The sequence below is a fragment of the Malaclemys terrapin genome, chromosome 1 (genome assembly GCF_027887155.1).
Source record: "Malaclemys terrapin pileata isolate rMalTer1 chromosome 1, rMalTer1.hap1, whole genome shotgun sequence".
Classification (NCBI taxonomy): Eukaryota; Metazoa; Chordata; order Testudines; family Emydidae; genus Malaclemys; species Malaclemys terrapin.
This window is the reverse complement of record NC_071505.1, coordinates 188,800,317-188,944,495: the sequence shown is the minus strand read 5'-3', so window position 1 is coordinate 188,944,495 and position 144,179 is coordinate 188,800,317. Positions and strand designations below refer to the sequence as shown.

General features: G+C 43.0%; 3 protein-coding genes across 6 annotated transcripts; 2 read left to right on the top strand and 1 right to left on the bottom strand.

Moving 5' to 3' along the window:
• Positions 1-55,035: 55,035 nt before the first annotated feature.
• C1H21orf62 (chromosome 1 C21orf62 homolog) lies at positions 55,036-94,720 on the top strand. Of its 3 annotated transcripts, XM_054048304.1 has the most exons (3): positions 55,036-55,203; positions 86,915-87,060; positions 93,366-94,720. In XM_054048304.1, exons 2-3 carry the CDS (start codon positions 87,031-87,033, stop codon positions 94,080-94,082), a joined length of 747 nt encoding a protein of 248 aa, XP_053904279.1. In that variant the 5' UTR covers positions 55,036-55,203; positions 86,915-87,030; the 3' UTR covers positions 94,083-94,720. The 3 variants fall into 3 exon arrangements, with proteins under 3 accessions (XP_053904279.1, XP_053904288.1, XP_053904297.1); XM_054048313.1 differs by lacking the exon at positions 86,915-87,060 and having other exon boundaries at positions 93,366-94,719; XM_054048322.1 differs by lacking the exons at positions 55,036-55,203; positions 86,915-87,060 and adding an exon at positions 62,131-62,201.
• LOC128848349 (uncharacterized) lies at positions 72,386-88,730 on the bottom strand. The gene is made up of 3 exons (XM_054048332.1): positions 88,662-88,730; positions 73,839-75,750; positions 72,386-72,938 (listed from the first exon to the last, which is right to left on the bottom strand). The coding sequence occupies exons 2-3, from the start codon at positions 73,978-73,980 to the stop codon at positions 72,466-72,468; spliced, it is 615 nt and encodes a 204-aa protein (XP_053904307.1). The 5' UTR covers positions 73,981-75,750; positions 88,662-88,730; the 3' UTR covers positions 72,386-72,465.
• Positions 94,721-108,028: 13,308 nt separating the features above from the next.
• Positions 108,029-142,753, top strand: PAXBP1 (PAX3 and PAX7 binding protein 1). Of its 2 annotated transcripts, none has more exons than XM_054048281.1 (18): positions 108,029-108,496; positions 109,334-109,462; positions 111,959-112,135; positions 113,786-114,007; positions 114,648-114,751; positions 116,132-116,352; positions 117,317-117,506; positions 125,621-125,744; positions 128,637-128,736; positions 129,282-129,397; positions 131,339-131,538; positions 133,311-133,455; positions 133,611-133,732; positions 134,564-134,640; positions 134,966-135,032; positions 138,821-138,967; positions 139,439-139,593; positions 141,268-142,753. In XM_054048281.1, exons 1-18 carry the CDS (start codon positions 108,103-108,105, stop codon positions 141,383-141,385), a joined length of 2,808 nt encoding a protein of 935 aa, XP_053904256.1. In that variant the 5' UTR covers positions 108,029-108,102; the 3' UTR covers positions 141,386-142,753. The 2 variants fall into 2 exon arrangements, with proteins under 2 accessions (XP_053904256.1, XP_053904266.1); XM_054048291.1 differs by having other exon boundaries at positions 108,042-108,496; positions 109,337-109,462.
• Positions 142,754-144,179: the final 1,426 nt, after the last annotated feature.

Sequence of the window (144,179 nt, the reverse complement as noted above, 5' to 3'; positions counted from 1 at the left end):
ATCCCATACTAAAGTGTTATCATCCCATTATTTCCCATGTCACTGATTTCAGTGTGAGCCATGGGTGTTCAGCAGCTCAGAAAATCAGACCCCAGGTGACTAAAATGGGCCACACAGAAACTGACGCACCCAAAATTAATGGACATGCCTGAAAACATAGGCCTGCGTGACTTGCCCACAGAAAGCCTGTGGTGCAACTAGGAATAGAACCCAGGTTTCTCACATCCAGTCTTTTGCTTTAACCACAAGATCACCCTTAAATATACCATAGATGGTGTGATGTGTCATTCTATATTCTTTATAAAATATTCTTATGATATGAATATGATATAACTGAGATGTACTTTATGCAAGACGGCTCATGTGAGATATCATTGGAAAGGTTATGATTTACCGAATGCGATTATCCAGTTTGTATGCCTGTATCATTACTGTATCTGAAGTTAGGAATATTGACTATGTATCTGTATTTAACTATGCTACTTTGGGTGATGCCCACTGCTAACACTTCAGGTACAACAATGAAAAAGCCAGATGGGGGGATGGCCCATAAGTGAGGAAAATGAACTGTGAAAAGGTCCACTGACTCATGGACACTGTGATCCTACAGAGTCAGGTGGTCTTGTCACCTGATACTAAAACATTACCTGGGACTTCTTGTAACTTTCCACTGTAAGGGAAGGGGGGGGTCAAGTTTGGGAAACAAAGGATTCCCGCCTTATGTAAATCCTATTTAAGGGTGGGGAGGAAGGCAAACAGGATTTCTCCTCTCCATGGCTTGTCTGCCCTAGAAAGTCTGCAAAAGGGAAGGCAAGGGGTGAATCCAGAGGGGTCCAGTCTGAAAAGGAACATAACTGGAACTCTGAAACACAAAAACTTTGCAACCTGCCTGCAACAATATCTAGGGTCAGAAATACTATTTGTAATCAATTTCTTTAGTGAAACTAGCTTAGTTTGCGTGTTTGCTTTCATTTGCATAGTAATCTGCTTTGTTCTGTTTGTTACCCCTTCTACCACTTAAAATCTGCCTTTTATAGTTAATAAAATTTGTTTTTTTAATTATTAAATCCAGTTTCTGTAATTTCTAACTGGGGGAAAGGCGGGGGGGGGGGGGTGTAAGAAGTGTGCACATCTCTCTCCACATTGAGGGAGGGGGCAAATTTCATAAAACCTTTGGGTTTGTACCCCTTAAAAGGAGTGAGCACCAGAGTGTTGGAGCAAGCTGAGTCTTCCCAGAGCTGATCTGCAGCTGGGTGTGGCCCTGCCTGTGTGTGTGTTAGAGGAGGCTTTAATAGCCTGGCTCAGCAAGACAGGTTAAAGGGGGCCCATGCTGGCAGAATAGGTAGACTTAGTAGTATCTCAGCACATCAGGTGGCTTCCAAAGGGACATGACCCATCACACATGGCATGAGATGGGTGGTAGACTCACAGCATGTGACACGACTTCAGTCATTATAAAAGTATTGGTAGGAGCTTTTACTGTATTTCAGACTTGTTTGAGATACTGTAGTGTTAATGGCAGTAAGTACTTTTTGTCTAGAATGTTAATGAGAGAATATGGAGTTTGTTTTTATATTTGAGAGAACAGTGCATCAAGGCAGTACAATAACATTGACTCAATGAAATGTTTTGGAACTATTTTCCATGTCAATGTTGTTGGGCTTGTCATGATCTAATTCCAAACATTCAGACCCTCTTGATGTATATTACCTTCCTATTCACAGGCTTCATGAGATCAGTAGACATCACAGCCATATGTACTATTTATACAATATACTATTAAAACAGTGGTAAAATATATTTTTAAATGGAAAGACAATATAATCCAATGTAACTACTTTATGATTATTAGTGTGAGGAAGAATGGAAAATATGAACTTTTATTCAGCCTCAGTTAAAGGTCCATGAACAGAAGTTCAATAGTAAGATTTAAAATTCAAAACATAAGAATAAGCAGCACTTCATTGCAGAGTTGAAAGATAATTGCACAATTAACTGCCTGGGGTCAATAATGCCAAAGCTGGATGCTTCTGACAGATAGGGATAATCAATGCAGCCTCTGTATAAAAGACGTGAAGGTAGCAATGGAAAATAACATAGCAAAAATGGTTCAGTGTTATAATGAACACCAGCCAAATCATTATTGATGTTTTACTTATTTTAAGTGTTCCTGTGCAAGTATCTACTTTGATTAAATGTAACTTTAGAATATTGCTGTAAGATCAGTATTTATCCTGATCTAAGCAAGGACATTAATTTGGAAGCTTAGCAACGTATTCCCATTTCAGTTTCAGCATTTACATGTGTAACTGCCATGAAAGCTAACAGGAATTCATGTCCTGATTTCTAGAGGTGCTGAGAACCTGAGCTCCCATTGACTTCAGCCGGCATCCAAGTTTGAAAATACAGGCCCAAGTGCATAAATTCCATGGCATCATGATGAGAATGTATTCCAGGAAGTCTCTTGATTACCCCAGCTTTGGGAGGGCGGGGGGATGTGGATATAAGGGCTTGGGGGAAGGAAGAGCATTCCACCACACATCCTCTGCTTCATAATCAAGCTAAATGTCAAGGGATACACACTGCATATTAAGCCTTAAAACTTTCCAGGTAAAAGATGAAAAACATAATCATAGTTCCACAAGATATGATATTTATTCCTCCACATTATGATTTGCTTTTACTCTCCTCACTCTATGTGTGGTATCAGTCATCCCTCCAATGGGTGGCTTCTTCCTGAGCCAGTCTAATCAATTCCCAACGTCACCTAGGAAGAGGGTAATGAATGACCTAAGGAAGTATTTCAGTAAGGCATTTGATACCCTTACACATGGGAAATTATTGGTTAAACTGGAGAAGATAGGGATTTATTTTAGCTAACATGTTCATTCATGACCTTGGCACAAAAAGTGGGAGTGCGTTAATAAATTTGTAGATAAAACAAAGTTAGGAGGTACTGCCAATAGGGAGGAGGACCGGAATATCATACAAGAAGGTTTGGATGACCTTGAAAACTGGAGTAATAGAAATGGGATGAAATTTAATAGCTCAAAGTGCATGGCCATGCACTTAGTAACTAACAATAAGAATTTTTGGTATAAACTGAGGAAATATCAGTTGGAAGCAACAGAAGAGGAGAAAGATCTGGGTGTATTGGTCGATCACAGGATGACCATGAGCTGCCAATCTAATGCAGCCATGAAAAAGCATAAAAGAATCCTAGGGTGCATCAGGCAAGGTATTTCCAGTAGAGATAGGGAAGAGTTATTACCATCATGCAAGGCACTGGTGGGAACTCATCTGGAATACTGTGTGCAATTCTGGTATCCCATGTTTAAGAAAGATGAATTCAGAGAAGGGCTATTAGAATGATTAAAGGAAGGAAGAACCTACTTTACAAGAGGAGACTTAAGGAGCTTGGCTTGTTTAGCCTAACCAAAAGAAGGTTGAGGGGAGATATGATTGCTCTCTATAAATACATCAGAGGAATAAACACTGCAGGGGGGGATAGGAATTATTTAAGTTAAGGACCAATGCTGGTGTCACAGGATTGGTGCAGGCTCTCCCACTTTTGCGCCTGCACCCTGTGTTTAGGCTGGTATAATAAAGAGACTTCCACGCCTTCTTTTGCTGGATCACCCAAGTGTCTTTATTTACAGCGTTCGTGCAGTTCCCCGGTCTCCCAATAGCTAGTGCCCCACAGACCCTCCCCAGGGTCTCCTGCCTTTGAGGCTTCCCTCTTTGGTAAGGAGACAGCGATACTACCTTCCCGTCTCCTCCCAGTCTAGCCTCCTCCCGGAGGTTTGTTCAGGGTTTTTATAGCCCTCCCGTGCCTCAGCCCAGCTGTCAGCACTCAGATCAGCATGCTCCTCTGAGCCAGCCCTGATTAGGGCTTGCAGCTGGGCTCACTGCTGAATACCTGTGTCTCTCCCCTGGCCTCCTGGCCGGAGAGCAGACTGCAGCCAGCATTTTGGCAGGGCTTTAAAGGGGGTTTTACCCATGCCCTGCCACAGCTGGCACAAAAACCAATGGATATAAACTGGTCATCAACAAGTTTAGGATTGAAATTAGATGAAGGTTTTTAACCATTAGAGGAGTGAAGTTCTGAAACAGCTTTCCAAGGGGAGCAGTGGGGGAAAAACCCTACCTTGTGTCAAGACTACACCTGATAAATTTATGGAGGGGATTGTATGATGAGGTTACCTACGATGGCATATGGCCCATCCGTGACTGCTATTAGCAAATATCTCCAATGGCTGGAGATGGGACACTAGATGGGAGGGCTCTGAATTACTAGAGAATTCTTTCCCAGGTGTCTGACTGGTGGGTCTCCCCCACATACTAACTGATTGTCAAATTTGGGGTCATGGTGGATTCTCTGTAGCTTGGTCTTTGAATCAAGATTTGAGAACTTAAGTAACTCAGCCAGAGGCTATAGGCCTGTTACAGGAGTGGGTGGGTGAGGTTCTGTGGCCTGCGGTGTGCAGGAGGTCACACTGGGTGATCATTATCGTCCCTTAGAAGAAGCTTTTCCACCCAAAGAAGCTTAATATCCTGGGCCTGATTCTCCACTGCTTTGCCCCTCTTCTAGTCATTTATCCCAGAACAAAATGGGTGTAAAATACTATCATCTTGAATTGGTAGCACTGTCACAGCTGTAAATGACTACCAAGGGGCCAGGCAGGGGAGACTCAGACCCCCTCTGTTTGCAGTGCTGTTGGTCCAGCAATATAAAAAAGACCAACTCTGAGCCTTCAGTCTGGATTCCTCACACCGATTCAAACTGAGCCATCGCTCAGTGGAGGATCAGACCCAGGTGGCCTAGCTGCCATTTAAAATACAAAGTGCCACAGGTGTATAGAATGCTGTACAAACATTTCAGTGATAACATGGCCCCTTACTGCAGAGAGTTTTGTATCTAAGTGCGTGATCCTTAAGTCCTTACTCAAGATCTACTACATGACTTCTGTGGGAGTTTTGCTTGGATAAGGCCATGTTAGGTCTATGTTCCATGCTGACAGAATGTGACATGAATGCAAAATATTTTGTCATGCAGCCCATCCACCAGACAGTGTCACAATTGGGCCATTAAAATAAACCTAGGAGAACATTTTGTGAAACAATTCAACTTCAAGTGATTAAAAGGATTAATTTGGTGATGTTAAAATCACGTGATTCATTATTCATCAGTTACGGGTCTAATCCACACAGCTGATTAGGGCACATCATTTCCTCAAATTAGACATTAAAGGGACATTTTCAAGCGACCATATGGTTCTACTTCAAAAGTAGTTAGTTTACAAATTGAGCGCATTGACTAATCATGTCTCTCGATGAAACGTGAATGAACACATCACATGTATTTGGGTGGTTGGGGTTTTTTTTGTTTCAGTTTTTGGTTTTTTTGTTTGCTTGTTTTTTGTGAACAAGGTCTAATAAAGCCAGGCTTACTTGCTGGCTTACTGTCAGAAGGAAAAGAAAGCTTCAGATAGTCTTCTTTGTTTCTCCCTTCTGAAATCATGCCGGTGGTAGCTCTTACTGGAGAAAATGCTGGAATGGATGGTTCCTCCAGTTGGATTGGCTGTGACACATTTGGAATTCTTTGCTCTTCACTCAGCACTGCAGAGCAAGATGGGAGTTAATTATATCACTGCAGTTAAACGGAGCTAGAGCTTTGCAAACATTTGTTAAACCCCTGCTGAATATCTTTGGGAGTGGCTTGGGGGAGATGTTCCACAGCTTATAGTCAGAAAACATGAAGGGACACTATTCCATCTGGAGCCCCATTAGGTGTAGTTAGTAATATAATGCAACAAGGGTACCTGCGGTAATATAGCTGACAGGACAGGGTTTAAGGAATAGGAACTGTGAATGTGGAAAGAAGAGTCTGAAGTCTGATTCACTTTATAAAAGCAATGCTTTTGAGCAGATCCTTGGTGGAGGAATCTTGCTGATGTTACTACTCTGGCTGGCATGCTGGATGGATTTAATAATAATTTTGAGATGGTGGATTGGCTTGAGACAGCCTATAGTCTTGCCCTTGCCAGCCTTCATACAATGTGAATGCTAATGGAAAATTTGGTTTCATGTTTATTTTTAATTTAAGGCCTAATCTATAACCCAGGGGAAAGATTCTCATTGACTTCAATAGGCTTTGGATCAAGCCCTTAATCTCTAAGAGGCAATGTTTGGGCAGATCGAAAAACAGAGGGACAGCTCTTCAGTGTAGTCAATGAAGCTAAGACAGTTTCTACCAGCTGAGGTTCTGACCCAGACTTTTCAGTCACCCGGTTGGAAAGCCAAAACTGATCTTCAAAATATAAATGGTATTTTGGCAAATTACCGTCAAATGGGAAACAATTTCAGTTCAAATCACAGCCCATTTTTCTTACTGAAAAAACAACAACATAAACAAAAGAGGAGGTGTGCTTTTCAGAGTGGTAGCTCTTTGGGGCAGGTGCTGTCATTTACTAGATGCTTGTACAAAGTCTGGCTCAACGGGGCCTATGATGGGGTATACTGCTCCAACACTGCAGCCTGACACTAAAGAGTTAATAAAAAGAGTCGCGACTAAATGGCTGGTTAGTGACAGCTGGGATAAAAAACTGCAACCCAGACAGAGTGGGGTGGCTGCTGGAGAGGCGGAGAGCCACTGTGTAGGAGCGCCACAGCATCAGGGAGAGAAAAACCACCCAGCAAGACCAACTACCTGGCAGAAGGATCCAGGGAAGGTTGCCCTACAGAAGCAATAGGCAGGCAATAAATAGGAAGCAGCCCAGGGTGGCAGCAGGTGATCCAAGCAAACAGTCCTTGACTGCCTAATACAGGGTCCCTGGGCTGGGACCCACAAGAGAGGGTGGGCTTGGGTCCCCTCACCACCCTCCACAGGGGAGGGGAGCAGAGACTGTCAAGGCTCCAGATTTTGGGTGACAGTCCCCACATAAGACTATTGGACTTCATTTTTGTCCCTGTTTTAGGTCCTCTTGTTCCCCCCTGGACGTAGACAGGAGAGGGGGATATCGGATCTAGAGCTAGTGATTACAGGCCCGTCTCAGGACCTTGGGGGTGAGAGACGGACCTGTTATCACCCCAATAGGGGAGGGACTCAAATGACCCAGCCAGAAGACTGGAGCTGTAAAGAGAGCCTGGGCACGGCAGGCCACACTTCTGAAGTGATACCAAAAGGAAAACTGAGGCAAAGCTGTTGTTACAAAACACCTGATGACCATGAGTGGGTGCATTAAAGGGTGACAGGCCCCAGCTGCTTGGCCTCTGGGCACTTCCTAAATAAAAATGTTAAATAATAGTTGTCATATTCAGATCACTTCTCATGTGTTTAATGAAAATGCCTCAAATTCAGACCCGGTGTAATCGTGTGAAGTTCCACAGAAGTAGAGCTGGTTGGGAATTCTTGGTCAAAATGTTTTTTCATTAGAAAATGCTAATTTGTTGAAATGGAGACTGGCTTTGACACATTTCTCGGTTTGAAAATTTTTGGAAAAAAAGTTTTGAACTTGTCGGAATGCCCCGTTTCAACATTTTCTACATGAAAAAATTCCGGTTTTCAGTCCAAAATGACTTTTCATTTTGAAATTTAAGTCAAGTGATAGTAAAAATATGTTAAAAACCCCAAAAGCTCAAAATTGAAACAAAAAATTTTGAACCACCTGATCTGATTTTTTTAAAAAGAGGTTTGTTTTACAAACATTTTGGAAATTTCAACTTTTCATCCCAATTCATGATGGGATCATTTTTTTGAAATCTTGAAAATTCATGTGGGACAGGGAATCAATTTCTGTCCAGATCTATAATGATATCAATTGCATCATAATTATAAAAAAAACCTTATTGTTACAAAAATGGGAAGGGGAAACTAAAAATCAAGACACATAAGATAGCTGAGAATTTATCTGCCATAGAAACTTTATGAAACTATGTAACAGGAACACAGACAAGAAAAGTGTGAATCAAAAATCTAAAAGCTGAGGAAAAAAAATTCCTCTTATAAAAGTAAAGAGCCCATCTGTTTCAGGAATCTGGAAATATCATATTTCCCTGTGAGCCTTTCATTTCCTTTAGAAGCCATGGCATGTACTGCAATTAATTCTTTACTCCTAAAGCTTTAAATAAAAGGTTGTTTCAAATCCAGAATGGCATCCACTAAATTTAATTAATTTCCCATGCAGCTTCCCTGGTAAAGGGGCAGCTGCTCATTGTGAGCAGCTTCTAAAATGTAGATTAGTGCGACTACTCTGGTCAACACAAAGAAGAGTATTTCTAATTTCTTTCTATTTCTGAGCACTATGTAAATGACCATTTAGAGAATGATTTTAATATTTTATTTTTTATGTGACCGTAGTGTTTGGGAAAGGTGTTTGATTGACAGGCCTGAAGACTGAAGTCTTCTATTTACCCAGGCAACAGGTACAGCATAGGTAGCAATCCCCACAAATGTTTATATGTATCTCATTTTTAAGGCTGATCATACAAAATGCAATTAAAAATACATGGAATGTGTTTGGTACATTTACTGAAGACCCTATGCCTCCGTGTTTATAGCGGGAAGGCCAAGCATGCTAAACCAGGAAATAAAAAAATTAAGCTTATGACAACAATGCTACATTGTAGATAAAACATATAACATGAAATATACCACAACACAAACAATAATCCATTAAATAATGTATTTAACAAACAACGATAGAAAAATATTATAGAAACTGGTTGCAATTCAAAAATTCAGCATGAACTAATAGTGATGGGTCTATGGTATCTGAGATATTTCAGTTATTTCACATTCTGGGTGTATGGAAAACTGGGGTATTTTAGCTACCACTGTGTAGTAACTTACCAAATGCTGACAGTTTGGTAGCAACCATGTAATAGTGAGTACCAAATGCAACAATGGCTGACTCACCATTGCTGTAGAAATCTTACTTATTTGAATTTTCTGACTTTGTGTGCATGATTTCTCAACTTGAGCACTGTGCCAATGTTGGCATTTGCATTTACATTCCCTGTTCTTATTTTATTGTTAAAGAAAATAGTGAAAGCTTATGCTAAATTGCTTTAGTAGCACACGCTTAATTGAGATATCTTTAAGGCCTTTACTCAGGAATCCTTAAACAGCTATGGGAACTTCAAAACTAATTCAGTCGGCATGGGCACAACATTCTAAACTGCTCAGCCTTTAATATGCATGTAGGAACAATCCATACTGAACCATTTTTCTTCAATTTTTCATTGTTTTAACTTCACCGATGAGGGCCATAAAAACAAATAATGTTAGATTATAACTTCAGCCATTTTTTGGCTTTGGAATACAACATGGTTATCACAACTCATGGAGAAAATGTAATTTTTTCTCACTTGCCCCACTCAAAGATTGTTGAACTGATTTTCTTCAAATTTTACAAAATATCGTCTTCCAACTGAGACCACAGAGGAAAAGTTTCAAACCTAATTGAAAAATTAGGCAACCCCTGCCCCGCCTAAAAAAAGAGTGGAGTTAGAATGGAATCTATGCTCAACTTTAACTGTTAGATTAATTGTCATAAATTCTATACTGAATGTAAGGGGTCCAATTTTCTGCTTGTAGAACTCAATTGACTTCAGTGGAGTTATGTCAGCAGAGAAGATGGTTCAAGATTTTATTTTCTTATTTTATTATCTTATTTTATTAAAAATATTATATTAAATCCATTTTAGTTCCCATAACAAAAAACTATGCAATGGAAAATGTTCTAATCTTTCTAAGATTAAACATTTTTTTAAAAGTATAGGAGTAAGACGCTACAACGCTCCATGAATAAAAGTGGCAAAATATTGTTGGGAGGCTTTTATCTATTTTAAGCACTCAGATACAATGGTAAATAGGTTTGGAAGGAAATGAGAGAGAAGAAGAAGGTGATTAAAAGAAGAAATAAAATAAAGATGTGGAGAGATGGGTAAATTCACCAGCTTCCCTCTAGTCTTTCTCTGCCATGAACATTCTACAGCCTTCCCTGTTGTTGTTGTAGTTGTTCACAAAATTCACAAAAAATGCCAGGGGTCTTATTTTTCATATATTTTCAGGCCCTTTTACAACCAGAGCCTTAATGTAAATGAGAATCAGGTCCCATATGTGCACAATGTGTGGGAGTTAATTTTGTCTGTCTACACATTTATACCATGTTCATTCATTACCATGATATCTGAGCACCTATTGGGCAAAGAACTATACCAGCCATTCCCATGTATCCAGCCCCATGCAAATGCACACAGCTAAGACTGTTGTTAATTTAATCACCAATGCATTTTGCTATGCTTTAAAGCAGCATTTTATCAATTTATTGTCCCCTGATTTACATAAAAATAGTAATAACTAGACAACATGCAAACACATAAGCATGATAAGCATGCTCTGCCCTGCAGAGCCCTCATAATTGAGTGATATCAGCTTGAGTCAGGAGTGCTGGGAGCTTCCTAGAAATGGGGGGGACACCGGCTCCCAAATGATGGCCCCGCCCTTGCTCCACCCCTTCCCCCGAGGCCCCACCCTCACTCCACCCCTTCTGCCGAGACCCCACCATTACTCTGCCCCTTCCCCTGAGACTACACCCTCACTCCGCCTCTTCCCCTGAAGCTCCTCCATGCTATGCCTCTTCTTCCTGAGGCCCCGCCCTTGCTCCGCCTTTTCCCCCTCAAGACCCCTTCCCCACTCACTCCTCTCCACCTGCTCCCCCTGTCATTTGCCCTTAAGGCAGGTCCCCCTGTTCCAGTGTCCCTGGCTTGAGCAACAAGCAGATTTACAGTAGTCATCAAAATGTCTTTTCAAGGGAAAAAAGTTACATTATCAAATCTTACTATTACTGATCTACAGGAGATGTGAATTTGGGAACGTACTTGTTCTTGACCAAGGGGAGGCCAAAGACTGGGATCCTGGACCAGGTATCAGCATACCTTAGCGAAACCAATTTGCATGAAAGTTCAGGGCATACAATCATCAGTACTGGAAGAAGGCTATAAAAGCCATCAACCCTAAATAGGGAAGTGGCCAGAAAGAAGAACTTGACTCATTCTCGCTCCACATTCATGAAGACTAGGCTTGTTGCAGGAGTGATGTATGTATGGACATTTTGGGTGAGTAAAGAAGGCAAAATAGAATCAGGTCATGCTGTGTTCCCTTCAGGAGTGTGGGTAGGATTTTTTAACTAAATAAGCCAATATCATGAAATTTCACCACATATTTAGATATAAAATGCTGATAATGTCTTCAAAAATGATTGCCAAGTCTGAGTGGTTTTAGAAGAGCCACTTAATGCCATAGCAGAAAACCAGTACAATCACTTGATAGACCAATAATACTTTCATAAATATAGAATGAAACACAGACAACTATTATCACACTGGGCCCAGTCCTGAAAATCTGATACTCCTGTTGAAACCAATGTGCATTCCCCATGCAGAAGACTGTCCTGGCTTGTGAGATGTACATCAGCTATTGAAATTTGTTTTTTAATGTGTCACCCCACTATTGCATGGAATGAGTAAGATCATAATTGCTGCATTTGTCAAATCAATTATACTGTACAAGGCAATTCTAGATACATTTTAATGAAAAGTTTATGAAATCCAAAATCTAAGTTGTTATTATATATGTCAAATATCAAGATAGAACTTCACGTGAGTTGTCGTAAGTAAAACATTGGACCTATGTTCTGTACTTAACATGCACTCAATAACTGGTAAGATAAAATGGCACCAATGTGTGCAGTGATTCCAGATAATGTAACATCTCTGAGCACACGTTGCAGGTGTAATGTCAAATGTTTCAGAGTCAGAGGTGAAAGTAAGCCGGTCCGGTCCAGCGTACTGGCAAGAGCCAATACGCCATGCCAGACCAGACCGGCTTCCCCAGGCTGGTGATTTAAAGGGCCCGGGGCTTCCTGCAGCAGCCGGAGCCCTGGGCCCTTTAAATCACCTCCTGAGCCCCACTGCCAGAGCCCTGGGGTAGCGGCGGCAGGGCTCCGGCATTGATTTAAAGGGCCAGAAGCTCCAGCCACTGCGAGGAGCCCCGAGCCCTTTAAAGCACAGCTCGAGCCCCGCTGCGGGAGCCCCGGGGTAGTGGCGGCAGGGCTCCGTTGGAGATTTAAAGGGCCCGAAGCTCCACTGCAGTAGCGGCAGCCAGAGCCCCGGGCCCTTTAAATCACCCCTGAGCCCCGGGGCTCCCAGCCGCCTCTGCAGCTGGGAGTTCCGGGGGTGATTTAAAGGCCCGGGGGCTCCCAGCCGCAGCCAGAACCCCCGGGCCTTTAAATCTTGATTTAAAGGGCCCGCCTCATCCGGTGGAGGCCATGCCTCTTCTGGTTCAGGCCATGCCCCCTGCTCAGGACTCCGGTGTACCGGTAAATCCTTTAAGTTACTTTCACCCCTGCTCAGAGTAAGGACAAAATAGAGGCTTAATCCTGCAAACCCTTAACTGTTGGCTTCAGTGGGGTGACCAGTGTGAGTAAGGACTTGCAGGATCACCCCTGGATGTTCAGTAATATTACTAAAGTGCTTTTTATACAGTGACTTTAATTGGGATGCAACTTTAACACATACATTAAGGTCTGAAAACCTTGTAAAGTGTTAACTTGAGTTGAATTTGCATATGTTGGTCTTAGTGGCAGAAAGTCAGAACTTATATAACCTGTAAACAATTACATACAAAACCCCCTATGCTAAAAAAACATTGTTAAAGTTGCAAAGTCAAGCACTCAAAGGTTAGGAAATGGATTTGAAAAGGACTTTTATTGTACTGGCTGAACAGCATCATTCCACTGCTGAGAGTTCCTCATCTGCAAGTGAGAGACAGCAGGGATAGAGGAAGAGAGAGGCTATGTCAGCTCCTAGACCTGAATCCCCTTCACCTGAAAAAAGGGGAAGAGCAGAAGAAATTGAATCTTTTTTCAGATCCATCTTTGTATCCCCCTCTTAAGACTTCTACAAGGTCACTAGGCATATCTTTCTCACCTTTTATGTCTCTCCATCCTCTGGTGCCATTGCTGTCTCCAGTGAGATCCATAGTGGATCTAAGGTCAGATTCTCAGATATAAGATGATAGAGAAAGAGTTTAAAAGACCTGAATGGTCCAGATTAATGCCACCTAAGTCCGGGTTTCCTTAGTCTTTTGGACGTTTGTCCCTCCTCCTCTGGGTATATCTCCGGATCCAAGGTACTGGGAAGACTGACAGTCCTGGGCTCCATTTTAATTTATTATTAAAATAGTGTTTATTATTTCTACAGCATGAGCCAGAAAGGTGAGCGAAGTGCATGCTCTGATAGTGGATCCACCACTTACTATTTTTCAGAAAGATAAAATGGTCTTTAGACCTAATCCCAGATTTTTACCAAAAATAGTATGTGAGTTTCACGTCAATAAGACAAGTAATTTACTGGCATTTTTCCCAAAGCCGCCTGTTCAATAAAAGGGAATCTTCACTGCATACTTTAGATGCTAGAAGGGTTTTAGCATGTTATTTAAATAAAAACCAAGAGTTTCAGGAAGTCATCTAGATTACCTGTTTCTTATGCTAAGACTCATATGGGACATAGTATTTACTCAGACTGTTTCCAGAAGGGTTAAACAACATATCATTGAATGTTATAAGTTAGGCACAGGGTCTGCTGCCACTGTTGTAAATTTTCATTCTACTAGGGCAGTGGCAGCATCTTTTGCCTGCCTGAAACACGTTCCCTTGGGGAAATTTGTAAGGCTGCTCCTTGGAAGTCAGTCCATATTTTACGGATTTGACTTTGAGAGCAGATGCTGGATTTGGTAGAGCGGTGCTTCAATCATTATTTAATTAGGATTCCGCTCCCTCCTGCTGAGTTTTCAACACTACTTGCCAAACGACAGTACCTAGAAGCGGGAATATGCAGAGCCACTCAAAGAAGAAATGAAGGTAACTCACTTGTAACCAGAGTTCTTTGAGGTGACTCTGCATAATCACACTGCCCGGCCTCCTTTTACTCTTGCTTAGAATATCTTGTCATGGTTTCTCTGAGCTAGCAGTGGAAGGAAGTGATGCAGTAACGGGCATAGAGGCCCTCTATAGAGCCTTGCCCTCTGAACTTGCAGAGACGCTGAAGGGAGAGGTCCGAGGAGGAACATGTGCACTCTAGCAGGCACTGCTTGGAGAAGGATCTGCCATCCAGGCGGTGCAGTGTGAATAAGTGGAGTCATTCCAAAGATCTCTGGTTACAAGTAAATAGCCTTCATTTTTCTCACGGGCTCCATGAGCACCAAAGTATCTGAGTTCTTAACAAACTTTATTTGAATTTATTTGAGAGAGTGGAATTTTCCCCATTTTCCAGATAGGGAACTGAGGTGCTCAGAGATTAAGTTCAACATTATTTACTAATTTTGGGTGCCCAACTTGAGATGCCTAGGACCTTATTTTTCAGAGTGCTCAGCATGAGACAGCATTTTGTATGTTCAAAGCACAGCTCCCATCAACTTCACTTGCAGCTGTGAGTGCCCAGCACTTCTGCAAATCAGACTCCAGGGTCTCAGGTCAGGTTCCCAGAAAATGATGGACAGACGAAACATTTGGTTTAAGTGTCTTGGCTAGCATCACACAAACTCTGTGGCAGAGGCAGGGATAGAATCAAATTTTCCAGGGCAGTATTTATCTGCCTTAAACAGGAGATCACCCTTTCTGTTCCTGCAGTCCCTGGCCTCATTCATTACACGTCTTCCAACTTCATAACAAATGAAGCAGGGTCCTATAGACAAGAGCCTTGTCCACAACACAATTCTAATTCATCCCCAAAGCAGGTAACATCCTGTGCATTGAAGGAACCAGGGTCCTGTGGGGGAAAAAAGCATGTAATCAGTTAGTTAAAGACTGTATCCTAATGCATATGCTCAAGGGGGTTGAATTAAAGTTGTACAGGCAACCTGAATTCTGGCATTTCATAATCTTTAAGTGCTTGACTTTGCAGCTTTAATGTTCGTTCAACATAGTTTTTTGTATGTAGTTTCTTGGGTTATTTTTAAAAAGAAAACTGAAAAAAACAGAAACTCCATCATGTGATGCCTATATAGGTCATCAGCAGGGCTGGACCCTTCAGATCCACCACACAAACCTGTGCCACTTGAGCTAATGGAATAACTGATAGCAGTATTAGGCTGTCATCCTCCATGTGGACCAACACTATAGGGGGATGCGACACAAATTTTGTCAGTAGGTTTCATAGACATTTGTTGACAGCACGGGAATGGTGAGACTCAGGAATCTTGGGTTCTACTCCACACTCTGGCAGGGAGTGTGCTTTAGCGGGTACACACTTTTCTGCCCAGTACCCCAAACCATGACCCCCCTTCAGCCCCATTCCTTCCAATCTATCCTTGTCCCATTCCCATTCTCCTCACTTAGCCAGGCCCAGTCTGCACTCCTCAGGCTTCTCAGCCAGGTTCCAGTCTCTTTGCCCAGCCAGTCCTAGTCTCACCTCTTCCAGCTCTTCATCCAATCTTTCTTTCACCCAACCTAGCCTCCATTTCCCCCAGCCCCACACACATACATTGCCCGTCTATATTGGCTCCCAGACCCAATCTCCAGTGCTTCCCCTTTGTCCCAATCTCTTTGCTCAGTCAGTCCCAGTTCTCCCATCTCCCCCACCCCCTAAGTCCTTGTCAGATCTGTCTTTCTGCTCCACCTCATTGGTTCGGTACCTATCATCTTGCTCAGCCAGTCCTCGTCTCCCCCCAGAGTTCCTCATCTAATCCCAGTGCTAGCAGCCCACCTCTGTGTGGATCACTGTGGTTCTTTTTTAAAAAAGCATAATGATATGAGAAATAACCTTTTGCTTATTGGGTTGTAATGCTTCCTATGTCAGATGACCTACCAAGATAATAATGAAACATCTTTCTTTTTAGATAAAGGTCCAAGGGACCAAAAAGGACTGATGAAAGCAGTTGTTATTTAGTGGAAAACAGCTCATGAAATGCCCATTTTACAAGAAGGAAATGTTTCTAACCACTGACTGTTAATAGATGCATGAAACAATATGAACTCTGTTTCATTTGGTTAGGCATCACCACATCTCCCTGGAACCGTAACTAATCCTCTTAACTGAACAACTTCAAAGTCTTTGATTTGACACACATTGCAGGCATACAACAGATACCTCTTTGCTTCTAATTACCTGCTGGCAGAAGCTACAAAAAAGGTGTTTCTCAAAGAAATGGCCCACTGCCTGAGATAGTGCTTCAGGTGAACCAATCAAAAATCTCTTCCATTACAGAATGCTGCTCAGAGGCAGGCAACGGTCCCATTTGAAGCAGTTAGAGAGTTATTTAATCTGACCTCTTCTCATCTCCATGTTTAAGCTAGAAGCAACATTAGGGTTAAAAGCTAAGGGCCATAATTCTGCAAGCCCTCTCTCACATGAATATTCCTTCTCTGGGACTCTTTGGATAAATAAGGGTCTGCAGATCAGACCCTAAGAATGGGTATATAATGGGGGGAAATAAAAATCCCAACTACATATTCACAATAGTCAAAAGGAAGATCACCTTCTTACCCACCAATTTATAATGTGTATGGGGGGAAAACTGCATGGCCATGCGGGATTTCAATTGTAGTGACACATATATGCTGGAGGTTTCATGTTGCAAATACTAAAACATCCTTTGAATTTCTAAACATTATAGATGACAGTTTCCTAGCTCAAAAAGTGTTGTAGTCAATACAGGGAAATTCTATATCTTGACCGATAAAGAGGAATTGATCACAGAACTAAAAATTAATGGTAACTTAGGTACAAGTGATCATGACTTGATCCCATTTATAGTGTGCCACCAGAATAAAGTCTAGACCAGTGATATAGAAAAATTTAATCAGAAAAATGTGAATGATCATTCAGAATTATTTAAGACCACTTTACTGGATGACCAAAAAGCCACAATCGAGGAAGAAGGGCCATGTTGATTAAAAAATTGAGCTGGTTTAGAGGGGAAGTGAAGGCAGCTATAACAAGTAAAATAAATAATATATAACAAATGGAAGAAAGCGGAAGTTGATAATAATAAATATAAATATGAAGCTAGAAATTGTAGGAAATGGGTAAGGTAAGCTAAGATACATAAGGAGCAATCTATGGCCAACAGAGTAAAGAACAATACATCAGAATTTTTTAAAGTATATTAGGAACAAAAAGAATCCTAACATTGATATTGGTCCATTACTAGAAGTATATGTAGAATTATCAATAATAATGCAGACAAGACAGAAGTGTTCAATAACTAATTCTGTTCTGCATTTGGGAAAAAACAGTTGATGTAGACATATCATATGATAACACTCTTTCCATTCCACTAATATCTCTGGAAGATGTTAAACAGCTGTTGTTAAAGTTAGATATTTTTAAATCAGCAGGTTTAACTTGCACCGCCATAGTTTTAAAAGAACTGGCTGAGACGCTTCCTGGACCATTAAAGTTGATTTTTCAATAAGACTTGGAACACCACGGAAGTTCCAAAAGCTGGAAGAAGTGAATGTTGTGCCAGTATTTAAAAAGGGTAAACAGGATGACCTGGGTAATTATAGGCCTGTCAGTCTGATATCCTGGGCAAGATAATGGAGCTGCTGATACAGGAATTGATTAATAAAGAATTAAAGGAGGGTAATACAATTAATGCCAGTCAACATGGGTTTGTGGAATGTAGATCCTGTCAAACTGACTTGGTATCTTTGTTTGATGAGATTACTAGTGATAGGTAATAGGGATGATGTAAAAACATAGACTTCTGTAAGGCATTTGACTTGGTACATTTTGATTCAAAAACTAGAATGATAAAATTAACATGGCGCACATTAAATGAATTAAAGGCTGGCTAACTGATAGGTCTCAACATGTAATTGTAAATGGGGAAACATCATTCAATGAGTGAGTTTTTAGTGGGGTCCTGAAGGGATCAGCTCTTGGCCCTATGCTATTAAACATTTTTATCAATGACTTGGAAGAAAACATAAAATCACCACTGATAATGTTTGCCGATGACACAAAAATTGGGGTAGTGGTAAATAACAAAGAAGACAGGTCACTGATTCAAAACAATCTGGATCATTTGGTAAACTGGGCAAAAGCAAACAATATGTGTTTTAGTATGGCTAAATGTAAATATATACACATCTAGGAACAAAGAATGTAGGTCTACTTACAGGATGGGGGACTCTATCCTGGGAAGCAATGACTTTGAAAAAGATTTGGGAGTCGTGGTGAATAATCAACTGAACATGAGCTTCCGGTGTGACACTGAGTATGTCTACAATTAGACACCTGCAGCTGGCCCATGTCAGCTGACTAGGGCTCGCGGGGCTTGTGCTGAGTCAGCTGACTTGGACCAGCCCCAGGTGGCTAATTGCAATGTAGACATACCCATTGTGGCCAAAAGGACTAGTGCAATCCTTGGATTCATAAATGGGAATGTCAGGCGGGAGTAGAGAGGTTATTTTACCTCTGTTTTTAGCACTGGTGTGATCACTGTTGGAATACTCTGTCCACAATTCAAGAAGGATGCTGTGAATATATGAATCTATATATAAAGTCTGGGTTATATATTTAGAGATTTAGAAGACAGTCTACTACATTGGAACTGAATTATTCTCAGACATACAGACTTGTGTTTTGTCGTGTGTTTTCTACAATCTAAGGGTTAATTTCATCTCTGCTGTAACCATGTTGATTCCAATGGCAGTTGCATTTGCTGTGCCATGCATGAATTTGTTCAGAATTTTTTTTATCAATATTATGTTTTAAAGAATAGCTTTCCCTGGTGTTTTTAAGAGCTTGTCTAAACACAAAAGTTTTATACCATTTAACTATGCAGCATAGTTACCATGGAACAACCCCTATACTGTGGATGCAGTTATACCAAGATAAGTATAGATTATTCCTAAGTATAGATTATTCCTATACTTGTATAACTGCCTCCACGTTATTGGGGTTGTACTGATATAACTATGCCAGTAGAAAAATCACCCCCTAATCAAAATAGTTATACTGGTACAAAAATTGTATGTAGATCAGGTAAAAAAATACCTGCTAACATTTTGATATGTGACTTTTCCTGTTATAACAATGCATGGGACAAAATAATTTTCCTTTTCTAAAAATCTATTTTTTATTAAAGCCACTGCCACTAATACCTCTCTAGATATACAGTGTGAGTCTGTAGATTTTTCTGTAGTGCCTCCTTTAACCTGGGTTTATAAATCAATAATAACAATGCACTTTAGGCTAAATCTGGCATAAACAATCATTTTTCAATTTAATACGGCTGATTTCAACTGTAAAGTAATTAAAAAGCACTACCATGAGTACAGATCCCATGACTCCCCAAACCCCTCTTTTTAGCTTTCGTTCAGTGTTATTAATGCAATTTGCACATCACCGAAAAAAGAAATCATGATTTCTTTTTAACTTCTCTGTGTCCAGATTAACCTCAGAGTGGTACAGTTCCAGAGGTGTGTATGCCCATTGCTACACACCCATCCCTTTTCTTTGCCCCTGTAAATCAAACACACATTCTGCTTATGCCACCTTGACACCCCTGGCAATATCCCTATGCAAGGACAATCATAGCTGTTGTCAATCATAGGCAGTTTAGCATGGGACAGAGACTGATTCCTAGATGGTTTGGGGGCAGGGATTATGTCTTTTCTACGTTCTGTAAAATGCCTAGCCTTGGTAAGGCATTGTTTAAACAAAACTAATTAATAATAATCTGAATGACCTGGCCATTTGGATCAAGGTGGAATATTAATTCTGCTATATTATTAATTAATTGGCTTGTTCATAGGGGTATGAGAAAATAAGAATGGCCCTTAACCTTCATCTAACCAAACCTCTCTTCAGGTGCAAATAAGGACCCTGTTCCCTCTCCTTAACTACAGCATGCTCACATCCCATTCTTCTCTCCATGAATTTGCAAAAGGAAGGCAGGGAGCCATGGCCTAGGAAAGCCACAGGGGGAGAGAGAGAGATGAGTTCCAGTGTTTTGGGCCATTGCAGTAGAAAGCTTTTCATAACAGGGATGGAAGGAACCACTGAAGGGATTTGAGCTAGGAAGAAATCCCAGGGGCCTATTGGAGCGTTCCATGGAGTGGAGAAGGAAATATTTCCAAGTTAGGAAACATTCAGAGAGTCATTCAAACTGCTGAGGTTCTCCCTCGCCTGTGCTGTTAGTGTGTTCAACACTGGGAAGCTTTTACTGTAGTTTTTGCCTTCAAGATTGAGAAAAATGTTCACATTGTCAGTGTGCTAACGGGTCAAAGGATAGCTTGATATTTGTCACAATGCTGTTAAATAATATCAAATAAAGCCAACAAAAATTATCTATCTTGGCCCCCATCACCACAGTCTCCAAGTGCCTCACAGTCTTGAATGTATTTATATTCACAATGCCCCTCTGAGGTGGGGCAGTGGTATTAGCACCATTTTACAGGTGGGGAAAACTGATGACATTTCTACAGCTCAGGGACTCGGTTCTCCCATCAGTGGCCTGGGAGGATGGGGTGTATATTGTGGCCTCTGAACCAACAAGATCAGCTACACATTATTGGTGATGTTTGCACCACTCTCCTCCCTGAGAACTCTCTCCTGTCAGCATAATTAATCCACCCCCAGCAAGAGATGGAAGCTATGTCGGCGGAAGAAGCTGTCCCACTGACATAGCGCTGTGCACACTACCACTTATACCAGCGTAATTTATGTCGCTTGGGGGGTGAGATATTCACACCCCTGAGCAACATAAATTTTGCTGACATAAGTGGTAGTTGTGGCACGCTGTGTATCACACTGGCACCCCCATATTCACCACTATCATTTAATTAGGATATGCCTTGTGAGGTATCCTTCTAAAAGTCTTGATCTGTTGAACATTAATCTCCTGTTGGATTGTATGTGCTACCATCGTATGGGAAGTTATGAAGTTTGGCTCTGTATGTGTTACTGAAATATGGAAATACCCACAACCAGCATTTCAGATACAACAATGGAGAAGCCAGACAGCGTTGATGGCCCATTAAGGGGAATCCACACTAGCAAGGACTATCACAGGATCTGTATACAATGAAGATTTCTCAGAGTGAGCACGTAAAAAATAATGAACACAGCTTGATTCACGTCATAGCAAAAGATCTTTCCAGCAAGCTGGGAGAATGTATAAAGGAGGGGAAATGACATCACCATCGGTCCTCACTCCCTGCACAGCTCAACACCTGGAAACATGGCTGGAGAACAAAGACCTTGAACAGGGAGGTGGTCTCAGGCTGAAAAGAGGAATCTCAGCCTGTGTATGAAGGAACTACATCATCAGGGTGAGACACTGCTTGATTCAAATCCTGTCTAGTTTATAGAACTCAGATTGTGATTCTACTTTTATTTCTTAGATGACCAACTTTGATCTGTACACTTACTACTTATGATCACTTCAAATCTATCGTAATAAATCTGTTTTATATTTTACCTAAAACAGTGTGATTTGCCTGTGGGAAATCTGCTCAGGAACTAGAGCTGGTGCATGTCCTCTCCACATGGAGGGAGCGGAGGGGTGGACTGGGTAATAAACTTACACTGGTCAGGCTTCTGACTGGGGCAGGATCCTGGTACAGCTCTGGGGTCCTAGGCTGGGGAGTTGTGGGGAATTGGCTGGAGTCTCTCTATTGTTAGTTCGTGAGAGGCTAGAAGAAGCATTAATGTAACTCAGCTGGGTGCGTCCCTGCCTGTGAACATCTGTACAAGTGCAGTACCTGGACGGGTTTGCAGTTTGCCACAGCATCACAGTGTGAAAGGAGCCCAGATTGGTAAAACTGAGGGTTCAGCGGTACCCCAGTTCCAGATTGCATCCTGGGGAACCCGTCACAGTAGTGTAGACATAGCCTATGACCCAGGTTGTTAGACTACTCTAACTTCCTGTGTGGACACTCTTATTTGGGAACAAACATGACTTTTTCTGGTTTATCTTAAACAGCTTCCAAAGTGACATAAGCCAAACCTGAAAAAGGACTCTTTTACCAGAGTAAGTCTTGGTCTACACTACCAAATTATGTCGGTATAACTAAGTTGCTCAGAGGTGTGGATTTTCCACACCCCTGGGTAACGTAGTTATACTGACTTAACCCCCAGTGTAGACAGCACTGTGTTGGTGGGAGGACTTCTCCCATCGACATAGTTACCGCCTCTCTGAGAGGGAGAGTATCTACATTGATGGGAGAAGCTCTCCCATAGCTAGCATCTTCACTAAGCGCTACAGCAGTGCAGCTGCACCACTACAGCACTGTAAGTGTAGACAAGCCCTAAGAGTGTTTACATGGGGAGTTAGTATCACTGTGGTTTAAATTTACACCCTACCTTATACCAGTATAACTTCCCATATAGAGAAGCCTTTAGCCTGGGCTACACCCTCTCCCCAGCCAGTGTTACCCATTTGGGGTTAAGGCTAGTTAGCTCCTTGGCAGAGAGGTGGTTGTGGACTCCATGGGCTACTCCTCAGTTTTCTAGGCAGAATTGCTGCCACCAGGTGCATTCTGCCCTGGCTTACATCAACAGACACTGAGGGCTCAGTGCACCCTGAAATATACCAAAGCTTTGTCTGGATGTTTTTCCAATAACAGGTGCAACGCAGATAGCTTGGCTAAATCACTGCGCACATGCTGACGGCTTATGGAGCAATAAGAGAATGTTTTGATCAATGCATTTTATAAACTGAAAAGATATAGTGAGTGAATATACCAAGTTTCAACTATTTAACAAACATCTATAGAAGGATGTGAATGGAAAACCTGGAATTCTATTAGGCTTATACGGACTGGTTCTCTTGGAGATACAGTTTGCTAACCAATGTTGCTCATGTTTCACAACAGAAGAATGGAAACCAACTGCTAATGTTCAGTGTCCACAGAAAAATAATCAAGTGTCAATCACTGGTTGAATATAAGACAGTGGGTGGCAGCAGGGAGGTTGCTCTTCCTGCCATATGTCTTTTCTCTTGCATTGGATCCACTGTGGCATTTGTGAAGTGTCAGTACTTGATTCCTTCCATTACCTGGTTTTAATTAACCCCCTAAAGTCCCTTTGTGTGGCTGGTGATGTCAGCTGTGGCTCTGAATAGAAGCCATCCTGTCAATATTTTTCGGAACAAGCTCCTCCTGAATGGGCCCAATGAGCCAGCGGACTGTTTCCTCTTTAATCCCACATTTAATAGCACGAGCTGGTGACAATAAACAGCTCCTCCAGCCTCTTTAAGCTTGATTCCATTTGACATATCCAACCCTCTTTTGTCAGCCTCACAAGGACATTCCACCTCAATGTACTCCACACAAGATTCACTTCACAAGTGTCATTGAGATGAAACAGTCAGAGTACTGGGACCTGCAACTCTAGGCCTCAGCCTCCATGACCAGCACTGACACTTCTCTCGCATGCCTTTGTGAATATATACCTTCAGTGAATGAACCCATTTTATTTTCTAGAGCACTTGTACAGCTATAGTCATCAAAGCAATGCAACTGAATGCCACTGTATAAATTTTCTTTCCCCCCCTTATATTCCTATAAGGACATGTTTTCATCAAAGAAGGAAAGGATTATAGATTTTGCCATGGCAACATGCTATTATGAATTCAAATGTACTGCTGGAAAGGAGGGAGGAAAGACATTTATTTCTCATAATTAAAATTAGAAAAGGATTTAAAATTGCAATTTTACATATATATATTTAAAACTAGAAGCAGTGCTCATTGCAATGTCTTGCTCTTCGTTTTCTCCAGAGAGCTTTATTTACTTCAAAAAGAGATTTTGGGGGGTGGGAGAAGAAAGGGTTTTATTTACTTTTTCTAGTCATGAGGTTGCCATTTCACATGCAAGGTGTTTGGATCTGAAAGTCGTTTGCTGCCTGGTGGAGGATTTTGCTATCCAAAAGGAGGAGGAAAGGTCAATGAGGTTGTTAATGCCAAGGAGCCATGTTTTAAATAAGGGAGACTTCACAAGCAAAAGCTGTGCTGGCTATTGCCTTTCATTTGTATTTACAGAGTTGGAGCCAATCGCACATTCATTAACTATTCCTTCAAATGCTCACTGCACATGGAATAAATGAACTAATTAGGTTAGGTTTTTTTTTAAAAGTCCTAGAATGTATACAATTGGCTAACATTGAGTTGAACGCTGTGCAAAGAACACCTGTTAATATCTTTATTTACATGTTCCTATGAATTTATCCTCTTTGCTTATGCAAAAAGGAAAAAAAAAGATTAACCACAAAGTAAACACCACACAAAATATCTCAAAGTCAGCAGATTACTGATACTCCAAGAAAAGGAGAGAGAAAACCAATGTGAACTTAAACATAGTTGTTTAAATCTCTGTTGCTATTTGCTAACAAACAAAAAAACCTACCAGCCAACCAAAGAAAAAGTCACTAAAAGTAGCTGTTCTGTTAGAGTTATGTGGATATGACCTACATTTTCAAAAGTGACTAGTAATTTGGGAAGCCTCCATTTCTAAGTGTTCAACTTGAAATAATTTTAAAAGGAGCCCAGTTTCCAGAGAGCAGGTGCTCAGCACTGTCTGAAAATTAGGCCCCATCACGTATCTCATGTTCAGTAACCAAAAATGGAGGCACCCAAAATCACATATAATTTTTGAAAATTTCACCTATATATTTATAAATATCCAGCCAGTTCTACTTTCATGGTCCTTTTTTAAAATACATTTCCTTAAAAGTGCCTGCAAACCTAAGTCCTTCCCTCTAGGAAGTTTAAACCAAATTGATGATGAACAACTCCCTCCCCCCCCTCTCAAAAATTATGGAACCGACAAGTCATAGTATAAGCATTACTGCTCTCTCACCTGCTCCTTTATTGCAGCCCAACCCTAAAAGAAACTATCATATACTTGTTCTGTGTACAGGACTTCAGACATCAGAACGGACAGTCCCACAGCTCTCACAGCCATTTTAAAAAGTGTAATTTTTTAGATCATTAATAAATGTTTTCTATGGACTCAAACACCTTTATGTTGTGTTAAACAATTTAAAGAGTCCGTGATACACAATGGACAGTATGAATGAAATACTGGCCCCACTGAAGTTAGTGGCAAAACTTCCATTGACTTGAATGGAGCCAGGATTAAGATTGGTGAAGTAGACTAAAACATCTCTTGTGAACCTCCATGCACATTACAATACAGGAGAAACAAGAGATATTTTGGGAAGCCATGTAAATAGGTAATATGATCAGTAGTTATTAAGCTCTACTCAAGCACAGAATACAAACATGTTGCTTTGTGGTCTCCAACAATACCAGCCTGGCTTGTGATCTCATCAGTCCCCACACTAAGCACCATCCACCCTAGTAGTTAGTTTTAATACAGCCAAATGCAAAGTTATACATATAGGAGCCAGGAATATAGGCCAGACCTACAGAATGGGGGATTGTATCGTGGAAAGCAGGGACCCTGAAAAGGGCTTAGGGGTCACGGTGCAAAAGCAGCTGAACATGAGCTCTTCATGCAATGCTGTGGCAAAAAAACTATAATGCAATTCTGGGATGTATAAACATCGGAGTAGTGACTAGGAGCACAGAGGTGATTTTTTACTCTATACATAGACTTTAAGGTCAGAAGGAACTATTGTGATCATCTAGTCTGACCTCCTGTGGAATTCTATGGAAGAATTCTTCTGTCCACCTAACTATTGTCTCTCAGGGAGGTGGATTATCTACGCCGATGGGGAACCCCTCCCGTTGGTGTAGATAGTGTCTACACTGAAGCACTAAAACAGTGCCGCTGTAGCACTGCTGCTATGCCACTGTAGCATTTCAAGTGTAGACAAGCCCTCAATTTTCACTTATGGTTGCAGAGAGACACCTGAAGGCATGAAGCCGCTGTATCCTGAATGTCTGATACCAGAAGGCACATAAAAAGAGCCCCACATTTATTATTTTAAAAAACTCATGATTTTTAAGTCAATCTTGGGATTTTTTTGAGACCTGACTCAGGATTTTTGAATACTTGGGGTTGTGAATACTGCCGGTAGGAAACACGCTTGGTGATTCAGTAGGTGGCATTCCTTCTGAATGCACTGTCTATGTCTAACTGTGCTTTGTTTTCCTGTCACCATGTGTATGTACGTGAGAGCTTAGGTATGGCTCTCATTTCCAATGAAGTTGAATGAGGTACTTCACCTGACTGGGTCTGTTAGACCTGTCCTGTCATAAAGAGAAGTGTGGATGGGAAGCATTGGTATATGTAGCAGTGCTACAGCAAAACCCTTCCCAATAGGTACCGGATGCAGTTTTTAAAAGTCAGACTTTATCCTGGAGCAGATCCTCTCTGCACCTCCAAGATGAAGGGGAATGGCAAGATGTTTGTACTAGATGTCTCCAGCTCATGTTCAGCCTCATCTGTCAAATTGAGAGCGCTAAATATTATCTGGCACTTCTCACAAAAGTAGGTGATATTAAATCTAGTGTCCTGGCTGAAATCCCATTTGGATAGCAATTTTCTGCTTACCAAATTTCCCCCAGCCATGTAAGAGATCCTTCCTGAACAATTGTGTAGTACTGGAATGAGGCTGGTACACTGTCACATCATGATGTTGTATCTAGGGTTGCAAACATCATCCAGCAGCGATCTGCTTTCCTGGAGACATCACTCCCCAGCTGACAAAGATTATGTGTCACTGCCATACAGTTACATATCCATGCAAATTAAATAAAAAACTTTTTCATGTGCTTAGGTTTACCCAAAATACCCCTTGTAGGTTTTTTTTGCTGGTGTGTTGTCACTTGGGAAGACTGTGAGATTCTTTCTCCCCTGGCTAACAGAGATCATTTGTGCCAATAAGTTAACATGCCTAATCTCTAGAGCTTTGTCTACACCATGTGCACTGCTGCAACATGCAATCACACTGTGCTGTAGTGCAGTGCACCCTCCCTAGCCATCCAGCTTCAGGTGCACACTCAGCACTCCCTGCACTCGCTGCTGGGCCTATAGATTGTTGCAGCTATTCTACAATGCCCGACCCAGTTCCCTGGAACAGGTGCACAAAGTCTATGGTTTACAATGTATATTTGCATCTGCTCACATTTTTTGTTTGTTTCTGTGGATTCTGAGGACATTTCTGTCCTGCACAAGGAATGGATCCCAAGATGGGCAGGGGTTGCACCTTACTATACTCTCATACTCACAGATGCCATGGCAGAGGACCCCCAACACCCTGCCATGCCCCCACTGTCTAATAGATTCAGGGCCTGGTAGCTCAAAGCTTACTATGAAAAGCATCGCTGCCTTTGGGTGGCACTACTCAAAGAGATAAAGGACTTATGTTTTATTACTGTTACTCTTCCATTGTATTGTATGTTTTGCTACATTGATTATTTTCCTTTCTTTTGTTATTGTTTTTTAATCAGCTTAACAGTTGTGTGGGGTTTCTACCCCCCAGGTATGCTGAGATGGAAGTGACAGCACTCACAATTCAGTTGCAAGTCTCACAATCTTTGGTGTTTTTCTTACAGCCCCAGCTCTTGGAGTCATGTGACTATGTGAGACTCTCAGCTTTCTTTCTTTTCTTTTTTTTAAAGTATCTAGTCTTTATGGTTGCAGAGAAAAGCTTGAAAATGTGACACACACACACACATACCCTCAAAGCTCCCGTACAGAAGGCAAATAAAAAGATTTTTTTTTAAAAGCTCTCATGATTTTTAAGCCCATCTCATGAATCTTTGAGGCCTGACTCATGATTTTTGAATGCTTGGGGCTGGTGATGTATGTGCATGTGAATGTAGTGTGTGTGCTCTTTAATCCTTCACTGTTGTTCTTACGAAAATTTACTGGTCAAAAAATAAAATTGTAAAAAAAAAAACACTACAAAAGTTATTATTGGAAAAGAAAGTCTCAACCTGTTTTATTGTAAAAAGAGTTCTACATTGTTTAAACAGCCAAAAGAAAAATCAAAATCTATTTTACTTTGAATAGGACTCTACACCTGCATGAAGGAGATGTTAGTTGGCAGGTGAAAGACACTATGTCCTTCATTTTTTAAATTATTTTTAAAAAAATTTTGTCCATTCAAAGCGAAGCAAAAAGATTCTCCCTTGTCACTCAGTGCAATTTCAAGGATTCACCAATGTACAGATTTTCCTTATAGCCAAACCAAAAGTTCTGCATGAGGACAATGATAATATTGTTCTTAAAGGGCCTGGTCCAATGTCCTCTGAAATCAGTCTACACAGGGTATGTCTACACAGCTCTGAAAGCGAGTCTCGCAGCCCTCACAATAGCGATGTGGATGTTCGGGCTCCGGCTTGAGCTCTGAAGCTCACCCCCGCTCCCTAGATTTCAAAGCCCAAGCGCCAGCCCAAGTCTGAACATTAAGGCAACATCCACACAGCTATTTTTAGCACGCTAGTCTGAACCTCACTAGCATAAGTCTGTTGACCCAAGCTGGGAGGCTGTCTCCCAGCAGCTGTGTAGACATACCCACACTGACTTCTGCCTTTAGATCATTCCATGGCATGCCTTTCATCTGAACATAATGTGCTGGCTAGTACATTAGTTTCCTCTACTGACTGGGAAACCAGACATGCTCATATGTGTGAACATGTTGCTTTCAAGGGGGTGGCCTACAGAGGATATAAACCCTAGCACTTCTTCTACTACAGCTGCTTGAGATTCTCCTTGGGTTTTGGAGTTAAAGGTTATGGCTTCTACACTTAATGTTGCATCTGCACAGATGAGGTGATGACTGTGATGTCTGTAGCTATGAATTAGTTAGGTAAGGATTTTGATGGTCTGGACAAACAATAATTAAGCCCAGCATCGCTTTGCATGGTGGCTAAGTATTATTAGCTGGATTAACTGAGGTACATGACTTATCCAAGACCACATGGCATGTCAGAGGAAAAGAGCAAAACCCAAAATGCTGTCTCCAACGTGCTAACCATTGGACCCACTCACTCCCAATCATAGGCTGGAGCACCCCTGGAAAAGAAATAGTGGGCACAGCTGTTCGGCGGTGCTGCCAATCAGCTGTTTGGGGACGCCGCCAAACAGCTGTTAGGCAGCATTGCCAAACAGTTGTTTGGCAGCTCAGAGAGGCGTTTGGGGGAGGACAGAGAGCAGAGAGTGGCAGGTGGGGGTCTTGGGGAGGGGGCGGAGTGGGGGCGAGAAGAGGCAGAGCAAGGGCAAGACTTTGGGGAAAGGGGTGGACTGCGGGTGGAGCCTCAGGTGGAGTGGGGGTGGAGCACCTCTGGGGAAAAGGAAAAGTCAGCACCTATGCTCCCCATCACAGGGAGCATGTGAGAGCTGAAGGCCACAATTAAAATTCAGCTTGCCACATCACATGAGATAATCTGAATGTTACCCATGTAACCATCAGTGTATAATATTGCCCAGCAAGGACAGTTTCAAAGGGTTGGGAAAGAGTGGGACATAGTCCAAGTCTTAGGCCATGTCTACACTTACAAGCTTACAGCAGCACAGTTGTACTGATACAGCTGCACCGATGTAAGATCACTCGTGGAGCCGCATTATGCGGCCAGGTGAGAGCTCTCCCACTGACATAATAAAACCTGCTCAACGAGCAGCAGTAGCTATGTCAGCAGGAGAGCATGGTTTTTTTCACATTCCTGAGCAACAAAAGATATGCCAGCATAGGTGCTAGTGTAGACATGGCTCTAAGTGTGTGCTGAATGCCAGAAAGCAAAGCAAGGGTAATTGCAGTATCTCTAAAACACTGCTACAAACTCAAGTGCTCAGGCTCCTGTAGCCTCCACAATGCCAGTCTAATGTAATTGTAGAGGGAGTGTATTGCTTGGAGATGGTGTCAATTTATCCAGTCACTACCCTGCCCCTACCTGGAGGCTCCTGCTCAAACTCTCCTTGTGAGACTCCCACTGCTCCACCTAATGAAGCTCACACACGCTCTCCCTTCTTTCCTTCCAGCCATTCTCACTCCTACCACATTCTTCCTGCTTAAATAAAGGAAAATGTACAGTTTATTGCCACTTTTCCAAACCCCAATGCCTTGATTACTGAGCTGGGTAAAAGGTTGGCTTACATATCCCTAACAGGGGCCCTGATTCTATATCCTGCATGCTGTGGCCTATACACAGGAAGTAGTAGAATGGAAGCTGAGGAAAGATGGTGGGTGTGTTTGCAAGAGCAAAAGAGAGCTCTCCATTACTGCGGTCTTTTTAATCTGTGTAACTGCATGTGGCTTGTTAACAAAAGTGAACTAGAAGGCAATGGGCTGAAAGGGGCTCAGGAACACCAAACTAGTGAGTTTTAACATTTTTGTCTGTGCTCTACTGTTTATCAGTAAAGTCAGCCATGACACAAGCAGCCATTTTGCAGTTCTGCTGAAGTTGAACAGTGGATAAATTATATTGACTCAGTGAATCAGTTTTTCTTTGCAAATCACAGTCCTGAAGTCAAACAGGGGCTTGTGTTGTGAGCTCTTTAAGCAACTGCACATACAAGATACTTAAACATCTGACAGGGCCTCATTTGGGGAAATGTATGCTGAGGCTGTTGCAATAGCAGGAGCAGTATTGTATTTAAAGTTAAACTGCTCATTTTGGAAGAGAAGTGACTTTGTAATCATAATCTAAACCATAAAGAATCATTTGGTGGCTGAAATTCACAGAATGTTGTGAATCGGGAGTAAGTGTAAATGGGCCACATTCAGAAGTGATATAAATGGTGGTGTTTGATTAAACACTGATAAGGGGACGTAACTTAAAGACTGAGGGAGTAGAAGGACAGGTTTGCATCAGGCAAAATTCCTAATGGAAAGGTATATAAAAAAGCAGTAAAGAGTTAAACCAGGGATAATCTCAGTCATTGCTAGAGTTGGCCAGGAAACCAAAATTCAGTTCTGAGAATATTTTCAAGTTTTTAGAAATATTTTTTATTCTGAATCAGGACAAAAAGCCAAAAACTCAAAAATGTTGTGCAGAACTGAAATTCTGCAATATTTTGTGTTGTAAAAACGGAAATGTGTTTTTTCAGAAACAAAATATACTCCCCAGGATTCTCGGCAGCCTGCCTGTATTGAAAACTGTGTTGCAATTATAAGTTGTCACTTTAATTTGCAAGAGGTTTTCAGGTCCTGCATGCAGGCTAGGGGACTCTGTAGGAAAGCATGCAATCAGAGTCAGTCCGCTAAGAGGTAGCTACAACAAAGTGAGGTGAGTTGTGCCTCTCTGCCTTAGGGAACATCCTGCTTTCTCACTCTGTTTTTTGTTTTGTTTTGTTTTTTAATTCCTGTGTGTTAAAGTTCATAAGAACGGCTGTGCTGGGTCAGACCAAGGTCTAACTATCCTGTTGACTGAGGCTGATGTGATTCTTGTCAATTTCCCAGCTGCCCACTACTGACTAGCCGGGGTGATGCTGACCACTCATGTTGTCAAGTTAACTTTCCTGGGGCCCATTGAAAGTTCATCAAAATTGAACCATTTCCACTAAACGTTTTGTTTTAGTCAGCAAATTCTGACTCAAAATGTTTCATTGGAATGTTTCCTATCAGCTCTGCTTATTACCTCCACACAGCACTACCCAGCAACACCTGGGTGTTGATAAAGAGATATCACTATATACACATAGATATATATAACACATAGACTGACAAAGAGATAGAGGTTTTTAGAAAGCATTGGAAAGAATGAACAAAATCGAGCACAATTCCATTAGAATCTGTCACATTTCCTTTTATCATGCAAGCAACTCCCTCATCTCTAACAATGCTGCTTTGGAAGCATACACTACAGACAAACTGGGACCATCTCCCCCTGAATACTGAGTGCAAACATGGTTTTTATCCAAAAAGGAAAACTCAACTAACAGACAAAGCTCCAGATCCTCAAAGGGTTGAGTTAGGCACCTAAATTCCTTTGAGGATCTGGGCCCTGCTGTCTAAACATGGAATCATTCAGAGGGAGAGACATGGAAGAAAGGCACTTTTCGGAAACAGACCGGACTCTTTTCACATTACTGACAGAGATGCAGGAGTGATTTGCAAGCAGGAAGGGCAAATTCAGGGAACTGTTCTAAACATCACCCAATAACATGTCAGATCAGATTAGCATCACCCAAGAGAGATTTGTGTGTGATGTACCCTCCAGTTCAACAGAAAATGACTCAAGTCAATGTAGCGGCATTACTATGATATTTAGGACTGAGACTTTAGTTAGTTATATTAACTGTCACAGAGCCAGAAGAAATGGAAGTAAAATATAATTGCATGCTGCCCTGGCTATCAATTAACACTATTGTTCATTTTAATTCAGTGAAATTATTGCTTTTCAAGAGTCACTTAAGAGTGACCCCATAGAGTAAACAAAACATTTTATTAAAAAGTAATGTCTCTGGGCCTATTTCTAGCATCTCACAGCAACTGGTACATGCTGAGAATGACCTTTTTGCGTAGAACAATTTCCTAACGAGTGCTCCCCATGCATCCTCCCTCTTCTCCTTCCAACAATTTCTGAAGAGTCACCTGCTCCATGAAATATTTTGGCTTTAAAGCCCACAGGTCAGTCTGTGCTGGTTCTGTAACCTGTTGTCCTGGAGTTGTGCTTTTAGGCTGGGACAGAATCTGTTATTTGTTTGGTGCATTGTAATATAAGGCTGGGATCATCTTCATGATCAAATAAATAGTAATGTACATCATGACTGAGTGAGTACCAAACCGTGGGACTTTCCCAAGGTCAGACACTGACTCAGCAGCAGAAGCAAAAATAAATCTAAGAACTTCTAACTTTCAGTTCAACCACAACACCTTGTACCCTTGCCTCCTGTATTCACTGGTTAATACACAGAAAGCTTAAATGTAGTTCAGTATAAGGTCTCTCCTGTCAGAGACAATGTTTAACTGAATGTGAACCAATTTCAAAAATATTGTCTCTCTGACCACTACCTGTTCTTTCAGAGCCTGATTGCATGCTCATTAAGTCAATGGAAGTCTTTCTATTGATTTTAGTGAGAGAGGACTGGATCCTAAGTGAATGTTCTTGGGTTTTAAATAAAAGTAAAAAATGTCAGTTTCATATATGTATCTCCCTCCCGCAGGATGATAAGGAGTTAAGTTGCAGTACACTGACATTGAGTTTATAATTATGACTTGCCTCATCTTATGTAGAACACACAGCAGCTCTGGAACTAATTGTTAAATGAAGCAGAGATTTTAAAGACTATACTGTACCTGTTGTACATATTGGGCTAGAGACAGTCTATCCCTTTCCAACTTGATAGTGCCTTGTTTTGTGATGGCCAGTTGGGAATAGAAAAGAGGGATTGATTTGATGAATCCCAAATGTGTATTCTTTAAATGGGAAAAGAGAGTTCTCCATTTTTCCTATGTACATTATGCATGACTTATTTAAATTGTCATTCCTAGTTCATGTAAAAAGATGAATGTGTAACCCAGAGGAAATGGAGCATTATAGAAATCTCGCATTATACTTGGCATAAGTGTATTGCATCAATATTTTCAAATGATTAGGATCTGATTGTCAGTCAAGATATGACTGTTTTCAGCACTTCAAACACTGAGGTCTACTATTACAGACCACTATTAATGGAATTTATTACTCTCAATGTGAACTTTCAGCTCTTAAAAACACTGAGAAAAGTAAAAGGAATAGAAATAGTCTCAAATAAATGGAAAATAAATTCTTAAAAATATTTAGAAGTGGAACATTCTAGTTTTTTTAGACTCATTTTAGATCAGATTTGTAAGAGGTGTGTAATGTGTAGGTAAAATATTTGCCATTATTTCATTATTATTACTGTCTCAAAATCTGATGTGTTATGAATTTTTCTGTAAGTGTATTACTCAGCTAGGTGTCATTTCAGGAAAGTATTCCTATTCCAGACAGAACATTAAGTATATTCTTAAATCCCATTGAAGTGTCTGGGTCTTAAGCATGTACTTAACTGCTTTCCTAAATCAGGACCATAGGGCTTTATTGTGTCTAATGCACAACGCCACTTGTATTTTTATTTCTCTCTTTATTTCTATTTATTTTGCTAAATAAAGCCCCCAACCCAGCCTCTGGGCTCCCTGGATAATTGTTCAAAATATTCAATTATACAGATAAATGAATGGATTATCTCAGCCACTCCCTAGACAACAGTACGCTGGCCACAGCCAAAAGGAACTAAAATTATAAGCCCTCACTTGCCTCACAAATCTCCCCCTTCTCAAAAGCCAGGGAGAAAAGACAGGGCTTTGCAGTGTGCCCTGAAGGTCAACAAACTAAGACTCTTTTGGAACCAGGGAGGAGGATTGAATTCCAAAGGCAAGGGCCCCTCATGGAGAACAGCAAGAGGGCTCCCGCTCCAGGGCCCTAACTGAGCAATATGGCAGTGGGGGACTGAAGATATGCACTGTCTCAGGAACACCAAGAGGCATTAGGCCTGAAGCAGACACAATGCCTCCCAGAAAACCCAATCCTGCCAGGGGCTGAAAGCCCACTAGTCAGCAGGAGTTAATTACAATGAGTCCCTTGCCAGGTGAGGCCTAAAGCTGTAGGGAATGCAGTGGCAATACAGCTGCTACCCCACTCTGGAAGAGGGTGCAGTGTCCATGCCCTTATGCACATGGCCAGCTCTCTTAGGCCTGGTCTACACTACGGGTTTAGGTCGACTTTAGCAGCGTTAAATCGAATTAAGCCTGGACATGTCCACACGACGAAGCCCTTTCTTTCGACTTAAAGGGTCCTTTAAACCGGTTTCTTTACACCACCTTCGACGAGGGGATTAGCGATAAAACCGGCCTTTGCGGGTCGGAATTGGGGTAGTGTGGACGGAATTTGACGTTATTGGCCTCCGGGAGCTATCCCACAGTGCTTCATTGTGACCGCTCTGGACAGCACTCTCAACTCAGATGCACTGACCAGGTAGACAGGAAAAGACCCGCGAACGTTTGAATTTCATTTCCTGTTTGCTCAGCGTGGAGAGCACAGGTGACCACGCAGAGCTCATCAGCACAGGTAACCGTGATGGAGTCCCAGGATCGCAAAAGAGCTCCAGCATGGACCGAACGGGAGGTACAGGATCTGCTTGCCATATGGGGAGATGAATCAGTGTTAGCTGAACTCCGTAGCAGTAAAAGAAATGGCAGAGTATTAGAAAAGGTCTCCAAGGCCATGAAGGACCGAGGCCATAACAGGGACACACAGCAGTGCCGCGTGAAAATTAAGGAGCTACGGCAAGCTTACCACAAAGCCAGAGAAGCAAACGGAAGGTCCGGGGCAGAGCCGCAAACTTGCCGCTTCTACGCGGAGCTGCATGCCATTCTAGGGGGTGCAGCCACCACTACCCCAACCATGTGCTATGACTCCGTCAATGGAGAAACACACAGGGATGACGGTTCGGGGAACGAGGAAGATGAGGATGGAGGTTCTGTAGGTAGCTCACAGCAGCAAGAAAGCGGAGAAACCGGTTTCCCCAACAGCCAGGATATGTTTGTGACCCTGGACCTGGAACCAGTAACCCCCGAACTCACCCAAGACCCTCAGGGCACACAGGAGACCTCTGGTGAGTGTACCTTTGTAAATATTTGTAAACATTACACATGGTTTAAAAGCAAGCGTGTTTAATGATTAATTTTCCCTGGCAATCGTGGCCAGTACATCTACTGGAAAAGTCTGTTAACGTGTATGGGGATGGAGCGGAAATCCTCCAGGGACATCTCCAGAAAGCTCTCCTTCATGTACTCCAGGCCAGTAGCACGTAGTCTGGAATCATTGCATAACAAAGCATGGCAGCGTATGGTCCCGGTGTTTGCTGGCATGCAGACAATATCCATTCCTTATCTCTCTTTGTTATCCTCAGGAGAGTGATATCATTCACGGTCACCTGGTTGAAATGGGGTGATTTTATTAAGAGGACATTCAGAGGCGCCCGTTCCTGCTCTTCTGAACAGAAATGTTCCCCGCTGTTAACCACGCAGTGGGGGGAGGGGTGAAGTGATCATCCCAGAGAATCGTGTGTGTGTGGGGGGGGGGGGGGGGGTTTACTTGGGTTTGTGCCGCATGTTAACCGGGAAACCGCAGCCCCTCCTTTTACACTGAAAACCCATTTTAAATGGACAACTCAATTCATCCTTGATATGGGAAATGCGCTGCTGTTTGAAACCTTTCCCGCATGTTAAGAAGGTTAAAAAAGCCAAAACACTGTGGCCTACCATGGCTGCCTGCAAGCCGAAATATGTTGCCTGGGGCACTGCGTGAGTGATCTCTCATACCAAACCGGCAGGCAGAGGAAAAATGCGACCTTGTAACGAAAGAGTGTACCCATTGTTCTCTAAAATGTGTCTTTTTTAACCACCTCTCCCTTCTCCTCCACCAGCTGCAAATGTTTCTCCTTCGCAGAGGCTAGTGAACATTAGAAAGAGAAAACGTAGGATGCGGGACGATATGTTCACGGAGCTGCAGATGTCCTCCCACGCTGATAGAGCACAGCAGAATGCGTGGAGGCAGTCAATGTCGGACATGAGAAAAGCACAATATGAACGAGAGGAGAGGTGGCGGGCTGCATGGCGGGATGAAAAGAGCAAGTGGCGGGCTGAAGACGATAGGTGGCGTCAGCTTGCAGACAGACAGCAAGAGTCAATGCTCCGTCTGCTGGAGCATCAAACTGATATGCTCGAGCGTATGGTTGAGCTGCAGGAAAGGCAGCAGGAGCAGAGACCGCCGCTACAGCCCCTGTTTAACCAACAGCCCTCCTCCCCAAGTTCCATAGCCTCCTCACCCAGACGCCCAAGAACACGGTGGGGGGGCCTCCGTCCACCCAGTCACTCCACCCCAGATGATCGCCCAAGCATCAGAAGGCTGGCCTTCAGTAAGACTTAAAGTTTTAAAATGCAGTGTGTCCTTTTCCATCCCTCCTCCCCCACCCATCCCAGGCTACCTTGGCAATTATCCCCCTACTTCTGTGAGGAACTAATAAAGAATGCATGAATGTGAAAAAACAATGACTTTATTGCCTCTGCAAGCGGTGCTCGAATTGGGGAGGGGAGGGTGGGGTGGGGTGGTTGGTTTACAGGGAAGTAGAGTGAACCGGGTCGGGGGTGGGGGGTTGGAGGGTTCATCAAGGAGAAACAAACAGAAGTTTCACACAGTAGCCTGGCCAGTCACAAAACTCGTTTTCAAAGCTTCTCTGATGCGCACCGCGCCCTGCTGTGCTCCTCTAACCGCCCTGGTGTCTGGCTGCGCGTAATCAGCGGCCAGGCGAGTTGCCTCAACCTCCCACCCCGCCATAAAGGTCTCCCCCTTACTCTCACAGATATTGTGGAGCGCACAGCAAGCAGCAATAACAATGGGGATATTCTTTTCGCTGAGGTCTGAGCGAGTCAGTAAGCTGCGCCAGCGTGCTTTTAAACGTCCAAATGCACATTCCACCACCATTTGGCACTTGCTCAGCCTGTAGTTGAACAGGTCCTGACTCCTGTCCAGGCTGCCTGTGTATGGCTTCATGAGCCATGGCATTAAGGGGTAGGCTGGGTCCCCAAGGATCACGATAGGCATTTCAACATCCCCAATGGTTACTTTCTGGTCTGGGAAGAAAGTCCCTTCCTCCAGCTTTCGAAACAGACCAGAGTTCCTGAAGACGCGAGCATCATGTACCTTTCCCGGCCATCCCACGTTGATGTTGGTGAAACGTCCCTTGTGATCCACCAGGGCTTGCAGCAGCATTGAAAAGTACCCCTTGGGGTTTACGTAGTCGGTGGCTTGGTGCTCCGGTGACAAGATAGGGATATGGGTTCCGTCTATGGCCCCGCCACAGTTTGGGAATCCCATTTCAGCAAAACCATCCACTATTGACTGCACGTTGCCCAGAGTCACTACCCTTGATATCACCAGGTCTTTCATTGCCCTGGCAAATTGGATCACAGCAGCCCCCACCGTAGATTTGCCCACTCCAAATTGATTCCTGACTGACCGGTAGCTGTCTGGCGTTGCAAGCTTCCACAGGGCTATCGCCACTCGCTTCTCAACTGTGAGGGCTGCTCTCATCTTGGTATCCTGGCGTTTCCGGGCAGGGGAAAGCAAGTCACAAAGTTCCATGAAAGTGCCCTTACGCATGCAAAAGTTTCGCAGCCACTGGGAATCGTCCCATACCTGCAGCACGATGCGGTCCCACCAGTCTGTGCTTGTTTCCCGGGCCCAGAATCGGCGTTCCACGGCATGAACCTGCCCCAGTGACACCATGATTTCCACATTGCTGGGACCTGTGCCTTGTGAGAGGTCTATGTCCATGTCAATTTCCTCATCACTCTCTTCGCCGCGCTGCAATCGCCTCCTCGGCTGGTCCGGGTTTCGCCTTGGCATGTCCTGGCTCTGCATATACTCCAGGACAATGTGCGTGGTGTTCATAGTGCTCATAATTGCCGCGGTGATCTGAGCGGGCTCCATGATCCCAGTGCTAGCTATGGCGCCTGGTCAGAAAAAAGGCGCAAAACTAGTATCTGATGGACCAGGAGAAGGAGGGAGGGTGGGAGGGAGGGAGGGCCAAGTGACGACATGGCGTACAGGTACAGGAACAGGGAATTAAAATCAAGAAAGGTGGCTGTGCATCAGGGAGAAACACAAACAACTGTCACACAGAATGGTCCCCCCAAAGATTAAACTGGAAACCCTGGGCTTAGCAGGCCGTTGATTTCACGGAGGAAGGGGAAGCAAATGAATACAGAACAAATCTATTTTTTACATCTTAAGCTGGCAGCCGACGGTGCAGCATGACTGATAGCCTCTGCAGTACGATGACGACGGATACCAGTCGTAATATACCATCGTCTACCAAAAGGCAAGGGGCTGCTGCTATGTAGCAATGCAGCCCCACGTCTGCCAGCCCCACGTCTGCCAGCACCCAGATCGCCCTCGGCCTCTTCTGGGTGCTTAGCAGACAATACTGGGCAATTGGCAGAAAATAGTATACTACGACTGATAGCCATCATCATCGAGACAGTAGCATGTCTGCCCAGGTGCCCATGATTGACAGCCACTGCAGTATGACGACGACGGATACCAGTCATAATATACCATCTCCTACCAAAAGGCAAGGGGCTGGTGCAATGCAGCCCTACGGCTGCCAGCCCCATGGCTATTACTCATGCTACACTGTCTACCGCCAAAAGGCAGTTAGCAGCTGCTGCTGTGTAGCAATGCAGTCCCACGTCTACCGGCACCCAGAGGACATATGGTGACGGTGAGCTCAGCTGAGCTGAGCGGGCTCCATGCTTGCCGTGGTATGTTGTCTGCACAGGTAACCCAGGTAAAAAGGCGCGAATATATTGTCTGCCGTTGCTGTGACGGAGGGGGAGGGGCCTGACGACATGTACCCAGAACCTCACGCAACACTGTTTTGCATCATCCGGGCATTGGGATCTCAACCCAGAATTCCAATGGGCGGCGGAGACTGCGGGAACTGTGGGATAGCTGTGGGATAGCTACCCATAGTGCAATGCTCCGGAAGTCGACGCTAGCCTCGTACTGTGGACGCGGTCCGCCGACTAGAGCCCTTAGAGCATTTTATGTGGGGACACACACAATCGGCTGTATACAACCGATTTCTATAAAACCGGCTTCTATAAATTCGAACTAATTTCGTAGTGTACACATATCCTTAGAGAGTACAGGTATAAGGCCCTGGCCCTGCCTTTCTTCCCTGTCCACTCTGGTGTTGGCAGTGGTCCTAGACTCGCATAGGCCCAAATCCTGAGCTGTGGCCAGGGTTTAAAGCTAGCTTTAACCACCGTGGTGCCCCCTAGTCATTATTGATGACTAGCTACGCACAAGGCCAGTCCCCAAGAGTAAACTGGAGCAGCTTGATGACTCCTGTGGCTAGCACCAGCTGCCAATAGTGCAGGGAAGCCTCACCCATTTTCCCTTTTTTCCAGTCGTGTGCCCACCCTTCTGGTGGGTAGGAGAGAGGACAGCATAGGAGGTGGCTCTATGCTATTGAATGTCAGGAATCAGGGCCTGCAGCAGACCCAGTCTTCTGTTACCAGATTTGCCTGTTACTTTGGGGTACGCTCATTTATTAGGGTTACTCTTCTGGGGGGAGGGGTTCTGTAATTCTGTCAATGTACTGCTTTGTGTCACTTGTGTTCTCATACGGAGCTCTACTTCTCCCTTCTGCAAGTTCCCTCCCAATGGAGCTATCCTGCAGGACCTAGATTCCCCAGGGCTGGGTTCTTCCAGCCCCAGAATCAGACGAATACACACATTAACAGAGCGCGTCTGAGAGGACCAGGTCAATCAGCACTCACAAGCTGACCCCTTATATGTCCGTGGACTCAGCAGGCTGGATTGAGCAGCACTTCCAAGCTGCCACCTTCCTATGCAACAGGTTCAGCATGTCCCTATCCCCACTTTCACGTTACAGTTGTTCTGGTAGTAACCCACTTGATGAGCAAACCCCACAGGATTTTTGGCTGCTACAGGGATCTTTAGCTTAGGTAAGAAGAGCATTGCTGCAGAGCAAATGGGGAAACCAAAAACACACACACACACATAGAGAGAGAGAGAGAGAGAGAAAGAGAGAGAGAGAGAGGAAAGCAACCAGCTTAACCATAAAAGTTATTTATTGCCAGGTAATAACCATACAAGGGGAGCCAAACAAACAAAACAGTTACAATATTAAATCTAGCTTAAATTTGATTACAAAAATCAGGTTTAGAAAACTATACCTGATCATACAAGTCAGGGTTAGAAAGCTATACCCAGAGTAGAAAAAAAAAAACAGAGAGAGAGAGAGAGAGAGAGAGAGAGAGAGAGAGAGTTGGGTTCTCACCACTCCGTAAAGCTTGAACCAGTCGGGGGTCCCAAGTGGTGGTGGTAGCTGAGGGTCTGGAGTGCTGGAGACAGGCAGAGCCCCCAGCACGATCATCAGGAGAAGATGAAGTCCCAATGGAACTGATGCAGATTTTGGATCCAGGCATCAGAGCGCTTACTTGAGCATGGGTAGGATTTTTTTTATAGGGAAACAACAATGGTTCAAGGGAGAACACTAGATTTGTTTATGGGTAAACTGATGGCTCAAGGGAATATACCAAAGTTGTTTTGTTCAGGCTAGACCAGGGATCTCAAACTCAAATCATCACGAGGGCCACATGAGGACTAGTATATTGGCCCGAGGGCTGCATCACTGACACCTTTTCATATAAAGGTACAAAAGCCCCCCACCCCCGCTACCCCCTGCCCCGCCACCACTCCACCCCTTCCATGAGGCCCTGCCCCTGCCCGCCTCTTCCCACCCCTTCCCCGCCTGCATTCCAATCCCTTCCCCCAAATCCCCACCCCAACTCCGCCCCTCCCTGCCCTTATTCCAACCCATTCCCCAAATCCCCGCCCCTGCCCTGCCTCTTCCCCACCTCCTCCCCGAGTGCGCAGCTCCCCGCTCCTCCCCCCCACTCCTGGAAAGCGCTAAGCACCGCCAAACAGGTGTTTGTTGGCGGGAAGCGCCTGGAGGTAGGCAGAGGAGCGGGGACATGGTGCGCTGGCGGGGGGGAGCAGGGGGGAGGGGAGCTTGGCTGGCTGCAGTAAATAACTCCGGGGGGGCGGGGGGAGCTTGGCGGGCCACAGTAAATAACTCTGCGGGCTGTGTGTTTGAGACCCGTGGGATAGACAATAGGAGCTGATCATTCCTGGGTATGGGCGGTGTTTCTTCCAGGGAGCTCACAATGCAATTAGGCAGCTTCAGTATTTTGGATACCAATAAAGGATTTATTACTAGAATTGGTCTGATAACTACTGAGCTGGGTGTGTGCAGGCATGGGTTCATTAACATCTGGAGCAGAGATCCCCCATGATGCAGTGCTTCCCTGCTTTTCTGGTCCCAGAGTTCAGTGCAATTCTTGCCTTGGAATCTCTGTTCTCCATGCTAATGGAGATGCCTCCCTGTCCCGATGCAAATGAGACTAGGGGAGTGTCCTTAATCCTGTCACCCTTGTCTGGAGGGGTATAGGTGTGTGTTCCACTGCCTTTTCATTGCTTTTTGTAAGTCTTTCTTCTGATTGGTTTTGGTTCAAGCAGAGGCTGAGGGTCCTTCATGAGTCAGACAGGCTGGATACTGCACCCTGGTTTCCCCAAGAACACAGAGCTGACAGGTAACACTTCAGGCAACCTAACGAGCACAGCTGCCTGTCGTTGACTGCATGACTAGCTACCATTTGATTAGTGGGAAGAGTCAGCAGACCAGCTCCTAAGCCCAGCAGCAGCAGTTTGGTGGCTGCTCAAAGCATTTGCCTATGGCTATGATAGTTCCTGTGCCTGCTTGTTCCCAGCCTTGCCCTTGCACCCAGCTTTGGACCCAGCCTTGCCTCACTCTAGGTAACCCAGCTCTGTTCCTTGGCTCTGGCTCTGGCTCTGACCTTGGGGCTCCTATTCCTTGCTACTGACTCCCATTCTAACCGCTGGGCATGACTCCTGCTCTAACCAGTATCTGCAACCACCCATGTCCCAGTCTCTAATACTGAAGGATCCCTCTTGTAGCGGAGAGACGCTCCCATGGCTAGCTATGCTGGTTTTAGAGCTGCTTTGTGCCGGTGCTATAGCACAAAGCAACCAGAGTGCAGAATCTGCCTTGCAGTCTCTGCACTCAGGAGAACACAGCTGTCAAATTGTGCCCATCCCCTGCATGGGTAAACAAGAAAGGGTTCCCTGTGTTTTTTTCCTCTTTGTGAATGTGCGCAGAGCTGGGTACAATCATGCCCATGTTTTACAAAAATGATTGCTTATTAAATAAAGTGGGCCAAATTCTCAGCTGCTGTAGATTGTCCTGGCTGCACTGAAGTCAATGGAGCTATACTGATTTACACTAGCTGGGAATCTGACCCTGTATTTTTATATGGAGTGTGTCATTTAAACTATGGTTTGGCAACAAATCAAGTTTAAAAGTTTCATTTATTTTCTGATGAAAATCTTGGTGAAATAAAGCACATTTGTAATGCTATATCAAATTTTTTGCTGTAAAATTTAAGGAAGTGGTGCTAACAACTACAGGTCCCACTGATCAATACCAAATTTCTGAGAGAAAGCAAGGCAAACAGTGCCCTCTATAGATAAAACTGTGATCATTACAGCTCTCCCTCTGCCCCTCAGAAAATAATGCTGCTACTGCAATTCCACAGAAGCTGCAAAATGCTGAAATAATAATAAATTAATTAATAAAAAGACTGAATTAAATTAAATTAATGGAGATATCCCATCTCCTAGAACTGGAAGGGACCTTGAAAGGTCATCAAGTCCATCCTCCTGCCTTCACTAGCAGGACCAAGTACTGATCTTGCCCTAGATCCCTAAGTGGCCCCCTCAAGTATTGAACTCACAACCCTGGGTTTAATAGGCCAATGCTCAAACCACTGAGCTACCCCTCCCACCAAAAGTCATTGAGTCCAGCCCCCTGCCTTCGCTAGCAGGACCAAGTAGTCATTTTTGCCCCAGATCCCTAAATGGCCCCCTTAAGGATTGAACTCACAACCCTGGGTATAGCAGGCCAATGCTCAAACCACTGAGCTATCCCTCCCCCAAATGATGTTTTGGAAGAACTAATTCTTTGCTGATTTATTTCCCTACATTACTATTGTTCAGTGATATAATGAAAATTCATTACTGTACATTTCTAGGCTTGTATTTTTAAAAGCTTTAAATAATTGTGTGTCTAATCCTATTTTATTTAGACTAAACTCGTCTTTGTAATCAATAGGCTGACCCACTTATTATTATTAATTTGTTTCTATTGGCATCTTCAATGCACTGTCCAAACTTAGATTGTAAGCTCAACAGGGCAGGAACTGTCACTTCGAGTGTCTGTACATTCCCTGGCACAATCGGCCCCCAATCCATGATGGGGTCTCCTAGGCAAAACCACAATATAAATAATAATTAAAATAGGCATAATCCCTGCTCTGAGGTGCTTACAATGACTAGCTGTAGTACATAGAATGAATTGTAAGAATAGAGCCTGATTCGGGAGGTAATACGTGTTTTTATGTTATCTGGTCTTTGTTTAAACATATATAAAAAGTATATTTAACTAAGAAAAGACCAAATCCACATGGGCTTCAGTTGTATAGGTGTGTGTTTATTTTACGGGGTATTTTGCAATGAAAGGTTCAACCAGCAGATCAGTTCAGGAGAAAATATTTTAAATGTCAATGTTTTTTCACTATGTCTTTACTGGTTTTAAAACAAAAAATGTAAGCAGCAAAAAAAGCTCAAAAAAAAAAAAAATACTATAATGTAACAAAATAACAGCCAAGCAACGTTTATTTTGCAAAAACAAAATCCTTGATTGTGACCCCATTCTCGTCCAACACCCATCCCTAGAACTCTCACTCACATCTGTGTTTTGTTTATATAAAAGTGAATTCCTCCCATGGTACAGGAAATCCCTCGATTGTCATTAATCCTATAATTGAGTGCTCCTATCATTGCAGTTTCTGGCATAGCAGTTTAGCAGACTTTTCAAATTGGGACACAAGCTTTCCCCTCTTCTGAGGATCAGTCTGCACAACCAAAGACAATTGCGGTCTGTTTATTAAAAGATTTAGAAGTCTCATGCATAAATGAGATTTCATATAGGGCTCGGTTCTGCCTTAAAGGCACAGACCTGTGCCGGAGACACTCCACAGCCACGGTGGTCAAGGAGGAGCACTGGCACACAGAATGCCTCCTGGCATTCTCTGGGCTGCTGGGAAAGCATGCACACTGCTACACCTCTTGATATGGTGCATCATACTTTACCCTGTACATTGGGCCTGTTTCATAGCCCAATGGAGTCTGTGTATTCCTGAGAGAATATAAAAGGCATAGTCCCTGTGCTTCCCTTAGCAACTATACCTGACCTTCAAGTGGGCCATGAATCTGTGCAAGGGAAAGCCTGGTTCTTTCCCCTACAGCTGTGCACCTGCACTAACACAATTGTTGTGTGTGACTCCAGCGGGTACTCCAGAGCTTTCTTCTTGGGGAGAAGGTGGAGAAGGCGTGCATCTAGTTATGGCACCAAACATAAACAGCACTGGTCAGAATTTGTAAAGGGCTCAGCATCTAGCAGTTGTTGTTGTTCGCAGTGGGTGTTGCTTAGAGCTGAGCTTTATTCAAAATCTGGCCCCAAATATACAAATACAGTGAGATTTCATAAAGCCACATAAAGTTAATAAAAATCACCTATTAAACCTAATACATACATTCAATCTATCTAAGATGTATATGGGACCCATCACACACTTCAATGTATTTTAGCCCCACTGCACCCCTGTGAAGCAGGGCAGTGCTCTTATCCCCATTTTACAGATGGGGAACTGAGGCACAGAGTGACTAAGTGACTTGTTCAAGGAGACATAGGAAGTCTGTGGCAGAACAGAGGCTTGAACCTAAGTCTCCTAAGTCCTAGGCTAGTGCCCTAAGCATTGGACATCCCTCTCTCCTTTAATATACCTAGACGTCAAGCAATTGAGTGGTGTCAAAATTCTCTTATCAATTGTCTGCAATACCCAGCAAACATAAGCTAATTCCTTCTCACTTTTGCCCCCAGCCCTACCCCAACAAAGTCAAACAGTAAAACTACACTGGCAAAGTTCAACTGCCAACCCAGACAATATTACAAGTCTGTGGCCTGGTCCTTAACCCTGATGGCAGTCCCACTGAAGTAAGGACTACTCACACAAGTAAGGGTTTGCAGGATCAGGCCCATGCTGTTCAATTCCTTAAAACAGTATGAAAAGTTTCCCTTTTCCTGTGTCATACACTAGCATATGTACAATATTTGCAATACCGTATATGAAGAATATTTATTTCTCATGTATGTGTCTTGCAGAATTAAACTCCCCAACCCAGCTACTTCAGATCTGACCAAGAAGATAGCTCCTGCAAGGTAAATATGTAGATAAAGAATATTTTAACTTGTGAGTTTCCATAGATTTGTGTTTGTTGATAATGTGGCATGTTACCATTCTGCAAATAGTGTACAGAAGTCAATGTAAGCAGGGAGAGCAGAGCTGGCCTCGGGTTTTCGACAGGGCATTATATTGTGTGTGGTCCATATGGACTAAGCACACTACTCTGGGCCTCCTTCTAAGAAGAAGCTCAAGTAAAGTTCCCTAATGCAGCTTGGACCATTGCAGTGTAAGCATCTCTTCATACCATCAGTATTCCTTAACCTTGACCTGAAGTGACCACCTTTAGGAGTGAGACAAACAGTGTATCAGCCTGCAATTTCATCAGTCCCTGGCCTCTTTGCTGAGATTGTCCAGGGATGCCAGTTGATGCTAACTGTGGTGGTTTTTGTTCTTTAGACACTTCTCTGCTAAGAACTAGACTAAGACCTATCAACTAACTTCACAGATGGTACTGAACAATCACTATCTACCAGCCTTGACCAGCTTTTAGCCGAGAAGAGAATATCCATTACTACTCCCCCAATCCATTCAGTATCCTGTGTTTTAATGTTGTTATATTTAATAAACCCTCCTTGCTTGTGTAGGTTCTTGTTGAAATGTTGCTTATTTCTATTGGTTGTAGCAAGCCTTGAGGCAGCATAAGGTTTCCCTCTGTTCCACACACACTAAATAAAGAGAAAAGAAAAAGAATGTATGGTATAAGAGACAAGCTAGTTTAGCTCCCCAGTCCCAAAAATTTGACTTCCAAAAATTCTCCCTCAAGGAACTGTAAAATTTGAAATAATTTCCTGATTCAGGCGCTGAATCAGAAAGATACTTAAGTCTGTGCCTAATGTTAAACCTCTGACTTGTCATTCAAGTCAAGGAATACTTACTATGCTTAAAGTTAGGCACGTGCTTAATCTTTACTTACCTAAAGAATTTAAAATATTCTGCCTCTTCCCTGTAATCAAACCTTCCAGAGGCAGCATTGCCCCCTTTCAGAAGCGGAGGGGTGGGAAGACACCACAGCCATTGGTACCCACAAGAATGTTATAGATAGATCCAGGGCTGGCTCCAGCATTTCTGCCGCCCCAAGCAAAAAAAAAAAAAAAAAAAGCCGCAATCGCGACCGGCGGCGGCAATTGGGGGGAAAAAAAAAGCCGCGATCAGCAGCAGCAGTTCGGCGGCAGGTCCTTCACTCCTAGAGGGAGTGAGGGACCTGCCGCCCCGAATTTCCGCACATGCCACCCCTCTCCCTTAGCTGCCCCAAACACCTGCTTGTTAAGCTGGTGCCTGGAGCCGGCCCTGGATAGATCAGATTGTAAATGGGGGTGAATTTGCTGTCCTCAGCCAAAAGAAAAATGTTCTTAATTTGCATGGAAAGAAATATATAAACATAGACACAACTAATCTTTTTCCTGTAATCACATTAAAGACATGAGTGAACCAAGGGACAAATGATATCAGTCATCTTAGATAAATGCATCACTAGCAGTCTGCTCAGCACGCAGGTGGGAATGTGTTACCATTACCGGCTCTGGAAGTATATAGGAATAACATCAGTCATGCATTGCTGGATAAAAGCCAAACTTTGGCTCATTCCTCAGCCAGTAAAGCAGAGCTAAATACTGACAAGGCTAACACCAGTCACTCAATCTGGCTTGCAATTCAAGGTTTTGAGTCCGATTCTGCATGGTGCTGAGAGCACCTTTGAAGGCAATGGGCGTGGCAAGTGCACAGTATGTCTCAGGATCTGGCCTTTAAGGAAGTTATGTCAATAAAGGGCAGAAGAAATCAGTGTATGATGGATTACTGGAGCACAGGGATTATTATTTGGTTTTGGTAGCACCCATACTGTACTGCATGCTGTCCACACAGAAAAGAAGGCATGGTTCCTGTCCTAAGGACCTTGCAGTCTAGAGGGAGACAGACAAACACACAGAAGGCAAGGGGCACAACATCTAAGTGGAGTAGTCAAGGATCTCAGCCAACATCTTGACAAAGTAAGGCTAGGTTCTTTTTTTAATGTGGGGAGTATGAGTTGGCTGAATTCTCCATAGGCAGCACAGAAGAAGTGGACTTCAATGGATGTTCTTTGTGGAAGAGCGCAGTATGTAAGAAGTCCAAATTCAGGGATGGACAAGCCTGCTGGAATGAGGATTCGCAAATTTCTTGAGCAATTTTTTAGTCTTAAAGAATTCACAATCTCATTCAAGATTGTGAACATTACCCCACCCCCAAATCCACCCTATGTTTTCTCCCTCACCTAGGGAGAGTCAGTTTAAAAGAAGCTTAACACTAAAATCGAAAGGAGAATCAGGGAAAACTGGACTGTTAAAATTATCCTACAATGCTATTATTGTGAAGTGGACCATTGACATCTAATTAGCACCATCAGTATAAAAGTCTAATGTGTTTTTTTAAGTCAACATGTACAAAACAAAACACCACAACTCTTCTCCTTGCCAAAAATCAGTAAGCTTTGTGCTACAAACAGCTGTGAAGGGCCAAATCTGAAGATAGCTCTTTTTTTCCTTTTGGCCACTTGGGTTAGAGTAATCTGTCACCATATAAGCAAAGCCGTGGGCAGCAATACTACGAAGTACCAGAACACTCACATTTGAGAGGCAGTGTGCTCAAGTGCCAGAGGCCTGTAAATGAGGGGGCGGGGGTTCTATTCCCAGTTCTTCCACAGTCCTGCTATGTGATCTGTGCCTCTGTTTCCTTCCTGCTATCTGCGTTGTCTGTTTAGTTTGTAAGCTCTTTGAGGCAGGGACTATCTCTCACTTTGAGTTTGTATATTGCCTCGTACAATGGGGGCCCACTTCTAGTTGGGGTGGGGGTGATGGTACTGTAATATACATAATTATAATAATAATTGGTCAAATAAATGTTTTCTGTAACCCAGTAATAATCATTTCTCCATATGAGACATTCCCTAGTTCAAAAGTCAATTTGCCAACAGACAGTAATAGTTGTGTATATATAACACTCAGCTATAAACTGAAGTGCAGTATACCACAAGATGGCGCTATTGAATGTTACATACTTACATAATTTGAGCATTACTTCCATACACAGCAATGTCGGATGAAGCATCTTGTGGAGGAGATCTGTGCCTGGGGAAACATTCTGCTCAGGCAAACTCTCAAATCTATCTCATTTGTGTAGATAAACAAACCTACTCTCGGCATTTTTAGCCCACTCAGAGCAAGGCCTGAAGATAATGACATCTTGTTTTGCGACTACATCTGAATGTTTTGGCTTGACAATTAGCATTTCAAAGGCCAAGGATATATAACAACCTGAGCTAGGCAAACAGTATCTTAAACTGAATATCAGGATTAATGGTGCAGCACTAAATGAACTGACATTTACCTACTTGAAAGTGTCCTCCTGACTAACGATGCTCTAATAGATGAGGATGTGAAGTCAATATTATCCAAAAAGCTAGCTCTGCATTTGGTTGTCTGCATGATTGAGACAGGGCGGGGGGAATAGCATTTGCACAAAGATCAAAATGAACAGACAGCTGTATGGTGCAGAGACATAGCCATGGAATCAGTTTTACAACTGATTTAAGTTAAACTAGTGCAACCTCTTTGCAGAAAAGGCCTAAAATTATAGCTGAAAAGGATTACAGAAAAAAATGTTTTTTCTTGGATCTTTCAGTTTGTTTACTTTGTGCATTTGATAGCACTTTGTGTATAGCCAGTTTCGCTGTCTGACCTGCAGCCAGTTTTTCCTGTAGTATGTGTGTGGGTGGGTCTTTCACAACTGGGGAGAGGAAAACATTTTAGAAAACAGGAAACTGTTTATGTAAAACTCTAAAAGTTGCAGTGAGACTCATGGGCAGATGTTTATATCTGACACTGTTTTAAATTCACTTTTTAAAATGGAAGTTTATGGTGTCCTTTTTGAAGGGGTAGAGCTTAAAAACCATATGTTTGCCTTCCATATTAGAAAGTACAGAAGGGGAAAACTTGTCTGCTCTGCAGCTCTGCTGCATGTCTGCTCAGAGACAGCATTGAGGAGACAGGAGCTAGGGCCTTCAAAACTCCCACTGATGCTGAGATCTGAATGAATAATGCATAGGAGACCCTCTGTCTCTATGCAAAACAGGGCCGGCTCCAGGCACCAGCTAAGGAAGCAGGTGCTTGGGGTGGCCAATACAAAGGGGCGGCATTCTGTCCGCTTTTGGGGTGGCCCGTCTGGGTTTTCGGCGGGAATTCGGCAGCGGGTCCCTCAGTACCTCTCTCCTATTTGAGCTGCCGCCGAAGAGGAAGAGAGGGAATGAAGGATCCGCCACTGAAGAATGGAGCGGCGCGATTGAGCTGCTGCCGAAGTGCCGACAATCGGCTTTTTTTTTTTTCGCCGCTTGGGGCAGCAGAAAACCGGAAGCCGGCCCTGATGCCAAAATGCTTGGTTCCACTCTACCTCCAGACTTTTCCCTGCTCTTGAGCATAAGAAATTTTCCAATCAGCAGATGTTGGATTTCTTCAGTCCTGCTTCCAACCTGGCAATGGAGGTTTAGTCACAGCTTGCATTGTTGCAGCTCTCATTTTGGAGAGTTGATAGATTTTTCAGGATAAAAAAGAAAATCATTATTGATACAGGGATAGTTCTAGGCCCATCAGCTTTGACAACATCCCTTAAGTCATTGCTTCCCAAACTGTAGAAAACTTAGCTCCCCTTCACGAAAATAAAACCAGTCATGGCCCATTACCTAGGAACTTGCTAATGCATGTCTTCATAATATGATCATTCATCTCCTTTCATCCATGCTTTGAGCAATGAACATTTAAAGAGTTATTATTGGCATTTGAGCTAGTACCTATTAAAATGAATAAGCAGTTCAGAGCTATTGTTTCAGGCTCTCTGCTAACTCAGGCAGACACTTTCTAATTGGTTACACTCAAGGCACATTTTATGTTTTGTTGGCAGTCATAACAGCTAGAGATTTACTCTCCCCTTGGAAAGCACTGCCTTAAAGTAAAGTTAAGGGTCTGTTTTAAACCCACACAAGTGGGGAAATTGAAATTTTGTCCTTACTTCATGACAGGAATGCAGTAAGTTGTAACAGATGCCTGGTATATCGGAGTGAAAATGCTGTATGTGCTGTAACACAGACACAATGGAGACAGAATTCTAGATACAACCGAAGTGTGGGATTAAAGTCAGACCTTCAGAGTGACTTCTAGTGCAGGTTTCTGCATGGTTATGCCCTTTATTTTATTACCAAAGTTTAAGTCAGAGGAAACATTCACCTGAAATTCATATGACTGTGTGTATCATTCTAGACTGTATTGACTCTATTAAGTCCAGCACCAGTCTTAGGATATGTCTATATTGTAGTTAGACACCCATGGCTGGACCATGTGAGCTAACTTGGGCTCATGGGGCTTGGGCTAAGCAGCTGTTTAATTGTAGTGTAGACTTTTGGGCTCAGGCTGCAGTCTGAGTCCTGGAACCCTCCCCCCTCACAGGGTCCTAGAGCACCGGGTCCAGCCCGAGCCCAAATGTCTACATTACAATTAAACAGCCCCTTAGCCTGAGCCCTGCAAGCCTCAGACAGCTGGCATGAGCCAGCCACGGGTTTTTAATTGCAGTGTAGACATAGCCTTAGAGTTTCTGGTTAGCCAAGGCAGGCAGATCAGAATGCTCTATGTGAAGCCAGAGTGAGAGTTTTTAGTGAGATCTTCACTAAGAAAATGTAACCTTCAGGCTCTAATTTCAAAGAAAAGATAAGAATAGAAGCACGTCATCTTCATGATACTTTGCTAGGTGGAGTTAGTAAAATTAGCAGCCATTGTCCATTTATGTGAGGCTGTTTGATGCATGTTTAGGTCTCAGTATAGTGTATCTATTTACATGGAGATGATTAGGAAAAGGACTGGTTGATGAATATCAAGTCCCTCCATTTACCTTTTTGTGTTATGTATTGCTCATAGGAACCCCATGGACCTATGACGCCATATAGCTAATTTCAAATCTGAAGGAAGGCTGTGTAAATGGTTCTTTCAGTTCACAGGTTTTCATACAAAATATGTTTTTGGTTTCATTTTGAAGGGTTCAAATCTCCAAACAAAACTAAGCCAAATAATTCCATTTTTGCCTGGCTTTGCGCAGAAAACATGTCCAGCTATTGAACTTTGTCTGGTTTCCAACCGTTACAATAAATTACTCCTTCTTCATGTAAAATTTAGCTCAGGTTTGCCAGCAAACCTGATCAGTGAATCTGCACTAAGAAACTAGGGAAAACATTTTGCTACAAGTTTTTCATAGCCAGTCTGAAACCTATCTGAGCTGATCTTGACACTAGCTGAGGAAAATTAATAAAATATACAACCATTCGAACCCCACTCCAAGGAAACCTATCCAAAAACACAGGACCACATTGTGGACCCACCTGTACAGCTGCATGCTGGGAAGAACTCAATGGCTTCTGGTGAAAAGGGGCCAAAGAGTAGGCAAAACCATTGCTCTCCATCCCTGCACATGGTAGCACCTAGAGCTGACCAGCCACAGGGAAGGCGTACGCTGAAAGTATGCTGCATTTCCTGAATGAGTGTTGAGAATTGCTCTTTGGAGCTCTGGAGGCATTGTGCTTCTCTGTGACAGAATGTCACCTGATGTTTTCCATGGGGTGGAACTAAATGCCACAATTGAGCCCAGAGGGCCTGATCTAAAGCTCATTGAAGTCAATAGATAGAAAAACTTTTAGCTTACAAGTAAAGGCTGTTGCTTTCTTTTAATGATACTTACAGCTTTGTTTACAGCCCATTGCCATATTTCACTGGCCAAAGCCATTAGGTGGCATGATGGGCGTAGCAATTTTTACACCCTACGCCTCCCCCCGCCTTATCCTGCTTCAATTGAAGTTAATGGCAGGAATAGGCCCAGAGATTCCTTCATTGGCACAGTACCATATACAGGGCCAGCTCTAGCATTTTTGCTGACCCAAGCAGCAAAAAAAAAAAAAAAAAGTTGCGATCGGCGGCAGCTCTACCGCCACTTCATTCTACGGCGGCAATTCGGCGGCTGGTCCTTCGCTCCAAGAGGGAGTGACGGCCCCGCCGCTGAATTGCCGCCAAATGGCCGGACGTGCCACCCCCCTCTTCATTGGCTGCCCCAGGCACCTGCTTGCTACGCTGGTGCCTGGAGCCGGCCCTACCACATACTGCTATTGGGGCCACTTGTAATGTAAAAGAAGAAATGCTAGGCTCTTCAGGGCATGGATTGTCACTTCCTGTTTGTTTGCACAGCACCTGGCATGGTGAGTGAGGCCTCTAAGCATTATTATAACATAATTGATAAATAATAAGTGTTTCAGAAAAGGGGAGTGAAGATGGGAATTCTAAATAGATGAGTGGTATCAGTGAGAAAACAAACCTGAACTGGAAAGATTAGCAAAGAGAACAGATAGGCTCTCAAAAGTGTGATGGTGGAGTGAGCAGTCAGGAGAATAAGGAGATTGGAGGTGTATTAACAATTATACATATTGGGCCAAATTCATCACTGACTTATTTGTAATTCAGGGGCAGAATTTAACCCATCATGTAACACTAAATTGAAAAAAATATTGTAGTAAACTCTTCATATATGCTCTTCACATTTGTCTGAGATAAACTACAAACGTTGTGCTGTAGCAAGCCTATTGTAGCAAATTTCTTTTTTAAAGTCATGGTTTCTGAAATAAAGTTACCAATTTGATGATTCAGACTTCATAGTGGAATTCTTAGATGCAGAAATCAAAAGGCAAATTGTTAAATTCAAGATAGTTCTGAATTTCCCAGAGCAAAAAAACACTCAAACTCAACTCTTAAATCCACGGACAAAATTCTCCCCTTCCAGCTGAACTGTGGATCTCCTCTGTGCAGTATGAATCTCTATTAATTCATTTGTATTAATTTCACTTGCACAACTCCCATTAGCAATACAGATCAAAATGGAGAACTTAGTACCACACCTGTCCCTGGCTGACTCAGATATCACTAACCTTACTCAGGTAACACTCCAATCAATTTACAAAAGAGTTTTGCCTAAATAAGCATTGAAAGGTTAGACCCTTTATTTTTAAATCTTTTCCCTTGGATCCTAATACCTCTGCTATTTATTCCATGCTAATGTCCTGCCAGAGAATTTTTGCCTCTTGCTCTGTTGTCCCAGGATTTACGGGGATTCCTCTAACTATGCATCCTTGTCACAGAGAGCTCTGCTGATATGTGTATGGTCCTTCAAACCCTTGCTACTAGTCCCATTGACAACTCCAGGTGGTGAGCACTACACTTTGATAATATATGTTTGCAGGTTTGGGTCCTACGTGGATAACAATGACACTGACCATGTGACATAGGTCTGTATTGCTACTTGGAACACCAGGTCAGGTGGGAACAGCTGCAGCACCTGAGAAGTGGTTGACAGAGGCATTATGCTTGAGTACCTTAGGGGAAATTCCATTTGAAAATCTGCAGTTTGTTCTGACCAATTCCAGCTGGCCAAATAGGTTTTGGAAAGGAGCAACGGGTTTTGCGTACTAGCATTCCTGGAGCTACTGGCTTTCCACTTTAAACCAACCGAGCCTAGTTCAAGACAGCAGAGAGCAGCAGAAGGATTCTGATGGAGCTTATGGAATTTCCACCCAGGTTAAGCACAATGGCGCTAGAGAAGCACCCTTGGAAGCTGTGCCCTACCTGTACTAAAGCTTTCATGTGCACTCCCCTCAGATCTGCTGTCCCAGCACTAGCAGATTGCATGCGGCAGGAAGGATTCAGTAAGCCCTTTCTCGCCATCCTTCCAGGGCAGCTGCTCTGGGGCAGTTTTAACTTGGTCCTAAATATTTAAAAGTAAACTATTTGTGCGCTGAGAGCATGTCTGATGCACAACGTCTGTTTTGTTAACCTGCCGCAATAAAAGTTCAGGGCTCTGTGTTTGCTTTCATATATTACAACCATAGTATGACACGTTTCTTGTGTGTGGGACACACTTTCAAGATAAGTATAATGCTACCAATCAGGAGTATGGACAGAGCTAATAAAGACAGGTACTTATCCTGCTGTGTTATTAATGAAATTGGTAGGCCTCGGCTGCTCTTCTGGTTGTCATAGAAACAGCCTGAGCTGTTGGCCTCTAGAAAACATAAAAGAACAGCAAATGCAAGACCACACATTCCACCCAGCCTTGTAGATTAACCAGCCTGTCAAACAAGAGCAAAGCATCAGTGGGTAGATAAAGTCTATAAAGTGGACAGCCACACAGTAAAGAGCCTCATAGACTAAACCTAGAAATGTAAGTACTTGTCTTTGTTTCGTCTTTTTTTAGAACATGCACTGCTGTGATTAAAGGAGTGGCATTTAGTATCTTCTGCTTTTTTGCAACAGGCAATTTCTCTTATAACACAATTATTTCCCTGCCATTAACTCTCTCTTCAGACTGAAAGTTGGTATTTCAAATACACGGTTTTGTTTTCACAGTGAATTGATAGCAAACGCCTTAAGACAGGAGGCTTGTCTTCTATGTGCATATACAGTTAACTGTACATGTTTGGCTCACTATAGATAGTAAAGTAACCAAATAATAAATCTATAAATAATAATGCTAAGGAATGATTTTACTATGGAAATAGTTAGCCCAATCCTGCAAACTCTTTCTTTACACATGTAGTTCCATTAAAGTAACTCAGTGTGAGTAATGCCAGAATAGAAGAGTAAGAATTGGGTCCATTGTGTGTAATTTTCTATGAATAAAGCTGCCTTTTGAAAAGGGGTGAAAGAGGAGGATCAGGAAAGCAGCACCGATGAACTATGTCTGTTCCTTCATTTAACTTGTAAATTCAGAATCATGCTAGTTATATATTACACAATAAATGAGATAAACATTCTGCTGCTATTTGGCTCTGAAATCCTAGTATCAGTGACAAAAATGTATAAATAGGAATGATAATGCAATAGTTGAAGACATGGTGTGAACTATATATAGTTCTCCTTTCTAACTTCACTGTCAACTTAATCAGTGGTCATTACTGTTTTTCATCTTCTTTTTCTTTCTTTCTTTTCCTTTTTTTAATATAGGCTTTGACCCAAAGAAAAGAAAATAATAAATTACACTTTTTACACTTACTATATCTCTGTGGTCAATAGAATCTCCATTATTTTTCCAGCCTTGGAAAATGTTTTCTGCTTAACTTAACCTCTGCCCAGGACATGTTAGAAAAGGCATAAAAAAAATAAAAATTAACTGCATGCAAACTTCTTGTCCTAGGACCTGATCCTGCATACACATATAAGCGGTGTTGTTTGCGGGGGTGGGGGAATTAATGGAATTTTTTGTTGCTGTAATAAAATGACTGTGCTGTTTAAAAGCTAGAATTAGCCCAATATGTTCTGTAGTCAAGAGCTTCATGAAACCCAGTGAAAATGAAAGAAATTACCAATAGAAACTAGTAATTTTGATGTTTCAACTTTTAGGTGCCCAACCTGAGACACCTTAAAGGGCCTTGATATCAAAAAGTGCTGAAGCACGTACCCTCAGAACATCAACCCTCCTTTATTTTTTCCACCAACCACACTACCTACATCTGTAAAGTTACTCATGCACATTTATGCAGGATGATGTAAGATGTCTCATATGCAAGATGATATAAAATGTCTTAGATTGGGCACCCAAAACTTGAATCAGTAGTCACTTTTGAAAATTTAGGCTATTGTACAATTGAATAACCAAGCATTTGATTATCAATATATTGTGTTTACTAAATGAACTCATTCAGTGGGAGACTGGCACATGCATGCACTCACACAGATAGACACACATTCATGCATCTAGGCATTTTTTTGTAATACTTTATTCTTTAAAACCACTGGGAACACAGAATCCTAAAACTATTGATTTTATATATATTCAGTGTAAATGTAAAGTACATCATACTTGTAAGGTATTCTCTTCCGAAAGATTTAATAAAGTATTTTCATATAAGAGGCAAGTCTGGAAAGTTCTGAAATTGACAGCTGATATATCATTTAAAAGTAAGACAAATATATTTCCATGAAATAAATTATATGCATGTGTTTTAAGATTTCTTTTTATGACAAACTCAGGATTTGATTATACAGCCCTAACACACCCTTAGGGCAGGTCTACACTACAGCTGGGATCGATGCTCTGAGATCGATCCACTGGTGGTCGATTTAGCGGGTCTAGTGAAGACCTGTCAGATCGACAGCAGATCACTCTCCCATTGACCCCTGTACTCTACCCCCAAAGAGAAGAGTAAGGTAAGTTGACGGGAGAGTTTCTCCCGTCGACCCCCCACGGTGTAGACCCCACGGTAACTTGACCTAAGGTATGTCAACTCCAGCTATGTTATTCACGTAGCTGGAGTTACATAGTGTGACAGGTTCGGTCACAGAGACCCCCTTGGGACTGTCACCTGATGTGCTGAGATTACCTCTGAGCCCGTTTTCCCTGACAGCCTGGGACTTCAGAACCCTGTCTTGTTGAGCCAGACATGCTAGCCTGCTGCAACGCAGACCCAGGTCTGGTCCACATCCCCAAAGCTGCAGGCTTTAAGTGAAAACAGCTCTGCAGGTTACCTATCTCCAGCACACAGTTCCTAATGGGATCCAAACCCCAAATAAATCCATTTTACTCTGTACAAAGCTTACGCAGGCTAAACTCATAAATTGTCCACCCTCTATAACACTGATAGAGAGATATGCACAGCTGTTTGCTCCTCTAGGTATTAATCACTTACTCTGGGTTTAGTAATAAACAAAAGTGATTTTATTAAGTATAAAAAGGATTTAAGTGGTTTCAAGTAATAACAGACAGAACAAAGCAACAGAGGGTCCTGTGGCACCTTTAAGACTAACAGAAGTATTGGGAGCATAAGCTTTCGTGGGTAAGAACCTCACTTCTTCAGATGCAAGTCATCTGAAGAAGTGAGGTTCTTACCCACGAAAGCTTATGCTCCCAATACTTCTGTTAGTCTTAAAGGTGCCACAGGACCCTCTGTTGCTTTTTACAGATTCAGACTAACACGACTACCCCTCTGATACTAGACAGAACAAAGTAAGTTACCAAGGAAAATAAAACAAAACACGCAAGTCTAAGCCTAATACATTAAGAAACTGAATACAGGTAATATCTCACCCTCAGAGATGTTCCAATAAGCTTCTTTCACAGACTAGACTCCTTCATAGTCTGGGCCCAATCCTTTCCCCGGTACAGACCTTGTTAGTTCCAGCAGGCATCTTAGGTGAAAAGCAGGGGATTTCACATGAGTGGGAGGACCCCCTTTGTTCTGTTCCATCCCCTTTTATAGCTTTGGCACAAGGCAGGAATCTTTTGTCTCTGGGTCCCCACCCCTCCTTCTAAATGGAAAATCACAGGTTTAAGATGGATTCCAGTATCATGTGACATGGTCACATGTCCTGTGAGAACCCAGCCTTCATTCTTCCAGGACTGGCCTCACATACCCAGGAAGGTTTTCAAGTAAACAGAGCCATTCACAACCAATTGTCCTAGTCAATGGGAGCCATAAAGATACCAAGCCACCATTAATGGCCCACACTTTGCATAATTACAATAGGACTTCAGAGTAATACTTCATATTTCTAGCTTCAGATACAAGAATGATACATTCATACAAATAGGATAAACACACTCAGTAGATTATAAGCTTTGTAATGATACCTTACAAGAGACCTTTTGCATAAAGCATATTCCAGTTACATTATATTCACACTCATAAGCATATTTCCATAAACATATGGAGTGCAACATCACATAGTGTAGCTCGACTTACCACGGTAGTGTATACATAGCTTTAGTCAATGAGCCTACTCATGTGAGTGAGGAATATTCACAAGAACATAAGAACGGCCATACTGGATCAGACCAATGGTTTATCTAGTCCAGTCTCCTGTCTTCCAACAGTGGCTGGTGCCAGATGCTTCAGAGGGAGTGAACAGAATAGGGCAATTTATTGATTGATCCAGCCCCTGTCATCCACTCCCAACTTCTGGCAGTCAGAGGTTTAGGGACATCCAGAGCATGGGGTTGCGTCTCTGACCATCTTGGCTAATGGCCATTGAGGGACTTATACTCCATGAACTTATCTAATTATTTTTTTAACCAGTTTTACTTTTGGCCTTCACAGTATCCCCTGATGAGTTAAACAGGTTGACTGTGCATCGTGTGAAGAAGTACTTCCTTATGCATTGGCCTGCTAAACCCAGGGTTATGAGTTCAATCCTTGAGGGGGCCACTTAGGGATCTGAGGCAAAAAAATCAGTACTTGGTCCTGCTAGTGAAGGCAGGGGGCTGGACTCGATGACCTTTCGGGGTCCCTTCCAGTTCTATGAGATAGGTATGTCTCCATAGTAATTTCATTGGGTGACGTTTGGTTTGTATGTTACGTGAAGGAGTAAATAACACTTCCTTATTCATTTTCTCCACACCATTCATGATTTTACAGACCTCAATCATATCCTCCCTCAGTCATCTCTTTTCTAAAATGAACAATCCCAGTGTTGTTAATCTCTCCTCATATGGAAGCTGTAAACTGTTCCATACTGCTAATCATTTTTCTTGCCCTTCTCTGTACATTTTCCAATTCTAATATAACTTTTTTGAGATGGGGCAACCAGATCTGCATACAGTATTCAAGATGTGGGTGTACCATGGAATTATATAGTGCAGGGGTCGGCAATGTTTGGCACATGGCTCGCCAGGTAGCCTGCCAGGCAAGGCAGCCACAAGGAAATAAGTACCATCTCTGTGGCCAAAGAGACTTAGGAGCACCCAGCCTAAGAGATAACAGGGTGACTGAGGCACAGAGACCTTGTGGGGTTCCAGCCCTGCCAGACTTATGGCAGACCGGGCCAGTTTATTTACCTGCTGATGCGGCAGGTTCAGCCGATCGCGGTCCCCACTGGCCGCGGTTCGCCGTCCCAAGCCAGTAGGGGCAGTGGGAAGCCACGGCCAGCACATCCTTCACCCGCGCTGCTTCTCGTCACCCCCATTGGCCCGGGATAGCGAACTGCGGCGAGTGGGGGCCGCGATCGGCCGAACTTGCCGCATCAGCAGGTAAATAAACTGGCCCGGCCCGCCAGGGTGCTTACCCTGGCGAGCTGCGTGCCAAACGTTGCCAACCCCTGATATAGTGGTACTATGATATTTACTGCCTTATTATCTACCCTTTTCCTAATGATTCCCAAAATTCTGTTAGCATTTTTGACTGTCACTGCACATTGAGTGGATGTTTTCAGAGAACTATCCACGATGACTCCAAGATCTCTTTCTTAAGTGGTAACAGCTAATTTAGACCCCATCATTTTTGTATGTATAGTTGTGTGTGATGAAGCAGAGAGATCACCCACCAGCAGGGAAGGGATGAAAGAGAGACTTTGGGCCCAGTTAGCTCTGCCCTGTTATACCTGCAGCCAATGCCAGGCCTGGAGAGGTAGGGAAGGAAAGGAGGGGGCCTGGCTCAGTTTGGGCATGACTGGTGAAAAGGCAGGAGCTTGCTGCCTCCCTCCCTGAGGGGAAGGGTTACTAGCCTGCCAGGCAAGGCAGCCACAAGGAAATAAGTACCCTCTCCGTGGCCAAAGAGACTTAGGAGCACCCAGCCTAAGAGATAATGGGGTGACTGAGGCACAGAGATCTTGTGGGGTTCCAGCCGGGCCAGACTTATGGCTGCCCTGCCTGGAGAAACATGGGACCGCAGCAGGATGCCACCCAAATTCCACAAGGCGGCGCTTCTAGAGACAAGCCACCACAGTGATTTGGACTATAGGGACCACACCCCAAACCGAAGGGACAACACTAGGAAGTAGCCCTGGGCAGTGGACGTAGACTCCCCAGTGGACGTTGACTCACGCAGGGCCCTGGGGTGGGACCTGGTGGAGTAGGAGGGCCCAGGTACCCCTACCCCATGGCCTTAAAACTGAGGCACCTCGATCAGAGAGGCAAAAGGCCAGAAGTCAAGTGTTCCAACAAGTAGGCCACCTGGCCCTCCAAGATCCCTGTTACACTGGGATTGTGTTTTCCAATGTGCATTACTTCGCATTTATCAACAATGAATCCATCTACCATTTTCTTGCCTCATCACCCAGTTTAGTGAGATCACTTTGTAACTCTTCGCAGTCTGCTTTGGACCTAACTATCTTGAGTAGTTTTGTATTATCTGCTAACTTTGCCATCTCACTGTTTACCCCTTTTTACTGATCATTTAAGAATATGTTGAACAGCACTGGTCTCAATGCAAATCTTTGGGGGACCTTGCTATTTACCTCTTTCTACTGTGAAAACTGACCTTTTAGTCCTACCCTTTGTTTCCTATCCTTTAACCAGTTACCAATACATGAGAGGACCTTCCCTCTTATCCCAGGACTGCTTACTTTGCTTAAGAGCCTTTGGTGAGGGACCTTGTCAAAGGCTTTCTGAAAGTCCGGGTGCATTATATCCACTGGATCATGCTTGTTCACATGTTTATTGACATCTTCAAAGAATTCTAATAGATCGGTGAGACACGCTTTCCCTTTACAAAAGTCATATTGACTCTTCCCCAATAAACAGTGTTCATCTATGTGTCTGATAATTCTGTTCTTTACCACTGTAGCAGGGTGGTTACCCCACTCCTACCTGAGGGGTTTAAAACAGCCCTGGCAGAGGGCTGGGGCAAAGGGAAAAGCTACTGGGCTGATTGAGGAAGTAGCCATAGCTGGGCCACGCCCAAATCAGACCCCAGCTGGCCTGTATAAGAAGGCTGGGAGCCAGGAGCCCAAACAGTCTCTTTGCACTCAGAGAGAGAGAAGGGCCTGGCTGTAGGGAGGTAGAGACAGAGTACCTGAGTGGAGCAGGGCTGGGGACAGGCTGGGGAGCTCCAGCCTGGAAAGCCCCAGGCTGTGGTCTGGTAGGAGGTCAAGGGGTACTGGGGTTGCAGAGGGCAGCCCAGGGGTAGGCCAAGGCAGCAGGTCCAAACCCAACCTTGCCTGTGATGAGTGGCCTATACTGCAGTCTGCCCCAGGGAGTGGGGGCTAGTTGGTGACTGGCAGTGGCCTTATTCTGAGGTGAGGTAGGGATAGTGGGTGGGGATTCCCCAGGGAGGGGAGACCCTAGTACTGAGGGGTGTACTGCCAGGGGGCAGCACCCCAGATAAAAGGGCATGGGGGTCCAGGGAGGGACATGGGGGCAGAGAACAGGTGGATCACAGGCCTGCAGAGGGTGCTCTGGAGCTGGAACGAGCTAATTCCCGGAGATGACCAGGAGGAGGTGCCGCAGGGGTGAGTCCACTCTATGGTTGTAGAAGTTTCCACCAATTTGCCTGGTACTAAAGTTAAGCTTACTGGCATGAAACTGTCACAAATGCTTCTGGAATCTTTTTTAAAAATTGGGATCATGTTAGCTATCCTCCAGTCATCTGGTACAGAGGCTGAGTTAAGTGATAGGTTACATACCCCAATTAGTAGTTCTGTAATTTTATTTTTGGATACCTTCAGAACTTATGGGTGGAGACCATCTGATCCTGGTGACTTATTATTATTTAATCTATCAATTTGTTCCCAAACCTCCTCTATTGACACCTGCAGGCCCACCAACAGGGGGAGGGCAAAGGGGCAGTGGCCCAGGCAATTTAAAAGGGCCCAGGGGCCTGCTGCCTCTGCCACAGTAGCATTTATTTTTGGCCTGCCTAATTAAACTTTTACACTTGACTTGCCAGAGTTTATACTCCTTTCTGTTTTTCTCATTAGCATTTGACTTCCACTTTTTAAAGGATGTCTTTTTGTTTCTAACTGCCTCTTTTATTCTGCTGTTTTGCTGTGGTGGTGGTTTTGTGTGTGTGTGCACTCTGTGTTTTGTTTTTGTACCTTCCATCTGAGGGTCTCAAAGTGTGGTGTGTGGGATTTATTTATTTATTTATTTTTAAACATTTGGGGCTCTAGGCAGAGCCCATGACAGAGGCAGATTGGAGGCACAACACCCTAGTGGAAGTACTGGAATGATGGACCTAATTTTCCACTGTTACACCAAATTTACACTATTGATTGCAGTGAGGTTACTCTGGTGGAATGGAAAATCAGGCCCATTGTGCTTCAGTAGACACAATGGGTCCAATTTACTATTGCCTGGCACTTTATGTAGCCATTTGACCAATTCAAATTGGTTGTTAAATGCGGTCATCTGATTTGGTAGCATTTTACACCGCTTGGCTCTCACTTTGCACTGGTGTAAATGCCTACACATGATGCAGGCCAAAGGTGAATGACTGGGCTGGTGCAGCCACAGTGTCACCCTTCGACAGGATGCAGTGTGCACTTCTATCCACACACACCCAAGTGGGACTAGCTACAGAACTATTTGGGGGAGGCTAACTCTGCCTAGGTTGTTAGACTTATACAGTCTTTAAGGAAGACTATGGACTGCAACTGTGCCTGGCCTCTGTGCAGAGGTGCATGAGAGAGAATGTCCTTTGTACTCTCTTCTACCCATGTGCACTTATGCAGAGCTGGGAACAGTCTTGCTCTAACCAACTGACGCTCACAACACCCCTGTGAAGTAGACAAATATTATCATCCCCACTTATTGGGGGATAATGCTTTCTTAGAATCATGGAATATCAGGGTTGAAAGGGACTTCAGGAGGTCATCTAGTCCAACCCCCTGCTCAAAGCAGGACCAATCCCCAACTAAATCAGCCCACCAGGGCTTTAAGCCTGACCTTAAAAACCTCTAAGAAAGGAGATTCCACCACCTCCCTAGGTATCCCATTCCAGTGCTTCACCACCCTCCTAGTGAAATAGTGTTTCCTAATATCCAACCTAAACCTCTCCCACTGCAACTGGAGACCATTACTCCTTGTTCTGTCATCTGGTACCACTGAGAACAGTCTAGATCCATCCTCTTTGGAACCCCCTTTCAGGTAGTTAAAAGCAGCTATCAAATCCCTCCTTATTCTTCTCTTCTGCAGACTAAACAATCTCAGTTCCCTCAGCCTCGCCTCATAAGTCATGTGCTCCAGCCCCCTAATCATTTTTGTTGCCCTCTGCTGGACTCTTTCCAATTTTTCCACATCCTCCTTGTAGTGTGGAGCCCAAAACTGAACACACTACTCCAGATGAGGCCTCACCAATGTCGAATAGAGGGGAATGATCAAGTCCCTTGATCTGCTGGCAATGCCACTACTTATACAGCCCAAAATGCCATTAACCTTCTTGTCAACAAGGGCACACATGATTCATACCCAGCTTCTCATCCACTGTAACCCCTAGGTCCTTTTCTGCAGAACTGCTGCCTAGTCATTCGGTCCCTAGTCTCTAGCAGTGCATGGGATTCGATCGTCCTAAGTGCAGGACTCTGCACTTATTCTTGTTGAACCTCATCAGATTTCTTTTGACTCAATCCTCTAATTTGTCTAGGTCCCTCTGTATCCTATCTCCACCCTCCAGCATATCTACCACTCCTCCCAGTTTAGTGTCATCTGCAAACTTGCTGAGGGTGCAGTCCACTCCATCCTCCAGGTCATTAATGAAGATATTGAACAAAACCACCCCAGGACCAACCCTTGGGGCACTCCGCTTGATACCAGCTGCCAACTAGACATGGAGCCAACTACCCGGTGAGCCCAACGATCTAGCCAGCTTTCTATCCACCTTATAGTCCACTCATCCAGCCCATACTTCTTTAACTTGTTGGCAAGAATACTGTTGGAGACTGTATCAAAAGCTTTGCTAAAGTCAAGGAATAACATGTCCACTACTTTCCCCTCATCCACAGAGCCAGTTATCTTGTCATAGAAGGCAATTAGGTTAGTCAGGCATGACTTGCCCTTGGTGAATCCATGCTGACTGTTCCTGATCACTTTCCTCTCCTCTAAGTGCTTCAGAATTGATTCCTTGAGGACCTGCTCCATGATTTATCCAGGGACTGAGGTGAGGCTGATTGGCCTGTAGTTCCCTGGATCCTCCTTCTTCCCTTTTTAAAAGATGGGCACTACATTAGCCTTTTTCTAGTCATCCGGGACATCCCCCGATCACCACGAGTTTTCAAGGATAATGGCCAATGGCTCTGCAATCACATCCACCAACTCCTTTAGCACCTTCAGATGCAGTGCATCCGGCCCCATGGTCTTGTGCTCGTCCAGCTTTTCTAAATAGTCCTGAACCACTTCTTTCTCCACAGGGGGCTGGCTACAATTATTCTTGTTCCCCTTGGGTCTGTTTTTATATTAATTTGCCTCACTTAATTTTAAACATCACAGCCCCAAGTCTCTGAAAATGTTTTCTTCCAATATCTACAAAAACATCTAGTGAGAGTGACAGGCTGCTATGATACCACATGCTTGACTAAACAAAACACTAACCGTGTCAGTGACTGAACCAGTGGCATTCACTAGCTTGCTATTTCAAAAGAATGCTAATTTGCATCCTTCACATGCCCAGGCCTGAACAAGAATACTCCTTCTGTGGTATCTAAGGCCCCAATCCTGCAAACACTTAATCACACATACTTTTACTTGCTTGAATAGTCCTACTGGAGTCCGTGGGGCTACTCACATGAGTTAAGTTATGTACTTGCATGAGTGTTTGCAGGCTCTGAGTATAAGGTTACAGTTTTACAGAGTTCATCTTCAAAAGAAAAATTATTCAACCTATGAACAAGTCTGTGTCCTTATACCCAGCAGCATTTCTGCTACGACTGTTTGGCTGCTCCACTTAAAGATAGCAGCCTTAATTTCCCCTGTGCAAGATATTAAACTGCAAATTATATTTAAAATAACAATAATAGCCGATCATATTGTGGTCTTGAATCTGCAGCCTCAAAGTCTTTAGAACGTCAACTCTAATCATTTGGTTATTGAACCAGAGGCTATTAGTGCTGGGGGTTTTCTATATTTATCTGCGGTCTAATAAATACATACATAAACTGACTAAACAAAAAACCTCATAAATCCTATTCTGCCATCATCCGCCACAGTGAACCAACTACAGATTCCCTTATAGTAAACTGGACATTCTGGGCCAAACCCAGGACTTCTACTGCCTCCACAGCATGGATCCCACGATGGCTTCATGGTAAGGCCAGGTATCTCATCTGATATGAAGGCTTATAAAGGGCCTGATTCTCATTTACAGTAAGGCCCCTTTACACCATTATGCAATGTAAATATCATTTACACTTGTTTTGAGGTTTCCTTACACTGCCAGGTTGGATTTAGTGTTCTTATCATTAAGAACATAATTTGTAATTCCATTGAATTCAATGAAGTTACTCATGTCCTTAATGTTAAGCACATGAATAAGTCTTTGCAGGATGTCCTTGGAGATATGGTTTCACAGAGTTACAGGTTAGGACTAAAGTTATGTCCAGAAAATTTGATAGGTTTTCATGTAAATATTAAGATAATCTTTATGCTGTGTATAGTGGGAAGAGGAGGGTGTCATTCTTGTTTCTTCAAAGGCCAGAACCATGCACATCAAAAACTTTGAGGTAGTTACAATTTGAACATAAACACAACCATCTTAAGGAAATCCCAGGTGTTCTTTTAAATCACTTTTCTAGAGACAGTCAGTATTAAATATAAAAATATACAAAGATGAAAACAAGTCTGGCCCTCTCTTTGCTCATTAAGGCTAATTCAAGTGCTAAAAAAGTTTGCTTTTTTTCCCCTTTCTTCTGCTTCCGTCTTGCGATTTCTATGTGAGAAGGTTAGTAACTTCTTAACACTTCTTGTGAAGATATTTAAATAATACAAAGCAGTGATCACCAGCCTGGGCCTTTTGAGCCTTTTCAGAGTTCTAAATGTGGCTCTTCTGCTGTGCATGTGTCTGAAAGGTTCTCTGCATGCTCTGTCTGGAGCCTGTCAGAAAGCATGCAGTTGTGATTAATAGTTCTCCCTGTCTACCTGATGTATGTGTATTGCTCTATCTGGCATAAAGCTGCTGTGGCGTCAGACCCAATACCTGTGTGAATGCAAAATCTTTAGTGTGGGAGGGAGGGATAGTTATTTTTTTAAATACAAAAAATAACTTTTAAATAGCATGGCCTGATTTAAGCCAACAAAACCAAAGGAAAATTATGTAGTGATGGCGGCCAGTCCACCCTTACTGTCGTGCTTACCTACGTATTGCAGCACATGAATTGTGAAATACAGCACATAGTTCTGACATCCTGTCCTCTCTATGAATAAGAGGAGAGATGGTCAGTCTTCATAGAGTTCTAATTCTAAATGTCTTTGCTTTTGTCCAACACCCTTAACATTATTTTGATATAGGTCTAGGTTTTGTTTTGTGGTGGGGTTTTTTAATTCAATCTGTGTACTTTAGCCAGGCTCACAAGACTCTATGGATTAAGCTCCTCAGTGCTTGATACAGCAATTTCACATAGTCACATGTAAACACAAGCAATCAATGAAGATTAATTACTCTCTTCTGAGTAGAGAATGAAAGAGAGCACCCTGTGAAGAAGTTAATTGTATAGTCTTGAGGCTTCCACTGAATGGGATTAGCTTCCCTGAGACAGCAGCATTCTTGCACAACACCCACAGACTATTGCTTTTTTGGTTTCCCTAATATACAGCAGATCTGCAATTAACTGAAAAATTACTGGGCATGATCAAACCAAATTCAAGCATTTAAAATACGAAACAATAAAAAAACATAAATAAAAATACCCCCCTCCCCAAATTCCCTTTATTACCAGAAGCTGGTAAGAAAAGAGAAAAAAATCATCTAGCAAGGAAGCTTTTTGGACAGTGTGCTTTAAAATGCTGAAAAACTGGCACAATATTAAAAATGCTTGGTTGAAACAATCAAAGCTGAATCATTCTGATGGTCAGTTAATGACCAATGTGACTTTCAGCTAGCTTTTCTTTTCTAAAAAAAAAAAAAAAAAAAATCCAAATTTAGGTAATTTAAAATTGTCTATTCAGGATCAAATCCTCTGCTAACATATGCATGCCAAACTGTCTTGAAGTCAGTGGCATTGTTCCTGCTTATGGCAGTGATTGATATGACCTGTTGGATTGTTTCCATCTGAAAGCAAAAGTTCTGCAGCTGAGGACACAGCTTCTTTGCTACCTTGTATAACTGAATGGCCTCATCACTGGAGCAGGTACAGGGGTGAAAGTAACTTAAAGGACTTACCAATACGGCGGAGTCCTGAGCGGGCGTGGCCTCAACTGGAAGAGGCGGGGCCTTTCAAAATTTAAAGGCCCCAGGGCTCCGGCAGTGATTTAAAGGGTCCGGGGTCCCCGCAGTGGCTGGAGCCCCGGTCCCTTTAAATCACTGCCAGAGAAGCCAGTCCAGTCCGGCACAGCGTACCGGCTTTTGCCGGTACACCATACCGGACTATACTGGCTTACTTTAATCTCTGAGCAGGTAGCAGACTTGCTACCCCACTCCTATAAAGCTGGCACTCAAAGGATTGAGGAACTCTGTGGGGAAAGTGCTGAGTCGCATCTTTCCTCATGCTCTTGTGTGGAAAGAGCAATACACTCCTTAGCAGTGAGTATGTATTCATTTGATCTGAAGTAACAGTGAGTCAGCATCTGGGGCAAGACTCTTCAAAAGAGAAACAAGTTAAATCCAACACAGTAACTGGTTCTCTGTTTCTTACTTATCTTTTATGCTCTGTCAGCAGGCATTTCTAGGCAAAGGGAAAAAAAAAAAATCGCCCAGAGACCCAATTCTGTGTTCTGAGTATACTTTTCACTATGCTCTATTATAACATTGGCTTATAAATTCTGAAAGAGAATTGTATTTTTTTTTTTTTTAATGTGATACCCAGTACATCACAAGTTCTCTTAGCATTAGATATCCTTCAGCAGGATGGTTGACCATGATTCTGGTCTTAGACAGATGAACATACACTGTTCAGCTTTCTTATATCAGAAATGTAATTTGTTTATTCTCTCAATCTGTCGTCTTGGATTGAAAACTACTGGGTCACCTGCATACCATTCAGTGATCCAATTCTTGCACTGACCTTAATCACCTTGAAAGTTTCTGAATTTACAAACTTCTCTACTGGATCAGCTGCCTCTTGTGCTAGACATTTTTCAGTTTTAATGTATAGTTGAAGGAAATGACACAAATATGAATGTAAAGTTAGTCGGCCAAATATGTAACCTGCACTGTTTGTCTTGTTTAATAGTTTGCAAAGTTCATTCATATGTACTAATTTTTGAGGGGTGGGGAGGTGGTTAGGTTTCAAAACCTTACCCACAAGTCATTTCTTATAACTTCCAACAGAATGGAGGCAAAAACATTAGAGAGGAAATGGATATTACTAACATCTCACAAGCAACAATGAGAAACACTATAAAATATATTTAAAAATTACACCTCTAAATTGTGGTGGAGGAAGTGGAAGAGGTAGTTGGTTTCTAAATACAAAAAATAACTTGTAAATAGTGCCCTGACATCAGGCCTGCCCTCTTGTCGTCCCTCTGTATGCTGAATGATTGTATCATAATGCACACACGAGGACAGAATGAAGTTTTCATGAGCTTTGCAACCTTAAACATATTTTAATGTAGTTTGTTGTGAAACCATTTCCTAGGTTTTGGGGAAGGTGGGAATTATGGAGGAGTGTGACTTTTTTTGTTTTGTTTTGTGTTTTTTGTTTTGTTTTTGTTTAAGGAAAAGGAACAAACAGATTCTACTGTGTGCACCTGTAACAGTCCCCCTGCCCCCTCATAAGTCATCAGAAAGGTTGGATCCACAGACTTTCAACACTGTAGCACAGACTGCTACTACCTGAGCTACCCAGCTAACAACATTAGTTAGCAACAGAAGAAGACTCCCTTTAGAGGGGAAGATGGGTTGCTTGGTCCAGGTGCTGAATCCAGGGGATGCTCAGGGAAACCTAGACTGGCCTGACTTTCTCTCTTCCCCATCCTCAGGAACTGGGGCAGCTCCTGCCCCAGGTGTTGCCCTCAGTGGGAGAGACTGGCTATTGGCACCAAGGAGTGGCTGAGAGGAGCCCTGGCCCCATCTTTCTCTCTTCCCCCTCAACAATTAGATGTCGGGGAAGTGCCTACCCCACTGGTGCCTTGGAGTATGTGTATGCATGTGAATGGGCCACTGAGAGCATAGGCTGGGTTTGGAGATTTATGTGGGGCGCTCAGCCTGGCTGTCTCTCATAGACTCATAGGGTATGTCTACACTATGAGAGTATTTCGATTGTACTTAAATTGAATATGTGGAATCGATATTACAAAGTCGAACGTGTGTATCCACACTAAGGACAGTAATTTGACTTTGTGAGCCCACACTAACAGGGCAAGTGTCGACATTGGAAGCGGTGCACTGTGGGCAGCTATCCCACAGTTCCCGCAGTCCCCGCTGCCCATTGGCATTCTGGGTCGAGCGCCCAGTGCCTGCTGGGGAAAAAAATGTGTCGAGGATGGTTTTGGGTAACTGTCGTCATCCAACCGTCACTCCTGCCCTCCCTCCCTGAAAGCGCCATTGGGCAATCAGTTCGCGCACTTTTCTGGTGAGTGACAGCGCGGACGCCACAGCACTGCGAGCATGGATCCCACTGTGACCATCGCTGCAGTTATGGCCGTTGTCAACACCTCGCAGCTTATCATCCACCTTTTCCAGAGGCAGATGCTGAGAAATTGGGAGAGGTGGCTACAGCAGCACACTGAGGACATGAAGTCTGAGAGTGGCACAGACCTCTCGCAAAGCACAGGACCCCGTGCAAGCACGGACTGGTGAGACCGCATAGTGCTGCAGGTCTGGGATGAATCACAGGGGCTGTGAAACTTTCGTATGCGGAAGGGAACTTTCCTGGAACTTTGAGTTGCTGTCCCCTGCCCTGAAGCACAAGGACACCCGGATGCAAGCAGCCCTGACTGTCCAGAAGCGAGTGGCCATAGCCCTCTGGAAGCTTGCAACGCCAGACAGCTACCGGTCAGTCGTGAATCACTTTGGCGTCGGGAAATCTACCGTGGGGGTTGCTGTGATGCAAGTAGCCAACGCAATCGTTGAGCTACTGCTGTCAAAGGTAGTGACCCTTGGAAACTTCCAGGTCATCATAGATGGCTTCGACGCGATGGGATTCCCAAACTGCGGTGGGGCTATAGATGGAACTCACATCCCTATCCTGGGACCAGACCACCAGGCCAGCCAGTACATTAACCGAAAGGGCTACTTTTCAATGGTGCTGCAAGCACTGGTGGACCATAGGGGACTCATAGACTCATAGACTCATAGACTTTAAGGTCAGAAGGGACCATTATGATCATCTAGTCTGACCTACATCAACGTAGGATGGCTGGGCAAGGTTCATGACGCTCGTGTTTTCAGGAACTCTGGTCTGTTTAGACGGCTGCAGGAAGGTATTTACTTCCTGGACCAGAAAATAACTGTTAGGCATCTCCACATCCCCATAGTGATCCTCGGGGACCCAGCCTACCCACTAATGCCCTGGCTCATGAAGCTCTATACAGGCACCCTGGACAGTGGAAAAAGAACTCTTCAACTACCGGCTGAGCAAGTGCAGAATGGTGGAGTGTGCTTTTGGACGTCTCAAGGGGAGATGGAGAAGCTTACTGACTTGCTCTGATCTCAGCGAAACCAATATCCCCATTGTTATTGCAGCTTGCTGTGTGCTCCACAATCTCTGTGAGAGCAAGGGGGAGACCTTTATGGCTGGGTGGGAGGTTGAGGCAAATAGCCTGGCTGCTAATTACGCCCAGCCAGACAGCCATGTGATTAGAAGAGCCCAGCAGGACGCGCTGTGCATCCGGGAGGCTTTGAAAGCTAGGTTCCTCAGTGAGCAGGGTAACCTGTGACTATTAAGTTTGTTTAAAGAGAAGCTGAACCTGCCCCTGTTTCTTTACCCACTTACTGTTGACTATCCTCTCCAGCTACATACCCTGTTCCTCCCCCCCCCCCCCTTCCAACACATCTTTAAAAAATAAGACACGGAACTTTGTTAATGGACACCGTTTTCTTTATTACGCATTTCACGGTGAAGTGTTGAAAGTGGGACGTAGACTGTGGTGGGTAGCGGGCGTACTGATGGAAAGAACACTTCTAAAGTGGAGGAATGACAGGCTCCTGCTCCTAGAGAGGTCTGCAGTGGTGGACTGGTTGTTTCAACGGAGCCTGCCACCCCTCCTTTTTGGGACTCTGTGTGTGGGGGCTATGTGACTTTGTGGCGGGGGAGGACGGTTACAGATCCCCTGCTGTGTGGCTCTGTGATCCAGGACAAGGACCGCTGCATAAGATCTCTATCCGCCCTCCCCCACCACAAAGTCACATGCCCCCCCCCCCCCCACAGAACATGAAAACCACCTCCCAGACTGACCTGTGTGTGTGTGTGTGACCTTCTGCTGCACCTGCACCCATGTCTGTACCCTGGCAAAGGTGACTATCCTCCCCAATTACCAATCCCCTTCCCCCCTTCAAATACACCATCCCCTAAAAGAACATGATGGATACTGTAATTAACAGAAACATATCTTTTATTAACAACTACACACTTAAGGGATGAAACTGGGACGGGGGCTTGGGTGAAGCGGGAAGGAAAGGACTTATCAAATTTTTGGGAATGAGAGCCTTCTGCTACTTGAGCAGTCTGCAGGGGTGGAGTGACAGTTTTCACGGCACCTGCCACCCCTCCTTCTTGGGACTTTGGGTGAGGGGGGGTATGGGACTCTGTAGCGGGGGATGGCGGTTAGAGAGAGAGACTGCAGCAGGGCTCTGTCCTCCTGCCTCCGGTCCTGCAGAACATCCACAAGGCGCCGGAGCGTGTCTGTTTGCTCCCTTATTAGTCCAAGCAGCGTTTGAGTCGCCTGCTGGTCTTCCTGCCGCCACCTCTCCTCCCGTTCGCTGTGTGCTCGCTGGTATTGCGACATGTTCTCCCTCCACTGGGTCTGCTGTGTCAACTTGGCTCGGGAGCAGCCCATAAGTTCTGAGAACATGTCGTCCCGTGTCCTTTTCTTTCTACGCCTAATCTGCGCCAGCCTCTGCGAGGGGGATGGCAGGGTAGGTCGGGAGACATTCGCAGCTGTGGGATGGGGAAAAAGGGAGTGAATTCCTCAAAGATAATTTTTGGTGAACAATGAACATAGTCTTTCTCTGTGAACAAGACCATGCACAGCACCTATCACATGCACACTCAGGACAAGGTCGAATTTTCGGCCTTCGCATTCAGTGCCTGGGGTCTTGCAGTGGAGATCAGACAAGTGAGGCAGGACAGCGGAATTCGGGTAGCGGGCTGACATGGTAAGCCGTAGACTTTTGGCTGCTTAAATTAAATTATAGCTGTGCCCTCCTTTCAAGTTAAAAGCAGTGCTCCTATCGTTGGCCAGTTCCTGCTGCTGGCAATCCGGCAAGCCTGAATTCTACCCCTTTCCCACCCCCTCGCGGCTGTCCCCGGGAAAGATCCCTGTTTGCTGCCCCTCTCCCGCCTCCACCGTGCGGCTGTAAACCGCCGGCACGAGTTCTGTAAAGGAACAGGCAAGCAGTTCCAATAGTAACATTCCCCCAATTCTAAGCAGGTCACCATGAGCAACATCACTCTGCTGAGAATTTCGGAGACTGACAAATCTGCATGCTGCATGAAAGCCAGCAAAAACCAGGGCCATATGCCACCATGCTCTGCAAGGCAGTGATCCCAGAGTACTTGATGATAGCCTGGCGAGGAAAAGTTTCCTACTATGGAGGACACAATAAGGCCGCTCTCCCCAGGAATCTCATGCAAAGGCTCTCCAATTACCTCCAGGAGAGCTTCGTGGAGATGTCCCATGAGGATTTCAGCTCTATCCCTGGACATATAGACGTTCTATTCCAGTAGCTGCACTGCCAAGGACTAAAACGATAAGTGCCCAGGGCAAACAAATCATGAAAAGCCCATTGATGATCCTGTTCTGTTCAAAATAAATGTTTACATGTTTAAAATACTTACCGACTGATCTTTCCCCTGATTTAGGGTCCAGGTTAACGCCTGGGGACGGTTGGTAGGGGATCTCTGTGAGGGTGATGAAGAGATCCTGGCTGTCTGGGAAATCAGTGTTGTAAGCGCTGTCGACTGCCTCGTCCTCCTTCATCTTCCCCGTCCGCTAACATCTCTGAAGAAGCGGCTGTCGACAATATCCCATCCTCAGAGTCCACAGTCAGTGGTGAGGTAGTGGTGGCGGCCACACCTAGAATGGAATGCAGTGCCTTGTAGAAACGGCATGTCTGGGGCTGGGATCCGGAGCGTCCATTTGACTCTTTGGTCTTCTGGTACGCTTGTCTCAGCTCCTTGACTTTCACGCGGCACTGCGTTGCATCCCGGCTGTATCCTCTCTGTCATGGCTTTTGAGATCTTCTCGTAGATTTTTGCATTCCGTCTTTTCAATCGCAGCTCCAAAAGCACGGACTTATCACCCCACACAGCGATCAGATCCAAGACTTCCCAATGGGCCCATGCTGGGGCCCTCTTTCTATTCAGCGATTGCATGGTCACCTCTGCTGGAGAACTCTGCATCGTTGCCAGTGCTGCTGAGCTTGCCACGATGTCCAAACAGGAAACGAGATTCAAACTGCCCAGACAGGAAAAGGAATTCAAATTTTCCCGGGGCTTTTCCTGTGTGGCTGGTCAGAGCAACAGAGCTCGGACTGCTGTCCAGAGTGTCAACAGAGTGGTGCACTGTGGGATAGCTCCCGGAGCTATTAGCGTCGATTTCCATCCACACCTACCCTAATTTGACATGGCCATATCGAATTTAGCACTACTTCCCTCATTGGGGAGGAGTACAGAAATCGAATTTAAGAGACCTCTATGTCGAACTAAATAGCTTCGTTGTGTGGACGGGTGCAGGGTTAATTCGATTTAACGCTGCTAAATTCGACACAACCTCCTAGTGTAGACCAGGCCATAGACTTTAAGGTCAGAAAGGACCATTATGATCATCTAGTCTGACCTCCTGCACAATGCAGGCTACAGAATCTCACCCACCCACTCCTGTAACAAATCCCTAACCTATGTCTGAGTTTATTGAAGTCCTCAAATCGTGGTTCAAAGACCTCAAGGTGCAGAGAATCCTCCAGCAAGTGACCCGTGCCCCACGCTGCAGAGGAAGGCGAAAAACTTCTAGGGCCTCTGACAATCTGCCCTGGAGGAAAATTCCTTCCCAACCCCAAATACGGCGATCAGTTAAACCCTGAGCATGTGGGCAAGACTCACCAGCCAGTACCCAGGAAAGAATTCTCTGTAGTAACTCAGATCCCACCCCATCTAACATCCCATCACAGACCATTGGGCATATTTACCTGCTAATAATCAAAGATCAATTAATTGCCAAAATTAGGCTATCCATCAAACCATCCCCTCCATAAACTTATCAAGCTTAGTCTTGAAGCCAGACATGTCTTTTGCCCCCACTACTCCCCTTGGAAGGCTGTTCCAAAACTTCACTCCTCTAATGGTTAGAAACCTTCATCTAATTTCAAGTCTCAACTTCCTAATGTCTAGTTTATATCCATTTGTTCTTGTGTCCACATTGGTACTAAGCTTAAATAATTCCTCTCCCTCCCTGATATTTATCCCTCTGATATATTTATAAAGAGCAATCCTATCTCTACTCAGCCTTCTTTTGGTTAGGCTAAACAAGCCAAGCTCTTTGAGTCTCCTTTCATAAGACAGGTTTTCCATTCCTCAGATTATCCTAGTAGCTCTTTTCTGTACCTGGTCCAGTTTGAATTCATCCTTCTTAAACATGGGAGACCAGAACTGCACACAGTATTCCAGATGAATCTCCTCACTCCCACTCCAGCAGCAGCATGAGCCTGGCCTCACACTGTTCAGTGATTTTTGGCAGGCTGTCCAAATTTTCCTGAGGAACACAATGAGAGAATGGGAATGTGCTTTTTTTTTTTTAACATGTCATAGCTGAGCCAAATCATAACTGAATTTCATGGAGCCCCAAAAAAAGACATTCCCCCTGCCAAATATCAAAGGCCTTCTGCATACAATGGAGTTGTGGGAATTTATCAAAGAAAAGATCACAAGAATCTTTTATAATGGAAAATGTTATGGAACCTAAATTTAGGGCTTGCTACCAGCTTCTCCAATAGAACTTTAACAGTGTTCTCTTAAGATACAAATATAATGTAACACCAAGGAAATGAAATTTTAAAAATTACAGTGTTGTAATATTATGAACGGTACTTCATATAAACAAGACGGATACATTTATGGTGTAGTTGTGCTGATCCTATGCTGGTGCAAATTAGCACAGCTCCATTGAACCTATAGTGATTTTAGCTCAAGAACTGGCCCATAGTTCTCACAACAGTTGTAGCTCAGATACTTTGCATATAGTGGTCTAAATGTTCAAAATTGGCCTCTGCTTTGCACCCATAGTTTTTGATGTCAATTGATGTCATTTGGATATCTAAGTACATGACTTTCACTCTATGCATCCAAAGAAGTGAGGTTTTTACTTACGAAAGCTTATGCCCAAATAAATCTGTTAGTCTTTAAGGTGCCACCAGACTCCTTGTTGTTTAAGTACATGACTGTAGCTGGTGTTCCTTATGAAACTTTACAATCTCTGAAAACATCTGCTCAGTGTACAGTGGCAGTCAAAAAAGCTAACAGAATGTTAGGAAACATTAGGAAAGGGATAGCTAATAAGACAGAAAAAGAATGGATTTATAAAGTGGTTTTATGATCTATGTCCATGCCTTGAATACTGCATGCAGTTCTGGTCACTCCATCTCAAATATATATAAAGAATTGGAAAAAGTACAGAGAAGGGCAACAAAAGTGATTAAGGATATGGAACAACTTCCATATGAGAGGAGATTAAAAGACTAGGACTTTTCAGCTGGGAAAAGAGACAATTAAGAGGGGATATGATAGAGATGTATTAAAATAGTGAATGGTGGGGAGAAAGTGAAGAATAAGGAAGTGTTATTTGCCTCTTCACATAACAGAAGAATCAGGGCTCACCTAATGAAATCAATAGGCAGCAGGTTTAAAACAAACATAAGAAGTACTTCTTCACACAGTGCACAGTCAACCTGCACAGTCTGGGATGACGAGCAGTGGCTGCAGAACTTTTGGATGTGCAAAGCTGGAACTGTGTGCGAAGCTTGCACTGCAGTGCAAGGACACCAAAATGAGAGCTGCCCCCTCAGTGAGAAGCATGTGGTGATTGCTGTGTGGAAGCTGGCAACTCCAGCCTGCTACCGGTCAGTTGAGAATCAGTTTGCAGATGGGAAGTCCACCGTGGGAGTTGCATTTATGCAAGTGTGCAGGGCCACTAATCGCATCCTGCTACAAAGGACTGTGACTCTTGGAAATGTTTGTGAAACAGTGGATGGCTTTGCGGCAATGGGATTCCCTAACTGTGGTGGGGCAATTGATGGCACAGATATCCCAATTTTGGCCCTGGACCATCTTGTGATGGAGTACATTGACAAAAAGGGGTACTTCTCTATGGTATTGCTGGTGCTTGTGGATCACCAGGCTTGTTTCACTGACATCTTCAGGAACACCGGCCTGTACAGAAAGCTGCAAACAGGGACTTTCTTTCCACACCATATGATTCCACTGGGGGATGTTGAAATGCCCATAGTTATCCTTGGAGACCCAGCCTTACACGGGATACTCCCCCCGCCCCCACTCCCCTGGTTCATGAAGCCTTACACAGGAAACTTGGACAGTGGCAAGGAGCGCTTCAACATGCTGAGCAGGTGCAGAATGACCATTGAATGTGCATTTGGCATATTAAAAGCATGCTGGCACTGTCTTTATAGCAGGTTAAACCTAAATTAGGAAAATATTCCCATGGTCATAGCAACCTGCTGTGTGCTGCATAATATTTGTGAAGCTAAGGGTGAAACGTTTCCCCAGAGGTAGAGCGTGGAAGTGGATCGGCTGGTGGCTGATTTTGAGCAGCCAGATATAAGGGCTATTAGAGGGGCACAAGGGGGCGCTATTTGAACCAGGGAGGCTTTGAGGCACCATTTTGACAATGAGCACCAGTAATGGGTCTTGCTGTAAAGCATTCTGCCATGCTTTGTTAACTTGCCGCCTTGCATGATAATTTTGATGATTGCTTCCTGACTGTGATTTGCAGACTGTGAATGTGCCAATTGCCACTGTGTATTAATTCCAGCAGCAACCACCATGTGTAGGAAACAAGACTGATTATCTTTAAGAGTATTTTTTATTAAATATCAATAAACAACCCACAGAAAATGCTTTCTGGAAAGGGACATAACACTGACAAGGGCACTTCCCCAGCGGAGGCTCTCATAGCTGTGTATAACTACAGCTGTCATTTTGGAAGCTGTCCGAAAGGGCAGAGTGAATGGGGTACTGTGACGGGCCGGAAAGATGCAAGGAGGGTGAGGGAGGAGTTTAGGGAGGGCATGGCAAGCAGGTCTGTATGGGCTGCAGGGGAGAGGGGGAGGCGAGCACACCTGTGTTCTGCCTGCAATGCTATTAGGGACTTGAGCATCTCTATTTACTCCTCCATCACTTTTATCATCTACTCCTGGCCCACTACAATTTGCTCATGCCCCTGCTTCCTCTCCTGGCTCACTATTTTTAAATTTTCGTTAACTGAGTCTCTCCATGCTTTGTGTTCTTGATCTGTGGCATGAGAGGCTTGGAGCATCTCTCAAAACATGTCCTCCTTGTGCCTCCTCGGTCACTTCCTTATCTAGCAGAGGCACTCCGCCAGTGTATAGGGGGTTCCCGTGAAGACTACACCTGCAGAAGCATAAGAAACAATAAACAGAGGCATGATTCTTTGTGCACTCACAGCTTCAAATGATAATAGTAAAATACACCTCTTTCTCACTGTCCCTTGGAAGCACAGAGCTCAGCAAACACCCTACACATGGTAAGTTCAGCTCAGGAGTGGGAGGGGACATTCAAGCTGGGGCAAAGAGTCTTGGTGGCTTTTTAAAGAGGATCGCTGCAAGCGAGTAGGGACAATATTGTAAATTCTGCCACCATTTTCCACATGCAGGGGTCATTGAAGCGGATATCTCATTCCTGAGGCTAAGCAAGGATACATCTCCTGCATACGTGTGGCTTCAGGCCCAGTCACCGGCTGCTCGCCTGTGTGCTTCTTTGGTCCCTGCACAAATGATTGCCAATTGGCACAGGAAAGTTTCCTACAATGAGGGAAGAAACAAAGCAACTCTGCCAAGGAACCTCCGGAAGAGGATTGCCGAATACCTCCAGGAAACTTTCATAGTGATCTTTCTAGAGGATTCCCATGAAATCTCGGTGTTCATTAACACACTGTTCTGCAGGAGCCCCGCTGCATAGATGTGTAGCAGACGCAAACAGTGCTAGTCTTGTACATTTCTATCCCTTAACCAATTCTAGCATATAAGAAAGCAAAGGACAGCTCTACCTCATGTAACCAAGCAGTATCAACTCAAAACAAGCACATCCCAGAGCTTTCTTCTCCTGCATCATGCACGCCAGAGACAGAGTGCTGGGACTGGATCAAACCTTCCAGGGTTGAGAAGAGGTCCTGGCTCACCACAGCACAGGCCTGTTCCACCTCATCCTCAATTCCACTTTCTCGTCTACCACTTCATCCTCGGGCTTGAGTCCACAGACCGCTCTCTCCAGTCCATGGGGCTCTTGGTGGAGGAGGTGGGAATGCCACAGAGGATGGTGTCCAGCTCCTTATAGAAGTGGAAGGTCTTCAGCACCAGAGCAACGGTTTGACTCCCTTGTTTCTGGTACACCTGCCTCAGCTCCTTTATCTTCACACAGCACTGATGCGTGTACCATTCATAGCCCTTATCCAACTTCCCACGAGAAATCTCACCATAGGTATCAAAGTTCCTACGGCTGGAGCGGAGCTGGGACTGCACAGCCTCCTCTCCCCACAGTGCCAGCAGATCCAACAACTCAGATGTGCTCTAAGCAGGAGAGCGTTTGCTGCATGGAGCCACCATGGTCAGCTGGGAAGATGCGATGTGAGCTCTCCAGGCTGAGCAAACAGGAAGTGAAATTTCAAAAATTCCAAGTCCCATAAAGGGGAGAAGGGGCGGTGTGATGGCGGGGGCTAAGGGAGAAGGGGTGGTATGAGGGCCAGGCCTCAGGGGGCAGTGTGGGGCAGGGGGATGGGGCCACAGATCAGGCCCTGTGGCCCCCAGACTTTTAAGGTGCTTCCATCACTCCTGCTCTAAGGGGAAAGTGTCTAAGAGGTTTCAGGAGAGCTGTGGCACTTGTTCTGTGGTGTAGATGGCCAGACTGAGGGATTCCAATGCCCAAGAAAGGATGTCAGATATGAGGTCTGCACCTGGGAGTCCATCTGAGAGACCCAGAGCTTGGAACAGTGACCAGTCAATACCCAGATCCAGGGGCCTTAGAACCACATGTGATTCAGTGGTTAGATCCAATCACAGCAGACTGAAGTTCAATCAGAGAGGGGGACTGGCTCAGGCTCTGACAGTCACTGAAAGAGAGGCAACAGAAAACAAACAAACAAAGGAAAAAAATTAGAAGAAGGAAAAATGCACAGAAAAGAAAAAAAATAGACCAAAGACAGGGGAAAGAGAGAGGAAAAAGTGGGCAGAAATAAAATGAGGAATGGAAGCATTTTTCTGGGGCATGGTGCATAGGAACATGAAGGGTAGGAACAGAGTGTGCAAGGTACCAGTTGAATGCAAGGTGAAGGCTCCAATATTAAATGCTGATGCACCCATGTTGTTCAGTAAAACTGTCTGGCCAAGAAGGAAGTAATACTGAAATACTCCAGAATTTCATCTAATACCACTAGGCTGGGAAGTCATCCAGAATGGGATTCACATAGTTATTTAGGTGCCTAATTCCCATGAAAGTTAGCACCTAAATACCTTTCCCACCCATCATAATCTCGTATCATAATATGGGCCCCCTCAGGAATGAGGGGAGAACTGAAGATTTCTGAGCAGGATAGTCTTCTCCACTCAACTCCCTACCGTTATGGAGAAAAATATTAAGTGAAGGAGATGAATAGAACTAGGATCCAAATTGTTGGGTATGTGGAAGGAATTTGGAGTTGCATATTTGGGAGGTAGGAAATGGCTGTTCTACATGCACAAAAATCAAAATCCTGCCTCCAGTACCTAATGCAAGTGACGTAGCTGGACCCCTTTCTCATTCTTTGTCAGTCTTGTCTATTTAGACTGTAAGCTTGTCTGGCGGAGGGACAGTTTCTTATGTGTTTGCACAGCCAGTGATCTAATAGAGACCTCTATTTGTTTGGGGGCCTCTGGACACTATTATAATGCAGTTAAATAATAAGAATACATAAATAATGGTTGGGATAAGATATATGGCCTTTGGTCACTGCAAAGCAGGATAGCCTCACCCCAATCAGATATATGCAGACGCTTTCATTAAATTCAATAGCTGCAGTATTAGGCGCAGACACTATGAAAACCTTGCTACTGTGTATACCTGTGTTCTTCCAGTGCTGTGCACAGTGTTAATGCATACACTGTAAAATCAGAGTTAATGATATAACCTGTAAGTAGGCCTCTCCATACCCCCACACAAAGATTAGTTCAAGCAGGAATTCCTGTTAGGAATAATCTCTGTAAAGCCTGTAGGTAGGGACCATTGCCAGGGCAGGAGCTCTATGCAGATAAACATGCCCAGTCCACATCACACTCAATCTAGTTACAAAGTGCATGCAGAGCGCTCTCTATATAGGTTTGGAGAGAGGCAAAATAAGGGTGAACCACTTCTATGTCCCCATCCCACCGTTGACCATAGACTTTCTTTCAGGAGTCCATGGGCAGGGCCTGCCAGAATGTGACTCCAAGGAGCTAGCAGTAGGCTGTAGCAATAATGCATAGTTCTGCCTCTAGACAGGGCCCTACAAATAGAGAATTACCTGTGCCCAGAAGAAAACAGCTGAATTCTTTAGGAATTTATACTTCATAATGTATCGGGGAGGGTTAAAGTATACCAAGAGTTGGGCAGCTTGACCCAAATAAGATTGTATTTATCTATGGATGAGCTCTAGTTCAGAGGTAGGGTCAGAAGACATTAATCTCAATTCTATTCCCCCTGAATACCGGAGGCATAAAGTAGACCAGCTCTAGAGACTACTCTGCCTGCCATGCTTTCCTAGTGCAGGGGCCCAGAACAGCAGGGACATGTGCTCTGGTAAAAGGACAATGAGGATACTTAGGAGGCTAAATAAGACGATTTTGCAGTAATCAAAGTGGACTATAATGAGGGCCCGAATGAAAGATTTGGCTGTGAAAAGAAGATCTGGGGGTGGGAAAAAAAGGATGGATGTTGAGGAGGTAGAAATAGCAGGATTTGGATATGGCCTGATGTATATGACAGGGAAAGGGAGGAGTCAAAAGTACCCCAAATCGCAGGTTTGAGTGATGGGAAAGATGGTGGTGCTGTCAGCAGTGATAGAAAAGGGGCACAGCAGGGAAGGTTTGGGAGGAAACATAAGGAGTTTGATTTTGGTCGTGTTACGCTTCAGCTGATGACAAGACATCGCATCAGGGAGAAGCTAAAATGTGGGATTGAATGGAAGGAGATAGGCTGGGGAAGAAAGAGATTTGCAAATCATTATCCTAGATATGATAGTGCTATCTGATGAAATTGCCCAGAGACAATGAGAATTGAGAAGAGCCCCGGGTATCCCTACAGGCAGTGGGAGGGGGAGAAGGAGAACCTACTGAAAGAAATGCTGAAAGAGCCATCAGAGAAATAGGAGGAGAACCAGGAGAGGACAGTATCTCAAAATCCCAGTGAGAATAAGATAGCAAAGGTGACTGACAGTGTCAAAAGTAGCAAAGATGTATGAATTTAGGATAACTTTTGAGAAAGATAACTAAATACCGCCTTAGCACTAGCATTTTACAGACTGTAATAGACAACCTGTGTTGTAATGTCTTCACAGAGTTCTCATTGCCCCAAGTCTTACTGAACTCTTGAAATAAGTATACAGGTTGACATAGGTGTCATTTGCAAGGTCTCCATATTCTCTCCCCACATTTGAGTTTGGCATCTCAGAGCAAACTTTAAATAAGCAAATTTTCTTTTTCCTGCTGCATGCCAGACTGTGGCACTACTAATTTCCCCAGAGCTCCTGAACTTCTTTTGGTTTCCATCTGATGATTCCTTTTCACTCACTGGAAGCTGAGAGTTGTTTAAATTACAGCTTGATGTCTTCTGTGCAGTGATGGGCAACCTGAAGTCCGTGGGCTGCACACTGCCCATCAGGGTAATCTGCTGACGGGCCGCCAGTTCGTTTACATTTGCATGGCCGCCCACAGCTCCCAGTGGCCACGGTTCGCCATTCCTGGCCAATGAGAGCTGCAGGATGTGGCGGTCAGCACATCCCTGAGGCCTATGCTGCTTCCCACAGCTCCAATTGGCTGGGAATAGCAAAACGCAGCCACTGGGAACTGCAGGCGGCTGTGCAAATGTAAACAAACTGTCTGGCAGCTCGCCAGCGGATTACCCTGATGGGCCGCAGGTTGTCCACCACTGCTTCTGTGGTTTATCAGTTCTGTGACTGGTAAGCACGCAGGTAGCTGTAAGTAAATGGGCTCCAGAGCTCTGGAGAACAGTAAGGGCAGCCCAACTAGTCACGGGAAACTGGGAGAGGGAAGTGATTTTATTTTGTAGGGATGGTGGATTCTATCGCTGGATAGGATGGTTGGATGAATGCTAAAAGGAAAGGGGTAATAATATCATGAAAGAGCAGTGATAAGAAGAGCACTTCCTGATGGTGGAATCTAATTATTATTTCAGCCCTTGGCTCATTTCAGAAACTTGTAAACTTGATTAATTTCCCATTGCAATGGTAGTTCTGAGTGGCATAACTCAGAAGCTGTTTATAGCGGTCTTCTGTTCCTCTCCTTTTGTTCTGTCCACTGAATTTATTTCCACAAGGCACCATTTAAAAAAAGATTCCATGGGGAAGGATGGGAGAAAGCAGACCTCAGTCTATATTATTTATACATTGGGGGGTAGAGCTGGCAATAGTCTGACTTGTAACTGAAAAGAGGACATTATAGTCTTAGGCCATGTCTACATGTACAACGCTGTGGTGAAGATGCTCTATGCTGGTCTCCCATAGGCATAAAAAAACCACCCCTGCAAGCAGCATAAGTTATATCAGCAGGAGAAGCTCTCCCACCAACATAGCACTGTGCACGAGTGCTTATATCAGTGTAACTTACGTTGCTTGGGGGTGGAATATTCACACACCTAAGGGACATAAGTTTTGCCGACATAGGCAGATGTGTAGACATGCCTTACTTACATTAGATTTTCAGAGCACTGTAGAAAAGTTAACTAATTAAACTAGAACAGTTTAGAGACACTGTCAGTGCAATTGGGTGAAGGGTTTGCTCACACATTCAGCCCATCCCTTCACCAAGACCTTTCTTTCTTTCTGAAATGACATAGCTGCTGGTTCATCTTTTGGACAGTCCATTTCTTTGCTGAGTGGGATAAAGTCTGATTCTGCAGAAGGCCATCCTGCATCCTGACACAGCTTAGAATTTTCCAATCCTAAGACTAAAACAGATTCTCACTGGAAGCAAAAGAATCCTATAAACACTTGTTTAAACTGCCCCTGCACTTGGAGTACAGAACCTCTACATGTTCCGATCAGAAAGTATTTATCGGGCAAACGGTTAATTAAAATAAATGATTTAATTAATTCTACATATCTGATATGAAAATGTACTGATTTTCACATTCCAAACAATTTTAAAGACTAAATATCGTGCATGAGTTTGGACAAGTTTTAGTGTCTGAAACTACTGGATTGAACAGTTATTTAAAAACAAAATCCATACCATGCTTTCTAAGCTCAGGAATACACCCACCTTCCTCAGATAATGTGGTCATACTTAGCTCCAGAATGAGTATGTGAGGGTGGACAATTTCTGTTTACTGACTTGTCGTGGAAGGATAGTGTTCAGTCCACTTGCCAAGCACCAATTTGAAATTCAAGAAGTAATGGTTCTTTGAGCTCTACAGTCTTTCAAAGTACAAATTGAAAAGCTGAAAAAAACTGCATGTGGAATGCTCACAATTTCTCACTTTTATGGCAGTTGCTGATTCTCTGAAGGAAATATCATGTCTAATGGAAACAAATTGTACAGTGGCAGAGACTTTTAAATAGCCACGTATCATTAATATTTTAATGAGGAGTTCCCACAAGAAAATGTCCCTGTTAGCCTGTGATAAACCCCTTCTTCCAAATGTGCCTGGGCTACAAAGAGGAATGGGGGACTGACTGGACAGTCTATTCATTTTTTTATGTCCAAAACACTGTCTCTTAACCATAGCCAAGGAAGGAGGGCAACAAATGTATAGGAAACACATTTCACTGGAAATGTTTACACTTTGTTTCTGAAAATATAGGGGGTATATTGACAGTACAGCGGAGTGTTCAACGAAGTGTGATTTGAAATGGGGTGTTGTGTACGACAGGCCTTTCAGGGTGGGGACTCAAGTTCCTTTTCTTGGAAATTTTATTAAAGTACCTGACATTTAATGTAATCTTCTGAATTCCATAGACTACTCTCTAGAAAAAGCAGAGTCCTGTGGCACCTTAAAGACTAACAGATGTATTGGAGCATAAGTTTTCATGGGTGAATACCCACTTTGTCAGACGCATGCGGGTATTCACCCACAAAAGCTTAAGCTCCAGTACATCTGTTAGTCTATAAGGTGCCACAGGACTCTTTGTTGCTTTTTACAGATCCAGACTAACACGGCTACCTCGCTGATACTCTCTAGAAGTATTTTAAGGAGCCCCAGGGATAAATTGTCTCTAAGGTAATTAAGCAACATCCCGAGAGAGAGAGTATGTGAGGAGCAGGGGTGGATTCCATAGCCCAGATTCTCTAGTCCTAAAGCCACTTTGTTCCATGATGTAACCTTGGACACAATGGAGAATCCAATCCCATTAGAGGGCAGGAAATCACCCAAATCTTACCTTTAGTTTAGCGGTGGAATTTTAATAAGGAGCTTCTGAGTGTCGCTGTGAGCCCTTTCCAGCACCTCGTGGCTTTTAAAAACTCTCTAAAAATTAATCCAAACTAAGAGAGTCTCCCTGCAAAGCAGTAAGACTTATGTTTCAGGAAGGTATAACCCACCAGGAGTCGTGGGAGATCACAAAAAATTTGTTAAAATGTTTCCCCCCTTTTTTTAATTTAAATTTGAAATTTCCATGAAGAATCTTGTAAAAACAAAAAACCAACCCTGAAATTGTTGGCCAGCTCTACATAGCCACACTTGTGATGACTAAACCAAATAGTTCAGAGATTTGGTTTGGCTAAGCACGAAAAGGTTTGTCTACCTAGTTGAACCCAAAAGATTCCCATCCATGCATACTCTTCAGACCCCTTGTGTCCTGTATCCCTTTCTCTCTTAGGCTCTTTTTCCTCACTTCATTTCTCCCTTGCCAGTCTTTTAGAACTCTACTACCTTCCCCTTTGTAACCCCCCTCCACTTTTTCTTCCCTACAGACTCCCAGTGCCTTCTAAGCCTCCCTGATGCCTCATGATCATATTCCAGGTTTCCAGCTCCTCCAGACTTTCACAGGGGGTGTCTCCTGCTTGTTGAGTTGTGACCCTTACCCTTCTAACAGCCCCTCCACAGCACTAATAATGATTCAAAAGATGCATCTAAGGGTAGGAGCAATTAAGTTGCTGTGTTCAGGTGTTATCACTGTTTTCTAACTAATTTCCTACTTTTTTTCTTTCTTTTGCAGAAAAGTTTGTTAAAAAATCAACAAAAATCTTTCTCAAACCCCCTAAAGTGTGCAGACAGCAGAGTAGTTTGAATAGGAGTTATGTAATGCACATTTCTTTGTAGATAATTGGAGGCTCAAATAGCAGTGCAGTGCAGGTGATTTTAATATTTTGTGGACACTCTGTAACCTACAACAGATATTTCACTGCCTGCATATTGCTTGCCAAAAACACACTGAAACTTAGCATGCAGTACTTATTGCTATGATTGTTTCTGAGCTGCAGGGAACAAAAGAGGATAGCAAGTCAGTTTTGGAGATAATGCTTCATGCAATACCAAGATATAGAACACAGCTTGTGACTAATCTAACTGTGAAACAGAATTTTCCTGTGTTGGCCGCATGAGAGTAACAAAGGAAAGCAAAGCTCAGGTGAGTGCAAAAAATTAGCAGAGGAAATAACTAGTTAGATCTGATTAGAATTTATCAAAAAAATTGTTTTGCTTTTGTTTTTTGTCATGCCTATAAGCTTTCAGTACTTACTTGGAAAAAATCACTGAACTCCTATTGATTTTGGTTGGAGTTTGCAATTCAGGAGAAATGCTGGGTTCCAGGCTCTCATAGCACTTTAATTAAAATCTCTTTTATATAAAGTCATACTACTGCTAACCTTATCTATGAATTTTGCTTGCAAAATACTATCTTTAAAACAGATAAATCCAGATCATTCTTGGCAATGTGTGAGAGGAATATTACTGCATTTATGACACAATAGTGATACTGTAAATATTCTGATTTATTTTATCATAGCCTTAAGCCAAGGAAAAATAAACAAAATGTGAAGGTATGGTAGTAGAATTCGCATTGTAATGCATGATTGGATTCTTAGATGTTTGGGGCCAACTTCATTGCTTGTGTAACTGCATAATATCAGGGGAGTTACAGAATGGTTGTACTTGACCTTTGAAGTTTAACATTAACTAAATGTTCAGGTGGCATTTCTGGTATGTTGTGAGAGATAATGCTGTGGAATTTGGATTAAATATTTAATTTCAACAAGAAGCTGTCTGTATCCTGAATTCAAAAGAAACATGTTTTCCTAACTTTTAAAATAGTTGCTATACATGGGAGATGAGTTTGAAATTAAATTACCTTGGAGTGAGCTCCTTAAAGATTGCTCTAGAACACTCATCTGCCTCTTTTCATGGATGTGTAAATCCTGGGACATTTGCCAGCCACCATAATTTCTGTAAATATACTGGTGTGACCAAATATCAAAGAAATAAGTGGACTGAAATGTACCTCTTTTGTAAACTATAAATTTGGAATGTAATTGAGAGGACAATGAAGCCATTCTATCAAGATGCAATGATGTTTCTAATTTTGAACATGCTCTTTGTTGGGTTTTCAGGAGGGACTGAATCCAGAATATCTAGATCCAAAGCATAGACTTCTATGTGACCAAAACCCATTAGCAAGGAGCTGTCCTCTGAGGATCAGCCACAGATTACTAATACAAGGTATCAAGGCTGCTTCCCCACTTTGAACTTTAGGGTACAAATGTGGGGGCATGCATGAAAACTTAAGCTTAACTACCAGTTTAGATCTGGTCCGCTGCCACCATCCCAAAGCTAATTCCCTTCCCTGGGTAAGGGACCTTCACCAATTCCCTGGTGAATACAGATCCAACCCCCTTGGATCTTAAAACAAGGAGAAATTAACCATCCCCCCTCCTTCCTCCCACCAACTCCTGGTGGCTCAAGATCCAACCCCTTTGGATCTAAAAATGAGGAAAAATCAATCAGGTTCTTAAAAAGAAGGCTTTTAATTAAAGAAAAAGGTAAAAATCCTCTCTGTAAAATCAGGATGGGAAAATAACTTTACAGGGTAAACAAACTTAAAGAGCTTAGAGGACCCCCCCTCTAGCCTTAGGTTCAAAGTACAGCAAACAGAGATAAACACTCTAGCAAAAGGTACATTTACAAGTTGAGAACACAAAGAAACTAACATGCCTTGCCTGGCTATTTACTTACAAGTTTGAAATATGAGAGACTTGTTCAGAAAGATTTGGAGAACCTGGATTGATGTCTGGTCCCTCTTAGTCCCAAGAGCGAACAACTTCCCAAACATAAAGAGCACAAACAAAAGCCTTCCCCCTCACCCCAAGATTTGAAAGTATCTTGTCCCCTTATTGGTCCTTTGGGTCAGATGTCAGCCAGGTTACCTGAGCTTCTTAACCCTTTACAGGGAAAAGGATTTTGGAGTCTCTGGCCAGGAGGGATTTTATAGGACTGTACACCGGAGAGCTGTTACCCTTCCCTTTATAGTTATGACAGAAGGGTAGTCTAACAAGCTACCAAATGCATTTTAAAATATTCTGTTAATAGGGTGCTACACAAACTTTTGTATATTAAAAGGCTCCATTGTTTAATTAAATCAGGATTGGATTGGAACCCTATGAATATTCATTATTATTACTACTATTTGTTTCTTGCAGACCCCATTTTTTTAAACAATAAGCTTTTATTTTACTGTGCTGGTTGATGCACTGGACATGTGCTCTAGAGATGAGAGAACATTTAAACATTTTAAGGGCTAAATTCTTCCCTCGGATTCAAAGAAGATTCTGGCTGGCTTCAGTGAGAACTACACCCCTGGGCAGAATTTTGTCCTAATCGGTCTTACTGTATAAGGTTTCAAATTAATCAGAAAAAAAATATTCCCACCCATGTATCTTATCTCTTATCTTGAGGCAGGATATTATGTATTAGTAGTAGTAGTAGTATTTACCATTAGTAGTACTGTAATATTTATCATGTGCAGTAGGTGTAAGAGACCAGGGAGGCTAAGCCTCCCCAAACAAGATGCAGCGCACCTCTCTCTAAAAGTGCTGCTGCTGGCCCACCGCCTTCAGAGTGCTGCCACCAAAAGGACATCTGGGCCATAGCCCCGCCCGTGCTCCACTCCAAGGCTCTGCTCCCACTTGTCTTCTTCCCCCATGGCCTTGCCCACACTTCTCTTCCCGCCCCAACTCCCTCTTCCCCCCCAAGGTCCCGCCCTTGTTCTGCCTCTTCCCCCTTAGGACCCCAATCCTGTTCACACCTCTCCACCCCCTCCAAGGAATGGTGGGTGGGAGAGATCTTGGGGGAGGGGGTGGAGAGGTGCGAGCAGTGGGTAGGGGGGCTTCGGGGGAGGGGTCAAAGTGGCAGCAGCCTCAGGGGAGGAGATGAAGAGGCACAAGAAGTGGGCGGGGGGGCCTCGAGGGCAGAAAGGGAGTGGCAGATAGGGGAGCCTCAGGGGAGGGGGTAGATAGGGGAGGGGACCAATCAGGAAGAGGTCTGGGGTGGAGTGTGGGTGGGACCTTGGGGGAGGAGGCCGAGCTGGGGCGGGCCTCAGGGTGGAGCAGGGGGCGGGGCCATAGTCCAGGCACTAGTGGCCTCCCCCACTTCTAGGGAGCTTCCGGTGCTCACACCCGGCCTCCCCAAATGCAGGAGTCACACGCCACCCAGGGTATTTATACTCCCTTAGTAGGGACTCTAAAAACATGGGGCTGGATGGCTGAAGATCAGGGTGTCCCTATTAGCTCTTGTGGCTCCTCCATCCAGTGCACCCAAGTGGAGCTTGGGCAGGATGAAGAATCTACTACATTGTCTGTAGCACACATGAAGGTTGTTAAACTGCTTTGCTACTTTGCTTTGATGAAGTAGTATAAAGGAGGCAGAACATATCCATTGAATCTGGCCAAAAAAGTAAAAAGAAAAGTGACAAGAAAATAAAGATTTTTGTTATTATGTCTATTACAAGATAGTAATAAAATTATAGAACTGTCTAGAACAGGGGTCGGCAACCTGTGGCACGCGGCTCACCAGGGTAAGTACCCTGGCGGGCCGGGCCAGTTTGTTTACCTGCCGCGTCGGCCAATTGCGGCTCCAACTAGCCGCGGTTCACCGTCCCAGGCCAATGGGGGCTGCAGGAAGCGGCGCGGGCTGAAGGATGTGCTGGCTGCGGCTTCCCACCACCCCCATTGGCCTGGGACAGCAAACTGCAGCCAGTGGGAACCGTGATTGTTTACCTGCCATGTCGGCAGGTTCGGCCAAACTGGCCTGGCCCGCCAGGGTCCTTACCCTGATGAGCCGCGTGCCAGAGGTTGCCGACCCCGGTCTAGAAGCTAGGAGGAGAAAGAGAATGGGTGAAGTCAATGACGACTGCATAGAGGGTCATAAATAGAAGTGGAATCAGCTGTCTTTGGACACAGAAGAGAGGGGAGAAGATGGAGCTGTGAATTGTCGGTTTACAACAATGCTTTTGGAAGGCCAGTGGACCATATAAAAATGGGATTCTAAATCAAACTGATTAGCTTACCTTAGTTTTCTGTCTTGAGTCTTCAGTGTTGAATTCACTATGTGGTTTTACCAGTAATAACTGTGAAAGCTGCAGATCAATGCTGCGAACATATAATTAGTGTTTAGTGATTATCAAACATTGTATAAACTTATACTCTACATGTCTAAAGTTGAAGGGAGTGTAGGAAATAAGTTATAGTGTGCTCTGAAGTAATGAAAAGAGATAATTATTTTGAAATAAAATGTAAACCTTGATAAGTAGTAAGACAGGAGTCATGACCATCTCAAAAGGTGGAGAAAATCAGTTTTTCAAGATTAAAGGAGTCACTGAAACTCTGTCTGTTGAAATGGAAGAGCAGACCATTAACTTAATGATCCTGAAAGTGAGACATTTTCCATGCCGTTGTCATCATAAAAACATAGATGTGATAATCATTTAAGTCCCGGTGTCAGGCTCTTTAGCAACTCTTCAGCATCAGGTTCATTCACAAGCAATCTCCGTTCATCTTCTGCTTCAAATTTATGTTCAGGAAAGGAGTTGTTGCATACTTGGTTGCATCATAATGGTGAAAAATTTTAGAAAGTAAAGTTAGTTGAATTTAGATTCATTTAAAATTTTAAAAGACCCACGCCCTTGTTTAAGCAGCCCAGTATCAACCAAGTGTGTTTTTAGCATATTTGAACTGGTTAAATCTAAATTGTGCAACAGGTTAGATTCTGAAAAAGCAAATAAGCTGGTAAAAGTATCTAAGAACAAATACAAAAGACTGGTGGGCCTAGCCAGTTAGTAGTCGATTATTGTGTTCTTGTGTTTTACTTACAAAATTACAAGCTCTTCATTTTGGACAATGAATGCCTTTTTATGTCTGATGAATAATTATGCATATGAAGTGAATGTATATGTTTTGTGTTTTACTTCATAAAATCTTCATGGCTTGTTCTAGTTTTACTCAGAAGAAAAAGTGGTATTTTTTCAGGATGAGGGCAAATCACAACAGCCTGATTGTAAGATGCTGTCTGTATCTGATGTCTACACAGTACAGACACTTCATGCCCCTCCCAGCATGGGTATAAATAGCAGTGTAGACAGTGAGGCACTGCTCAGGTGAATAGAGTAAAGACACACCAGAACCTTAGGGATGTACTCACCACGGCTCTCTAACTTGCCCAATCAGTGCCTCCCTGATCTACACTGCTATTCTTAGCAGTGTATTATTCCCTGCCTTCCCCTGCTGGAGCCTTGCCCCACTGCCTGAGTCTTTCACTACAGCGAGGAACAGCTCCAGCAGCAGGAGCTGCTGTGGCATTTCCCTGCTGCCTCCCCCCCGACAGAGCCTTTTCCTGCTGCCGGAGGGTCGGGACACTACACTGCTATTTTTAGCAGTGTAGATGGGAGACACACTATGGGGGGTGGGGTAGAGAGCTGTGTAGGGTATATACCCTAAGGTTCTGTCATGTCTTTACTCATTTAAGCAGGGCCTCACTGCTGTTTATACCCATGCTGGGGGGCATGCAGTGTCTATAGTCTACATGCCGCCATACGTGTAGGCTATGGCTTGAGAGAAGAATGTTCATTATGGTTTGGTACTCAACCATAGCTCTGATGAGAGCTATAAAACAGTAAAGATTAAATGACTGAGATACAATTTGTTCTTTATAAACCTCCATGCCTTTATTATTTCTATTACAGGCATGCCTAGAGGCTCCAATGACTGTAGGGACGTTATTGTGCTAGGCACTGCACAAACACATAGTAATAGACAGTCTCTGCCCCCAAAGAGTTCACATTCTAAAGGCTAGATTGTCTCAGCCCTTACTGAGCCATGCAGGGGGAGTAAGAGGCAGTAAGACCCCATCTTTTACTTCCCTGCTCAGATTGCCCTCCACTGCAGTTAGTGTTGCAGGGGTTATTAGTACTCACTCAATATTCCTCGCAGCAAACAAGTGCACTGGGAAGAGACGGATAGGAGCAAGGAGTAGGAGGAGCCCTATCTTTGCCCTCACCCTTGTCAGCCAGAGTAGCTGGCGAAGTGCACAGGGGGAAATAAGCTGTTCTATAAAAGTGAGTAAAACAATTTATTCCTCCCCCAGTGGAAGGGAACGGCTGGCAAGAAATCCAATTGAATCAGTTTGTTCTCTGACCTGCACTGGGATCAGTGCAGCTATGTGTCTCCCCTAACCTGATGAAGTGCTCTGTGTGGCTTGAAAGCTTGTCTCTCTGACAAACAGAAATTGGTCCAATAAAAGATATTACCTCACCCATCTTGTCCCCTAACTTAGGGAAGATTGTAAAGTGACAATGTAGCCCTGAATAGACAAGTCAGACAGTGAATGGGAGAAAGTATTAACAATTAAGTGAACCCTAGTATAATAAAGCTACTCTTATTCTCATAGGTAATGGCAAATGATAAGAATCACGGAGTAAAAGATGACAAGATGCCTGGAAACGTGATGTCAGTATCCTGCCATAAGCACCATTTCCTTTTGGTTGGCTTTCTTTGTTTCTGTCTTAACAGTTTTGTGAGAGGTCAGAAGAACAACACTCTGATTTTCACCAAGGAAAATAAAATTCGCAACTGCAGCTGTTCTGCTGATATCCATGACTGTGACTACAACTTGGCAAACCTCATGTGCAGTTGCAAAACCATCTTGCCTTATACAATAGACAGAGCCAGCTACCACAGTGACCTAACAATTTGGTTCACAGATACGACCGTGCTTGGAATGCTGTTGAACTTTACAGTGGTGCACTACCTGAAGCTTTCACTCTGTGGCTCCACTCCTCTACCAAGAGAATACCTGGCTATTTTGGGATTGCGAAAGCTGAGAATAAACAGTGTGGTTAAGGGCCAGTTTCTAGAGCAAAATTTAACAATCTACAATAGTGGCGACAATGAGATGAGAGACAAACTGAAGGTGCTACACAAAGACAGGCAAATGTTTTTGTATATTTCTGTCTTGGATACATCTCTTTTCAACAGGTATTCTTTACTGAAGTCCTACAGTGTGGAAAATGTCTCCAGCATTACAGACCACTTTCCAAGTCTGCCATATTCTGATATATTTTCAACTAGTAATAACAAAAGCTACATTGTAACATTCATTTACTGAGACATGTTCAACAACTTCAGCAGTACAGTAAGGGGGCACGTTAACCTGTCAATAGAACAAGATATAGAACTTTTGCAAGTCTGTTTTGTTTGACCCAGAAAGGAAAGTAAGTGTGGGTCAGTTCTTACTGCACTCAAAATGACACTACTCACAAAGTGTGGGGTTCAAAATAGTTTGAACATAGAGAATTAATTCTGTAACCTGTTCCTTAGAGAACAGAGAAAATGTGTAATGATCAATTTTAAAAATGATGTAACTACGTTTTCATAATGACTTAATTATTGTATGGTAAACATTGAAATATGTTGATTAATTTTGTTATGAAATGTGCATTACTTGGGCATATGAAAACATGACAATGTACCTTTGGGTATGGAACTACCTAATAATAACCCATCTGTAATGTGTTTTTACACATTCTGCTAGATCAGGGGTCAGCAACATTTGGCACGCGGCTCGCCAGGGTAAGCACCCTGGTGGGCCGGGCCAGTTTATTTACCCGCTGACGCGGCAGGTTCGGACGATCGTGGCCCCCACTGGCCGCGGTTCACCGTCCCGGGCCATTGGGGGGGGTGGGAAGTCGCGGCCAGCACATCGCTCGCCCGTGCCGCTTCTTGCCGCCCCCATTGGCCCGGGACGGCGAACCGTGGCCAGTGGGGGCCGCGATCGGCCGAACCTGCCGCGTCAGCGGGTAAATAAACTGGCCCGGCCCGCCAGGGTGCTTACCCTGGTGAGCCGCGTGCCAAACGTTGCCGACCCCTGTGCTAGATGTACTAAATATGTGGAAAATGTATAAGTAATATGAATAGTAGTGAGTATATCTAGTTATATGTACTGAATCTCTTATCTTTTTACATAAAAGTACATGGACCTTTTTCAGTTGTAGTTTGAAAGCTCACCCCATTATTTGCCTTGGAAAACCGTTAGGATAATGTATGATGAGCAATTATGTCTCCTTATGAAGGCTGTTTGATTACTCCAGTGTTATCTTAATTTGGGTCTACGTTAACACAAAACTTGGAGATTTGTTGGCTGCACAGATGCAGAAATCTGACAGAACCTTTGGCTCTGGCTCCAGCAGACCCTTTTATATAGGTTACCAAAGATGAATTGCCAGTTTTAACAATAAGGTTAGATTAATTCTATCACATATATGAAGTATAAGTATCTAGAACAGCGGATCTTTACAGTCTTGTACTGCAAATAAGGGATATCTAACAAATCTTTCCCCCTTAGCTTTTGATAACACCTGGGGGAGTGATGGTGTTAAGGAACTGGGGAATCTATTAATTTGTTTTCCCATTTAAAATAAATCCTTTCTCATAACTATAACTGAGAAAGATGGCAGGGCCCCTGGACAAAGAACAGTGTTCAGCTTGTGTAATTTGAAAAGGGAACGGTGGTGATAGTGTTGTAAGTAGTCAGAAGATAAGGAAATCTTTCCCTGAGAGAGATTTCAAAAATACTCAAAACTTGGCGCAGTCTGGTACATTCCAAAGGTGGGGGAGGGGGGAGAAAATGCTCTCTAGAAGTATTAGTTAACTTCTAATACCAGTAGCTGATATCTCTGGCAGGCATGATTTATCAGTTTCCAAAGAGAGGGTAAACTCACTCTGACTTCTAATTTCTATCTTTCTGATCTATATGTTGTCAGACCAAACTCACTGTGACATTGCACTCTATATGACTTTATGAAAATATGCTAATGTAACTGGAATATGCTTCATGCAAAAGGTCTCTTGTAAGGTATCATTACAAAGCTTATAATCTACTGAGTGTGATCATCCTATTTGTATAAATGTACCACTTTTGTATCTGAAACTAAAAATATGAAATATAACTCTGAGGGCCTATTGTAATTATGCAAAGTGTGGGCCGTTAATGATGGTTTAGAATCTTGATGACTCCCATTAACCAGGACAATTGTCTGTAGATGGCTTTGTTTTACTTGTAAGTCTCCCTGTATACAGTACATGTGTGCTGGCAAGTGGGTAATGAAGGATTCCAGTTCAGGTGACATGATCACATGTCACTGTAAGACATCTTTAACCATAGAAAAGATGGGGGTGGGAACCCAGAGAGGGACAAAGGATTCCCACCTTATGCAAAAGAGATATAAGTGGGTGGGAGAGAACAAGAAGAGGCAGCCATCATGAGAAATCCCCTAGCTACCACCTGAGCTGGAACAAGGGCTGTACCAGGGGAAAGGATTGTGCCCAGACTAGGAAGGCATCCAGTCTGTGAAAGAAACGTATTGAAACATCTCTCAGGGTGAGATTCTATCTGTACTCAATTGTATTACTGTATTAGGCTTAGATTTGCATGTTTTATTTTATTTCACTTGGTAATTCACTTTGTTCTGTCTGCTACTACTTGGAACCACTTAAATCCTACTTTCGGTATTTAATAAAATCACTTTTTACTTATTAATTAACCCAGAATATGTATTAATGCCGGGGGGGGGGGGCAAACAGCTGTGCATCTCTCTCCATCAGTGTTATAGAGGGCGAACAATTTATGAGTTTACCTTGTATAAGCTTTATACAGGGTAAAATGAATTTATTTGGGTTTAGACCCCATTGGGAGTTGGGCATCTGAGTGTTAAAGACAAGAACACTTCTGGAAGCTGCCTTCAGTTAAATCTGCAGCTTTGGGGCAAGTAATTCAGACCCTGGGTCTGTGTTGGAGCAGATGGGCGTGTCTGGCTCAGCCATACAGGGTGCTGGGGTCCCAAGCTGGCAGGGAAAGCAGGGGCAGAAGTAGTCTTGGCACATCACTTGGCAGTTCCCAAGGGGGTTTCTGTGATCCAACCCCCCACACTCACTATCATGATATCTTTAACAAGGAGCTTCTATTTTAAATTATGAAGAGATTTTAAATTGAGTTAGGCCCTCCAAATGCAATATTTATTTATATCCATGAATAGTTGTAGATACCCTGATGCCATAAGTATTTTACCAACATTTTACCTACATTTTTCTCTTTACTCTTTTATTTGCTTTAAAGAGTTTGTTTCTGATGGTTAGGGTGACCAGATAGCAACTGTGAAAAAACAGAACAGGGGGTGGGGAAGTAATAGGCACCTGTAGAGGGGCAGACTCACCCCTGCAGCACCTCCTGCTGGTCTCTTCTGGGAATTAGCTCTTCCAGCATCCTGGAGCACAACCTGTAGGCTGGTGATCCGCCTGTCCTCTAGCCCCCATGTCCCTCCCGGACCCTGGTGCCCTTGTATCTGGGGTGCTGCCCCTGGCAGTACACCCCTCAGTACTAGGATCTCCCCTCCCCAGGGACCCCCCACCCACTATCCCTACCTCACCTCAGAATAAGGCCACTGCCAGTCACCAACTAGCCCCCACTCCCTGGGGCAGACTGCAGTATAGGCCACTCATCACAGGCAAGGTTGGGTTTGGACCTGCTGCCTTGGCCTACCCACAGGCTGCCCTCTGCAACCCCCAGTACCCCTTGGCCTCCTACTAGGTCACAGCCTGGGGCTATCCAGGCTGTAGCTCCTCAGCCTGTCCCCAGCCCTGCTCCACTCAGGTTCTCTAGCTCACTGCTACCAGGCCCTTCTCTCTCTGAGTGCACAGAGAGACTGCTGAGCTCCTGGCTCCTAGATTCTTTATAGGGCCAGCTGGGCCTGATTAGGGTGTGGCCCAGGTGCAGCTACTTCCCCAATCAGCCCAGTAGCTTTTCCCTTTGCCCCAGCCCTCTGCCAGGGCTGTTTTAAACCTCTCAGGGCAGGAGCGGATAACCACCCCGCTACAGCACCTATATAAGAAAAAGTCCCAGAAAATGGGACTGCCCCCATAAAAATGGGACATCTGGTAACCCTACTGATGGTGAGATTCAGCATTATTTTATTTTTGTCTGAAAAGTAGAGACACATTTTCTCTTTTTTGAAAACAGATTCCATCAAAGCACAAACCACTTGGATCTGAAGCTCCTTTCACCCTTCTCCCAATCACTAGACCACAAGTACTTACTCAATTTTTAACTCAGTCATTATGCAGGCAAACTCCCATTGCAAATAGCGAGTAAGGATAGAGGATAAAACTTGAGTGAAAACTGAGTAAGAACCTCAGAGTTTGGCCCATAGATAAGAAACAGCTCTTCTTATGCATTCTTCAATTTTATTTCCATACAGGACCTTTCGTTTATTTATTTTTAGGGACTAATGAAAAAGATGCCAATCCAAAAATTAGGCATTCTAACATTTACTTGTCCTTATAACATCCAACGACAATATGCCATACTGCTGAGTGTCCATAGCCACACTATTCAGCTTTATTCCAAGTATCTATAAGTTCTACGGGGCTATTACTAGGGCTGTCAATTAATCACAGTTAACTCAAGCAATTAACTCAAAATAAATTAACTTGATTAAAAAAACCGAATCACCATTTTAATCACATTGTTAAACAATAGAATACCAATTTAAATGTATTATGAATATTTTTCTACATTTTAAAATATTGATTTCAATTATAACACAGAATACAAAGTATACAGTGCTCACTTTATATTATTTTTATTACCAATATTTGCCCTGTAAAAAAAGATAAAAGTAGTATTTTTCAATTCACCTCATACAAGTACTGTAATTCAATCTCTTTATTGTGAAAGTGCAACTTACAAATGAATAATTATTATTTTTTTTTACATAACTGCACTCAAAAACAAAACACTGTAAAACTTTAGAGCCTACAAGTCCACTCAGTCCTACTTCTTGTGCAACCAATCACTAAGACAAACAAGTTTATTTACATTTACAGAAGATAATGCTACTTATTTACAATGTCAGCTGAAAGTGAGAACAGGCATTCGCATGGCACTGCTGTAGCCAGCATAGCAAGGTATTTATGTGCCAGATATGCTAAACATTCATATGCCTCTTCATGCTTCAACTTGTAGATCTTTTTTTAACAGTGCAAATATTTGTGATAAAACATAGTATAAAATGAGCACTCTACACTTTGCATTCTGTGTTATAACTGAAATCAATATATTTGAAAATTAAGAAAAACATCCAAAATTATTTATAATAAATGTAAATCAGCATTCTATTCATAGGCATGCGTACGGGGTGTGCCAGGTGTGTTTTTGTTTATCCCCAGAAATCCTTAGTCCCAGGGCAGCTGCCACATCCAGGAAGCTCTCTAATGTGTCTGTAAGGTCATTTGCGCCCTGGCTGAAGAGGATGATATCACCTGTATAATCCAGTTTGGTAAAAGAAGTTGATCCAAGTTATGCTGGTATTTATGAAGACATGTTCAAGGAGCCAATCCATTGGATGGCAGAACAGGGCTGGGGGCAGGACATATCCAGTGGTACAAGTACAGTGATATGGTCCAGTATGCCATACCAGTAAGATATTTATAATTGGTATGGTGTACCGGAAAGACGCAGGAGGCGCCCACCCCCAGCCCTTCCATGCAGTTGCATCTCCTGAGTCCTCCTGCCTGGGGTCTACAGGGCGGTGGGGGTGGGGTGCTGGGGGCGGTACAGCAGCCACGCTGGAGGAGCTGCTGGCGTGGGGCAGCCCGGCGGCCCCATGTTCTTCTGCTCCTTTCGCCACTGCAGTTCCGGAGAGCCTTGATCTCCCAGGAACCGCAGTAGCGAAGGCCCCCCACCTAGTGGCCCCACTCTGGCAGCTCTTCCGGTGCGGCTAGGGTGACCAGATACCAAAGATGAAATATCGGGACGCCGGGGGGGGCGGAGCAAAAAAAAAAAAAAGCCGCCAGAGCCCCGCCCCCGCCCCAACCCTCTGGAGCCGATGGCTGCCCCCCCCGGCTCTGCAATCAGAGATGCAGCGCTCGGCTGTTCCTCTGCCCTAAAAACCAGCCTCCCTCCCGGCATGGGCTTGTCCTGCCTCCGCACACAAAGGCTGGTGCAGGAGGCAAAGTCCCGGGGGGTGGGGCCGGGAAGGCCGCAGGAGCAGGGGGCAGTGAGAACCCACCCGGGGACGGGAGAGCCCCGCAAAGGAGGCACAGACCCCTGCCCTTCCCCACCCTGTAGCTGCCATAAGCTCCAGTGAACAAACCGGAGCGCTCCCCCCTCGGTGTGTTTGGGACTGCCGAGCCACTTCCTTCTTCCCCCGCCGCCTCCGCTCCACTCACGGGCGGGAGGTTTCGGGTTACACCGCCGGCACCCCGGACCCCCCACAGCCGCTGCGCCAAGAGAGAGGCGCGGACTCGGAGCAACTGCCCGACCCTCCTCCCTCCATCCCCCCTCCACACATCCCTCCTCCGCTGGCCTCCAGGCGCAGCTGCTGTACCGCACCACCCTCTTAATCTTCATGGCGGCCGCGCCACACACGCTGGTGTCCGGCCTCCCTCCGGCGCTTGCGCCGCCGCCATACAGCTGATCAGCGCGCAAGCGGTGTGTGTGGGGAAGAGGCGGGGCCAGGGCGGGGATTTGGGGAGCTATCCAATGGGGGAAGGAGGGGGCAGAGTCGGGGCGGGGAGGGGGGCGCGAGCCGGAGTGGAGGGCAAAAATTGCTTCTTTGTCCAGTGTCCCAACCAAACATCGGTCGGGACGCGGGACAAACAAGTAAATATCGGGACAGTCCCGATAAAATCGGGACGTCTGGTCACCCTAGGTGCGGCTGTACTGCCCCCAACCCTTCCACATAGCTGCATTTCCTGAGTCCTCCTGCCTGGGGTCTGGACAGCAGAAGTCTCTGGCACAGCGGTAGGAGGACAGAAACCCCCACCCCACGACAGGTAACATGGGATAGATGTGGATCATGGGGAGGGGAGAGAGAGAGCACGGGGGCCCCGGGCTGGGGGTGGGGCAGAGTCATGTGGGGAGGTCACGTGCCCCCCCCCCCTTTGTCTCCCTCCCATGAGTGCAGCGTACTGGCAAGAAATGATTTCTACTTGCACTACTGGACATATCCCTGATTCATCCCAGATCTAATGTAAAATCTGTCAGATCTATGAGTCCCTCATTGTATCCATGCCCATGAGTCATTACGTAGATCTTGAATTAATCTCAGGAAGATGTCGGGAACACCATTGCCTCACAGGGCCTTCCACAGGTCAGATCTATTGACAGAACTGAAGGCTGCCTTTAGGTCTATGTATGCTGCTGCCAAAGGACAATTGAATTCGTAACTGGTCTCAGATAAAAGATGAAGAGGATGTATAGCGTCCATTGTAGATCACCCAGCAGTGAAGCCTGATTGCTCTGAGCGATGATGTTTTACAAGGAAAGGCTGGAGCTGAGCAAGTAGGACACGTGTAAAAACTTTTCCAGGAACATTAAACAGAGTTATTGACTTCTAGCTGCTGCACTCAGTGTGTGGGACTTTCTCCTTATAAAGTGGGTTGATGATCCCTTCCTTTCACTCTACTGGTACCTTGACAGTAGTCCAAGCCTGGACAAAAAGTTGGTATAATGCTACACTTATGGGTTCTATGGCACACCTGGTAAGTTTAGGTGTTATGCCGGCAGTTCTGGTGGATGCCTGTTTCACAGTTTCTGTAATATCCAGCAGCATTCAAAAAACAAATATTCAAGAGGAACAAAGGAAGCCCCCAATCCTGCAAACACTTACAACCATGCTTAACTTTACTACCATGAAATCCCATTGATTTACTACTACTCATGGTAGTAAAGTTAAGAATGTGCGTGTTTAAAGGATTGGAACTTAACTCAATTCAGCCAAACTGTGAATCAGCTACAAACAGCCTCCTTTCCACCTGCCATCTCTGGGAATATACCCTCAACCTACTACAAAAAATTTAAAATAAATAAAGGGCTTTTTAGTTGATTTTGCCAACTCTCATGATTTTTATCATGAATCTTGAAATAATTGGTGTTTTTCTTAAAACTGCAGATCCTAGAGTCACAGGTCTACATGAGAATTCCAGCTTTCATAAACAAAAACAAATTTCTAGCCATCCTGATTACTGAGAAAAGCGTGGAAATATGTCCCCAGTGTTTCCTAAAGGCTCACAAACCAGAAGACAAATAAAAAGAAACTAAAATGTATTATTAATTTTCATCTCATTAATTTTCACCCAATTTCATGATGTTGAGGTCTTACTCATGATATGGAGCCTTTGGGGTTGCTTCATAAATGCTAAGGACTCAGTTCTGAACTGTGGCTGAGTTGAGAGAGACATAGCTCTTCATGAGCAAGCGAGAGAGACTAATGCAGATTGGTTTTCTAGGAACTCCAGACACCACCTCTCTAAGCAATCTTATTAAGGTTGAAAGCACAAATTGGTTTTGGCTGATTAATAATCCTGAGGCAAGACACTCCTCTCTTAAAAATTCTCAGAACTGGATTATACAAATTAACTAACTTGTGGATGTTAGTACACCATATATAAAAACTGATATAATCAAGAAAGTCTAATAGATTATCAGTGACTATACTGTGAGGGTGTGCTGCCCTCTAGTAAAAAGGTGTTGAATAACAAAGTCATTAAGTATTACCATTACAACATCTTTTAAAATGGAAGCATGCAGTACTAATAAATATGAGCTCTGGCTTTGGTGGGAAGGCTAGTATGGAAACAGGAAAGCACTTAAGTCTTCCAGATACTTAAAAGAAAACTGCACTTAGTTTTGCTCAGAGTAATGTTCTGAATAAAGGTCACATAATATAATCTTCAACCCTATGCCCAGCTGAGCACAAGAGAACTCTGATCGGGAAGTAGGGAGGAATCCTTCCTCCAGCCCATGAGAGGGAAAGGAGCTGAAAAGTGGCTACTACTCCAGCTTAATAGCTGGGGGTAGCCTCTGCAGTCCTCATGCCCCTCTTCTGGAGACACCAAAGACTTGAAAGTCTGTGCAGTGGTCAATCAACCTGCTCTTACCCTACCCTGTTTCTGATGTGCCCTAAAAAGGCTGCTGCCTTAAGAGATGCCACATAGCTGGCCTCCAATGTTGCACATGTACAGCAACTCCTCACTTAACGTTGTAGTTATGTTCCTGAAAAATGCGACTTTAAGCAAAACAATGTTAAGCGAATCCAGTTTCCCCATAAGAATTAATGTAAATGGGGGGATTAGGTTCCACGGAAATTTTTTTCGCCAGAGAAAAGACTATTTAGATAGATAGATAGATAGATAGATAGTCTTTTCTCTGGCGAAAAAAATTTCCGTGGAACCTAATCCCCCCATATATATATATATATATATATATATATATATATATATATATATATATATATACACACACACACACAGTATAAGTTTTAAACAATTTAATACTGTACACAGCAATGATGATTGTGAAGCTTGGTTAAGGCGGTGGAGTCAGAGGGTGGGATATTTCCCAGGGAATGCCTTACTGCTAAATGATGAACTAGCACTCGGCTGAGCCCTCAAGGGTTAACACATTGTTATTAATGTAGCCTCACACTCTACAAGGCAGCACGAATGGAGGGAGGGGAGCCAACATGGCAGAGAGAGATAGAGACACACACCCTGTGTGTGTGAGAGAGAGAGAGACATGTATTTTCCCTTTAAGTACCCTGACCGCACTCTAAGTACATTACCTTTTTAAGTAGATCAGCAAGTTGAGACAGCAGCTACTGCCAGCAAGTTCCCTCCGTCCTGAGCCCTGTCGTGTCCCTCCCTGCTCTGTGGAGATGGCCCAATGGAGTAAAGGAGCGGTGGGGAGAGGGACACCCTGACATTAGCACCCTTCTCCCCCCCACACAGCAAGCAGGAGGCTCCCAGGAGCAGCTCCAAGGCAGAGGGCAGGAGCAGCACATGGCAGTGGGGGGAGGGACAGCTGAACTGCCTGGCAATTGATAGCCTGCTCGATGGCTGCCGCACGGGGAACTTAGGGGAGCTGATGGGGGGCTGCTGGTCTACCCTGGTTCCAAGCCCCCACCAGCTAGCTCCAATGGGCTGCTCTTTCTGGAAGCAGTGGACAAAGCAGGCGGCTGCCAAACAGCTTTATAAGGGAGCATTGTGCAACTTTAAATGAGCATGGTCCCTAATTGATCAGCAACGTAACAACAAAACAATGTTAACTGGGACGACTTTAAGTGAGGAGTTACTGTAGACATCATGTGAGCTGCAAACTCTATTAATACCACTGTTCAGGACCCTTCTCATCTGCAGGTGAAAGGGAGGATTTGGTCCATACATAAGCACAGCTATTTCTAGCTCTGTCTTAAAGCAAATAATATATCTTTGGGAAACAAGTATCGGGGTCCAGGTAAGATGCCTAAGAAATTGTAAATGACTTTCCATGCTTTAATACTGGTTGAACAATTTGATGAAGACCTGTAGTGTTTAACAGTGTATTTTCATGAAAAGGTTAATGTTTACATATGATTTTCTATCTGGCTCAGTTTGCAGCATGTAAGGAAAGTGGCTGCTATAAAGTCTTTCAAATTAATGTGTGTTTCTCATTAATTCTCGAACATCAACGAATTAAATATATCAAATAATGGACACTAGTGCAAGGGCTATGGAATGGTTTTTCTGTCACTCAGTAGTTCAGACATAACCTATGAAAAACACTATAAATTTAGAACAGCACAGAAATTAGTTATATAGCACCTTTCCTATTCAACAGGGTTTACAAAGTGATGAGTTAGATGCTGGCAATACAGTGACCGTGTAAGCACAGGGATTCTGGAGGAACCTGCTCTTCTGAGTGACCTTCTCTGTTTCTGCTTCCCATTTCAGCCCCTTCAGCTCTCCATGCTGTCCGTCATCTTTCAATCCCTTCCGCTGATTCTGTTCCCTACTTCTGCCACTCCCCCTGCCCATTCTCTCCCCACCACCTCAATTTCCCAGTGTCTGCCCCCTTTTTCTAGTATTCTCACCTCCCTTGCCAGCAGAACACACCAGGGCAGCCAGCCAGAGGTACCTCTGCCTCCTCCTCCCAGCTACCCTAGGCTTACTTGGATCCAAAAGAGGGACTTGTGAGAGCAAAGGGAGATGGAGGTAGTCCGCCTGCAAGTTCTCTACTATAGCAGCCAACTGTGGTTGGAAAGTGGATCTGTTGGGAAGTTCCTGAAATCTTGCTAGATGCCTGATATCCTAGGAGGGTTGCAGGGATGCCTTGGGAGCTGTTAAACAGTGTCATGTGAGTGGCTAACTCTTCCAATTTTAGATGCTTTGTTTCAAATTGTATTATTTTCTGATTTCTACCAGCAAACTCATGAATTTTGCTTAGTTAAAATGGCTACCATCTCTTATTACTTCCAGTGGGAGGGACTGACCAGGCTGGCCTCAGTTCTGATGAAACCATTTCCTGATTACTACCCCTAATAAAGATGGCCCCAACTTCCATTTTTTTCTAATAAGACAGAAGCCAGGGAATTAACAGGGGAATTAACCTCCCTCACTGGCGGGAGAGACTGAGACCCAGAAACTGGAAACAAAACAAAACATACTCCTGGGGAAATTCTGCGCCACTGCATATGCGCAGAATTTAGCGCCCCTGCAGATTTCTTTGCTTCCCTGCAGAAAAATGACTTTCTGACGGGGAAGCAAAGGGAAGTCACAAGAGCGGTCATGCAACCCTCTCCAGCAATATGTTTCGGGGCCCAACAGAGAGATAAATCACTGTGGGGCAGGAGGTGGGAATGGGGAAGACCTTGCTGGTGGCTCCTACCCTGCGCCGGCTCAGCTGCTAGTCTCGGCTGGGTTGGGGAGGACAGGACCTCTTCTCTTGTATGGCATCTAGAGCTGGGTCAGGCCCCCCTCCGGGCAGCGGGACTCGGGAGCAGCCGCTGCTGCAGCTCTCACTGCCGCGGGGGGAGGAAGTGGCCGATGGCCAAGCTCGGTGGCTGCGGCTCTGGCGCCCGGGCCCAACCCCCCCGAGCCCAGGCCTGTTGTGGGGACCCAGCAGCACGCACGCTGCGCCCAGCCCCTGGCCAGTCGCGTCTGGGCTGCTGCCCAGCTGGTGCAATCCCGCGGCGGCCCCGGGGCGGAGGCATCGGCAGCCCAGCCCCGTTCGTTCCCCTGTGGGACCTGAGCGGGACGGGGGGGGGCTGGGACCTTTTTCCCCCCACTCCGGGGGCCCCACGGGCCGCCCCCCTACTCTCCCTACTGCCCGACTGAGTCCTGCCTGCTCGGGGCCAGGCCGGACTCTCACTCACCCTGGCCCCGTGCTTCCCCTGCGTCTCCCAGGCCTCCCTCCAGCGCTTGTGGAGGAAGGGTGGTTTTTTTTTTTTTTGCCCTGCCACGCCCCCCCCCTCGTCACCCCCCAGATATTTGACTTGGGTGATCTGGTCACCCTATCCCCCCCACACCCAGACTCTCCCCGCTGAGCCCTAACCAGTTTCATATGGACCCCTGCAAAGTCCCATTACTGTTGTACCCAGAACTCCCCCCAACAAGCTCCTGTGCAGCCAGATTCCCCCTCTGCACCCAGATCGCCCCACACAGAACTCTCTCAACTAGGGTTACCATATTCTGTGCCTCCAAATGGAGGACACTCCACGGCCCCCGGCCCCGCCCCCAGCCCCGCCCACACCCCCGCCCCCTCCCCAAAGTCTCCGCCCCCTCCCCTGCTTCCCGCGAACATTTAATTTGCGGGAAGCCTGAAGCAGGTAAGGGGGATGTGGGGGGGAGGAGGCGCGGCCCAGGCTGGCCCCCCGGCGGCTCCAGCCTGGGTCGGCTCGGGCCCTGGGGTGCCGGCCCCGGCCGACCACCCCCGGCCCGCCCAGCACTGCCGGCCCCCGGCGCACCCCCCAGCTCCCCGGCTCCCCGCGGGCCTGGCTCCCCGCGGGCTCGGCTCCCCGGCTGACCGGGCTCCCCGCGGGCTCGGCTCCCCGGCTGACCGGCTCCCCGCCGACCCGGCTGATCGGCTCCCCGCGGGCCCGGCTGATCGGCTCCTCGCGGGCCCGGCTCCTCGTGGGCCCGGCTGACCGGCTCCCCGCCGGCCCGGCTGACTGGCTCCCGGCCCGGCACCGCGCCCCCGGCTCTCCCTCCGGCCCCGCGCCCGGCCCGGCACTGTGACCCTGGTTCCCGGCCCGGCACCATGCCCCCGGCCCCGCACCGCCGGCCCGGCCGAGCACCACCGAGCCCTCCCGATTTTCCCGGACATGCCCGGCTTTTGGGGATTTCCCCCCGGACGGGGATTTGAGCCCCCAAAAGCCGGACATGTCCGGGAAAATCCGGACGTATGGTAACCCTACTCTCAACCCACACCTGGCTCCCCCTCCCCCGCCACACTAAGGCCCTTGACACTTGGATCCTGGCTTGCTGAGCCTGCCTGCCCACACCTGGCATGGAGGGACAGGCCTGGATGGGTGCAGCCTCACCGCTGAGTCTGTGTCCGGAGGTGGGGAATGCACAGTGATCTCCCATTTCTATGCAGCCAGTGGCCTATGCGCCCCAAGGCCATGCTAGCACTTCCACATTTCTTTGACAATTTGTAGAATTTTAAAATATTGTGTGCAGAATGTTTATGTGTTTGTTTGGTGCATACTGCCCTCAGGAGTGAAAACACATCTGCAGATCACACCTGGCTACATGTGTGGGCACTGGCAGTGGCCACACACACTGGTTCCCTGCACGCCTCCCCCGGTGACCAGTCATGGGGCGGCGGTGCGAGACACACCAGCCCCTCAGCCACACAAACCCACAGAGGTAAGTCCCCTCCCCCACCCTAACGCCCTAGGCAAGTCATGGGCAGCGCCGAGCGCCGCGGCAGCCAATAGGAGTCACGTTTCCACCGTCCTCAATAGCACTTCCGTAGCGCCGCCCTCCCTCCGAAGGCCGCCACAGCAGTCACGTGATCGCTCCCCCCTCCCTTGTTTCCCCGTTCACACAAGATGGCGGCGGCTGTGCAGGCGCGGGTGGACGCTCTAGGCCTCCACCCTCTATGGTTGCGCGAGGCACGCTAGCCCGGCGCGGCACTCTATGGTGCGGTGCGCAGTCGCTTCCCCTTGCTGCCGCTGGGGCTGGCTGGGCGGGCCGGCAGGTGGCGCTGTGACTGCCCGGTTATCATGCTGCGGGGAGGGGGAGCCGGGGCTGGGCCGCGGCGCGCTGCTGCGGGGCGAGTGTCTGGGCTGCGCGGTGCCGGGCCCGGCGGGATGTTCCGCAAGGCGCGGCGGGTGAACGTGCGGAAGCGGAACGACTCGGAGGAGGAGGACGAGGAGCGAGAGCGGGACGAGGAGCCGCAGGAGCCGCTGGGGGCGGACGGGCCCGGCGAAGCCGCCATGGCCCAGGCGGCCCCGCTCCTGCCGCTTCCCACCGGCTGCGTCCCCCTCGTCGTCCCCGCCCTGACGGGCTACGGAGCGGGGAGCGGCCTAGGCCCGGGCTTCGGCCCCGGCCTGGCCGCGCTGCTGCCCCCGCCGCCGCCGCCGCCACAGCAGGGGAACGGGCTGCCGGGGGCCGGGCGGGCCAAGGAGCGGAAGCGGCTGCGGGAGAACAAAGAGGCGACGGCGCCGCGGGCCAGTCTGCTCAGCTTCCAGGACGAGGAGGAGGGTGAGTGGGGCCGGGCCGCCCTGGCTGCACGTAGCCAGCCCCGGGAGGCCGTGCCCCGTCGGGAGCTCGTAGCTACAAAGCTGCCGTCCGCCTGTCGGCTTGTGCTCCCGCGGTGTTAGGGAGGCAGGGGGAAAGGCCTATCGGTCCATCAGGCCAATCCACCCCTGCCGGTGTAGGCCCTAGTTCGTCCTTCCCGGGGCCACGTGTGACTGTGAATTTACCTACCGCAATTTTGTATTAAGGCAAAATGTTGAACGTGTGGTTTCCCCCAATAAGGACTAAGTGGAAAGGAAAACTAGCACTTAAGGGGCGGGGGGAATATCACAGTGATTCACAGTATATTGTTTAGGTAATAAAATGAGTGATAAGGTGTCTTCAATTTTTGATTTAAAAGTTAGATAAAAAGTGCACGTGCGGGTTTTTTCGTTTGCCTTCTCTTTTTGAGCCTTTAAGATGCAATGAGGGGCTTATTTTTACGTTTTAATCTGCAACTGGGATAGTTACGAATGTTTTTAATGAGATTCTCGTGTATTGATGTGATTCCAGAAGTTTGGGCTTCAGGAACAACACCTGTTATCACAAGGCTTATGATGAAATAATCAGAGTTTATAGCACTGAAAATATATGCAATTGCAGTGCCTACTTGTGAAAACTTTTATAGTTCTTGTATTTAAACTTTGAATTTCGATTTGTGGGATACTTTTGTTAGTAACTGTACTATGAGGTTGTGCTGTGCACCACGTGAAAAGACTTGACAGATGGTAAATATATTTGTGAGTTGTAGCTGACCAATCTGTTCCCAGGTCACTTAATGTTTTCCGATTTTCTTTGTTAAAGAAGCTGAAGAAGTTTTTAAAGTGAAAAAATCAAGTTACAGCAAAAAGATAGTAAAACTACTGAAGAAAGAATACAAAGAAGATCTCGAAAAATCAAAGGTTAAACCAGAAGTCAATTCTCCAGCAGATGGTAATTGCAAAACTACTCCTAGTAGTAACTTGTATTAGCTGAAAGATTAAATACTGTTCATAAAAATGAGTTGCGTTAAAGATGCAGTGTCAATTCTGTAGGGGGACTGAGCATTTTAATACTTAGAGTGCTCTGCATATTTAGAGCAGTCTGTATAAGCATTAAGTTAATTCTCATAAGCACCCTTTTGGCATAGATGAAATTTAGCCCCATTTTATTGATGTGGAAATAGATGTGGAGAGGTGAGGACACTTACTAGAAAGCTACACAGTGAACCCTCATTAGAGCTGGGATTAAAACTGAGTAGTTCTTGACTCTCAAGCCTATGCTAATTTCTTTAAATCACGCTGTACTTCTATTTTCTAACAGCTAGAATTTGGAGCTGCATCTAGCACACTCCTCTGCCAGGATGTGCCCTCTCACCACAGGTGCTAAAAGGAGAGCATTGAAGTGAGGGAGAAAATTGAGGGGTTGGCAGAGTGGAATTCCTTACGTTGAGATTCTATGTTAGAAAAAGTGACCTATATCTTTGTGTTTCAAACTAAGAACTGGAACAATGCGCATGGGGAGGTGAGGCAGAGACTGAGATGAGAACAGGCTGGAGGAGTGGTTGGGCAAAAAGCTCTCTAACCATTAGAGTACATACCCTTAGAACCTTGAATAGAACGTAGGGTTCCGGAGTTTCACCATTCCTGCTAATAACCGAAGCTTACTGGCAAAGTGTGTGCTTCATCTCCCTCTAACAGCTGGCCCACATGGATGATGGCAACCTACTACTGCTATCAGTTACTGTTAGCTTAGGTGGAGAGTCTATGCTGTGAAGGTTCATGGCCTGCTGATGAATTATGTGAGGCCTGGTCCCCACTAAGCCCCCACTTCGGACTAAGGTACGCAAATTCAGCTACGTTATTAACGTAGCTGAATTCGAAGAATCTTAGTCCGAATTTACCGCGTGTCCAGACGCGGCAGGCAGGCTCCCCCGTCGATGCCGCGTACTCCTCTCGCTGAGCTGGAGTACTGGCGTCAACGGCGAGCACTTCCGGGATCGATTTATCGCGTCTTAACCAGACGCGATAAATCGATCCCAGAACATCGATTGCCTGCCGCCGGACCCTCAGGTAAGTGAAGACGTACCCCAAGACTCAGTATGGTTTCAAATGATGGAATTTCTATTTTTTCAGTTTGCTATTAAAAAAAAAAAAAAAAACGCTAGAAAATTATATAAAAAATTCCATTAAAGGAATGTTAGTTATAAAGTCAAGCACTCAAAAGTGAGAAAATGCCAGAAAATTTGGCCACAGTGTGTCTGATGTTACAGTTTATGATCACGTAATTAAAGACTAACTTTGCCCCCTGGGATCCCTGCCTCAGTCAGTGCACAAAATTTATGTTGCTCAGGGAGTCAATCATGGTTGTGTAGTTAATAAGCCTGTTGTCTTTAGGACTCCTACATCACTTGTAGCAGAAAATCTAGACCTGCCCAGGGATGACATGTAGAGAATGAGGCAGAGGACTGCAGGAAGTAAAAGGATGGTTTTGTAGTTTACTCAGTTCAAAGGAACTGTGAAGAACTGGATTCTATCCCTTCCTCTGCCATAGAGTACCTATGTGATGCTGGGCAAGTCATCTAAACCAAACTTTGCACAGATGGCTACTGTGTTCCTCTTTTGTGCCTATCTTGTGGCAATTGGGGTTGGATTTGCAGAAATGCTGAGTGCGCTCAACTGCAACTGAAGTCAATGAGATCTGTGCTCTGAACAAATAAAGAGCTATGAAATGTTAAATTCACTGAAAATTCAGGCCATAGGCATCTTACATTGGGCACCCAAAATTAGTGTGCATTTCTGACAATGCCTCTGTGCCTATTCCCCTTTTGTAGAATGGAAATAATATTGCCTTACCTCACGGGTGTTGTGAAGATGAATGTATGTTTGTGAAGCACTCAGATGTTACAATGGAGAGTGTCATAGAAAAGCCCCTGTTGAAATGAATAATTATGTCTTCAAAGCAGTGTTTGAGTGGTGTGCAGTAAATCAGGTCTGGAGCCACACACTGATTAATGAAAATAAAATATTGGACAGTTGCTCATTCAGTGGGTACTGTCCATCTTGTGCAATGAGTGAGGCAGGGTTCCTGTGCAAAAAAAAGTGTGTTCAGTAATTGAAGAGTGTCATAATGCATATGTATGCACAGGCAGCCTTAATTTTGACATTTCCTGACTCTCAAATGCTTGACTGTGTGAACTTCATATTTAATGTTTTCTTGGGTGTCTTCCTGTCTGAGACTGGTCAGACTGTCTAGTGTGAACTTGAGAAGATTTCAATGTTTTTTTTATAGAAGCCACAACATACAATGTGTTCTTCCCCTTGTAAATTCAGTAGTTAAAAATTAATGTGATTGCTGGCTTAAATATAAGCATATCTGGTGGTATTCTTTAAAAATGCATTTAAAAAATGTTCACAGAAAGAAACTGAAGTATAGGCTTTTCTCTTACAGCTGAACAGGCCATAGAGAAAACAGGACAGGTTAAGGATGCAAACCAAGAAGATGGGACTGCAAACAGTGAACAAGGTGAAGAAGAGATGGAAGTCGAAAGTGAGAAGGAAGAAGAAAAGCCTAAAACTGGGGGAGCTTTTTCAAGTGCTTTATCATCTCTGAATGTTCTCCGTCCAGGTTTGTACTTTATAGTAAACCTAGTTTAGTGGGTTTGGAAATGTTGTCTCTAACACTTGGAATGTAAGAACTGATATCCAGTCAGCTGTATGCACTCTTCCCAAGCTCAATATCTATACATCCTCAAACAGATACTAGAAATGAAAATTTAAAAGTAAATGGAAGTGTCCACTTTCCAACATTCATCCGTATTCTGCTGGTCCTGTGGAAGAATATAGTTGCACACTGTTTTTGAAGAATTATGAAAACTGAACTGATTAATGTAAGAACTAAAATAGGACCATTTAATTTCCACAGTTTCAAATAGCAGAGTTTAATGTGCTGAAAACAAAGGCTGTAACAAAATGTTTTGTTTTCTTAAGTTAGGTATTTATATGGATTCCTTCAGGTGCCAAGTTCATGGCATAATATTTCAAAATAAATCAAAATGAAGCATAGCTCAAACTGGAGTCTCTGGTCTTTAAAAAACTAAATAAACACCCCTTCTAGTTACAGCATTTATTTTTCCTAAAACTTTGAAATATTGAACGTCCTCAAAATCCACCTCTATATTTGATATTCTGGTAATTCTCCAAGTAACCCATCTTATGGTGCAGGTTGGCATTATCCTTAATTTAGGCACCAGAAAATGTTCTTACACTTTTGACCTGTATTTGAGTGTCTTGAATGCTGTTAACTTGATTAAATAGAATAAGAAACACTTTCTTGAGACCCTAGGGGATTTAATAACTAGCAAATTTGCACATAAGGAAACTTTTTGTCTGGGGAATAAGGTTGTTGCCTGCATGCTCACAATTCACAGACAGCCATAAACATGAAGTAGAGGGAAAAGATCTTATACTTGTGCCTAGTTGAAAAAAGAAAAAGATTTCTCCAGTCAACCCACCAGACTAATCTGCTTTGCTTTTAGAAGAAATAGCAAACTGATACAGTGGGTACACTTCAGATAACTTCACGTTTAAATATATTACCGGTTCTAGCATATTCCTCCTTTTAAATTAAGGGAATATTTTAATCGTATTCTCGAGAACTGGAATTAATGTTTTAAGCGTGTTTACAGAAAATAGGTGGCTGAACTTTCCAAACAGAAATTCCCTCTCAAAATAATGTAACTTGGGTACACACAGCAAACGAAGACTGCTTGTACGGAGTTTTCAGGCATGTCTGCTGCCTTGTTTCCCTTATTCATCCAACTTTCCTTAGTATCTTTATCCTACTCTGTCAAATTCTGTGGCAGTAGTTCTCAAACTGGAGGTTGGGACCCGTCGGGGGGTCACGAGGTTATTACGTGGGGGGGATCGCAAGCTGTCAGCCTCCACCCGAAACCCTGCTTTTCATCCAGCATTTATAATGGTGTTAAATATCTTGTCTTCCCTGTCTTTGCTGGAGGACTCTTAAGTTCTTACCAGCAGAAGGGGGAGCTTTCTTAGGCCTCAGTGGAAAGGGGTGAGAGTGCTTTAACCATTAAAAATCTTTTCTGCTTGGATTCATCTGTTTTCCTTACTGATAACAAATACTGATGAGTTGATGTGTCTGCAGTACCATTTTTCTCAGCTGGTGTGGAAGTAGACAAGTAGCAAAGAATCTCTAACTGTGAGTTTGGATGCAGTGATTGGCTGTTTAACCTTGTAAACAAACATATGTTTCCAGGAGAAATCCCAGATGCTGCTTTTATTCATGCCGCTAGAAAAAAGCGTCAAATGGCTCGTGAACTTGGGGACTTTACGCCTATTGACAATGAGCCAGGCAAAGGCCGCCTTGTTCGAGAAGATGAAAATGATGCTAGTGATGATGAAGATGATGATGAGAAGAGAAGAATAGTATTCTCAGTGAAGGAAAAATCCCAAAGGCAAAAGATTGCGGAGGAAATAGGTAAAATGTTTTTTGAAGGAAGGTAGCATATCTAATAAATATAGAAACTATTTTCATTGTAGGTTACTCACCCTGACCTTTACAAGCCCTTAAACAAAATGTTCTGCATAGCTAATAGCAGTTCTGGTTTCCCATAATCCACACTGTAGTTTGGTATAGAATATTTTATTTGAACTCAGTGTCCTAAAACTTTAAGGTCCATTTTAAGGAATTATGGTAAAGTAGAATCTAGCTAAGACACCCTCAATTTGCACACGAAAATGGCCCCTTTTTGCTTTTGAGCAAAACTTTGATAGCACAGTGCTTTTCTGAAGTTTGATGAAAACTTAATTACACAAAACATTTGGTGAACTCTTAAGTATAAACTAATTAAAGCTATGCTTGTCAAATGAACAAAATGAATCATGCCATATTATTTTGATTATTTACCAACTTACATGTAAAATGGATTTATGGCAGATCTCCTAGTCATGGAAGATTAGCAAGATTCTACTACACAGACTTGTAATAAGCATTAGATGTTTTTTCTTATTCCTATTGTTTATGTAAATTTAATTATTGGAATTTGGAATGAAATATTCTTGGTATAAATCCATTATCTTCATTTTTATCTTGTCTGTTCATTTCCCTGTGTGCTCAGGTATTGAGGGAAGTGATGACGAAGCTCTCGTAACTGGGGAACAGGATGAAGAACTCAGTCGATGGGAACAGGAACAGATACGAAAAGGAATTAACATACCTCAGGCATGTATTCAGATAGTTCAAAAAAGATGGGGTATTTTTTGGAAAAAGTATAGGATTTTTAACATTTCAGTGCATATATTGACTAAAACTTCCCCAAACTCAAACCAGTATTATGCTTGCTGGTATAATTTGATCTGATGAGATTAGTGGTGTAACTTTAATTTATAAAGTCCTCTCATATGGAAGTAGGAGATGTCTTGATCTTACTTTCTATCCATTATGGAAGAGTAATGAGCATTGTGGTAGCATTGACCAGCACTTACTAGCTATCTAGGGCCAGTAAGTAATGAAGCTTTGAAGTGAGCTTTGTTTCTATTCTTCCTGTGCAGAATGTTAGGCATGCATGGCCCAATACTGCTGCGACTAAAGTCATTGGGAGTTTTGCCACTGATTTCAGTGGGAGCAATATCAAGTCCACAGTGGCAAGACATTATAATAAAATCTAAAGCCTTAATGAACATACACGGTGCATCTGGGATGAACAATGTCTGAGCCTAGTTTTGACTAGAGCTAGGGGAAATGTTTTGGCCAAAAAATGCAGATTTGGGTTGAATGAAAAAATTTGTGAATTCATGTTGGATTTACCAAACTCTTTTGGTTGGGGGGAAAACGTGTTAATAAAAAGACACCTCCCAAAAACCTCAAAACATTTAATTTTGACACTTTTAAAACAAAACATTTTGATTTTTTTTATATTCAAATCAACTTTTTGTTTCAAAATTTACTATTTTCTTTTTGTTAATGACCTATTTCATTTTGGATTCAACGAAAACTTTGACTCAGAATGATTTTTTTTTTTTTTTAGTAGTACCGTCAGCAAACTGAAAACTCATTTGTACAGCTCTACCTATGACCTCTTGGGGAAGACTCTTATGCCTTGTGGTAGCTGCAATTCGTGGCTTTGCAGCAATGGTGAAGTAGCTGGCTCAGAGTTGGAAGGGGACACTAGTTGGCCTTACAAACAATTTTAGAAAACAGTTTTCAAGGGCTTTTATGGCATGTTGTTATGCTGTATTAACAGCAGAGATTAGTACAGCCTAGGATATTTAGTAATTGGGTGTTTCAGGCTTGCTGAAAGTAGAACTCCTCATTCAGTAGTATGCCATGAGCTATTACTACAAATAACAATAACCATGCTAAGAAATTCTCCATGGAAGAGATTGCTTCTGTTAATTACTGTACACCATAATTTTGTGAACACATCTTGGCTCTGTTTGTTCCCATCTATCTTTCATTAGTGGGTTATGAAAAATTTTAATAACCATTGTGATTTGAAAAATTTCTGCCTTTGCATATAAAATGTCAAAACTAAATTACAAAGTAATCTTTTTAAAAAGAGTAACATAAGCATTTTGAGTATTACATGTCTTGTTTCTGTAGGTTCAAGCAAGTCAGCCTACTGACGTGAATAATCTGTACTACCACAACTCTTACCAGACAATGTCTTATGGTTCATCGTATGGCATTCCTTACACTTATGCTGCTTATGGATCATCAGAGACCAAGTCTCAAAAAACAGATAATATACTTCCTTTCAAAACTCCCAGTAATGAGATGACTCCTGTTACTATTGATTTGGTAAAGAAACAGCTTAAAGACAGGTAGGGCAGACCATCTTTTTTAGACTTAAAAGACTTGTCCTCAGCTTTTTATTCCCTCAGGCACCCTTTAATCTCGAGCAAATGCAGAATTTCATCGCTGGAAAACCACTGACTTGGCACATCATTTAAAAAACAAAACAAAATGAAGATGACATTGAAACTTCATTCAAAAGTCTGCTTGGATTTCTTCTGTGGAAGTGACGCTTTTAAAATGTGGCAATTTGATCTTGTTGAAGACAGATCTGAGGTTGCATCTTCTGGACACTGAAAAAATCTTGTAGTCAAGAATTTAAAGGACAGTGAGATATTTAGCTTACGAAGTAACATTTTTATGAAGTGTGTAAATCGGATTTTTTTTCCTGAATACATAACAATCTTACATTTTAGGCTAAAATCTGAGGGTTTTTTAGGGCTTAAACATTGTAATCTCCTTGTTAGGTATCAAAAAGATCCTACTGCATGAACAATCCAATTGCAATGAGAAATATTTTACAATGAACAGCCCACACTTTTTGTAATATCTTCAAAACTGGTTTGTATGCCCCTTGTCTTAAAAACTTTCCATTAGCTGAAGTGAGTCTAGTCAATGCACTATAATAAAGGCTGTGTTATAGATGATATTTTGTGCTAGATATAGCATATGCCTTTGCTTCTAATTTAATTTCTTAAGGCTCAGTCTTGCAAGGTTCTAAGTGCCTTCGACTCCTGTTGAGATTAACAGGAGTTGACTGTACTCAGCACCTCGCGGAGTCTAGCCCATCATAACTTAAACTACTATCCTTGCTGATAAGAACTGGAGAAGGGAGAAAGCACTGACAAATCACAGGTAGTGAATGTATCTTAAAAATATTTTCCTTATAGAGATTTGGTACTTGTGCTCTCTTATTCTGAAACAGATTAATATCTCAACAGTTTCTGTTATATAGACTTTTCGATGTAAATTTATTTATCCATTGTCCCTCAGGTTGGACTCAATGAAAGAATTGAACAAAGCCAATCAGCAGCAACATGAGAAACATCAACAAAGCCGAGAGGACTCTACCAAGGCAATTGAACGATTAGAAGGGTCTTCTGGGGGTATTGGTGAACGGTATAAATTTTTGCAAGAAATGCGAGGGTATGTCCAAGACTTGCTTGAGTGTTTCAGTGAAAAGGTAAGGATGCAAAAACATTAATCTCTTTTCAATAAAACAGAAGTAGGGAAGCTTAGTACAGGCCAAACACATGCCTCCTTGTACTTACCCCCACACACAAATAAAAAAATCTGAGCATACTCAACAGAAGGTTTGGTTTTAGAGGTGATGAAAAGTCACGTTTTCATCACACTAGACTTGTAAAGAGAAGTCTCACTTTTACAGTATAACAGATCTCTGGTGTACTTCCAGTTGGAATGTAAGTGCTGACTTGACTGAAATGTGTGGTGTTTTTTTTTTTTTTTAGAATGTTCAAGAAATTGATTTTTTTTTTTATTATTATTATTATTTACTCACACTTCCATATACACAGATTGGATGCCATGTTAACGGATAAAGTTAGTATCCATTATTGGTGAATTGTTAGATTGCATTGAGGTAAAACGGGGTTGAGGTGCAACACTAACGTTTTCTGGAAGCATTAATGAGTGCCATATAACACATTGCTGCTTTTTGCTGTAAATTTTCTGCTAGTAGAAAGCTTAAAATATTCAGCAGGGTTCTGATATCTATTTGGCTGGAAAAGTTTTAGAATCAGCATAGCTAGCTGAAGATTTCAGAAGTTTTTTTTTTAAGGCTACTCTGTTGTATACTTCTAACTTGGAAGAATTAATTTTATCTCCCATTTAAGATAGTGGAAATATCCTTTATACTTCAATTCTGTAAATATTAGTATTAATAGTTAATTTGTATGGAAATCTAATCTAAATTTACTATAGTTAAATTTGGTGAAAAGATTACATGCTAATGATCTTATGGGTCATGTGTACCGTACACAAGTGAATTGCAATACAGAGGAGAGAGTATAGATGTAGGCTTTATAACTCGTCTTTCCCTGAAAGTGATTTCTATTTTATATGCAATAGGAAGCTATTACATAAATTACATAAGCCAACAGAACTGAGTATTTAGGATGGGGAAAGTGGCAGCTTTTACTTTTTCTATCTGTAGGCTTCCCTTCACACCTACCAAACATTCAGGTTGATAAAGCAATTGATTCTTACTATAGTGAGATTAGCTGCTGTCTGTTGCTGGTGGAGCTCTTCAGAAAATCCCCCATCTGTACTCTGAATCTTCACCACTACGTATCAAGCAGAATGCCTCTGAACAACCTCTGTGTAAGCACTTGAAACACATTACTCTCTAACTTTTTCTCTGAACAGAACAATGCCAGTTGAGACTTCATCTAATCTTTTTAATGTTAACAGTTAAACCAGTGATCAACCATTTAGGGGAAAAAATATTGGGAATAAATAACTACCTTGGTCCTCAAAACTGAGCTGTGTGGAAGGTGGACTGTGTTTATTTCATTTGATCCACTAGCCATACTATAGGCTGCTTAACTGAAGAAGCAAAATTTTTGAACCTGTAGCATTGTTAGCTGACTATAGGTAATGAAGTTGACAACTTATTACTGCCTCATTTTGTTGTTGTGTGTCTAAAGTACAATCCAGATAAATTATGGACTTGGCTTCTCTTCTCAGACCTTGTCTTTATTCAAAAGTGCACCAGTTTAAAGGTGGGACTTTTTAAAAAGACTGATTTTAAACAACTGTAAAACAGCGTGGACATTTAATTTGTTTTAAACCAGGTTTATTTAAAAAAAAAAAAAGTGTCCACACTGGTTTGCAGTTTAAATCAGTCTTAAAAATCACACCTTCATGTTGGTGCAGTTCTGAATATGTACAAGACATTGGTCTACACTAAAAAATTAACTGAACAGTAATGGACCAAAACCAGTTCTGATACTAACAGTTGAGTTATTTTCAACATTGGTGTAGGGGATCTGTTGCTGACAAACATGGGCAAAAACTGGTCAGTTTCCTACTATACATGGAGGTATTTGAGACTTGAATTTGTTAAATCTGCATTCCTTTAGTATGTCATTGTCTACTCTCATCTCTCTCTGGATGTTCTATAGATGACTTTTTAGGGGAAAAAATAGGCCTTAACTTTAAAATTTGCTAAACCTTGTGCCTATATAAAGCAATACTTTCAATAAGTTGCCAAAAAAATTACTTGTAAACTAAGCCCTTGATTCTACAATTGACTGCACCCAAGCATAATCCTGCATCCATACAGAATGACTTTGGCTTCAGTTGAAGTCCACAGAGATACATACACAAAGTGAAGTGTAAAATTGGGGCCTAATGCAGACAGTTTGACTAATATTTAAATGCCGCATGAAAACTTAAATATTCTCAAGGGTCTATGTATTCCCTAATTCTGTGGCCACAGAATTTGCACTGGAACCCACCGCCTGTTTTTTATAAATCTGTAATGCGTTACTACAAAGATCTGTAACCCATGAAAAGGTAAAACTGTGGGGCAGCATAAAATAACATAGAGGCAGTCACATTGCAGAATTTTCATATTGGGTCGTTAAAACCTCTTTCATTTTATTTAAATGAAACTGCAGCAGTAGAATTTCCAGTCTGAATTTAGAGATGCAGAATTTAGATTCAGGTTGCTCTGGGCCTTGGGCATCTCATGTTGGCTTTAATTTGTTTTAAATTTATAATAATGCAGTTCATTTACCACTGTAGAAAACGTCACAGAATAACATTTTTATTAAAGCTAATGTTAAAAAGATTATATAGTACACAGATTAAGAAAATAGTGTCTGTACATCTGGGTATAGTGCTTAGATATCCACAAATACAAAGTTGGTTTTAAAAGTCATAAGATGCATATAATGCATAATCTGCAATAACCCAAATTTAGGTGAATAAATTTAAACAATATAGTTTAGATATTAGAATCCAAATACTCAGGTATGCCACTCATGAAAAGTTGTACAGAGATGGTTGTGGAAAGTAAAATATATCAATGAGTGAAGATTGTCCCATAGTAATTGAGAATTTAGGGTAGGTTTACTATAGACGTATCTTGTTCTATAACACTGAAACTGGTGAGGATTGTGGTTAGTCATTTTCACATTAATGCTGGCACTACAGGGAAACTTTGCATGAATGAGCACAAATGGGTTCATGACAATACATTTTTCTTCAGAAAGATTGAGCAGAGAGATGTGGAAGTTCTAGTGCTGTATAGACTTACTCCGGCAATAATGAGAACATTTTAGTTCTATAAAATCTATCTCGTCTCCCTGCTATCTTTGTACCTCTCCTCTCCTTCTCCGCCCCCGCCGGGGCAGAAATCTTTCTGAATTATTCACTTTTTTTTACTTAGCATATTTTTAAGTATCAAACAGTTTTTAGATATGAAAGAATTGCATTTCACACAACACTGAGGTGCAACCTATACTGTAGTAACAGTTACGTAGGTTTTAGGATAAAGTAGAATCGTAGGACTGGAAGGGACCTTGAGAGGTCATCTAGTCCAGTCCCTGGCACTCATGGCAGGACTAAGTATTACCTAGACGGTCTATGACAGGTGTTTATCTAACCTATTCTTAAAAATCTCCAATAATGGAGATTCCACAGCCTCCCAAAGCAGTTTATTCCAGCGCTTAACCCAGGATCTCAAACTGGGGATCGCAATTATTACATGGGGGGGGGGGGGGGGCGGTCGCAAGCTGTCACCCTCCACCCCAAACCCCGCTTTGCCTCCAGCATTTATAATGGTGTTAAATGAAAAACTTTTTTATATATTTATTAGGGGGGGTTGCACTCAGAGGCTTTCTATGTGAAAGGGGGTCACCAGTAAAAAAGTTTGAGAGCCCTGGCTTAACCACTCTGACAGGAAGTTTTTTTTTCCTGATGTCCAACCTAAATTGCCCTTGCTGCAGTTTAAACCCATTGCTTCTTGTCCTATCCTCAGAGGTTAAGGAGAACAATTTTTCTCCCTTTCCCTAGTAACAACCTTTTATGTACTTGAAAACTGTTATCGTGGCCCCTCTGTCTTCTCTTCTCCAGACTAAACAACCCCAGTTTTTTCAATCTTCCCCAATAGGTTATGTTTTCTAGATCTTTAATAATTTTAGTTGCTCTTCTCTGGCCTCTCTCTCCAGTTTGTCCACATCTTTCCTGAAATGTGGCACCCAGAACTGTACACAGTACTCCAGTTGAGGCCTTATCAGTGCAGAATAGAGTGGAAGAAGTATTTCTCATGTCTTGCTTACAGCACTCCTGCTAATACACTCCAGAATTATATTTGCTTTTTTTGCAACAGTGTTGCACTGACTTGTATTTGGATTGTGATCCACTGTGACCCCTAGATCCCTTTCTGCTGTACTCCTTCCTAGGCAGTCATTTCCCATTTTGTATGTGTGCAACTGATTGTTCCTTCCTAAGTGGAGTACTTTACATTGGTACTTATTGAGTTTAATCCTATTTACTTCAGACCATTTCTCCAGTTTGTCCAGATCATTTTGAATTTTAATCCTATCCTCCAGAGCAGTTGCAACCCTTCCCAGCTTGGTATCGTTCTCAAACTTTGTAAGTGTACTCTCTATGCCGTTATCTAAATCATTGATAAAGATATTGAACAGAACCAGACCCAGAACTGATCTCTGCAGGATACACTCAATATGCCCTTCCAGCTTGACTGTGAACCACTGAAAACTACTCTTTACAGTTTTCCAACCAGTTATGCACCCACCTTATAGTAGTTCCATCTAGGTTGTATTTACCTAGTTTGTTTATGATAAGGTCATGCAAGACCGTATCAAAAGCCTTACTAAATTCAAGCTATACCATGTCTACTGCTTCCTCCCTATCCACCAGGCTTGTTACCCTGTCAAAGATAGCTATTAGGTTGGTTTGACATGATCTGTTCTGGACAAATCCATGCTGACTATTACTTATCACCTTATTATCTTCTAGGTGTTTGCAAATTGATTGCTTAATTATTTGCTTCATTATCTTTCCGGGTGCTGAAGTTAAATTGACTGGTCTGTAATTCCCAGGTTGTCCTTACTTCCTTTTTAGATTGGCGCTATATTTGCCCCTTTCCAGTCCTCTGGAATCTCTCCCATCTTCCATAATTTTTCAAAGATAATTGCTAATGGTTCAGATATCTCCTCAGTCAGCTCCTTGAGCATTCTAGGATGTATTTCATCAGGCCCTGTTGTCTTGAAGACATCTAACTTGTCTAAGTAATTTTTAACTTGTTCCCTATTTTAGCCTCTCCTTCTACTTCATTTTCCCTAGCATTCACTATGTTAGATGTCCAATTGCTAATAACCTTTTCGATGAAAACTGAAACAAAAGTCATTTAGCATTTCTGCCATTTCCACGTTTTCTGTTGTTGTTGTCTCTCCTCCCCGCACCCTCTTCTCTTCCCCCACCCCCAATTAAGTAGCAGGCCTACCCCGTCCCTGGTCATTCTCTTGCTTCTAATGTATATGTAGACTGTTTTCTTATTACCCTTTATGTCTCTATCTAGTTTAATCTCATTTTTGTGCCTTGACCTTTCTAATTTTGTCCCTGCATAATAAACTTGTTATTTGTTTATATTAATCCTTTTGTAATTTGATCTAGTTTCCACTTTTTGTGGGACTTTTTAAATTTCTGATCATTGAAGATTTACTGGTTAAATCAATATTAAGGGCCAAATCCTGCATTGTCTTCTATGGATACTTCCATTCGTTTAGCTGAAACTATTTGCATGACTAGTGCTCACACAACTAAAAGTTTGCAGAATCATGCCTTAATACTATTTTGGTTTAAAGAGCAGGGAGAATTTTAGGCCGTATGTAACAATTCCTTGTCCTGGCTAAATGTTAATTCAAGTTAACATCCCTTGCATTACAAGCAGTGCTACAAGATCTGGAATGATCATAGGTGATCAGAATCCTGACTGTGCATCTCATCCAAGTGATGGCAACTCCCACAGCAGAGTGCCCCACAATGCCATGCTGTCATTGGGATTTAACTGACTTAAGTTGGGTTGAAGAGTGCCACCTGCTGATTTGGTGCAATCACTTCTTGCAGGAGCTAGGTGATGTCTTATTCCAAGACTTTTGCCTTCATGCTGCTTAGTTTGTGAGATGTTAGAGGGTCACAAAACAAGGAATGGCTTTCAGCCATCCTACTACCACAATTAACACAACACTGTTTTTGGCTCTCTTAGAAGGTAAAGATATTGGCCATCATATCTTGCTTTTATTGTATAGCTATGGAAAAGATGTGGGAGGGTGAGACTATTCGTGGATGTCCAACTGGATGTTAGTTAAATTATATTGTAATCAATACTGTAATCACAGTATTGATGCATCACCAAAGCACACTTTGGAAATAATTGTAAATAAAAACTGATGCAAATGGAATGAGATACTGTGCACAAATCTCTGCACGTTGATTTTTTTTTCTTGTTTTATTTTTTTGAGAAAAGAAGGTAACAACCAAATGTTAATGGATTAAATGCATATGAATTTTAAAACTATAACAATGTAATAGGTAGTGTGAGCCATCAAGGTTAATCACCAGCTGCAATATTGTGGATGTAAAGAGTACTAACTCTTCAATTTATTTGGTCCCCAGAAGGATTTGTTTTGATTGTATTCAAACACTCATGCATAAGTTTAGCTTATCTTTTGAAGTTCAGACACTGATTGGAGGAAACCTCTGGGGACATTTTTAAACATTCTTTGAACTCTTCAGTTAAAATTTGTAGAATAAACTGCTCACAGGAAGAAGCTATTTTCTTTATGAACACAAACCACAATAAAGCTAGTATATATACTTCACCCTTCAGTTAACATTACTTTTTGGTTACATCTGTTTTTGAAAAGTCTTGTAAATCTGAGTTCAGAATTTATTTAACGCTAGAAAATTTAAAAACTTTTTTGTATCCATTTGCAATTAGTTCAAGAAGCTGTTCTGACCTGTTGGTGCTGATGTTCTCAGGCCAAGAATGCTAATGTGAAGAGCTGACACTTTTCTTTTTTCCCTTGCTATCAAGGAAAACCTGACTTGTAGTTCCTTTGGGTACCTGCAGTGGCCATTTCAACTACAGTACCTTTAGTGTTAAGCTTTGTTGGAGGAGTTTTCCAAATATTGACTCCAGTTCTAGGTTAGTTCAGAAAACATTTTTCTGAAGCCTTTCTTTATTAAAAAACCTTGGATTTTAGGTAGCAGTAAAATGCTTGAACTAAAGAGCTGTAAGATTTTGAACTAGACGTATCTCAGAGGTAAGGAGGCCATACCATAAGTGTTTTAATGCCAGATATGAATACATTACAGGAGGTGTCTTGCCAAATAAACTGAGAATTACTGTTTATTGTATTCAAATAGAAATATGGCCAGTTTTAATTCCTTGGTGCCAGGAACTGGGATCACCCAATATAAGCTATGAGGCTGCTGTCCAACACAGTAAATTCTAATTGCTGTAATATACAATTACTTTAGAAATAAAGGTACAACTGAAATACATTAGTCATTTTATTAAAAAGTGAGTAGCAGATCATCACGGACTTAGACTCCAGTCCTGCAAAGATTTACGCAAGTGCATAGCTTTCCTACATGACTAGTACCATTGAAGTGAAAATTATGCTCTTAAGTAAATTTTTTCAGGTTTAGAGCATCAGTTGTCATACACAATAGCATGTGGATGATGTTTCAGTTATAAAATTCAGTAATAGTAAATGCACTGATATCAATCATTGGCATTGATTTAGTAAGTTCAGTGTATGTTTTATTTCTGTACCGCTTATTGTCAATAGCTTACTTTCTCAGTAAACTAATTTTGAATCAGTATCTAGTATCAGTATCTAGTATGTTGTAAAAGTGAGTTCTGCTAATTGTAAACATTAGCACAAAACACTGTTTACAAGTACATACAGTGAAGACAATCCCACGGAATACATTTGTGGCATTTATACTCTAGTTCTGCATCTCTTTAAATCAGCCATTAACTTACTATTCAGGCTTTTCACACTGCTGCTCAATCAATGAAAACTACTTGTGCAACTTTTGTATTATAACTGAAGGCCATTATTATAAACTCTGTCAAATGCATATATTGGTTCCAAAGATATCAGCTGGTAAAAGAAAACAACTGATGTATCTAAAAACTGCAACAGCCTACATTGCATCTTGGAATAGTATGGTACCCCAGACAATTAGGCACCTGAAGAGTTTGATATTACGTAGTGTGTTATATTTTTACAGGTGCCCCTGATTAATGAACTCGAGTCAGCAATGCATCAGCTGTACAAACAGCGAGCTTCCCGCCTTGTCCAAAGACGACAAGATGATATTAAAGATGAATCTTCGGAGTTTTCAAGCCATTCAAGTCAGTCCATCTTGAAGGTTTTTATTATTCATTAAACAACCTTGTTTACTTAGTATGGTTTAATTTAAAAATAAATACTGCAGAGCATGATTGACTTAAAACTTATCTTTTGTGACGACTAGAAGCAAAAAGTATTCTGATCTGTTTTGTTTAAATACTGAGACATTCTTACTCTTGAGACTTTATCTGTCCTATCTGCTAGTCTTAACTATATATATTCTTTCTCTTTCCTCGCATTCAAGATATTTGAGAGTAGTGATGTTTGGAATGAAACTTTTTCCTTATGTCAGGCGCTCTTTTGACCTACTTAAATTAATGTAGATACAAAATTCATGATACATCTACCGTTGATTTCCAAAAAGGATTTTTTAAATGTTAATAATCTGAAGACTTTAAAAAAGTACAGTTTATTCTGTTAGCAGTAAGTGTTACGTTTCAACAGTGTAAGTTTCAGACACTTAGAAAAGAAAAGAAAAAGCACTTCAAAGCTAAGGAGGCTGGCTGGAGGATAGTTTCTTTCCTCTTAGCCAAATTTAAGTTGTAGTATTCAGATGCTAACTTTGTAATATTACAAATACTTTATACATAATAGAAAGCCTCCTTTTGAGACCATTGCTCCAGAAGTGGAAATCAATTTAAAAAAAATTGGTCAGTATCTCCGTTCTGGTGATCACTGTTAAATGCGTAAAATAAGTTCTGCAAAAAAACACAGATGCTCGTTTTATCTACCATTTTCCTTGAGAATATTTTATTCTACATACTAATGATATCATGTAAAATTTCACTCAGGTGCTTTTGAAAACTTTTCCTGAAATTGGTAGATCTGGTTTCCTGCTTTTAAGGAGATTTCCATTTTAAAAGTGTTTATTGCCCTCAGGTGTGTTTTTTTTTTTTTTTTTTTTTTAATATGTAGAAAACGTGTCGTCTGAGCAATCAAAATTCACCTTGGTCCCCGCTTTCTGGTATCCACATCTATACCAGTTACCCATTCATCTATTTAAGAACAATCGAAAATGGATTTTATACCTTGTTACAAAACTACATTCTCATGCCCACTGCAAGTCCCTTTTGAAATAATATTCATCATGTGCACACAGCCTTATTAACTCTAAAGTTAAAATCACTCACCCTCTTTTGAGAGCTTAGTTGAGCATAGGCCTCGTGCTGGCTCTCTCATTTACCCTGGGTGCATTGCTTTGAGGCCTGTGATATGCCAAGTATGCTCTGAGCAAATTTGCTTGGATTACAATTTGATTTTTGGGGATGGGAAGAGTCTGGATACTGTCATAAAGGGGAAGCCTTATCTGAAGAATGGGAGCCCTGAGAATATATTTTGGTAAATAGATATACATAGATATATTCCTGACATGTTTCAGTCCTGTCCTCCTCTCCACTGAGACTGTTAACAAGTGTCAGTCAGTTTCTCAATCAGAGGTGCACGAACACATCAACTTGACAATCAGCTCACTTTACTCCTTAAACCAAAAAATTGTTATCTTTGGAATAGACTTAAACAGGTTCCCTAAATGGTTACTTTACTCTGTCTTGTTACAGTCTGTAACATAATCTTGACAGATGTAACATATTGAACAAATTACAACTTCACCCATGCTCTAAAGCAGCCGTTCTCAACCTGTGGGTCGGGACCCCAGAATGGGTCACAACCCTGTCTTACGGGGGTTGCCAGGGCTGGCTTGGACTTTCCTGGACCCAGGGCCAAAGCCCGAGCCTCAGCACTGGCGATGAAGCCTGAGGATTCCAGCCCTGGGTGGCAGGGTTTAGGTTACAGGCCCCCTGCCTGGGGCTGAAGTCCTTGGGCTTCCGCTTTGGCCCTCCCGCCCGGGGCAGTGGAGCTTGGGCTTTGGTTATTGCCCCTCCCCATTGGAGTGGGGGGCGGCAGGGCTCGGGCTACAGTCCCTCCTTCTGGGGTCATGAAGTAATTTTTGTTGTCAGAAGGGGGTTACGGTGAAATGAGCTTTAGAGCAGGGGTTCTCAAACTTCTCGTTTTCCGAAAGGATTTACCTTTCTTAAATAGGAACACTAAGACAAATCAGCATTAACATTCTTAAATGATGAATGATTTGATAACCTGGTTTGGTAAGAATGCATAGCCTCAAACTACACAAAAATAAAGTTATCGTTGAAATCTTGTGATGTTTATATTCTAGTGGGTGGATCTGGTATCAGGTAATACTTGTGAGAATTTATCTCAAAGGTTAGACAAGCTGGAGACTCTTTTGTGTTAATTTCAGTCAATGGCTTATCACTGGCTTCACTGATTAAGAGCAGAATTTAATGTAGCTAGTCAGAATGATCTATCATTGAATTGTTGTTTTTAAAAAAAAAAAAATGGAAAAAACTTAGGCTTTATTTCCTAGGAGTTTCAGATACATATCAAAACCTACACGTAACTTAGTGAACTTGATTTTATTCCAGGAAGCAAGACTAGATGAATAGGAGTCTGAGATACTAAATCTTTGTTACAGGGCTGCCTTTCTCTTCCCTCCCCCTCTTCTCTTCTCACTCAGTGTTTTTAAAATGTTGCATGCTGAATGCTATATTTATAGCAGCAGTACAGTTTTTCCATTTTTGTTGTATCAAGCAGTTTAAACATTTACTGCTTTAGGCCACGGAGTGTTGATAACTTGTGAGCACCAGTATTAGAGGGGAAGACTGAAGTGTGATGAAGCAAGATTTGTATTTGAATAAATTTGGAGTATCTTCAATTTGAGATTCCAACTTCCATCACTACTTCTCTCAACCTCTAGTAGCTACAGATTCAAACATTTGAGTTTGTCTGTTTTCAGCTGCTTCAAAATACAACTGGACAACACATTATTCCCTGTTACTGTAGATGAAAGTGTTTTAATTTCAATCAATGTAATCTTGCAGGTAAAGCACTGATGGCACCAAATCTTGATTCTTTTGGACGAGACAGAGCACTCTATCAAGAATATGTAAAACGGCGGACTGCGGAAAGGGAAGCTAGAAGGTACAGTACTGAGATTTCCTGACTCTCTTGGGGTCGCACCCAAAGGCTCCATGCAGTATCATGGAAATCCCTGCATGATGTAATAACATGTAGGAAAGCGCTGTCCACACCCTGGACAACATAGAGACTGCTTTGTGTAGTAATGGAGAGAACATTTCAGTTAAATGACAAAAGTACATATCTGGTTTGTTGGAAGGAGAACTGTAACTAAACTTTCTCCTTTCATCCTAATCCCTCTGTCCAGGCGCCTCATGCCTCAGCCTATGTGCTTGCCAAGGATCTCCTCAAAGAAATATTCAGGCTTAGTATGTGGAAGCAGCCAATCAGATGGTACTTGCTAAAGTGACTGAAAATGCCTATAAGCCACTCTAGTCTTGCTGCAGTCCTTACTGCTTTTCCCTAGTTCCCATGGTGAGGGATGGAGAGGCTGTCTTTACTTTGGCTCTCCGGGGTCAGGAGCAGGACCAGCAAGGCTAAAACCGTTGTTCATTTGTACAAAGATCTTAATGATTGGTTTATACTGTAATTATATTGCTGCCTTATAGAGCCCGTCGTAGGCAAGCAAGAGAACAAACTGGGAAGATGGCAGATCACTTTGAAGGCCTTTCTAGCGATGATGAAGAAACTTCAACAGATATTACTAATTTCAACATGGAACGAGGTTAGAAAAGTCACTCACTTATTAACTGAACATGGAAATCCTAAAAAAAAAAAATGCATGTTACACAATATGGATTTTTTCTAGACTCAGAATGACAAGGTAACAGAATCACAACAGTGACTTCAAGTTGTTTTTTTAAAAAAAAGCATTTAATAAGAATATGGAACTTGATGGGGACAATATCAACTCTTAAAACCAAGTTTAACAGACCTGTTCTAAAATCATATACAAACTCAATTTATTCTATGGAGATATTCTAGCTAAAATAGAAGAATTGCTCTTCCTCCCTTCTTGCTGAACAAGCTTGCACAGTAAAGGGTAACAACATGCCTCCTTCCCCATGCCACCATATATTTTTGCACAAATTCAGTGCTCTCTTTGCAAGTCTGAGTAGTTTCTTTTGTATTATGAAACACATGCTCCCTTTAACGACAAAGAGTTAAACATTTAAGTTTTTGTGGATTTTGGTAATTCATTGTTCAATAGGGGACACTTGAACTCTATCTTCTAAAAAACTATTTTTGGGTGATTTTTGGCATGATAGTCTATTATCCCTTAGAATTCTGAAGTCACAGACTTTGGTAGGACAATGTCTTTTCTGAAGTTCTGCATAAGTGTCTATAAGCTTATTGAAAATTTTTATGGAGCTATGTTGCACTAATAGTTTGAAATTTTAATATTTTTTCCTTGCATACATGTAACTAAATGGGCTGTGTAGTGACTAAGCCCTGTAAGCCTATAACCCTAACATTTCCATTCTTTTAATTGGCTGCGTTTTCACGAAAACTGTTATCAGTGCATAAGAGTAATCTGTTTGAGTTTTGTAAAGTGGAGTGTCTGTTTAGGTTTTTTGCAGGTACAATAAAACTGTGTTTAAAAACAATATTAACCTCAACTATCTAGTTAAAAACTTAGTGCCTGAACTGCTGTTTTAACTTGGCTTCTTGTGCATATATACGAGATTTAGAAACAGATACTATGCCTGCTCAGTATCTATTAGACTTCTAGTATATTCATATGACACATACCATAGATTCATTTTGGATTGCAAGATGCACAAATGGCGCACATATAACTGGGACATAATGGCAGTTAAAGATCTCTGGGACAACTTAATAGGTTCTTAGTTTAGGTATCACCGTTGTGGGAGCCCGGTGTAAAAGATACAGCTATATGGTGCTTCACTGTGTAACACCTCTCATTGGTTTCTCTTTTGGAACTGAAGAGCTACAGGAAGGTCCCTTTGAAGTTTGTCTCCTTTATATTCTTGATGCTCTAACTCTAAACATTATTTACAACAAAGAGAACTAGAGCTGCAGGAAGAAGGGATGACTAAAATGAAGAGAATGTAATAGTGTAAGAAAAGGGGTGAGAGGGAGTAAAAGGATAAAGGAGGAACTTGGACAGCTGCTAGGCTAGCAAACTATTAGTACAGTAAAAATACAAAAAAGTTCCTGTTAATTGTAATGTTCACTAAATGTGATATACATATATTAACATTATCAACAGTTCAATACACACACTAAGATCCACATGTCTGAATCCACACTTTCTGGAACCCTCATTTGACTGGTTAGTACTAAGGATGCCCTGTCACACTTAGAACGTGGCGCACAGTTCTTCATTTTCACCCTTATTTATCATTATTGATACAGTCCCACTACTGGCTACTACTGAAACAAAACTGGCAGTGCTACAGAAGCATTTGCATGATAAAACAATATACCAAATAGACACTTGTAGCACCCAGGCACTGTTTGTGTTGCAGTGTGTGGGAAGAATAGAGGAGCAGAAACTAGAAAACTGATTTGTTGTTGTTGTTGCTTTTCAGTTTCTAAGCTGAATCTCCTTTAATTTGCTTGGGTAAACCACCTTATGGGAGCTCTTGCAGACAATAGAACATCAGCTTGTTACCTAGTTCTCTACACTTTTTTCCCCTAGATCGCATTTTGAAGGAGTCCAGCAAAATTTTTGAAGATGTACTAGAAAGTTTCTACTCAATTGACTGCATTAAATCACAGTTTGAAGCCTGGCGTTCCAAGTATTTTTCTTCTTACAAGGATGCTTATATTGGCCTCTGTTTACCAAAGCTGTTTAATCCTTTAATAAGACTTCAGCTCCTTACCTGGACTCCTTTGGAGGTAAGATAATTTTAATTGCAGTAAGTGAACTGTTGCGCAGTAGAGCGTCATTTTTTCAAAACAAGGTGAATTACCCTCCAGGTCTTTTCGACTATGCCACTCTCAGGTCTTGAGCCTCAAGCTTATAAGGGGTAAGCTCTTTAGGGCAGGGACTTTGTTTTTGTTCTTTATGTACCACATCTAAACACAGTGTGGTCCTAGACCATGGTTAGGTCTCCCAGGAGGTATGGAAATATAATTCATAACCTCTTGGGTTTGTTTTTTTTTTTTTAAATGGAATCATATGATTCTTCCAGGCTCAGACCGGGCCTCAGACTATTGTCCCCTGTGGTTACCACAGCAGGTCTGACTGAAGTTCAACACCTGCAGTTCTCTTTCCTTTGGGAGAAATGACAGTGGTATCCAGTAACCAAATAGCCTTCTTAAAGCAAAGTATTTATTTAGAACGGGTCGGCAACGTTCGGCACGCGGCTCGCCAGGGTAAGCACCCTGGCGGGCCGGGCCAGTTTTATTTACCTGCTGACGCGGCAGGTTCGGCTGATCGCAGCCCCCACTGGCTGCGGTCCCCCGTCCCGTGCCAATGGGGGCGGCAGGAAGCGGCGCGGGCGAGCGATGTGCTGGCCGCGGCTTCTCGCCGCCCCCATTGGCCCGGGACAGCAAACCGCGGCCAGTGGGGGCCGCGATCGGCCGAACCTGCCGCGTCAGCAGGTAAATAAAACTGGCCCGGCCTGCCAGGGTGCTTACCCTGGCGAGCCGTGTGCCGAACGTTGCCGACTCCTGATTTAGAACAAAAGCACTTAAGGGAAAACAGATCTTAAAACATTTTAAACTTGTTTACTGTTGAGTGTACCTTCAGAATAAAATGAGCTATTTTATTTCCCAGTTAAGCATATAGATATGTTGAAAACATGCCAGATGGCTTTCCACTTACAATTTTTAATGATATGGCTATTCATTTCACTTATGTGGGAATATAGAAACAGGGCTGATACCAGGAAGGGGATAGGTGGTTATAAATAATGTTAATAGATGTACCCCAATATCTGTCCATGTGGAGTAGAATCACAAATCTAATAGTTTGTGGATACATGAGACATCTTGGTCCTTGCAGGTTTAACCATTTATGTTCCATAGGCTACAAAATGGGCATATAAATGTGGTTTTCTTATATAAAATAGGCCTTTTTCATCAGGATTCTGTAGTTAATATGGTATCACTAGCGTATTCCATACTGGGGTTTTGTACAGAGTGGTAGCCAATTATTTGTATGCCACGGACATAAGAAAACAAAGTACTTTACATCTCTCTGAAATAAGTGAATACTCTCCCCATTTTGTTAGTGGGGAAATTAAGGCAGAGTGGCTTACCCTCAGTCACACAGAATCAGTTGCAGAAATTAATAGGACCTAAGTGTTATGTGCTTAACTAAGGTATTTTGGGCCAGATAAAGATGCAGACAGAAGTCTGCATTGAATTCCATGCGAGTTAAGTGCCTTTGAAAATCCCATTAGGCGCTTAAACACCTCTTAAAAATCTGGCCCTTTGTCTAATGGCTAATGTGCTTAATACTTTTAGGATGTCGAGGATACTTGGCACATAATTCCAAAGCTATTTTTTTCTTTTTAAAAGGAGAAAAAAACTTAGGCCTTCAAGTGTATTATGCTGATGTTTTAGGATGGCTAAATAAGTTGTTCAGGTTCTTTAAAACTACTGTTGGCCTCAAACAATGTTTAAATGTCTGGGATTAACGTCAGCCTTATTAATTTTAATAGGGCAAGTGTCAAGATTTTGAGAGTATGTTGTGGTTTGAATCGTTGCTATTTTATGGCTGTGAAGAACAGGAGCAAGAGAAGGATGATGCTGATATTTCGCTATTACCTACCATTGTGGAAAGAGTTGTTCTCCCTAAACTAACAGGTATAACTTAAAAATGCTATTTTGTAACTTCTACAAATATTAAACCATAGTAAATACAGGAGAAAACAACTTTTGTATGATTTAACTGTCTTAATACCTACTTTTTGAGCACCTGCAAAGAAAACTGTATAGTAATTCTTAATTATTTTTACTAGTACTTGCTGAAAGTATATGGGACCCTTTTTCTACGACACAGACATCTAGGATGGTAGCAGTTACACAGAAACTAGTAAATGGATACCCTTCAGTGGTAAACGCAGAAAACAAAAATACACAGGTAACTTTTTTTTTTTTTTCCCCCTCAGTCACACTTGTTTGGGAATCTATTTTATAGAATTTATGCAGCATAATGAGAGACATTGGAGCAAGGAGCAGAATCTTACAACTAATGGATGTGTCAGTGCCCAATTCCGTAGCCCTAAAGATCCAGTGCAGCAGCTGGGGGAAGTAAACCGGGAAGGGAGCTAAGCCATTTGAGTCTGTACAAAATGTACAATAGGATTTGAACACACACAGGATGATTCAAAATGTACCAAACTCAGTTATGGGGCTTATAATTTCACTTTAAGGTTCAGTTGGAAACACCGTTGCTTCGGTTTTCATAGCATATTGTATTGATAGAACCTTCTCTAGATTGAGTGCCACATTTGCTTGTCTTGTATGATAAAAGAACTTGTCTTTGACAACTTAATGATATTTTGCAGTGTCGTAGCCGTATACTTACAGTATCGGCGTTAACGGAGTGTGAATGCAAACCTTAGAACAATGAGAGAACTCCCAGCAGAGTTGATAGATTAAGACTGTGTAAGACCCTGATCCTGCAAATTGTTAAGAATTTGTTTAAAGTTAAGCACAGGAGTAGCCACATTGACTTATGTTCCCTTTAAACTGAAGTCCAGTATTTTTACTGACTTGTTAATTGTAGATATTTCCAATATTTGACTTCAGTGGGACTACTCGCATACTTGAAGTTAAGTATGTTTATGTATTTTGCTGAATTGGGGCTTAAAGCACTTTGCTTTTTTAACTTCTAAAGAGATCTTTAATTTAGCTAACAACCAAAGCAGGAGTGCAAAAAATTTTAGCATTTTCATCTCAACTTTTTCAGACACTTTTGAAAGCCCTGTTACTAAGAATGAGAAGAACGCTAGATGACGATGTATTCATGCCATTGTACCCCAAAAAGTAAGTTGCTTGTTAAATGTGCAAAACAGCCATAAACATCTTGATTGGCAATACCAGTTGCCTTTTGTCTTGCATATGGTAGCTGAGGCTTTTTCATAGCTCTGGGCTGGTTCTTAGTTTTGGGTTATAGTGATTTTTTTTTCAGGTTTAATAACATACTGTAAGACTGTAATAAGGTGAAAATAATGAAAAAATTATTTGAAACTTTGGAATTTTTATTATAGTTTGCCCTCCATGCATGAAAATAAGCGTAGTCCACAACCTTCAGACTGAAATTTTTATGGTTACTTATTAAACAAGTTTAGAGAAATCTTTTATTTTCCAGCATCTTAGAAAACAAGAACTCTGGTCCTTATTTGTTTTTCCAACGCCAGTTTTGGTCCTCAGTGAAGGTAAGTGAACAAAAATATCTGATGAGGCCTCGGGCCAGGTACTGCTACCATAAAATACACTTAAATATTTTAGAAAATTACTTAACCTCCCTTCCATCATATGCATTTTTATGGGAAAATTTAGAAAAACATTATTTTTGTAGACTAATGAAACAGCTATATTCAGTACTTTGAGTGGGGTAGATAAGTACAGATATGGTGAACATTTGTAATTTTAAGATAAATTTTAATTTTAAGTACTACAAGGTTTAAAGGAAATTACCTTTTGACAAAATTTCATCCCCTTTTAAAACCATCTCTTATACAAAGAGAAGAGAGATCTTGGACAGATCACTTTGTAAATGACAACTGTTTTAAAATTATGTATTACGTATTTATTTGACATACAAAGCAGATCAGTCTTGATAGTCCAAATGACCAAAAAAAAAAAAATCTGACAGTCTAAAAGTGTGCGGGCAAAATATAAACAGGCTAACTAAAATGAAAGGTCTTGGTTGGGGATAAAGGACAGAACAGCTACTTAAGTTGTATTTATTTTTAACTTTTAAAAAAGTAGGAAACATCAAACTCATTGTGCACAAGTGACACCTTTATTTATCCCATCGGCTTTCAGTCAATGCTTGCTGTAGAATTCTAGAACAAATGTAATCTTGGTCTACTTGAGGCTGGGGGGTAGAGAGAAGATGGAGGAAACACCTTCACAAATGCAGTCAGAAGGTGGCCCTCTTTTTTTCCTTCCCCTTTAGCGACTGTTGAAATTAAAGACAATGGTCGCTTGCCCTTTCATTTGAAATAAAGTATATGAACTCAACAAATGAACCAAAGAAGTGGATGCATAGATTGGAGTTTAAGACAAACTTTACAGACTTCTGCAAACAGTAGTAGATCTTGGATTTTTCAGTGGTGGTGTTGGGACTGAATTGGGGAGAATGGGATTGTTTCTCCAATTTCTGGATATGTTTGAAAATCTGTTCATATACATAACAATACTTGTAACATTTTGGCAACAAATATTTCAATTTAAAAGTGTACAGTTTACCACCTTTAAACTTTTTTCTTTCCTTTTTAATTTTTTTCATGGGTGTGAGTGGGTGTGTGTTCTAAAGAAAAAACTGGGCATGGCTCTCAGTTCTCAAACATTAAAATGAAAGTGATTTGTAGAAGACCAAAATTGGTCACATGTTCATGATTTTGCTTTTTTTTGGTTGGTTTGTTTTTTTTAAGTAAATTCAGCCACATCTTGAAAGCAATTTTCATCAATAACCCCCTCACTTCACTATGATGTGGTAGGAAAATGTCATTTTACAGATGGGGAAAGTGGCACAGAATAATTGTGACTTGACAAAGCCATAGAAGTCTGCGAGAGTCAGGATTGGTATTGAGTTCCTGGCCTTTCCAGTTCTGTGCTAAACCATGAGACCAATGGTGTTCAACCTATGGTCTAGGGCAGTGGTTTTCAAACTTTTTTTCCTGAGGACCCAGTTGAAGAAAATTATTGATGCCTATGACCCAATGGATCTGGGGATGAGGGGTTTGGAGTGTGGGAGGGGCTCAGGGCTGGGGCAGCGGGTTGGGGTCCAGAAGGGGATCAGGGCTCTGGGCTGGGGGTGCAGGCTCTGGGGTGGGGCCAGGGATGAGGGGTTTGGGGTGCAGGAAGGGGTTCCTGGTTTGGGGGGAGGCTCATGGCTGGGGCAGGGGACTGGGGCACAGACTTACCTCCGGTGGCTCCCTGTCAGCGGCGCAGGTGGGGTGCAGAGGTAGGCTTCCCACCTGTCCTGGCATCGCAGACTACGCTGCACCCAGAAGAGAGCCAGCAGCAGGTGTGGCTCTCGCATGCAGGAGTGTGGAGCTGGTGCTCGGGGCAGGGGCAGTGCACGGTGCCTCGTGGCCCCCCTGCCTAGAAACCGGACCCATTGCTGGCTGCTTCCGGGGCACAGCACGGTGTCGGAACAAATAGGCACTAGCCTGCCTTAGCTGGGCAGCACCGCCGACGGGACTTTTAACGTCCTGGTCGGCGGCGCTGACCAGAGCTGCTAGGGTCCCTGGGTGCTGAGCAAGGCGACCCAGTGCCTTGCATGCCGCGACCCAGTACTGGGTCACAACCTGAACTTTGAAAAACACTGGTCTAGGGGCTCTGAGGCTCTACATTGCAGTCCTGACCCACAATCTTGACGACAAAGTGTCACACACCTTGCATGGACACTTCCATTTGACAGCCCTGTTACTTATTCTTTACAACCTGTGAGACATCTTAGCAAGTTGTGGAAGTGACTTGTAATATTGGTGCAACTGGTTGCCAGGAGTTGCTATGGCACCTGCTCAGCAGGCAGCGAGGCCTCACTGCTACCCCTCCTGGATCAGAGTAGGGAAGGAGTATTGTAGTGGCAGCAATGGTAGCACATTGAAGCAACAGAGAGAAGGTGAGGGGCATAGTACTGATCCCAAGCTCTAACAGCTATCCGTACCAGCTTTCCCCCAGGTACTCCCGCAGAGCAGACAGTTCCACCCAGACAGCCCCAAGTCACCTACCACTGAAACCATCCCATGCTCCCAAACACGCTCCAACACCCATTTATCTCCCCACAGCAACAGCAATCAAGTTTAGTGCAGCTGCATGTCTTCCCCTTTCACTGTTTGGGACAGATTGTATTGACTGAAAGCTGAAGTCTCTGGTTATGTTCAGATTTGCAAACATGCAAAATAGCTTATTAAATCTGCATAAAATGTCACACACTGAGCAGCACAATTCGACAGCTATGCTGTTAAGAAAACTGGTATTTATTTCATTTAAAATGTTGTTCCCTGTAACTTTTTTAATGAAATGTTTTGCATCATCCCTGCTGCTCCAGGGAGGAAGTAGGAGCAGGCACATCCTCCCAAACTGCCTTCCACTACTTTCTTTGAAGCCCCAGCTGGAGCTTTTGTGTGAATTGGGAGTGCTCTGAACTGCTGCTTTCACATTGCAGGATAGTGTGCCTGCTTTCTTGCCAGGCTATGGAAGCTCCAGAAAAAAGGATCTGGAGTTCCACTAGCTCTGACTTTGCTTAGGGGAGTACCTATCAAAAAAGTCTCTTAAACCCCACACAGCCACTGACTGCAGCACAGGAGAATGGAGATTAAGAAGAAGCTGAGAACCAACAGCTCCGTTATTCTCTGCCTCTGCACTGGTCTGCAAGATGCTTTAACTTGTACCAGCTGGCATTGGTTCCCTATGGTCCATATTCCACTTGGAGATAAAACACTTAGCCACTCTCCCCTGCTCAACATGGCTTCTGTACCAATGGCTGTGGGGAGTCAAGTGTAGGCACTACCCATGCTGTCTGTACGATAATGGGATTTTTCCCGTGCCAGGTTGTTTGCAGGTGGTACAGAGGAAGCAAGAACAGGGCAGAGTCTGCCCCCAAAGTACTGATTGTGTTTTTGTTTTGTTTAAATTTGTTCAGCTCTCAGGCTTAAAAGTTCGGACATCACTGCACTAGACTACAGTTAATAGACTTTATAGAACAAATTTTGGCTGTAAAAACTCAATTTGCTCTTGTAGTTTCTTTGTATATATTTTCCACAGAATGCTCTGTACAAATCCAATGTTACAACATTGGGAAGAATGACATCTCACTAGTTCTATTTAGTCATGAAACTGTACCATAAGAAGTTTGTCTTTACCTCACCCTGATCAGTACATGTAAACATGTCTTTTTACCTGCTTACATTTTTTTTCTAGTTTATCAATAGTTGCTTATGTTTTGCCTTCAAATATTCAACACTTCCATTGTCTCTGGTGTCTTTAGTTACTAGGAAACTTTCTCCAGTGGTATGGAATTCTTTCAAACAAAACTCTACAGGAGTTATCGATAGATGGTCTGCTAAATAGATATATCCTTATGGCTTTTCAGAATTCTGAGTATGGAGATGACAGCATTAAAAAAGCTCAAAGTGTAAGTAAAATGGAACAAAATACTTAGAAAATGTTTTTATATATAATATTTTCTAACTCTTGAATTTCCAGTCAAGTAAAATGAATATTTGGAGCCCTAGAGGGAGACTATTCGGTTTCGTGTATTTAGCCTAAGATTTCCGATGTTGCCCATATCTCTTTTTACAAATAAAACAGTTACTATGTTTTCATAACAGACAACTGTTTTTAATAGAAGATACATCATGTGAAATTAGAATTCTGCTTATTGCTATCCTCAATATTGTTGGTGATTTTTTTTTTTTAAGATATTGATTAGAATATGTTGCTAGCATCTTATTTCTCACATTGGTCTTTAATATGTTATAGTATCCCCACAGTGTAAACCTTATTGTTTTAGGCCTTACCAGTGCTAATACTGGTATCAGACCGTAGGTATTAGTCATCTTTCTTGCCTTTTTGCTGTTAACACATTTTCTTCCCTCATCTGTAGGTAATTGCTTGCTTTCCTAAACAGTGGTTCACTAATCTAAAAGGGGACAAGACTATTTCCCAATTAGAAAACTTGTGTAGATACCTTGTTCATCTGGCTGATACAATTTACAGAAACAGTATTGGATGCTCTGATGTGGAGAAAAGAAATGCAAGGTAATTTATTTTGAATCATTTAATGTAATGGCATCTCATGCTGCTAATATACACAGCACAAAAGCACATGTGCCAACAGACATGTCCATATATATTTTTTTTTCTTTGGGAGGAGTTCTCCCCTTTTTTAAAGTTTAAATAGGATCCTTAATATGATATCAATGGCTCTTGGGAATGGCTAGTGTATTGTATAAAGGTTTTATTTAATCTGCTCCCATTGTGTAGTTCTGCTCTAAAAAATTACTTGAAAAGTAGCATTTGGGGATTTTGTTTGGTTTTGATGGTTTCTTTACAAATTTACTGATGTTGCAGCTAACTGCTTCCCAAGCAAATTCCCGCCACTGTCAGCAATACAGATTTCTGTAATCCAAATTGTTCTCTTGTCTTAAACACACCTGAACAACCTACTAGAGAAATTCCTTACATTCTCAGATAACATTGTTTACCCTTGCTCATGAGAATCACCATACCTAAAAGCATAAATGGGATTAAATGCCCATATGTGGCTATTAGAGGTGAATTGGAGGAGGTGAGAAGAGAGATTCCAGTAGAAAATGAAAGTCTTTTGATAGTCGTCCTAGTTTATAAATTGGTATTTTCTTTCTACACTAGCTGTTTGTCTGGCAAACTCGCATTGAAACTGTGGATTAATAATGAAAGGGTAGATGGATATTGAGCCAAAAAGATTTCTTCCTGATACTCCAGTTCCAATTAATTTAGTTGTCTTTGCTATGTGCCGATAACTTTTATTAAGTATATGGAAATATACAATAAATCCCAAACTTTCCTGGTAACAATTGTGCAATTGGCCGCTGATTTATATTGACTTCATCTTACAAAATTACATAAATGTCCTTATTTCCCTTTGTAACATAGCTATTCATCTAGGCTCCTCCGTCCCATAGTAACTGGGGAAATATTACTCTACTACATTCTATTTCAAAGCAAAAACAATCATCAAATTCTTGTGCCAAGAGGGGGAAACAACATCATAACCCATGTTTGCATCTGTTCGTTTCTCGGAGTGTTGGACACCGCTTCATAGTTCAATTTGATAGAAAAAAGTCCCATTTAGGGTAGATTTTGAATTTCTGTAGTCATGAAAATTTCTTTAGATAGCTAAATTTCATGTCTGAATCTTGTTCCTTTTGTGGGACTTTTAAAATTTTCCTACCAGGCTTGTACCTCCTAGATTGCTAGGAGTTTGTTTACTGTGAATCTGTTATTACTACCCAATCCAGGTCAATCTATTACAAATGTGTAACAGTATTTTTATCTCTTGTGGCATGCACAAAAACTGCTCATTTTTTAAATTTTTTGGTTCAAGCAGTGTATGTGTTAAATGGAACTGTGACTGACTTCCTAACACCGCATGTTACCCAGTAGTTTGTCCTGAGACTATGCTATGTCCAAATAAGCCATACATATGCAGCTTGTTTTCCCTTTGTTTCTAGGATTGCTGTCCCCAAAAGAGACTTTTTTTGTTTTCATATCCAGAAACACACTAATTTCAATGAGCCGTATTTATTTAAAAAAAAAAAAAAAAAAAATTATTCACAAGCTGGCTCACTAGCTGTGAGAAAAAAGAAGCAGTGAAACATTTCTAAAATATTATTTGAATTGTGCAAGATTTTGATTTCTAGTTGTATTAACTTATTTTTTCCTATCATTTAGGGAGCACATAAAACAGACAGTAAAGCTTCTAGCAAGTATTCGAGCGCTTGACCATGCTGTGACAGTTGCAAATGAACATAATGTGAAAGAGTTAAAGGTTTTAATTGAAGGGAAATAACTTTTAGGTGACTCATTTTGAGCTTTAAAACCATTCCTGATGTGTAATTTATGTACATATGTAAAGTTTCTTAAACTGTAAAATATTGATCCTTGTTTTAATACAAAGTGCATTGTTACATACATCATCCTTAATAAGTATTGATTTCTTTAAAAAGAGAAAAGGAATCCAGGAAGACCATCTTTCCAGCAGTCAGACTTCCCTTAAAATCTCTCAACATATTGTTTACAAAAAACATTTTGTACCCCATGATAACTAGTCATCTACTCAGTTAATTGTCCCATGGTTAACTGGAGTATGTGTAATATATATAATGTGTAATATACAGTATGCTTATATTTATACCACCCTGTTACTTTCATACTGGATATAGTGGTCTCCTGCTGTTGAAATAAGTGTTTTCAGTTGCTGAAATTTACTTCAATAAACTGACTGCATTATTGGTCAAAAGGGCTGGCAAAATATGAGAATCATTTGACCTAAATAGTAAAGAAGCTTTCACATAGCACCTAACATTACAAAGCAGCTGTGCTTCACTCAGACTGAAATAGCTTAACTTTACATCTTGTATTCAGAGTTAATATGGATCTTTCTTCAGACTGTTTTTAAAATCCTCATTAGCATAGTTTTTGATGCAAACAGTAGTCTGATGACTTAAACATGTGGTAACTTATGTTTTAAGTTAAATGGCAACACTGTGTAATGGTGTGGGCTCCCCCCCCCCCCCCCCCCCAAATTACTCATCTTGAAGGGGGCAGCATTTCACTCATGGATCCTGGACCCTCATCCCTTCAACAACTCCTCTAAATCTACTCTTTGTGTTCTATTGCATAATTTATAATATCTCTGATTTAGATGTGAAATATATTTGCTCAAACACGGGTATTTCTAGAGGTGTAAAAGCCAAGCAAAGGAAACAAATATTTCAGTCAATATAAATATCACGCAGTGAATAGTCAAACAACTTTTACATTTAACACTTCCTGTCAAGTAAGACCATTTTAAAATATGGACTAGCTTACAAAACAAAATGGCCTTTTAGGTATAAGAGGGTTTTTTTGTCAGAACACTAGTGACATCTTGGAGTCCCAGGAACACTAACTTGCAGTCACTGTTTTGGACAAGCTATTTCCAGGTGTGCCCTATGTTAGTTGGGAATTGTAGCAATAAATTGGCATACTGAGTAACATTATAATCACTGTATTTTATGCTCATGTCATGGTATAAATTAGGATATTAAAAATGTACAATTTGTAACATGCACACATCATTTGGAAACCAAACAATTGTTTTCTGAACTTGGGCTGATGGAGCACATTCAGAGTATCTGCTTTTAAGAATCCTTCCAATAAACTTGTCTGTCATGGAGCTGTCTCAGTGAAACCTGTGAAGCTTATTTTGTTCGTTCCTTGGGAGAGAGGTAAAGGAAGAAATCTGCATGCTTGTTGACTAATTCTTTAAACAAATAATGAAGGAAAAACTTGAATTGGAAGGAGGATTTTGAAATATACCAAAGCCATATTGTCTTCAGAGGGGATCTCATTACATTATTAGGATCAAAATCCACCTTTTATAGTGGAATTCTGGTTGCAGTCTTAGTTATGGAGAGGCTATACCTTTTAGTTACACACAGCTCCAGCAAGAACTCTGGTCCTGCAGTTCCTAAATTCAGAGTTTTATGACTACGGTGGTTGCTAGCTAAAAGCAACAGCCCTGAATATTCAATGGTACTTAATTTGCTATTGAGTGTAAATAGCTAACATTTTTCATTACTGCAACTGCAGAAAACATACTTGACTTCTTTAAAAATCTTGTAAAACGGAGTGCCTTCAAATGCAATTTTAATCAAAGGGGTTTAAAGACCATACCAGTGTAAGTGTATATTGTTTTATAATATATTAGGATAACACTGTTAAGTATTCAGTCAGCTCCAGCTGAGGTAGAGCTTTTATCCACTGGAGCAAGATTTCCTCAGTAACTGAATTGTGGGGTTTAACAGGCATTATATAAATGTTGTTCAATTATCTGTGGCCTGAACAATGGCTGCAATCTAATACCTTATCTGGAAAAGGAATTCTGGCAAATTCAAACACCTCCACTGTGGGCTAGAATGTACTGTGGCAGGGGCAGTGTGGGAAATGTAGACAATTATTTGATATGGCCTCCATGAATATAATAAAAAACCCCACAAACAAACCCAAATAGCTGTATGAGCCACCACTGATGCACTACCATATTATCTTGTGGAGGAGGCAGTGAGAAGCAGAGAAGAACCCCACCAGTGTATTTGGCTGGTACTTCTAATGGAAGACCAGATCTGGAGAAACAGCTGATTCTATTATGCCCTATGAAGCTGAACACTATTTTGCTCTGCTGCCCAATTGTGTCCACCTCCATGCAGAGGGGAATTTTGACTCCTGAGGGTAGCAGTATCTCACTATGCTCTTTGCACTTAACTTTGGGAGAATAAACTCTAACCACCTGGTTGTCTTTACCCTCCCTGGAGCTAAGTTTCTATTGAGGGAGTGGCCCCTTCTTTTCACCCACTTGTTCCCCTCTGGACCAAGTAGTAGTAGGAGGTGTTATGCCCCTTAAAAAATAAAAATGCAGGCTTGCAGTTGACCACATTATTTCACTGATTAAATCTGTATACTATATTGATCAGGCTGGACATTTTCAAGACCACTGCTAGAAAGCTGCTGCTACTTACAAAGCTTCAAGTTATGGCATCTTACATCAATTTGGGTTGTCAAACAAGTAATTCTTTTATTATATTTATAGGCCTGTTGAGTAC

Bases quoted from the DNA above. Each gene is read 5' to 3' on its own strand.
- LOC128848349 (XM_054048332.1), bottom strand. From the start codon at position 73,980: ATGAAGGAGGACGAGGCAGTCGACAGCGCTTACAACACTGATTTCCCA. The intron at 72,939-73,838 runs GTAAGTATTTTA...CCCATCCCACAG, and splicing joins ATCAGGGGAAAGATCAGTCG to CTGCGAATGTCTCCCGACCT.
- C1H21orf62 (XM_054048304.1), top strand. From the start codon at position 87,031: ATGAGAGTAACAAAGGAAAGCAAAGCTCAG. The intron at 87,061-93,365 runs GTGAGTGCAAAA...TTATTCTCATAG, and splicing joins CAAAGGAAAGCAAAGCTCAG to GTAATGGCAAATGATAAGAA.
- PAXBP1 (XM_054048281.1), top strand. From the start codon at position 108,103: ATGTTCCGCAAGGCGCGGCGGGTGAACGTGCGGAAGCGGAACGACTCG. The intron at 108,497-109,333 runs GTGAGTGGGGCC...TCTTTGTTAAAG, and splicing joins CTTCCAGGACGAGGAGGAGG to AAGCTGAAGAAGTTTTTAAA. The intron at 138,968-139,438 runs GTAAGTAAAATG...CCTCATCTGTAG, and splicing joins GCATTAAAAAAGCTCAAAGT to GTAATTGCTTGCTTTCCTAA.